The 144,179-nt window shown below is 42.2% G+C and overlaps 4 protein-coding genes and 1 pseudogene across 10 annotated transcripts in view; 2 read left to right on the forward strand and 3 right to left on the reverse strand.

The window, feature by feature from the left end:
- LOC109897255 (neuronal pentraxin-2-like) overlaps positions 1-6,669 on the reverse strand; it is a 10,392-nt gene extending 3,723 nt beyond the window's left edge. Inside the window, exons 1-3 of the mRNA XM_020491793.2 lie at positions 5,157-6,669; positions 465-771; positions 1-34 (exon numbers count right to left, since the gene is read on the reverse strand). The exon at positions 1-34 is cut by the window's left edge and continues 208 nt beyond it. Coding sequence (XP_020347382.2) covers positions 1-34; positions 465-771; positions 5,157-5,813 — 998 coding nt within the window. The 5' untranslated portion in view covers positions 5,814-6,669. The remainder of the gene's footprint in view (positions 35-464; positions 772-5,156) is intronic.
- Positions 6,670-21,609: 14,940 nt separating this feature from the next.
- LOC109897256 (brain-specific angiogenesis inhibitor 1-associated protein 2-like protein 2) lies at positions 21,610-44,367 on the forward strand (annotated as a pseudogene).
- A 1,824-nt stretch (positions 44,368-46,191) lies between these two features.
- Positions 46,192-86,576, reverse strand: LOC109898281 (parvalbumin-7). 2 transcript variants are annotated; one of them, XM_031833849.1, is made up of 5 exons: positions 86,318-86,576; positions 48,241-48,309; positions 47,172-47,304; positions 46,782-46,891; positions 46,192-46,658 (listed from the first exon to the last, which is right to left on the reverse strand). In XM_031833849.1, exons 2-5 carry the CDS (start codon positions 48,299-48,301, stop codon positions 46,633-46,635), a joined length of 330 nt encoding a protein of 109 aa, XP_031689709.1. In that variant the 5' UTR covers positions 48,302-48,309; positions 86,318-86,576; the 3' UTR covers positions 46,192-46,632. The 2 variants fall into 2 exon arrangements, with proteins under 2 accessions (XP_031689709.1, XP_020348779.1); XM_020493190.2 differs by lacking the exon at positions 86,318-86,576 and adding an exon at positions 53,412-53,536.
- Positions 86,577-93,045: 6,469 nt separating this feature from the next.
- Positions 93,046-115,357, forward strand: LOC109898282 (interleukin-3 receptor class 2 subunit beta-like). 6 transcript variants are annotated; one of them, XM_020493192.2, is made up of 16 exons: positions 93,046-93,074; positions 95,661-95,783; positions 97,294-97,508; positions 98,121-98,358; positions 98,614-98,746; positions 98,903-99,063; positions 99,234-99,388; positions 102,283-102,427; positions 104,240-104,375; positions 104,550-104,704; positions 107,074-107,201; positions 107,427-107,610; positions 108,385-108,481; positions 109,123-109,192; positions 109,805-109,914; positions 110,033-115,357. In XM_020493192.2, the coding sequence occupies exons 4-16, from the start codon at positions 98,208-98,210 to the stop codon at positions 110,787-110,789; spliced, it is 2,382 nt and encodes a 793-aa protein (XP_020348781.1). In that variant the 5' UTR covers positions 93,046-93,074; positions 95,661-95,783; positions 97,294-97,508; positions 98,121-98,207; the 3' UTR covers positions 110,790-115,357. The 6 variants fall into 6 exon arrangements, with proteins under 6 accessions (XP_020348781.1, XP_031689711.1, XP_020348782.1 ...); XM_031833851.1 differs by lacking the exon at positions 93,046-93,074 and adding an exon at positions 93,242-93,547 and having other exon boundaries at positions 109,808-109,914; XM_020493193.2 differs by lacking the exon at positions 93,046-93,074 and adding an exon at positions 93,245-93,547.
- Positions 115,358-133,797: 18,440 nt separating this feature from the next.
- LOC109898283 (stress response protein NST1-like) overlaps positions 133,798-144,179 on the reverse strand; it is a 17,053-nt gene continuing 6,671 nt past the window's right edge. The window contains exons 2-7 of the mRNA XM_020493198.2: positions 139,807-139,903; positions 138,925-139,002; positions 138,291-138,484; positions 137,025-138,078; positions 136,769-136,934; positions 133,798-136,532 (exon numbers count right to left, since the gene is read on the reverse strand). Of these exons, the coding sequence (XP_020348787.1) occupies positions 136,789-136,934; positions 137,025-138,078; positions 138,291-138,484; positions 138,925-139,002; positions 139,807-139,903 (1,569 nt within the window). The 3' untranslated portion in view covers positions 133,798-136,532; positions 136,769-136,788. The remainder of the gene's footprint in view (positions 136,533-136,768; positions 136,935-137,024; positions 138,079-138,290; positions 138,485-138,924; positions 139,003-139,806; positions 139,904-144,179) is intronic.

A 144,179-nucleotide genomic window follows, 5' to 3' on the forward strand; every position in this document is an offset into this window, starting at 1 on the left:
TTGTAGCCCTCGGGATAGGTGTACTCTGAAAGTCCTGGGGTAAGGAGGTATGGGTGGAGAAATAGAGAGGGATAGAGAGAGTGTTTGAGTAATGAAGTAATTTGGTAGGGGGGGGATGTTGAATAGACTTGTCTTATTAGGACTTTGTAGTGTATTTGGGGGTTTATACAATGGCTACATCACACATTTGACTTCTTCCTGCCCCCAGGATATCTCATCTCTCTTCTGTGATATATCCACTTGGATTTTCTTTCTTGTTATGTACTTTTTTCTTATTCTGTATCATAATGTGTTGATGTCGTTTTCATAGATTGATAATAAGTTACCTTTCTGGTACATCAGTTATGGTTTCATGTCCCCGACTCTTAACCTCCCCCACCATATAAATTAATATCATTCAGGTATGACTATCACTCATGACCATTGATCTTCTCTTACACCTAACCCTCTGCCCCTCCTCTCACCCTCCTCCAGGCCAGCGATGCGGTGGTGTAAGGAGTTCATCCCCTGGTCGATCTCCTGCCTGTGTCTTTGGGATTCCTTTCGCAGGGCCTTCCTCTCCTCCTCCAGGAGTTCCAGCTTCCTCTCAAGCTCTCCTTCCAGATCCTCCACCCGTGGCCACTGCTTTGGTCCATCCCCTGCCTGTCCCCCTGGCCCTGCCTCACCCCAACCATCAGGGGCCTCAGAGAGCCCACCACCACCACCTCTTGAAGTCATCGCAGTTGCTGCATCTGTGTCGTTGTGAGGGAGCGCCAGCGGTCCGAGATCTGACTTCATGGGAGGGAGTGTGGGAGGGAGGGAAGAGCAGACACTGAAATACAAAGACAAATGAAGCCAGCAGTGGTGTAGTACATTTTGAGTGTCTCTGTCTGGTCTCGGTGAGGACAGTGAGGACTCGTAATTTCTTCCCGAGACCAGCGGAGTAAAAAACGTGGAATTATAAGCTTCCATTCAATAAGCACATAAAACCACTTAGCCAGGCCAAATATATACACTCCTGTCTTGAAACATTCATACCTGAACAGTCTTTATATCTATTATAGACATGTTTGGGCAGTGGCGAACCTATTGGACCTTGGCCTTCAGTGTGTGACAGGTTTATGATTCTGAAAGGACAGCAACGGAAATACCAGCGCACTCATGTACGAGAGCGCACTTTTTGTAAAACACAAAGGGCCAGTGGTGAGGTGGAAACTATATATCAAGGCACATGGCGAGACCCAAATGCAGACACAGGGGTCAGATGGTTGGAGTCCTACAATGTTTTTTAATCCAATGGGGTAGGCAAGAGAATGGTAGTGGACAGGCAAAAAAGGTCAAAACCAGGTCAGAGTCCAGCAGGTACAGAGTGGCAGACAGGCTTGTGGTCAAGGCAGGCTGTCACGTTCTGACCTTTATTTCCTGTGTTTTGTATTTAGTTAGTATGGTCAGGGCGTGAGTTGGGTGGGCAGTCTATGTTTGATTTTCTATGATTTGGGGTTTTCTATGTTTCGGCCTAGTATGGTTCTCAATCAGAGGCAGGTGTCATTAGTTGTCTCTGATTGAGAATCATACTTAGGTAGCCTGGGTGTCACTGTGTGTTTGTGGGTGATTGTTCCTGTCTTTGTGTTTGCACCAGATGGGACTGTTTTAGGTTTTCTCACATTTGTTTTTGTTAGTTATCTCATGTGTAGTTTCTTTATAAATTAAAGAATATGAATAACCACCATGCTGCGCTTTGGTCCGCCTCTCCTTCAGATGAAGAAAACCATTACACAGGCAGAATGGTCAGGCAGGTAGGTACAAAGTCCAGAAACAGGCAAGGGTCAAAACCAGGAGGACTATTAAAAAGGAGAATGCAAAAAGCAGGGGAACAGGAAAACCGCTGGTTGACTTGGAAACCTACAAGATGAACTGGCACAGAGAGACAGGAAACACAGGGATAAATACAATAAGCGACACCTGGAGGGGGTGGAGACAATCACAAGGACAGGTGAAACAGATCAGGGTGTGACATCAGGGTATACACCGTATACCCACTTTTTTCTCCAGTGGATATTGCACATATATTTTTATACAATTATACATATTTTTATACATTATACTATATCTGACATGGTACAGGTGTGTTTTTTTTATCCCATAACCATGTGTGTGGTTTTTGTTTCAAAGTAGATTTGTTTAAGTACCAAGAATCACTCTGTGACCCTGATTGAGCCCACTGCAGTAAAAGGTTAACTTCTTGTTGAAAGTTATTCTTGAAAAGGGAGAAGCTAACATTTGCAACAACGTCCTCTTAGATAACACCTGCTGCAGCTGCTGCAAATTAGTTTACAACAAAGGATAGCTAGCTAGACCATGTGAAAACTACTGCTTGCTATTGCACAGTGACCCATTGGCCTTTGAGAAGAGAATGCTTTTTTTTGTTAAAATGATCCCACCCACAAGTCAAAATGTGATTGGTTGATTCCACTGTCACTCCAAAATGTTTCCCTAACACAGTTGAATGGCAGATGCCTTCTATCTAGCTTCTGATGGCCTAGCCAATGGCTGACTTAGCTAGCCCCAGAAATAACCAAAGAAAAATCCTGATTGGATATGTGTTAACCCTTTCATTTCCAACAAAAACTGAAGCGATTATAAATCAGAACATAATTGAAAAGAGTAATATAATTGTAATTATTATTGTTATTATTATTTTGTAAATCCTTTGCCCTTCTCTGAAGGTGTAGAAGGCCCTCATTGTTTCCCACTGTGTTTGGGTTAGTAATCATTTGTAGAGTGGCTCTATTTGCCCTCCGTATGCATGTTTTTCTCACCATTCTGAATGTCTAAGAAATCCATACTGTATGTTCTTCTGAAATATGAACACAGAAATACTGGACATTTGAACTCTTATTATGGTGGCGATTTGACTAAATTACCATCATGGTCTTGAATTGGACTCAAATTTTTCTGGTCTCGCTCCTGACTCGGTCTCAGACCCCTTGTCCCCCTCTCGGTCTCAGTCTTGACTTGGTCTCACCCCCCCGATCTTGGTTTTGACTCTGACCTGATTTGCTCCGGTCTTGGTCTTGAATCGGTCTCGCTTTTAGGTGGTCTCGAACGCAACACTGGACGCCAGTTCAATTTTTAGAGCTGCACTCACACTTTTTAATGTGCTGTGATTAATGTGGGCCTTTGTGTTAGATAAGCACTCTAATCTCTGGATTTGTTATTATTTTTATTATGGACAATCAATTATGTGCAGAGAAATGCAGAAATAGTGCCAGGAAAACAAGTAATTGAAGGCCCTCTCAGTCAATAGTCAGCCAAGGAAAAACACTACAACTGCAGCAAAGCGAAGTGCAGTCAAATAGACACACAGACAACGCAACATATTATTTACAGTGAGGCACATGCTGTTACATATAGAGCAGTGGTTCTCAACATGAGGTACTAGTACCCTTAGGGGTACCTCACCTTTCCACATGGGGTACATTTGTTAAGACTATAGGCCTAATGATCAGTTGCACCATGACTGGGGGTTCAGTGACCAAAGATGGTAGGACCACAGATACAGAGGTACACCACTGATATAATATAATAGTAGTGTGCTTAGGCAGAGGCTGAAAAAAGAATATGATGGTCTCTGCTCTCAACAAATATAGGTAACTGGTCGTAAGAATAATGTATTATATTTTCTCCAGAAGAAATGGGGTTGTACATCACATGTTGCTTGGCAGGCAGCTATAAAGCCGCTTTGTGTTACTCTACTCTCCCCTCCCTCCTCCATCCCCCCTCTTCTCCTCCCCTGGGCTAGTTATGTTGGAAGCAGAGGTGCCTGGAATAACAAATCCTCATGTATCTGTAGACTAGTCCTAACCAATTATCCTACAACATTCTAGTTTTGGGGTTTCCATTCATCAAATTGGCTAAATGTAACTTGAGTTGTGAAGCAGTGTTGAGAAGACATTGTAATGATGCAACAGCAACAAGTGATACCAAAATATGTAAATAGATTTTGGTGAAGTAACTGATTGGTTCCTCAACATTGAGTTGAACTCTAATAAGCTATAGCCAAGTCGAATATAATGTATCTAATCAATTTTAATATAATGCAGCTAATACATTTTCATGGACAATAAGTCAGATGTTGATATACAGGTAACTGCCAAAATAAAGGAAACACTCGAGTAAACGAGTGATATAAAGTACATTGAAAGCAGATGCTTCCACAGGTGTGGTTCCTGAGGTAATTAAGCAATTAACATCCCATGCTTAGGGTCATGTATAAAAATTCCCAGTTGCCCATTATTTGGGAGTCCTTGCTATCCGGGGTCCTTGGGACTTTGACTTTAACCCATTGAAGTTGACATTCAAAATGGTTTAGGTCAGGGTTAAATTCAGGGTTAGGTAAGGGTTATGGTTAAAGTTAGGGTTTACGGTAAGGATAGGGATTAAGGTTAGGGTTTAGGGTAGGGATGTCCCAAGGATCCCGGGTAGCAAAAACCTTTATTTTAACCATGGCTACAAAAATAGATCTCAGTGACTTTGAAAGATGGGGTCTCAAATGAGCATAGGATGTTTAAAGGGTGTGTGTGTGTGTGTGTGTGTGTGTGTGCAAGTGTGTGCAAGTGTGTGTGCAAGTGTGTGTGCGTGTCACCAGATCTCAACCCATTGGAACACTTATGGGAGATTCTGGAGCAACGCCTGTGACAGTGTTTTCCATCAACAAAACACCAAATTATAGAATTTATTGTGGAAGCATGGTGTCACATCCGCCCAATAGAGTTCCAGGCACTTGTAGAATCTATGCCAAGACTCGCTGTTCTGGCGGCTTGTGGTGGCTTGATGTGGGTGTTTCCTTTATTTTGGCAGTTACCTGTAGGCGGTCATCTCACCTAATCTAATACTGTCCCTGATTTCTATCAACTGGAAATGGTCTCAATTAAACAGTAAAACCACGCAGCCACACCCACACCGACATACTGCGGTCAGAGACGTGAGTAGAAATTCAGATTGAGTGAATGGTATCGAGGTCTGCCAAGCAGGTCAGCTGACACACAAGAGCGGCAGAATTAGCCTATTTACTGATTTATTTAACGATACAATAACAAGTTCGTTTAAAATAAAGATATGTGATAGTGGAATTCAACACCAACAGACATGACACACGTTTCTCCCATTCTCCTTACCTCCAGTTTCTCTATGCGGTCTTTCATCTGAACGATAGCTTGTTCCAGCTCGTCCACAGCCTGAGCGGTGAGCAGCTGTGCCACAGTCGACGACGGAGGACGGTCCCGGACTACGAGCCGGACCTCATATACCCTTTTACCTCCCCAGAGCCCCGCGCCTCTACGCCCCTCTATTCCGCTCTCACACTCCGAAAGCTTGCCTGACAGATCCCTAATGGTCCTCTGGTCGGTGATAATCTGGTCCTTCTGCTGGAGCACTGTCTGTTGTAGTTCCTCTGCCGTGGTGCGGAGGTATCCCCAGTCTTCTCCGGCGTACAGCGACGGGTCTTCGGCTTGTTGCTGAAAGTTTTTGGGGTTGCATTCTCCGGCGGGTACTGGGGTGCAGATAAGTTGACTAACCTGCCTAGTTCCACCGAGGGCATCAAAGCCGCTGGCGACGTGGAAGAAGGTGGGCGCTTCTCCGTGCTGCCTTTCAGAACCATGGATAGCGCCCAGGGGACCCGCTCGCGCCACGGATCCCCCGGGGAAAGTCTGCTGCACTCCAGCGTATGGAGACTGCGACTGGTTGTCTGCCACAGGCTGCTGGGTAGATTCGGCAGCGGAGCCGGTATGGACCGCGGCGATGATGCAGATGACTGCTCCAACGAAGGCCACCATCCCGGCGGCCAAGATGATAACGATGAACTTCAGGTTGGCGGCGTAAGAAATCAATAATTATGAGAAAAAAGCGTGTCTAACTAGTTCAACAACACTGAAATAGCGCAGCCCGAGTAAAACATTTTTGGCAGGTCAAACAATCCATGAACATATCATGAAAGACGCATTTTATGGCTTTGCTAGGCTTTTAGTCAATAGGATATGTCCCACATCATTTAATAATTAGGCTATAATGAATGCAGATACACGCTCCAACCGTTTCTATCTCATCCCTCTGTCTCTTGGATTCAGTGTTGTAAGGCTCCTCTATCTCGTTATCACCAGGACAACCAGAGAGAGAGAGAGCGCGAAACAGTATGCAAGTCAATATCAAGAGGCGGGAACGGGAGATGGTGCGAATAATATGAGACGGTGTCTCGCATCACATTTAGATCGAGGTGCTTTTCATATGCTGTTATCACTTGATGTTATGTATTTATGTCGATGAATGCATAACCTAAATAGAAAAACAGTCCAACTCGTGGAACTGTAGTAGCCTAGGGTATCATAAAGCTCGTACAGCGGGTTCTCATCAGGGATGATGCGCGGGCACATAGCACACATTCTAGCGCGCGCCCCAATTCGTCAAATCCAACGTTCCCGGGAGACAGGAATACTGATGGTGGAAGTGTTGTAAAGCAGTGGCGGTTCTAGTTTGTATGGCTCCCTGGGCGACCCCCCCACCCACCCACCCACCCACCCAAAAAGCGCCATTCTGCACTAGCAGTCATTTTTATTCAGACATTTGGAGCAACACAAATAAATAATCATAACATTTAAAACGATATAAATATTTATACAAAAATAAGACTCATAAAAAAAAGAAGTAACAAAGACAAATAGAAACAAATTGTAGTATATAAATACAAATAAAAAAGATTATCAAATTATTACACTATTGCTAACAAAAAACACACAAATAAAACTACATTGCACATCCTGTATCACTGTCATGCCCTGGTCGAAGTATTATTGTGTTTGTCTTTATTTATTTGGTCAGGCCGGGGTGTGACATGGGTTTATTGTGGTGTGTTTTGTCTTGGGGTTTTGTTAGTTATTGGGTGTGTGGCTTAGTGGAGGTATCTAGCAAAGTCAATGGCTGTCTGGAGTGGTTCTCAATCAGAGGCAGGTGTTTATCGTTGTCTCTGATTGGGAACCATATTTAGGCAGCCATATTCTTTGAGTGTTTTGTGGGTGATTGTTCCTGTCTTTGTGTTTGCACCAGATAGGGCTGTTTCGGTTTTCACATTTCATTATTTTGTAGTTTCTTCATATATAATTTTTTTCCTTCATTAAAATATCATGAATCATCATCACGCTGCATTTTGGTCCGACTCTCCTTCACCACAAGAGAACCATTACAATCACACAAATACAGCCATAGAATAACACACTTATAAAGAAGAGAACCTGATTATTACACTATTGCACTTCAAAACAAGAAACACACAAAATCAATTACACAACTAATTGCATTAGTACTGTACAAAGTTAGAGATACGCTATTTGATAGATTCCCCCGCTCCCCCTAGCTTTGGCTTCCAGTTGTCACGCCTTGGTCTTAGAATTTTGTGTTTTCTTTAATTATTTGGTCAGGCCAGGGTGTGACATGGGTTATTGTGGTGTGTTTTTGTCTTAGGGGTTTTGTGGGGTGTCTACGTAGTCTATGGCTGCCTGAGGCGGTTCTCAATCAGAGTCAGGTGATTATCGTTGTCTCTGATTGGGAACCATATTTAGGCAGCCATATTCTGTGAGTGTTTTCGTGGGTGATTGTTCCTGTCTCAGTGTGTTTGTATTCACCAGACAGGCTGTATAGGTTTTCAGATTTCCGTTTGTTGTTTTGTATTGTTCGTTTGCATCGTTATTAAAGATGTCTCGATTTAACCACGCTGCATTTTGGTCCGACTCTCCTTCAACGGAAGAAAGCCGTAACACCAGTGGGGAGACCTGAGGTCAACCTACCCCCGCCCCCTCCCCATCTCGTACTTCTGAGTGGGAGACGTTCCCAGGCAGTAGCCTGCCTAGCTCACAAACTAGAATCAGGGCGCCCACTCCGACAAGGTTAACTGACCCACAGTCACACACCGTGACATGATATCATTAGCATGACGTCCAAATGAGCGATAGAAAACAGATTGCGCAAATGTCACCATTCTGAATATTCTATTGTTTTTTTGTTGAATTTTTACCCCTTTTTCTCCCCAATTTTGTGGTATCCAATTGTTTAGTAGCTACTATCTTGTCTCATCGCTACAACTCCCGTACGGGCTCGGGAGAGACGAAGGTTGAAAGTCATGCGTCCTCCGATACACAACCCAACCAAGCCGCACTGCTTCTTAACACAGCGCCATCCAACCCGGAAGCCAGCCGCACCAATGTGTCGGAGGAAACACCGTGCACTTGGTGAGCAAGGCACTCCATCCTAATTTGCTCCAGGGTTGCTATACAACTATGACTGACCCTGTAAAACAACACATTTCACTGCACCCATCTGGTGTGAAAATATAACACTTATTTTTTTAAATGTACATTTGAAAAATTTCACAAATGTAAATGATTCCAAAACCCCAATTCACCTGATTTCACATGTAAAATGGCACGTGAAATGTTTCAAAAACACGTTTTCACGTGATATATCACGTGAAGTTTTCCAAAAACATATGATTTCAGTTGAATGGTATCACATGTTGAAGTGTTGCATCCCCAAGTTGTCACATTTCTTTAACATGAGATCATGTTCTCACATGTTGTCTTGTGTAGTTTCATGTTATCACATGTTGCTTCAATTATGCATGTAATCACTTATGGAAAAAACACATGTGAACACGTGTTCACATGTGTATTTTCCATAAGGGATTACATGCATAATTGTTGTATGTATTGCTGCTGCATAGGCCTACATCTGTAGGCAGCCTTCAGGGTTCCATTCAAACTGTAAAGGGTTTTAGTGTAGGGTATGCTACACCGCTGCTGCTGATTGTGAGAGTCAATGGTGTATCTCTATGGAGAGTGCAGCTGTTTAAAATTCCAGTCATGTCTCCGGTGGTTTTATGGTGCCACCTAGTGTACAAATAGCCATTAGACAGACTGACCATGATTACTGCGCCACTAGTTTCATGAGAGCTCAAGGGCCTTCTCTATCTCGCCTCTCACTTTCTCTTTCTCCCCCGTTTTCCGTTCTCTCTATGTCTCAGCTCTCTCTCCCTCTCTTTCTTGTTCTCTTTCCCTTCTTTTGTTTCTTTCACTCTCTCCATCTCTCTTTCTTTCATCAATCAATCAAATGTATATATACAAAAGCTGATATCTCAAAGTGCTGTACAGAAACCCAGCCTAAAACCCCAAACAGCAAGCAATGCAGGTGTAGATGCATGGTGGCTAGTCCTCTTCTGGCTGTGCTGGGTGGAGATTATAACAGAACGTGGCCAAGATGTTCACATTTTCATAAATGACCAGCATGGTCAAATAATAATAATCACAGTAGTTGTCGAGGGTGCAACAGGTCAGCACCTCAGGAGTAAATGCCAGTTGGCTTTTCATAGCCGATCATTGAGAGTATCTCTACCGCTCCTGCTGTCTCTAGAGAGTTGAAAACAGCAGGTCTGGGACAGGTAGCACATACGGTGAACAGGTCAGGGTTCCATAGCCGCAGGCAGAACAGTTGAAACTGGAGCAGCAGTACAGCCAGGTGGACTGGGGACAGTAAGGAGTCATCATGCCAGGTAGTCTTGAGGCATGGTCCTAGGGCTCAGGTCCTCAGAGAGAGAGAAAGAGAGAAAGAGAGAATTAGAGAGACCATACTTAAATTCACACAGGACACCGGATAAGACAGGAGAAATACTCCAGATAAAACAGACTGACCCCTAGCCCCCCGACACTTAAACTACTGCAGCATAAATACTGGAGGCTGAGACAGGAGGGGTCAGGAGACACTGTGGCACCATCCGATGATACCACCGGACAGGGCCAAACAGGCAGGATATAACCCCACCAACTTTGCCAAAGCACAGCCCCTACACCACTAGAGGGATATCTTCAAACACCAACTTACCATCCTGAGACAAGGGGGGGGGGGGGGGGCGCCAACCCAGACAGGAAGACCACGTCAGTGACTCAACCCACTCAAGTGACGCACCCCTCCTAGGGACGGCATGGAAGAGCACCAGTAAGCCAGTGACTCAGCCCCTGTAATAGGGTTAGAGGCAGAGAATCCCAGTGGAGAGAGGGGAACCGGCCAGGCAGAGACAGCAAGGGCTGTTCATTGCTCCAGAGCCTTTCCGTTCACCTTCACATTCCATGGCCAGACTACACTCAATCATAGGACCTACTGAAGAGATGAGTCTTCAGTAAAGACTTAAAAGTTGAGTCTCTCACATGGGTAGGCAGACCATTCCATAAAAATTGAGCTCTATAGGAGAAAGCACTGCTTCAGCTGTTTGCTTAGAAATTCTTGGAACAATTAGGAGGCCTGCGTCTTGTGACCGTAGAGTACGTGTAGGTATGTACGGCAGGACCAAATCGTAAAGATAGGTAGGAGCAAGCCCATGTAATTCTTTGTAGGTTAGCAGTAGAACCTTGTAATCAGCCCTTGCCTTTACAGGAAGCAAGTGTAGGGAGGCTAGCACTGGAGTAATATGATCACATTTTTGGGTTCTAGTCAGGATTCTAGCAGCCGTATTTAGCACTAACTGAAGTTTATTTAGTGCTTTATCCGGGTAGCCGGAAAGTAGAGCATTGCAGTAGTCTAGCCTAAAAGTGACAAAAGCATGGATAAATTTTTCTGCATCATTCTCTCTCTCCCCACTTTCCCACCAACATCTTTCTTTCTCTCCTCCCCCTTTTCTAGTCCCCCACACCCAATTGGGAATTTTATATAACCCTAAGCATGATGGGATGTTAATTGCTTAATTAACTCAGGAACCACACCTGTGTGGAAGCATCTTCTTTCAATATACTTTGTATCCCTCATTTAGTCAAGTGTTTCTGGCAGTTACCTATATATTAAAAACAAAAAAACTACGATTTAAGTGAGAATAGGCTTTGGTCTGAAGCCAAAAAATAAAGGAAGTTTACATGAGCGCCATAATACCTATTCCACCCATGCTCTACCAAGGTTTTCCAGGACACAGCTATGACCTACTACAGTAGCTATATTGGTATTGTACTTAAAACTACTGTATATGTCGGCAGGTTGCGATGGATTCAAACCTTCTCAAACAGACTATTTCATACTCTTCAGAGGGATAATGGACTTTACATTAAACTAACAGATTTTGATGGGGATTTTTTTATCATGTTACTTTTTAAGACATTTTAAGACAATCGAACAACCTCAGTATCCATTAACTATTTACATGAAAATGTACATAATAGTTTACTGAAGAAAGGCCTAGTAGTAAACTGCCTGTAAACAAAAGTGAGTTATAACTAAATATCAAATTTACCACCAAATATCAGATATAGTTAACTTTGTAAATACATTTCAGGGATGGCCACAATGTCTCTTGACAAGCTACAGGTTTATGTAGGCTTTTTTTGTTCAAGCCCAGTTCTACCACACCTGATTCTACTATTCACGGTCTCGATGAACAGCTGAGTAGTAGAATCAGATGTGGTAGCACTGAGCTTGATCAGAAAAGCCTGCATAATGCTGTGGATCATCAAGAGCAATATTGATAACTCCTGTCATCATCAGAATGTCTAGTTAAATAGGCCAGACTGTCCATATAAATAGAGTGTCAAGCTGATGTGTTTATAACAAGGTTCCTTGTGTAATGATTAGCGTCACCATCTTTGGAACTGAAGGTTCTGGGTCCTCCTCTCGTAGGACAGTTTGACCATTCTCTTTGGTGTATAAGTTTGACACACAGTGTTTATTTGCATTTATTAGGTGGCTCTTAAAAGAGCCTTTGGGTTCGTGGAGTGGCAGGCAAGTGGCAGTGAGTGGGGTGGTATGTACTACTGCGTCCGTCTTGCTAGAACGGAGAAGAGGCTAGCTCTCAGACTCTCAAGTATGAAAGAGATCGTTTCCCTCATCCGTGGGTACTGCCCAGGAACACAATGCTGCGTGGCAGGGTGGCGGATTGTGGGCATGCGCCTGGAAGCTTTCTTGCACAACGTTTTTGTTGTTCATTCACTCAGTACTGATTGAACGTGTATTTATCTTGCTTGCTTAGAAATAAATAGTTGAAAACAGTTGATGTGTTGAAAACGGTATAATTTCAGTTATGTAATATACCAAGTTAGCAAGCATGGCATTTTCTTTTAACGTCCAGATTCGGTTACACTAGCCAGTTTTAACTGGGTGCATGGGTGGAAAGGTCGCCTTTTTGGGAACACACTGAAAAGTGTTGATCAGTCAGTGTAAATTTGGATTACAATGACAGGAATAAAATTGCATTGAGAAGAGGGAGCGTACTGAATCAGTGCAAAGGTCTGTAACGTTAGCTAACGTTAAATGAGCAAGCTAGCTAGCAGCTGTTGTTGAAATCTGGTAGACATGTAATATTAGCACGCAAGCCAATTTGACTTCATGGAGTAGCTAACGTCAGATGAGCAATGTCCATTGCATGATGTATTATAAATGAGCTGTGTGGCAGTTTTCCAAAGTGTGGTGTTGACTATGAACTTTACTTCGCTAGCTAGCTGTAATATTCATATGTGTAAACATACTGAATTTTAATTGGATGCATTTTACCGCCTGTGCTATGATTGGTTAAGACCACCCAAATCGTTAGGTCATGGTCAGTTTGATCCTGTTTGGGGATACGTGAACATGCCAGTTATAGCTAGCTAATAAAGAGCTACGCTAAGAAATATCCTGTAGTACTGCATTATATTATTTTGTACAAAGTGTGCAAAACAAGACACTAGCTAGATAGATAGCTATGCTTTGTGGAAGAATGTGGGATATAAGTTATTGTCAGACAAATGTTGGTGTTGACTATTGTAATATTTGTGTTGTGGAGAAATGACCAGGCAGGAGACGGGAGTACAGTTGGTTTTCGTTTAGTCAAAACCCCTCGTGCTCTACAGTTCCCGGCACCCCAGTGCGCATGGGCATTTCCTATTAGGTGTAGTAACGTAACACTGCCATAATCCATTACTGCTTAGTAACAGCACAGTAACTAATATAAACAGATGTAGATCCCAGATACTACAACTATGAACTTTACTTAGCTATACAGTGCCTTGCGAAAGTATTCGGCCCCCTTGAACTTTGCGACCTTTTGCCACATTTCAGGCTTCAAACATAAAGATATAAAACTGTATTTTTTTTGTGAAGAATCAACAACAAGTGGGACACAATCATGAAGTGGAATGACATTTATTGGATATTTCAAACCTTTTTAACAAATCAAAAACTGAAAATTGGGCGTGCAAAATTATTCAGCCCCTTTACTTTCAGTGCAGCAAACTCTCACCAGAAGTTCAGTGAGGATCTCTGAATGATCCAATGTTGACCTAAATGACTAATGATGATAAATACAATCCACCTGTGTGTAATCAAGTCTCTGTATAAATGCACCTGCACTGTGATAGTCTGAGAGGTCCGTTAAAAGCGCAGAGAGCATCATGAAGAACAAGGAACACATCAGGCAGGTCCGAGATACTGTTGTGAAGAAGTTTAAAGCCAGATTTGGATACAAAAAGATTTCCCAAGCTTTAAACATCCCAAGGAGCACTGTGCAAGCGATAATATTGAAATGGAAGGAGTATCAGACCACTGCAAATCTACCAAGACCTGGCCGTCCCTCTAAACTTCCAGCTCATACAAGGAGAAGACTGATCAGAGATGCAGCCAAGAGGCCCATGATCACTCTGGATGAACTGCAGAGATCTACAGCTGAGGTGGGAGACTCTGTCCATAGGACAACAATCAGTCGTATATTGCACAAATCTGGCCTTTATGGAAGAGTGGCAAGAAGAAAGCCATTTCTTAAAGATATCCATAAAAAGTGTTGTTTAGAGTTTGCCACAAGCCACCTGGGAGACACACCAAACATGTGGAAGAAGGTGCTCTGGTCAGATGAAACCAAAATGGAACTTTTTGGCAACAATGCAAAACGTTATGTTTGGAGTAAAAGCAACACAGCTCATCACCCTGAACACCCCATCCCCACTGTCAAACATGGTGGTGGCAGCATCATGGTTTGGGCCTGCTTTTCTTCAGCAGGGACAGGGAAGATGGTTAAAATTGATGGGAAGATTGGATGGAGCCAAATACAGGACCATTCTGGAAGAAAACCTGATGGAGTCTGCAAAAGACCTGAGACTGGGACAGAGATTTGTCTTCCAACAAGACAATGATCCAAAACATAAAGCAAAATCTACAATGGAATGGTTCAAAAATAGAGAATGGCCAAGTCAAAGTCCAGACCTGAATCCAATCGAGAATCTGTGGAAAGAACTGAAAACTGCTGTTCACAAATGCTCTCCATCCAACTTCACTGAGCTCGAGCTGTTTTGCAAGGAGGAATGGGAAAAAATTTCAGTCTCTCGATGTGCAAAACTGATAGAGACATACCCCAAGCAACTTACAGCTGTAATCGCAGCAAAAGATGGCGCTACAAAGTATTAACTTAAGGGGGCTGAATAATTTTGCACGCCCAATTTTTCAGTTTTTGATTTGTTAAAAAAGTTTGAAATATCCAATAAATGTCGTTCCACTTCATGATTGTGCCCCACTTGTTGTTGATTCTTCACAAAAAAATACAGTTTTATATCTTTATGTTTGAAGCCTGAAATGTGGAAAAAGGTCGCAAAGTTCAAGGGGGCCGAATACTTTCGCAAGGCACTGTACATTGTGGGATATACAGTGGGGCAAAAAAGTATTTAGTCAGCCACCAATTGTGCAAGTTCTCCCACTTAAAAAGATGAGAGAGGCCTGTAATTTACCTCATAGGTACACTTCAACTATGACAGACAAAATTAGGAAAAGATATCCAGAAAATCACATTGTAGGATTTTTTATGAATTTATTTGAAAAATATGGTGGAAAATAAGTATTTGGTCAATAACAAAAGTTTATCTCAATACTTTGTTATATACTCTTTGTTGGCAATGACAGAGGTCAAACGTTTTCTGTATGATTTCACACACTGTTGCTGGTATTTTGTCCCATTCCTCCATGCAGATCTCCTCTAGAGCAGTGATGTTTTGGGGCTGTTGCTGGGCAACACGGACTTTCAACTCCCTCCAAAGATTTTCTATGGGGTTGAGATCTTGAGACTGGCTAGGCCACTCCAGGACCTTGAAATGCTTCTTACGAAGCCACTCCTTCGTTGCCCGGGCGGTGTGTTTGGGATCATTGTCATGCTGAAAGACCCAGCCACGTTTCATCTTCAATGCAATTGCTGATGGAAGGAGGTTTTCACCCAAAATCTCACGATACATGGCCCCATTCATTCTTTCCTTTACACGGATCAGTCATCCTCGTCCCTTTGCAGAAAAACAGCCCCAAAGTATGATGTTTCCACCCCCATGCTTCACAGTAGGTATGGTGTTCTTTGGATGCAACTCAGCATTCTTTGTCCTCCAAACATGACGAGTTGAGTTTTTACCAAAAAGTTATATTTTGGTTTCATCTGACCATATGACATTCTCCCAATCTTCTCTGGATAATCCAAATGCTCTCTAGCAAACTTCAGACGGGCCTGGACATGTACTGGCTTAAGCAGGGGGACACGTCTGGCACTGCAGGATTTGAGTCCCTGGCGGCGTAGTGTGTTACTGATGGTAGGCTTTGTTACTTTGGTCCCAGCTCTCTGCAGGTCATTCACTAGGTCCCCCCATGTGGTTCTGGGATTTTTGCTCACCGTTCTTGTGATCATTTTGACCCCACGGGGTGAGATCTTGCGTGGAGCCCCAGATCGAGGGAGATTATCAGTGGTCTTGTATGTCTTCCATTTCCTAGTAATTGCTCCCACAGTTGATTTCTTCAAACCAAGCTGCTTACCTATTGCAGATTCAGTCTTCCCAGCCTGGTGCAGGTCTACAATTTTGTTTCTGGTGTCCTTTGACAGCTCTTTGGTCTTGGCCATAGTGGAGTTGACTGTTTGAGGTTGTGGACAGGTGTCTTTTATACTGATAACAAGTTCAAACAGGTGCCAATAATACAGGTAACGAGTGGAGGACAGAGGAGCCTCTTAAAGATGAAGTTACAGGTCTGTGAGAGCCAGAAATCTTGCTTGTTTGTAGGTGACCAAATATTTATTTTCCACCATAATGGAAAATGATGGTGGAAAACTATCTGTCATAGTTGAAGTGTACCTATGATGAATTTTTAAGTGGGAGAACTTGCACAATTGGTGGCTGACTAAATACTTTTTTGCCCCACTGTAGCTAGCTAAGTTATTGTCAACATTGATTTTTATTGGCTGGCTAGCTAACTGGCTATAGCAGGCAAGGACATTAGCTAGCTTATCTGTTTGTTTACAAAGATGACTTCAGCCTTACAGTTGAAGTCGGAAGTTTACATACACTTATGTTGGAGTCATTAATACTCGTTTTTAAACCACTCCACCAATTTCTTGTTAACAAACTATAGCTTTGGCAAGTCGTTTAGGACATCTACTTTGTGCATGACACAAGTAAGTTTCCCAACAATTGCTTACAGACAGATAATTTACCTTATAATTCACTATATCAAAATTCCAGTGGGTCAGAAGTTTACATACACTAAATTGACTGTGCCTTTAAACAGCTTGGAAAATCCCAGAAAATTATGTCATGGCTTTAGAAGCTTCTGATAGGCTAATTGACATCATTTGAGTCAATTGGAGGTGTACCTGTGGATGTATTTCAAGACCTACCTTCAAACTCAGTGCACCTTTGCTTGATATCATGGGAAAATCAAAAGAAAACAGCCAAGACCACAGACAAAAATTGTGGACCTCCACAAATCTGCTTCATCCTTGGGAGCAAGGCATTCTGTCTCCTAGAGATGAACATACTTTGGTGTGAAAAGTGCAAATTAATCCCAGAACAACAGCAAAGAACCTTGTGAAGATGCTGGAGGAAACGGGTACAAAAGTATCTATATCTACAGTAAAATGAGTGCTATATCAACATAACCTGAAAGGCCGCTCAGCGGGGAAGAAGCCACTGCTCCAAAACCGCCATAAAAAAATCCAGACTACGGTTTGCATCTGCACATGGGGACAAAGATCATACTTTTTGGAGAAATATCCTCTGGTCTGATAAAACAGAAATAGAACTGTTTGGCCATAATGACCTTCATTATGTTTGGAGGAAAAAGGCAGAAGAACACCATCCCAACCGTGAAGCACGGGAGTGGCAGCAATCATGTTGTGGGGGTGCTTTGCTGCAGGAGGGACTGGTGCACTTCACAAAATTGATGGCATTATGAGGAAGGATAATTGTGTGGATATATTGAAGCAACATCTCAAGACATCAGTCAGGAAGTTAAAGTTTGGTCGCAAATGGGTCTTCCAAATGAACAAGGACTCCAAACATGCTTCCAAAGTTGTGGCAAAATGGCTATTGGAGTGACCATCAATCCTATAGACAATTTGTGGGCAGAACTGAAAAAGCGTGTGCGAGCAAGGAGGCCTACAAACCTGACTCAATTACACCAGCTCTGTCAGGAGGAATGGGACAAAATTCACCCAAGTTATTGTGGGAAGCTTGAGGAATGCTACCCAAAAAGTTAAACAATTTAAAGGCAATGCTACCAAATACTAATTGAGTGTATGTAAACTTCTGACCCACTGGGAATGTGATGAAAGAAATAAAAGCTGAAATAAATCATTCTCTCTACTATTATTCTGACATTTCACATTCTTAAAATAAAGTGCTGATCCTAACTGATCTAAGACAGGGAATTTGCATGATTAAATGTCGGATATTGTGAAAAACTTAAATGTATTTGGCTATGGTGTATGTAAAAAAAAAAACTTCCCTGTCAAAATATATCTAGGTGGCTTTCCTCTCTTGTTGGTTAGCTAGCTAGCCAACATTAGTTCTCATCTGACTGGTAACTTATTCTGTGGTATAAAGTTACATTAGCTAGTTAGCTAAAGTTACAGCTGCTGGCTAGCTAGCTAGCTAACATTAGCTAATCAAAACAAAACCACATTCAGCTCACTAATAACAACCAACCCATTTTTCATGTTGGACAATTATCTGCATGCATTTATTGATTAACCTCAAATTGAATACCAACATATAGCTATCTATAGTAGCCTAGGTTTGTCCTCAACCACTTCTTATCATGGCTGGCTGCCTGGCTGATAGAGGCGACGACCTGTTTGTGTTGGCGAGTTGCTAAGCGACAGAGCTGATTGCCCGGCTTGATAGAACTCTGAGATTCAGATGAAAAAATGTTAGCATTGTCAGAAATGCTCCAAAAAGGTAGCACATCATTGCTTTTTAATGGACAGAAATGTGCACATGAGAGTGAAAAATGATACATTTCATAAAAACTGTTGCACCTACAAACGTAGTCTATCCGACATTGTTTAAATTCAATGGTCACTCTATGGATGCTATAGTCTCGTTTAATCCTACTTCTAGATTGAGGTAGGTAGCCACAAGAAAATACTCTTAAAACTCAATTGCTAATGACACTTAAAAAAAAAAATCTGCCATGTGGTTCTCGGTAACGGATGGACGGACCAGAACGAGAGGCGGGGAGTGTGAATCAAGTTGATTTGAGATTGGTGTCATATTGGCTTAGATATGATGATTGGGAGATTGGAATTTAACAGTGAGCTTCAACCAATACCTATATAGACGAGACTTATCATCACGTTTACAGTACATTTTGGCAGTTACCTGTATATAAATAGGAACTACAATGATTCTTCAAACATATTGTAATCATGACTCTTATTCATAGTTGGAAATTGGGAACTATAGTTCTAGCTACTATCCCGCGCCTCGGCATGAATCTATTGTACGTGAACAGAAAGGTTATTAATAGTAGTCTGTGGGGAGATGGGAAGGTTATTTATTATTGACTAGTTCACTGCCTCAGCTCACATACCTGAGAGTTGTATGTGTTTGAGGTCACAGGAAAATCTGCTAAATTGTTCTCTATTGGTCTCTCTCTTTGATTGGGTCAAGGCCCCTATAGTTCCCCCAGTAATACATCTGAACCCTCATATGCTGGGATAGCTCACACACGCACACACACACACACCGATGCACACACACACTATCCTGGGTGTGAACATGAGCTCATGCTCATCAGATTATGAATGTTATAAAAATCACTAATTGAATCATTCCGGTTAACTTTGGCATTTGATTACAGTTTTTTACAATCACTTTGGCAATAATTTCAGAACCTTGATGTAATTTTTCAAAACTCACAACCAATGATCAAAATGCAAATTTTTCAAAACTGACACTTTTTTCCAATTGCTTGGATACAATACATATAAAGCTAAGATCATTTGTTCACTGAACTAAAATCACCTGTTCAAAATGACGCAACATAGTATTACCATTTCAAAATGCAATTCACAGATTACATCTGAAATGACTGTCTACTCATTTCATTACAATGATCTAACTATCAATTGATACAACTGCTCAAAATGATAAGTAACTGTTGCATTACTCTTAATGCATAGTTTTGTGGAAACTGACGAACAATATTCCATTTTCAGATCATGAAAGTTTCAGGATAACGAGATCCATTGACACCAATTACAGTGGAACATGAACCAATTGGATTATCTATGGATGTAATATTTCATCATCATTCTTTATCACTGTCTCTGTGGTCCCATGTACTACTTTTCCAGACCATGTTTTCAGATTTGACATTACTGTACACTCTGTACACACTTTATTAGGTACACCTATCTAGTACTGGGTAGGACCCCCTTTTGCCTCCACAACAGCCTGAATTGGTGTTGTACGTTAAGAGATGCCCTTCTGCACACCACTGTTTTAAACAGCTGTTATTTGAGCATTTGTGGCCTTTCTGTTAGCTTGAATGAGTCTGGACATTCTCCTCTGACCTCTTTCATTAACAAGGTGTTTTTGCCCACAGAACTGCCACTCACTGAATGTGTTTTGTTTATCGCACCATTCTCTGTAAACTCTAGAGACTGTAGTGCGTAAAAATCCCAGGAGGGCAGCTGTTTCTGAGATGCTAGAATCACCATGTGTGGCATCAACAATCATACCACGGTCAAAGTTGCTTAGATTACACATCTTGCCCATTCTAATGTTTGGTCAAACAACATCTAAAGCTCTCTACTCTATATACACTATATATTGAGTTGCAGGCAGCCACGTGATTCGCTGTTCGAATGTAACCTTCCTTGATGAGCTAAATCAGGTCTGTAGAGCTGATGGCATGACCTATGTCATTGTGTGGGATAATGTCAGGTTCCACCATGCTCAAATGGTGCAAGCATGGTTTCAGGCCCATCCACAATTTAACACCCTGTACTTACCCCCAAACTCTCCTTTCCTTAACCCGATTGAGGAATTTTTCTCCACATGGAGGTGGAAGGTATATGATAGGCGCCCTCATGAACAAGCCGCCCTTCTCCAGGCCATGGATGACGCATGCAATGACATCACGGCAGACCAGTGTCAGGACTGGATTCGCCATGCCCGAAGATTCTTCCCAGGATGTTTGGCTAATGAAAACATCCATTGTGATGTGGATGAGAACCTATGGCCAAATCCACAAGACAGGGTTGAGGGAAAGATAGAAGTACAGTAATCAATCCGTTGTTTAGCTTTTTACAGTAAGCCAGGTGAGGAACACTGCAGTTGACCTTTAACTGTTTTTTCTTTTTTTGTTGCAAATTATTTTCGCTTTGATTCAAAGAAACCTATGTTGTGATTTTATTGTATTTCATCAATAAATGTAATATTTTGTTCAATGATTCCACTGTGTCTGTAGTATTCTCTCTACCAGTTATTTTACAGTGATGCATTTACGTGTAGTAGCATAATGAAACATGTATCACATATTTTGTACTACAATATTTAATGATTGTACGAACAACGACACAGTGAAACTATCGGTATCTTGTGTGTGTGTGATCTAAATGAATGTTCCCATATTTCATGATAAATGAGTTATTTGAATCAATGATTCTGCAAGTGCAAGGTTTCTTTAAAGATATGAATGCACAATGCAATGTTTTGAACATTGGACAGCCTGTATTACAAGTGAGGACCGTTTTGAGTTTTGTGTCTAGAGTTTTGAAAAATGACCACAAGGTTCTGAAATTAGTGCCAAAGTGATTGTTAAAAACTGTAAAGTGTTGATGAAGGTTGAAATGTGGCATTAAAGGGAAATTCCGCCACTTTTTAACCTAATATTCATTAGTGACCATACTTGTGACCAGCATCATACCAGTGTCTACATATTTGAAAATGGCGTGTTTCTATAATCTGTGGTTAAAAAGGTAAAGAAATGCTTCTCTGTGACAACTCAGGGTAGGATTAAAAGTAGGAAAAACTTATTTTCTAAACCTGCAACTAGTTTCTAGCCAGAGGGATGGGTATTTCTTGCTCCCCAATACCCCCAATACCCCCTGAAACCCATAGTGTTTCACAATCACTATCTTTAAACTGTTTAACTTTTGATGATGTCATCGGGTAGAACTTTATATATTTTTCTACAAAATGTAGAAATGCACCATTTTCATGTAGACACTGGTATTGTGCTGGAGACAATGAAAATGGCCCTTTAAGGCCCTTACTTACACTACTAACCTATCTTTGTAAAGCTTAATTAGATGTATTTTTCCCGCCAGGTCACTAGTCGCTGCGCGTTCTATGTTGTTGAGTCGTTTATAGCTTTGACTTGATTAATAATTTACAATAGTCCTCTCTGAGCTCCAGTGTCAATTCCTCACACGTTCTGTTGTGCTCCTCGCCCAGTTTCCTGTGAATTAGAACATCCACGTTGATACAGATAGGGGACTTTCGGGACTGTCGCCTTATGTTTCACAACGTATAAATAAATAGATTAAACATTTCAGCAAGTGGGAATACTTTGAGGGTCCGAATGTCTGGACAAAACATCGACCAGTTGCATCGCTCTACTTTGGGCATATATGCGGTGAGTGAGATTGGTTTGAACTCTTGGCAATTTTAGCATGGCCCTAGATATAAACTTAAAGAGAAGGCCTAACTTGCAATGCACATTTGTTGTTTAATGTATGTATATACTGTTCAATTTGGCGCACTATACTTGTGAGCAGTACTGTATTCTATGAATAAATACAATATGACTTATGAACAGGGTGTATCTATACAGCTAACTGTCCAAGATAAGCACCACGCCTTTCAATGTCTCACTGTGTGTGTGTGTGTGTCTCTCTCCGTGTGTGTGTGTGTGTTAACAGAGCCTGATGGATCAGTTCAACCCAAGTCTACAGAAGCTAGTGTCTTTGGGAAACAGCTACATGCAGGCTTTCCAAGGTGAGCATGAGAAAGAAAGGAAGTGAAACGGATTACCTTGGTGGCATGCATTTGAATACGATGAAGTGTTCCAATAAAATAGAGTAAATGTAACAAAAGAGTCATTCTCAGCAGAGTCATACATACAGTATATGACTCTGATTTCTACTAGAGGTCCTTCTCAGATCTATACGATGCTTCCACATCGTTGCTAGTAAATCCCATCAATGAGAGATCCTTGGCCGTGCCCCTCCTGGAAATAAATGCAAATGTATTTTTATTTTGTCAGAGTTCATAAGGTTTCCCTCGTAAAGTGCTGCCATATCACCTGGGAATATTTATTACCATGGACCTGTAGGCTATAATATAACCTACACATGTTTCTATTGGTTGAGCTGCTGAATGTAAATATGTCTGTCCATTTATTGTTCTGTCTGCACCTGTCCTTTTCCACTACAAAGCAATGAGATATGGAACATGTATATGTGATGGACCCAGCTATTTGAATGAATTATAGATTAATCTGTTGATGCATATTAAACAACCTTTCTGCAATTTTCTGCTTTCAGATGAATGTGTTCGTTGTGCTTTTACTGGCATGAGTCTAACTCTGGGATTGTCAGCTAAGTGAATCATATCAGCTGGATATGCAATTCAATTGCCTGCTTGTTTCTGTGTGTGTGTGTGTGTTTAGCCCTCGCGGTAACCAGTGAGGTACTTCAGCACCCTTGCTAAGATAGGGGAGCAGGCCTTCCACACCATGTCGTCTCGCTTGATTGGTAAGAACCTCTTCATTCCCTGTGTGTGTGTGTGTGCGCGTGCACATGACATATGTGCGTGTGTCTGCCGTATGGTGTGCATCAGGTCAGTTAAAGAGTATGAGAAAGGTAGAGATGCAGGAACAAAGCTAGAGAAACATGTACTGTGTTGGTCCTTTGTGTTGTTTATGGTTGTGGTTATTACCCCAATCACTGCAGTGTCCTTCACCGAACCACACAGAGCAAAGATTATCTGACAGGCAGCACATTGGTATACTTCCTTTTACCGTCACAATAACTCTGGAGGTTTCTTAGACGTTTGCGTGTGTGCATGTGTGTGTATGGGACAGAGGGTGAACACTGGGTTGAGTGGGGTTGAATAGCACAGTCTGTATGTGTGTGAGTTATTTTCTTTTTTTGTTGCCATACACAGTCTGTTCCTGTTTGTATAGAGCAGAGGTACAGAGGGCGTAGGTGCGTATATCTATGTTTTTTTTTTTACCCCATAGTGGAATATGAATTAAAATTAACTTTGCCCACATCAATGTTGATGCATTTTGAGATTTATTTATTTATTTTTATTTTACCTTTATTTAACCAGGTAGGCAAGTTGAGAACAAGTTCTCATTTACAATTGCGACCTGGCCAAGATAAAGCAAAGCAGTTCGACAGATAAAACGACACAGAGTTACACATGGAGTAAAAACAAACATACAGTCAATAATGCAGTATAAACAAGTCTATATACAATGTGAGCAAATGAGGTGAGAAGGGAGGTAAAGGCAAAAAAGGCCAAGATGGCAAAGTAAATACAATATAGCAAGTAAAATACTGGAATGGTAGTTTTGCAATGGAAGAATGTGCAAAGTAGAAATAAAAAAATAATGGGGTGCAAAGGAGCAAAATAAATAAATAAATTAAAATTAAATACAGTTGGGAAAGAGGTAGTTGTTTGGGCTAAATTATAGGTGGGCTATGTACAGGTGCAGTAATCTGTGAGCTGCTCTGACAGTTGGTGCTTAAAGCTAGTGAGGGAGATAAGTGTTTCCAGTTTCAGAGATTTTTGTAGTTCGTTCCAGTCATTGGCAGCAGAGAACTGGAAGGAGAGGCGGCCAAAGAAAGAATTGGTTTTGGGGGTGACTAGAGAGATATACCTGCTGGAGCGTGTGCTACAGGTGGGAGATGCTATGGTGACCAGCGAGCTGAGATAAGGGGGGACTTTACCTAGCAGTGTCTTGTAGATGACATGGAGCCAGTGGGTTTGGCGACGAGTATGAAGCGAGGGCCAGCCAACGAGAGCATACAGGTCGCAATGGTGGGTAGTATATGGGGCTTTGGTGATAAAACGGATTGCACTGTGATAGACTGCATCCAATTTGTTGAGTAGGGTATTGGAGGCTATTTTGTAAATGACATCGCCAAAGTCGAGGATTGGTAGGATGGTCAGTTTTACAAGGGTATGTTTGGCAGCATGAGTGAAGGATGCTTTGTTGCGAAATAGGAAGCCAATTCTAGATTTAACTTTGGATTGGAGATGTTTGATATGGGTCTGGAAGGAGAGTTTACAATCTAACCAGACACCTAAGTATTTGTAGTTGTCCACGTATTCTAAGTCAGAGCCGTCCAGAGTAGTGATGTTGGACAGGCGGGTAGGTGCAGGCAGCGATCGGTTGAAGAGCATGCATTTAGTTTTACTTGCATTCAAGAGCAATTGGAGGCCACGGAAGGAGAGTTGTATGGCATTGAAGCTTGCCTGGAGGGTTGTTAACACAGTGTCCAGAGAAGGGCCGGAAGTATACAGAATGGTGTCGTCTGCGTAGAGGTGGATCAGGGACTCACCAGCAGCAAGAGCGACCTCATTGATGTATACAGAGAAGAGAGTCGGTCCAAGAATTGAACCCTGTGGCACCCCCATAGAGACTGCCAGAGGTCCGGACAGCAGACCCTCCGATTTGACACACTGAACTCTATCAGAGAAGTAGTTGGTGAACCAGGCGAGGCAATCATTTGAGAAACCAAGGCTGTCGAGTCTGCCGATGAGGATATGGTGATTGACAGAGTCGAAAGCCTTGGCCAGATCAATGAATACGGCTGCACAGTAATGTTTCTTATCGATGGCGGTTAAGATATCGTTTAGGACCTTGAGCGTGGCTGAGGTGCACCCATGACCAGCTCTGAAACCAGATTGCATAGCAGAGAAGGTATGGTGAGATTCGAAATGGTCGGTAATCTGTTTGTTGACTTGGCTTTCGAAGACCTTAGAAAGGCACGGTAGGATAGATATAGGTCTGTAGCAGTTTGGGTCAAGAGTGTCCCCCCCTTTGAAGAGGGGGATGACCGCAGCTGCTTTCCAATCTTTGGGAATCTCAGACGACACGAAAGAGAGGTTGAACAGGCTAGTAATAGGGGTGGCAACAATTTCGGCAGATAATTTTAGAAAGAAAGGGTCCAGATTGTCTAGCCCGGCTGATTTGTAGGGGTCCAGATTTTGCAGCTCTTTCAGAACATCAGCTGAATGGATTTGGGAGAAGGAGAAATGGGGAAGGCTTGGGCGAGTTGCTGTTGGGGGTGCAGTGCTGTTGTCCGGGGTAGGAGTAGCCAGGTGGAAAGCATGGCCAGCCGTAGAAAAATGCTTATTGAAATTCTCAATTATGGTGGATTTATCAGTGGTGACAGTGTTTCCTATCTTCAGTGCAGTGGGCAGCTGGGAGGAGGTGTTCTTATTCTCCATGGACTTTACAGTGTCCCAGAACTTTTTTGAGTTAGTGTTGCAGGAAGCAAATTTCTGCTTGAAAAAGCTAGCCTTGGCTTTTCTAACTGCCTGTGTATAATGATTTCTAGCTTCCCTGAACAGCTGCATATCACGGGGGCTGTTCGATGCTAATGCAGAACGCCATAGGATGTTTTTGTGTTGGTTAAGGGCAGTCAGGTCTGGGGAGAACCAAGGGCTATATCTGTTCCTGGTTCTAAATTTCTTGAATGGGGCATGTTTATTTAGGATGGTTTGGAAGGCATTTTTAAAAATAATATAACAAGACAACCTATGCGTGAGTCTAACCATAACACCTGGTCCAGAGTCAGTCTTCCCATTTCACTCATAATGCTAATAAGAGGTATAATGCAACCGGAGCCCTTGTTGTCTGTACAATAGCAGTGGAATCCAGGGACAGACTGTGGGTCCTGTTAAATTCATTTAATCCAGCCTGAACCTAGCCACTTACAGACACTGAGGCTAAAAGGCGTTGTAGGATTTTAATTTGATCACCCTGTTGCAGAAGAACTTTCCTGTAATGCCAGTTTGCTACATGTACATGTAAAACATGTACCGTATTTGAGGTTTAAAAAGGCTTCTGAAGTTTGCAATTTCCACTTAGAAATTTCAGACATGATTTTACCTTACGGAAAATGTATCAACCCCAACAAAAAAGTTAACTAACTATACATAATAATTCACATTTCCTGTTGCTCCAGGATTATTTTCCTGCTGTAGCAAACTGGCTCAAATTAAGATCCTACATCTGTGTAAGGTTGGCCATGGAAGCCCACATAAACTGATTCAGTCTAGTTGAGCATTCACTGATTGGACTTCTCCCACATTGTAAAACATTTCCAAATCAGCCCCTGCTCATGGTTCTCACAGGGGAAGTGAGAAAAAATAAGAAACCAGCACACTGCTCTTGATAGTATCACTGATCTTTAATAAACTTTACGTATCGGCCTCACGGCCTTCTTCAGAGCTTTTGAGTGTTTTAAATGAGCACCGTTATGTAGGCATAGCCCCACCCACATCCATTCCACGCATCGAATGGGGTTGGAGTCGAAGAAAAACAAATAAATTTTACCAAATAACCAAATATAACAATATGCATTTCATAAATATTCGAATAAAGTGTGTACATAAAACATATTAAACACGTCTGTAAAACCACAATGGGGGACATCGATCATTAATCATTGCGAACACCGCAAGAAAAACGTCAGAGTAATCTGAAACAGGGGCATAATTCAAGTTCACATTTACAACATAATACACATAGGCATTTCATCATTAAGACCTTCAAGAAATAATGTCTGGAGGATGAAAATCCATAAACATTCTCTTTTGCTCAGAGTTATTTACATCACCTCCACTGTCTGATATATTAACTTTCTCTATGCCACAAAATCTAAAAAGGTAGAAATGTCATCTTGTAGGTCATTAAAATGTACTGCGACTGGATAATCCCTGTCGTTTCTCCTAGTTGAACTTTTGTGTTCACTGATTCTGTTTGAGAGAACAAGAGAACAAGAGGTTTTAGCACAGCCCACATGGGCATTTAATAATATAGATAACATGGGTGGTGGAGCACGTAATAATGTCATTAATTTGGAACCGTTTTCCTATATGTGGGTGGAAGAAATATTCACACTTCATATTGTTGCACTGTGCGTAAACTCTGCATTTACAGCTACCATTCGGAAGAGGGCGTAAAATAGCCTGGCGGATTTTATTTTGTGGCTGGCATTTGGCATGGATAAATTTATCGCTTAAATTGCGACCTCGCCTATATACAATAAATAAGTGGTGGATTCTTAAATTCAGCTGGGTCCGATGATAAAACATGCTAGTGTTTCTTGACAGCATCTCACACTTTTCACGAGATCAAAGTATACCGTAATGTGGTGGTGAACGTTACAGAGTGTTCTTTAGCTCGAGTGGGTCTTTTCTTTATTGTAGTTCATCTCGTGTTTTCCCCAATGCCAAATTAAGAGTGTCATCCGCGCATTGTGGAGAATAGCCTCTTAGAAACCTATTGTCCATCTCAACTCAATCCACATAGAGATAATGAACACGTTTAGCGTCACATTTAATAGTGCATTTGAGATTAGGGTCAAATGTCATTGAGTAATGCCATTAAGCCTGACAGCTCTTTTCACGTTCCTCCCGATATGCAAAAAATAAAACCCGTCATATCGATACCACTTCAGAACTTTATTCGAAAATTGATTTTCGTTTTCATTATTAACAAAACGTTCTTCAAAAAGACCCACATAAAGGTTTGCATAGCTCGGAGCGAACGTGGAGCCCATCGATGTTCCATGGTAGTATTCATCATCAAACCTGAAATAGTTATACGTCAAAACATATTCAGCCGACTCTATGATAAAGTTTTTTGGTGGGTATTCGTTAATTAGGACTTTTGGCACATTTGCAGCAAAGGTATTCATATTCACATGTTGAGATATATATAGTTTCCGTTTCCCGATATCCCTTTGGAACACCTGTGTGGGATCAACACTCAGTTTTCTATAGAAAAGTTCATTTCTGAGTTGTCTCTAAGTCTCCTCTTTGTATTTTTCATAGTCTAAACTCGACCACAGCACCCCCCTTGTCTGCAGGTTTGACAACCAAAGATGAATCTTTCATTCATTAAGTGCCTTTTGTTCTGTCCTAGTGAGGTTCTTTTGAATGTGATTAGTTTTTCTTGTATATACTGACATGGCTTCTTGTTCGACTAACGTACAATAGGTATTAATCGAGGAGTTGTTAACTATAGGACATCATTTGCTTTTGGACTTACAATGGGTACCAGTTCTTTGTTGGGTTTCTAGGCCCCAAACAGTGTTTGAGAAAACACGTGCTCATATTTAATCAAATAGTTTGTCTGTACATGTTGGTACAAAGGAGAGGCCCTTAGATAAGACTGAGACTTGCGCGTCAGTGAGCTCTTTTTTGGAGAGGTTCATGAAATACCACGTCCTACTGTAGCTCCGTGTCCACGGCCTGTGTTCCTGGTCCCCTCTTTGACCGCTTGTCTCTCCTACATCGTTTCGTTTATTTTATTTTGTAGAGCCTTGTTGTGCTGCTTTCAGACCAGCTTCCTTTTTTAATCGAAGGATTTGTATGGAAAGCCAAGTTGAATCTAACATTAGATGTTGTCCTCCTCATAATAACCACATGTTGTTTTACCACAAAAGAGTATCCACCTTTCAATTGAAGCGGCGGAAAATAACTGAAAGTTGCCAAATCTCTCACAAAAACGGATCAAAATGAAATCACGATAAGTATAAGAGAGCAGGATAATTTATAGATTGGCTACAATAATTACAATGACTTTTCAAGCACCAAATTGAGGAAATGTCAGATTTTCAAGGTATAGGCCTATTCCAGTACTTTAATTTCTGAGCTCCAAATTCAAGTTCAAGTAGACCGTGATTCAAGTCCCTTGTATTGATTTAAAATTGCTGGTGTAATCTGGAAAACAAAATGTATTCATCATGTTTTTTTTATTACTATATCATATTGTGAATTAGCTGGCTAGACTATGTAACTTGTTGTCATTATATACAGAATAATTAATAGGAAAAGCGTTGGGTGTTGCACAACAGTCTCTCCTACATAAGGAGACGCAAAATTATGCCGCGTATCTGAGATCGCTATACAAAAAAACTGTCAGCGTGCACTGCGCCCGGTCCGCCACAGGAGTCACTAGCATCCCTGCCGGTCAAACCCCCCCCTAACCAGGACGACGCTGGGCCAATTGTGCACCGCCTCTATGGGTCTCCCAATCGCAGCCGACTACAACAGAGCCTGGACTCGAACCCAGAATCTATAGAACTATGACGCAGTGCCTTAGACCACATCGCCACTCGGGGGGGTTCTAAGTTTTCAAGATATGTAACTTTCAAAATACACAAATCATTTGATGCTGATGTAACGATTTCTGTATTTTTAAAGTTACATATCTTAACGTGATTGCTAACAAGAAAAACTTTTTGTGACTATGTCACAAAACCAAAATGAAACCAAAATATCAGTTTTGGGTGTAATTGTATTTTAATGTAATGGCATGTAAAGAAAATGGCTGACAAACCAACTCGGGAAGAGGAGGGCTTTTAGCGGGTGGAATAGTAGGGACCAATTGGAGGTTTACTTAGTAGAAAGGCAATGATCATGGTACAGCTATATAGACACACCATCATCATGTTACTTTTTAATGGTACGTTTACAAACATATATTTTGATTTTTAAAAAGTTGTTGAAAGTTGTGTCTCATTATGATAGGTGGTGAAATAAGTATAGCCAGTTACAATTGTAATGGCCTAGCAGATAATAAGAAAAGACAATCAGTATTTACCTGGCTAAAAGAGAAGGAATATAATATTTATTGTTTACAGGAAACCCATTCAACAGTTTTAGATGAAGTTTTGTGGAAAAAGAACTGGGGGGGGCGAAATATACTTCTCCCATGGGCAAAGAAATTCAAAAGGGGTGATGGTTTTAATGAACAATAATTTTGATCCAAATGTTAAAATTGTCCAAACAGATCCTCAAGGTAGATGGATTATTGTAAATATGTTATTGGACAATAAACAGATATGGCTTATTAACCTATACACTCCGAATAATGATGATCCAAGCTTCTTTGAAAATATATATAAGAATCTATCAACTCTTACAAGCAACACTAGACTCTATTATTATGGTGGGAGATTTTAATACGGTCTTAAATACCTCTATGGACCAGAAAGGAAATCACACTACAAACTATCACCCTCAGGCATTTGAGGAAATCATGAATGTCATGGATATAGTGGAATTAGTGGATATATGGAGACTTAAATACCCTGACCTAGTGAGATATACATGGCGGAGGATTAATCAAGCTAGTCGCCTTGACTACTTTCTTATACCATTCTCTCTGGCACCAAAAGTTTAAAAAGTGTTGATAGGGGACAGAATACGGTCGGATCATCACATAATTGGCATATATATTACTCTTACGGAATTTCCACGTGGGAGAGGATATTGGAAATTTAATCAAAGCCTACTAGATGATAAATTGTTTAGAACTAGGACAGAAGAATTTACAACTGACTTTTTCAGACATAACATAGGTACAGCAGATCCCCTTACTGTATGGGACACTTTTAAATGTGCCTTTAGAGGCAATGCAATTCAGTACTCATCTATAAAACAAAAGCAATTTAGATCAAAAGAGTCCATATTAACAAAGGAATTTGAAGGACTAACAGTACAGTTAGATAGCAATAAAAACTGTACTATAGAGGCACAGAATAAGTTAGAGGGAAAACAAAAAGAAATGGAGGAACTTATTCAAGAAAGATCTAGTGTAATATATTATAAAAATAAAGCGAACTGGATGGAATATGGGGAAAAATGCACCAAATTATTTTTCAATCTTCAATATAGAAATGCTACCAAAAAAATGTATTAAAACTTGTTACAAATGATGGAGTCACGCATGATTCACTAACTGATATTTTGAAAGAGGAAGTAAAGTACTTTAAGAATATGTTTTCATTTCAGTCTCCTCCATCTCCACTAACTGAAACTAATTGTATGGATTTTTTTCCTAATAATAATGTAAAATTAATATCTGTACAGAAAGGCTCATGTGAAGGCCAAATTACAGAGGAGGAACTGCTTGAGGCAATTGGGGCCTTTAAGGATGGGAAAACTCCAGGGCTGGATGGCATACCAGTGGAAGTATACAAAACGAAATCCTAGCAAAATGCTTGGCACATAGAATTAAAAAGTATTGTCAGATATTATTCATCCTAATCAGACAGGGTTTTTACATGGACAATACATTGGAGATAATATAAGACAAGTACTGGAAAAAATATAGAACACTATGAAATATCGGGGACAACAGGCCTGGTTTTCATAGCTGAGTTTGAAAAGGCTTTTGATAAAGTACGACTGGAGTTTATATATAAATGCCTAGAATATTTCAATTTTGGGGAATCTCTTATAAAATGGGTTAAGGTTATGTATAGTAAACCTAGGTGTAAAATAGTAAATAATGGCTACATCTCAGAAAGTTTAGAAAAGAGAGTAAAACAAGGTTGTCCACTATCGGCATATCTATTTATTATTGCCATCGAAATGTTAGCGGCAAAGATCAGATCAAACAATAATATTAAGGGATTAGAAATCCGTGGCCTAAAAACTAAGGTGTCATTGTACGCTGATGATTCATGTTTTCTTTTAAAACCACAATTGGAGTCTCTCCACGGCCTCTTAGAGGATCTAGATACTTTTGCTATCCTCTCTGGATTAAAACCAAATTATGATAAATGTACCATATTACGTATTGGATCACAAAAAAAATCACATTTTACAGATAGCAATACTGGGTGGTTTGAAAAGCCATAGTCAATCAATCAATAATATAATGATTATTTTAGCAAAAATGTTTATTTTTTATTTACAATCTGTAGAAGCTATGAGAATAGGAAGGTTCAATTATTTTGTGAAGCATCACAGCACAGTTGAAAAATATACGGCAAGTAGAAATCTGAAATGGATGATGTTGAGAGACAGATGGGAGGGGTTGAGTGGAGCTGAAGGGTGGGACTAATGTAGTTTACCAATTAAATGGTCTGACGGAGATGTAGACATACTCGGTATACAAATGCCAAAGGAAAGAAATTATCTCACTCCAATACATTTTTATAGAAAGTTAGCAAAAATAGATAAGATCTTGCTACCATGGAAAGGAAAATATCTGTCTATTTGTGGAAAAATCACCCTGATTAACTCCTTAGTTATATCACAGTTTACCTATTTGCTTATGGTTTTGCCTACACCTAGTGACCTGCTTTTTAAATTATATGATATTATAAAATATTCAATTTTATTGGGAACGGCAAACCAGATAAAATTAAAAGGGCATATTTATATAACGGATATGAATTCGGTGGGCAGAAATGATGAAATATTAAAGCATTAGACCTCTCACTAAAGGCATCAGTCATACAAAAGTTATACTTAAATCCAAACTGGTTCTCTAGTCAATTGGTACAAATGTCTCATCCTATATTTAGGAAGGGCCTTTTCCCCTTTATTCAGATTACACCTGCTCACTTTCTTTTGTTTGAAAAGGAAATAATCTCCAAAATATCTTTATTTTTTAAACAAGCCTTAGAAGTTTGGTTGCAATTTCATTTTAATCCACCTGAAAGGATGGCACAAATAGTATGACAAATATTGTGGTTAAATTCAAATATACTAATTGATTAAAAAAAACTTTATTTATCGAAGAAATGATTAAAAAGGATATACATTTTGTATATGATATCATAAATAGAACTGGTGGAGTTATGTCACACATGCAGCTAACACAGACATATGGAAATGTCTGCTCTACCCAAAATTACAACCAATTAATTGCAGCATTACCACAAAAACGGAAGAGGCAAGTAGAAGGGGAAAAAGTAAGGAACTTGTATGTCGGCCCTTTATTAAAGAACATAAATGGTTAAAGAAAAGTGTGATAAATAAAAACATATACCAATATCATTTAAGGACCAAAAAACTGACAGCTGTGCCATATAAATTGCAAAATAGTTGGGAAGAGATTTTCGATGTACCCATTCCATGGCACATGGTTTATAAATTGATACGCAAAACAACACCAGATTCAAAACTTCACATTTTTCAATTTAAATTACTATACAAAATTCTTGCAACTAATAGAATGTTATATATATGGGGGGATACAATCTTCCCAGCTCTGCAGATTCTGCTGTGAGGAGGCAGAGTCATTAGATCATTTTTTGGGTATTGTCCATATGTAGCTCATTTTTGGTCACAGGTCCAGGAATGGCTGAAGAATTGCAACATTTGCCTAGAACTAACACTACAGATAGCAATACTGGGTGGTTTGAAAAGCCATAGTCAATCAATCAATAATATAATGATTATTTTAGCAAAAATGTTTATTTTTTATTTACAATCTGTAGAAGCTATGAGAATAGGAAGGTTCAATTATTTTGTGAAGCATCACAGCACAGTTGAAAAATATACAGCAAGTAGAAATCTGAAATGGATGATGTTGAGAGACAGATGGGAGGGGTTGAGTGGAGCTGAAGGGTGGGACTAATAACAAGATAAACAATGTAAAGCATACGGGATCTGTAGAATGTATATAGGTTCGGAGCTTTTGTGAAATAGCATAGTTACAAATAGAAATCAAACTGGATGGACATCAGAAATAGAGGAAGGACTAAGAATAAACAAGAGAGAAGTATTGTAAAGTAGACTGTGTCTGTAGAGTGTGTATAAGATGTATGGATTGAAGGTAGAAGCAGAAGTGTTTATTAGTTTACTCCAATTGGGGGATCGGCGGAAGATTTTGCGGGGAATAATAATAAAGGTATATTCTTTAAAAAAGTATGTCTATATAGGTATGTGTATATGTGTATATATATGCATGCGTGTATGGATATATATATTTACCCCAAAAATATGGGGGATTGGAAATGATGCAGACAATTACATTGGAAGCAACATTCTTTCCACAATATTAAGCTGATCCACCCTCTAGAAAAAAAAAAAAAAAAAAAAATTTGCTGATTATTATCAATGACTTTAACTGTAACTTTAGTCGTAACACGTTTTCCAGTGTGGGAAATCCTCACTGGTACCCTAGTTTGTAGAAAGACCCATATATACAGTGCATTCAGAAAGTATTCAGAACCAGGAACATCACTAGACATTCAGAACATCCGGGGCTTAGCCCTGAAGACCTGGTGCTGACTCCGGGGAGAATTTGATCCCTGCGTGACCGAAATGAAGCGCCCCACATTCTTGCAGTGAACATTTTGCAAAAACATAATGCTATGTTGCATATCTCACTGCGTTCTTCCTTGCTGTGCTTGCCTGACACCAAATAATCAACACTTCTTAATATGAATTCAAATAACTTTTGCAGATATGTAGAAATGCAGGCATCAAACGAGCTTGAAAATCATTATTTCATAATATTTGTTGTAATAAATCACAGATTCCAAGGTCAATTAGCTACAGGACAATAATTCTACCTATTTAATTACACAAAAACAAATACACCCCCTCCAACCCCCCTCTAGTTACAACTCTTCACAATTTTACACATACCAGTGTCGTGTCTTTACTATCATTAAATTGAAGACTTATAGTTTTTATCAAAGATTCTCTGTAATTAGTATAATGCGATCAACTGATTAATCATGTAACTGTAATTAACTAGGAAGTCGGGGCACCAAGGAAAAATATTCAGATTACAAGGTTATAATTTCCTAATATAACCTTTCAGATATTTTCATATCTGATCCAGAGTCTTATGAATGATTTACTTTACCTCACGTTAGTCTCATTTGAAACGTCGTAAATTGTTGGTTATCTGCATGGACCCAGTCTTCACTATGAGTCATCCATACATCAAGTGTCTTAAATTATTTATTTATTACTAAGTAATTCACAGAAATGCATAAACAAACAAACAAGGTAAATGTGGTTACAAGAAATGATAGGAGAATGTGCCCTAGTGGGCTAAACCGGCATGGCGGCTTGTTAGACAAAAGGGGAAGTAGGGGTCGACTAAGAAGTCACCACAGAGTGCTAATTATAACAATTGAAATGCTAATCCTTTGCACATCCTCACTCATTCGGGAACAATTGCAATCAATATATATATTTACGCTCAGTGTGTCGTCTTGATCGCTGGTGAAAAGTTTGTTTCTGTTGGAGAGTTTCGTCTCTCTGTCTCTCTCTCTCTCTCTCTCTCTCTCTCCCTCTCTCTCTCTCTCTCTCCCTCTCTCTCTCTCTCTCTTGGTGAGAGGGGATAGTTCAGAGTGACATTCATTCATTTGTTATAGAATGGTTGTTTCGGAAGTTGTCGTTCTTCGCGTTCAATGATACCGAATTCCTAGCTGCAGACTAGTAATCAATATCAAATTAGTGAATTACTGGCAGAAATGGACCAGTAAGTTGCTGTAGATTTTTGGAACAAGGTTTGTAAAATTCCTGAAACGTACAGTATATTACTGTATTCTCGGGGTAGAGCATTCTCACTCACGGGTGCAAAAACTATAGCTTTTTACAAGGCATGCCTTAAAATATGTTAGTGGGCCAGAGACTCATTCCCCGCCCACAGCATTTTCTCACAATACATCATCATTTATTCTGTAAAACACATTTAAGGTATTTTTCTGTGCATTCTACAGTGTTTTACTGCCTTGTGCCATCAAACCCCTGCAACGTTTCTAGAACGCTGCAGCCCGCCTGGTATTCAAAGTTCTCCCATGTCATCCCGCTCCTCCGCACACTCCACTGGCTTCCAGTCGAAACGCGCATCCATTACAAGACCATGGTGCTTGCCTACGGAGAAGCAAGAGGAACTGCTCCTCACTATCTTCAGGCTATGCTTAAACCCTACAGCCCAACCCGAGCACTTTGTTCTGCCACCTCTGGTCTTCTGGCCTTCCCACCCATACGGGAGGGCAGCTCCCACTCAGCCCAGTCCAAGCTCTTCTCTGGCCTGGCACCCAAATTGGGGAACCAGCTTCCCCCTGAATCTAGTACAACAGAGTCCTTGCTCATCTTTCGAAAGCACCTGAAACCCTACCTCTTCAGACAGGTAGGGTTGCCCCACCTAGCTGGTTGCCCCACTTAGCTGTTTTAGGATGAATACACTACCTTTAAGTCTCTCTGGATAAGAGCATCTGCTAAATGCCGAAAAAAATATATGTAAAATTACAGATGTGCATGAAAACACATTTACGATATTTTACAATGAATTCTACAGTGTTTTACTGTTGAAATTACAGAAATGTCTTACAGTGTAGTGAGAGAGAGGAGCCTTGGTATGTTGTCGAAGATCATTCCGTATGTGTGTATGGGGGGGGGGGGGGGGGGGGGGGGAGGGGAGTATGTGTGTGTTTTGACTATGTGTCTCTCTTTTTGGGATGTGTGTGTGCGCGCACATGTGTGTGTCTTAATGCCTACCTATGATAATCATTTCGCATTATGTCTCACAGGAGATGTCCTGATTCAGATTTCAGAGAACCAGAGGCGACTCACCGCTGAACTGGAAGCAACAGTAGGTTACTTTACTCTCCTCATCAAACAGTAGAACAGTAGCACTGCACGAGTCATTTTGAATAATTAAGAGTGCATTGCAATTGTACCTTGGTTGTAGTTATTCACCTGTCAAAACAACTCACAACTAAGCAACCCACTTATTATTATATTGTACTGTATATTTTACTAGATGGTGTCACAACACGGTTTGCTGTCAGTTTGAGATGTGATTGTTTGGCTAACCAGTGGTGTTTCAACTACTGCGATCATAATAACTGTTCTCTGTGTTTCTCTAGTTCCGCTGGTTCCACTCTGAGGTGCTGCAGGAGATGGACAACAATGTCAAACTGGATAAGGACTACATAGCAGTGAGTAGCCACTCTCCTGTACATACCCCTTTTCCACATACGGTAGAGAAGTAGTGTAGTAAAGAGCATGGGATGGCGCACAGACAGAATCAGAAGGGAGTAGAGAAGTAGTGGGCAGTGCTCAATAATGGTGGACCATACGGGATACTGTTGAGCGTGAAAAACCAAGCAGTGTTGCTGTTCTTGACACCCTCAAACTGGTGCATCTAGCAAGGGCACTTACATATTTTGTCTTGCCCATTCACCCTCTGAATGGCACACATACACAATCCATCTCTCATCTGTCTTAAACCTCTCTAGGGTACGTGGGACGATAGCGTCCCACCTGACCAACATCCGGTGATGTTGGCGAAAGCAAACCATGTGATTATCTGAGGACAGCGCCCCGCATACAAAACCATGAAAAAGATATTTCAACCAGGCAGGTCTGCCACAAAAGTCAGAAATAGCGATATAATGAATGCCTTACCTTTGAAGATCTTCTTCTGTTGGCACTCCAAAATGTTCCAGAAACATCACAAATAGTCCTTTTGTTCGATAATGTTCTTCTTTATCTCCCAAAAATGTCAATTTATTTGGTGCGTTCGATTCATAAATACACCGGTTTCAACTCACCCAACATACCTACAAAGTATCTAATAAGTTACCTGTAAACTTGGTCCAAACATTTCAAACAACGTTCCTAATCCAACCTCAGGTACCGCAAAACGTAAATAATCGATAAAATTTAAGATGGAATAAGCAGTTTCTAATACCCGATAAAAACAACATGAAGCGCGCTCCAGTTCATGCGCATCAAAACACCTGGAGTGACACTTACAATGAATAGCACTACTTCTTAATTTACCAAAAGAAAAACATTGAACAATTTCTAAAGACTGTTGACATCTAGTGGAAGCCATAGGAGCTGCAACCAGGTTCCTTATAAAAAGGGCATCCCATAGAAACCTATTGGAAAATCCTATGACCTCAATTTATTTTTCCTCTGGGTTTTTTTTTTTTTTTTGTCCTCTGGGTTTCACCTGCCAAATCAGTTCTGTTATTCTCACAGACATTATTTTTAACAGTTTTAGAAACATTTAGAGTGTTTCTATCCAAATCTACCAAATCTATATGCATATCCTAGCTTCTGGGCCTGAGTAACAAGCAGTTTACTTTGGGCACGCTTTTCATCCGGATGTCAAAATACTGCCCCGTACCCCAGAGAGGATTTAAGGCTTAAAAATCCTTCTTTAACCTGTCTCCTCCCCTTCATCTACACTGATTGAAGTAGATTTAACAGGTGAGATCCACAAGGGATCATAGCTTTCACCTGGATTCACCTGGTCAGTCTATGTCATGGAAAGAGCAGGTGTTCCTAAAGTTTTGTACACTCAGTGTAACCATATCTGGCATTGGTGTAATGTGTCCTCCAGGGCAGCAGGAGGCGATATGAGATGGAGGTACGGACCCAGGCCACATCTTTGGAGAGGCAGCTGAGGGGAGGGGCTTACCAGGTCAGTCCTCTCTCTCTCTGTGTGTGTGTGTGTGTGTGTGTGTGTGTGTCAGAGGAGGTTGGTGGCACCTTAATTGGGGAGGACGGCGCATGGTGATGGCTGGAGCGGAACAGGTGGAATGGTGTCGTGTTTGATGCCATTCCGGCCGTTATTATAAGCTGTCCTCCCCTAACAGCCTCCACTGGTGTGTGTGTGTGTCAGATAAAGTGTATGAATAAAATAAAATAAAACATAAAGATTAAGAGTGCACCATTGAGAACTCCATTGTCTTACATTCCTGTAAAGTATTTCCACAGTGTGTGTGTGTCTGAGAAAGTTTTATATTTACATATTGCATGTGTGTGTGCGCCCACAGGATGAGTACATTCACTTCCTGAGGGATAGTCAGCGTGAGGCTCTGATGGAGGAGGAAAGGAGATACCGTTTCCTGGCTGAGAAACACTGTGGTCTCACTCAGTCCATCGTCTATCTCATGAACAAGGTAGTGTAGCTTACTACATTCTCATTTAATCATACACACACAATAATATATGCCATTTAGCAGATGCTTTTATCCAAACCGACTTACAGTCAGGCATGCATACATTTTACGTATGGATGGTACCGTGAAGCAAACCCGCTATCCTGGCATTTCAAGTGCCCTGCTCTACCAACTGAGCTACAGAGGACCGCCCTCTCCAATAGTGTCATAAACCACATTCATCACAGAAAGAACCTTGGCTGGTTTCCAATATGACAACCTGCTCCTTTTTCTTGTTTTCTCCAAATTTGTGGATTTAAAGGGAATGAATAAGTAGGCTCCACCATTCCTAGTTTGATGCTCTCTGGGTTTTTTTTGGAGAGAGAGAGAGAGAGAGAGAGAGAGTGAGTTTCCTGACTAGATTAAAGTCAATGAATAAACAAGGTCAATGAAAGTAATGTAATGTGTGTGTGTGTGTTTTCGATGGGCCAGACAGGGGCAGGGGGAGGCCTACAGCAGATAGCTGATGGATGGAGAGACCAGGTCAACGCCACCAGAGGACCTGGATCCCAGAACCCCTCTCGCCTGGACCAGGACAACACGTCCAGAATGAGGGAGGAGGAAAGGGGGAGCCAATGGTCAGGCAAAGAGGAGCAGCCTCTGGGAAGAGTGCCCTCCAGAGGTGGGGGCATGATATACTGTATATCTACACTACAGTATACCAAACCTATAGAGTTAGATAGAGTACTCATCTTCGTGCCCAGTTGACTACTTTGGTGGAATGGCAATCCATGATAAAACAAGTTACATTATGTCCATCAGGAGTCCTCTATCTGGCTCTATAACCATACCATAAATAAATACTATGTATATACCATACCCAAAGTGTTCGGGTGTCTTTCCTCTCTCTATGACCTGCCCTCCTGGCCCTCTGATGTTCACACATCTTCTCCTCTCTCCTCCCTCCCTTCTCACCCTTCACCCCCATCACCCCCCCCCCCCCCCCCCCCCCCCCCCCCCCCCGCTCAATTGGTGAGTCCCTAGGTCTGGGTGGAGGTGGAAGAGGGAGACCTATGATAGCTCTGGTGTCCCACCCCGCTAACTCCAACAGCCCCACCCTGCTGCCCTTCTCCCGAGGGGAGGTGGTGAGCGTGCTGGTGCAGAATCCCCGTAACGGCTGGCTCTACGGCCGGGCAGAGAACAGCTCACGGTGAGGGAGAGGGAGGGAGAGAGAGAGAGAGAGAGAGAGAGATGCCCCTGCCTTCGTGGCAGAGCTGAACTCACAGAACAACATTGTATAAGGAAAACTTCAATCCGTTTGAGAGATACTCCACTAGATACTGTAGTATTTGGGATATGTATCAACAAATGTTAAATACCATTTTAATATATATATTTTTAGCTTACTTGCTTATGACTTGCTGAATGCTAGCCTGCCATAGCTGTCTGTCCTTCATAGAAACTCATAGAAATGTATTTCTTCTCTGTTTCCCCCCACAGTCAGGGCTGGTTCCCAGCTGCCTATGTGGGGCCACTGGAGGAGGCCCCTAGATCAACTGGCTCCAGGTGATCCACTAGCTCCACTGTTAAAGGGACAGTTCACCCAAATTTTCCCTCAAGGGAAATTATATGTGAATTATGAAAGATTGCTAGTGAGTTATGTTGATCGTGTTTTATATTCTAAAAATAGTTGCTAATGCTAATGCTGTTTTGACTTTTGATGACCTTTGACCCTTCAGTAGCTCCACCCTTAGGAGCGCCCACAGTATGGACAACCTGCTGGACCAATCAGGAAGCAGCAGCCACGGCAGACCCCCACCCCCGCCTCCACCCAATAGACAGACAGAGATGCGTCCAATCACACCCATCATGGAGAGAAGGGCAGAGTCTCACTCTGACAACAAGGTAGTGCTGCCTGGGTGAATGATCACTGAGGTTTGATGTTGGCCATGAAGGTCTTATTAAAGTCTAGTGTTGAGAGTGTTTACACTATGGTGAGCCTGCTGTACTACACTAACGTAGTGGTTCTGGTAAATCAATGTTGGTTTGTTATTTTTATGATAGTCTGAGGAAAGTGTCTATTCAGGTTTTTGGTGAGGCATAACAAGTAATGAAAAGCTAGTTATAGTTGAAGCTAGTTAGAATTGAGTTAAAGCGGTAAAGGTTTAATGAAAGCTTCAAATACAGAAATGAGTATTTAAAATCTGCTGCATGTTTGTCCTCCGGCCAGCAGGGGCACTGTGGCAATGTGTTGTTCTCTATGATGCCACAGCCCTCTTTCTGGTGGATGCAGGGGTTTAATGAAGGCTTAAAATAGAGAAGCTCCAGCTGCTGACAGTGTAGGGGGGTGAGGAGTGTGTGTGTGTGTGTGTGTGTGTGTGTGTGTGTGTGTGTGTGTGTGTGTGTGTGTGTGTGTGTGTGTGTGTGTGTGTGTGTGTGTGTGTGTGTGTGTGTGTGTGTGTGTGTGTGTGTGTGTGTGTGTGTGTTTGCATGGTGTTGGATCTTTGCATGGTGTGGATTACACACCCATAGATGCTCTGCCCCCCTCTCTGTGTTTCAGGTCTATATGTAAAAATGATTGCATGGGTTGGAATAGATACCTTTAAAGTTGTGTTCTTTGCTCTCCATGCAGAGAGGAGAGCGCCATGGTGCACCTGGGCCAAACCTCTTCCCAAAGTAAGGAGAAACCAATGCAGTTCTCATCAGTCCTATATGTGTTTATTCATTACTAAGAAGTGATATCTAGAGAGATTGTTCGAGATTGACGTCGAAATTGGATGTTTATCCATGTTCCCGAGAACATTGGGAAATGCAATCAAAACCAGCCACTAAGGGCAACAGTGAACGCTATTACCATCAAGTAGGCTTGGGTTTTGCTAGGGCGTTATGGACAGGTACGGTGGCTGGGTGTAATCCCATGATTCTGGATCAGAAGACTGTGTGTTGGATCCCAGTTATGGACAGAAACAAATAGTTCAGAGTTCCTCTGTCCAGTGTCTGTGTTCTTTTGCCCATCTTAATCTTTTATTTTTATTGGCCAGTCTGAGATATGGCTTTTTCTTTGCAACTCTGCATAGAAGGCAGCATCCCGGAGTCGCCTCTTCACAATTGATGTTGAGACTGTTGTTTTGCGTGTACTATTTAATGAAGCTGCCAGTTGAGGACTTGTGAGGTGTCTGTTTCTCAAACTAGTCACTCTAATGTACTTATCCTCTTGCTCAGTTGTGTACCGGGGCCTTCCACTCCTCTTTCTATCCTGGTTAGAGCCAGTTTGCGCTGTTCTGTGAAGGGAGTAGTACACAGCATTGTACGAGATCTTCAGTTTCTTGGCAATTTCTCTCATGGAATAGCCTTAATTTCTCAGAACAAGAATAGACTGACAAGTTTCAGTTATTTGTTTCTAGCCATTTTGAGCCTGTAATCAAACCCACAAATGCTTATGCTCCAGATACTCAACTAGTCTAAAGAATGCCAGTTTTATTGCTTCTTTAATCAGATCAACAGTTTTCAGCTGTGCAAACATAATTGCAAAAGGGTTTTCTAATGATCAATTAGCCTTTTAAAATGATAAACTTGGATTAACTAACACAACGTGCCATTGGAACACAGGAGTGATGGTTGCTGATAATGGGACTATGTAGATATTCCATTAAAAATCAGCCGTTTCCAGCTACAATAGTAATTTACAACATTAACAATGTCTACACTGTGTTTCTGATCAATTTGACCAAAAATGTGCTTTAATTTACAAAAAATGACATTTCTAAGCAATCCCAAACTTTTGAATGGTAGTATATACATACTGTATATATAACATATCCCAAACCTTAAACCTTAAAGTGGCAATCAGCAGTAAAAACAATAACAAAGCAGACTACCCACCCCTGGTTCGATAAAAAGCAAAGTGATGGGGCTGGAGAAATGAAATCACTCTCAAATTCATAGACAGAGCTATGAATACAGACTGGCCATCCATTCTATCAAAATTATAGTTTTAACATTTGTTAACATTTTCTTTGTTTACAAATGTTGAGGCAAAATAAGCTTACATTTTAAGTTCTATTGGGGTATGACAGTTGAACTAAGCTCATGAGGCATTTCTAAATTATATTCTTCAAGAATCAATGGGTACATGAATTTATAAGTCCAAAAATTGATTGATTGCCCCTTTAACCATTGGAATGAGTGCCTGAACTTCGTGTTTTAACCATGTCCCAAACCTTAACCCTTACCTTAACTATTGATATGAGTGCCTAAACTTAACCCTTAACTTCAAAATGTGATGTTTGGAGAAACGGAACGATACAGAGGAGCAGGAGTCAACCCAGGCTGTCAAAAATATTTGGAGCGACTTCGAAATTAGACAGGGGCTCCTGAGTGGTGCAGCTGTCTAAGGCACTGCGTCTCAGTGCTTGAGGTGTCACTACAGACACCCTGGTTCGATTCCAGGCTACATCACAACCGGCAGTGATTGGGAGTTCCATAGGCCGGCGCTCAATTGGCCCAGCGTTGTCTGGGTTTGGCTGGTGTAGGCTGTCATTATAGATAGTAATTTGTTCTTAACTGACTTGCCTAGTTAAATAAAGGTTTAATAAATGTTTTAAAATAATATTGTTACAATATCATGTGTGAACTGAAATATCTCTGATCTGATTGTATAGGGGCACTAACCCTTTCGCCACTGTCAAGCTGAAGCCCACATCCACAGATGACCGATCTGCTCCACGGCTCCGTCGGTGAAGAGGCCACGCCCTGGAGAGGTACTGGGCGCGTTCCAGGTTGACTACATTTCAGTCGTTGGATTGCATCAAAAAATGGTTTCATGCCACTTTATTGACTGTGCAGCCGACTGCTATATCATATGATTCACTGATCTGTTAAATAAATATTTATCCAGGCGGGTCTGAAATGTAGTCAGCCTGAAACGCGTCCACTACCATGCAGCAGGGGTTTTAGGGTTGATGCCCTAAAACTGCCCCAAACCTTCCCAAATGGTTGAGAACTGTCTTAAAACTGCCCCAAATTTCCCTAAGCAGCCCTTAATACCAATCTTGTACAGTAGGTTATTTATATCCATATTATGGAGTTTATCGGATGACTACAGTGATAAAGGAAGTTCAGGGGGCAAAGTAAGATGCAAGAATCCCTAATAAATGCCTGGTGCACTGATTGACCTGAAAGGTGCATTAATCATTTTTATTTCATTAGTGAGACAAATCTTTGAGAGCGCTCATTTATGCACTTTTCTTCAGAATCAGGGATATACATGTCAGGTACAGGAAATATCATGGTGGAAGAAATTGTTTTTATCAAAGCTTTTCGCATTGTTGTCTTCAAGTAGCTCTTTTATTTACAGTACAGTAACAATATGGCAGTTTAAACCAATACATAACTTTGATGCTAAACTACAGTGAACCACAGTGAGCTAATCTTTCTCTTAGGAATGCCATGTAGATAGATTGTTATGACAAGTGAGTTTGAGCTACTAACTTAACAGTGCTGTTTTGTCCAGTGCCTTTAGTAAATGTACTATAAGATTTGTAGATTTCGGGGCGGCAGCGCAGCCTAGTGGTTAGAGCGTTGGACTAGTAACCGGAAGGTTGTGAGTTCAAACCCCCGAGCTGACAAGGTACAAATCTGTCGTTCTGCCCCTGAACAGGCAGTTAACCCACTGTTCCCAGGCCATCATTGAAAATAAGAATGTGTTCTTAACTGACTTGCCTGGTTAAAAAAATATAAAAAATGTGTTTGTTTGTTCATGCATGCAGGCAGGCAGTAGGGTGGCCTACTATTCTAGTGAAGAACCCGGGGTTGTCAATTCTAATCCACTAATGGGATACATAACCTAAATTACCCTTAGTGTGTACCCAGTATGTAAATGGCTGACGTGAGAGTGTTGAGCTAATGTTATAGCATGAGAGGAATGTACACAACACAACGACGAGAGAGGTAGAGACAATAAGTGAAAGTGTTCCTTATCTCCTTTGAAGAACTAGTAAAATGATTTCAGCAGACTGCCCTGCAGCATTATTAGACAGGCTAGCCTGTCTAATAATGACAATAGACAGTACAGTATGGGGAGCACAGAGATAATGCAACGTTAGATTGTCAGGCTGGCTGGCTGGCTGCTACTACTTGAGCAGAGATGAGAGGATGACTTTAAGATCTGAAAAATGATAAAGTCATCAGATAAAACAAAGTAATGTACACAACTGAAATATGTTATTATTATCATAGTAATTTTCTATTGATGTCTACCCAATGTGGACCTGACAGAGACAATGGAATATTTGTAATGTTTTGGCAATTGAATGTTAACTATTTTTGGTTTGTAATTTCCATAAAAAAGTTTTTAAATCATTTAAATCATTTTATTTTGTAATGCATTTAACGTGTACCTCTTTCCTGCATTCAAATGACCAAATTACTCTCTAGTGGCCTCATTGGTGGAATGTTATGAATAGTTTACATAATTTATAAACATACGTTTTAAAAAGCCGCCAGAAATCTATCAAACTATTTTGATATATTTCCGTCTTCTGTGATGTAATATTGGGATGCAAACTCAAAACGTAATACATTTCATAAACATGTGAATGAGAGGTATACTTTTGTTTCAAAGTAGATTTGTTTAAGGCCACTGCAGTAAAAGGCTAAATATATTATCGAAACCAAAATCGAAAACCATGATTGCTTTTTTGTAATCAAACTGAAACCGAACCGACCTCAAAAAAGCACTAATCGCTCAGCACTACCAATCGGAGAAGAGAAGGAGACAAACAGAGGAGACATTAAAGGAAGCGTCGGAGTGAGTCAGTTGTTCTTGAGGCATTTTTATATTTTATTTTATTTTGTTCTTTCACAGTTTCATCTTTTGGTGTGTTTTTACAACAGCTCATTACCAAAGGAGAGAGGGACGGAGGGATGGGGAGGAAAGGAAAGGAGGAGAGCAGTGCCAGAAAGTTGAAAGAGAGATAGAAAGAGACAGGAACAAGGGACAGAGAAAGAGAAAGAGTGGGGGGAGAGAGAAAAAGGGGGATGAAGTAAAATCAACTCAAAGGAGATGTGACTTTCTCTCATTTTGAAATATCTACATTATTATTTTAACTTGAGGTTATTGGCCTTCCAGGCGGTCTGATAACTATACATAAACAGAAACACATACGTTTGTATAAAAAGGAAAAAATAAATAGGATGGGGTTGTGGGTGGGAGTGGGAGTGGGGGAGAGGGGTAAGTTAGCGGGGTGGGGGCGGAAGCCACGACACCCTTCCTCCAGTGCAGTAGTAGCCGTGCGCTTGAGTGGGAGCGAGCTGGGTGTCAGTGAGGGCAGGTGGAGGGATGAGGTGGGGAAGGAAGGGGCACGTGTGAGGGTCGGCTGCAGACTGGAAGAGGGGGAGTATCGGGGCTGGGTGGTGGAGCGCTAGTCGGTTTAGGAAGGTGTCTATTACTCGTGCACCAGGGCAACGAACTCTGAAAGAGAGCAAGAAGAGACAAGAGGTTAGAGCACTCTGTAGACTCTGTGGAAAATCTGATCACACTATGATGATACAGGTGAGTACATGTTTCCGTCGGTCAGAGAAATAGTTTATTTACCATCGATGCCGATCATGCCGTCTCCATCCTTGTCAGCTTCGTTTAAGAATGCTTTGGTTTCTTTGTCGGTCAGGTCCCTGCCGTCTGAGGCAAATCCCTTCAGTACGAACCTATGGGCAACAGGGAGAGGGCAGAGAGACTTGAGAACAGACAGTACAACTACTAGGAATGCTCTGGTGCCTAAACAGTTAACCATGAGTGTTTGTGTGTGTATATAGGATGGGAATGCATGTCCATGTGGTCCCTGGTCAGTCACCACGCACTGTATATTGTTTAATAAATCACGGAGTGTGTAGTCAGTCAAAGTGTTGGTGTGTTTCTCTCTCTGTCTGTGTCTTTCTCTGTGTGTCTCCCTGTGTGTGTCTCCCTGTGTGTGTGTGCGTCTCTTACTTGAGCTCCTCCTCCTCTATGAATCCGCTGGCGTCAGCGTCCAGCACCAGAAAGGCTTTCTTCACATCCTCAGCTGACTTGGCCTTCAGACCCACCATCTCAAAGAATTTCTTATGGTCAAAAGAGTCAGCCGCTGCACGGCATAACACACACACACAGTTTAGTGAACACACACACACACAGAGTACAAACACAAATGGAGGCAGACACACACACACACTTACATACAAACACACACAGACAGGCACGCATGCACGCAGACAGACAGGCACGCACGCACGGATGCTTGCACACACACACAAAGGACAAAAAACAGCATGGGTGACTGCCTAGATGCAACACTCCAGAGGCTAAAAGTTAATGCCAAACAATCATTAAGAAATTACTATTTTTACACTATGATACAGCGTTTGTCTGAGTGTACGTGCGTGTGTGGATTCAGAGCATGTGTTGTGCCAGTGGACATATCAATTCTATAGGTTAGAGGACTGTGCCAACCCCAGGACTAGCTGGCATCCTCTGGCATATGTCTTACACAATATCAGTTCTTACACTATCTGAATTATGTCAGATATGATGTGCTATTACAGTATCATAGTTATGTAAAAATGTGTTGATCCCAAATGGCAACCTATTTGCTACATAGTGTATTACTTTTGACCAGGACACATGAGGTTCTGGTCAAAAAGGAGGGCACTATAGGGAAGAGGGTGCCTTTTGGGACATATCAGATGTGTATTTTTGGAACCAAGGGGCTCCTCCTGTTAACACATTAGTAGAGAGAACACATATTCGCCACTAACGTTCAATACAAAAAGTGAATTATACCTTTACTAAGTATTATTAGCCATTTATTTGGCCTCTATTCAGTGTTTTCTTGTTTACACATTATGAGACCGTTTCCCATACACAGATTAACAACATGAACAACATTAACAACATGAAAACTTTCAATGGAGAATCTTCATTGGGAGTGCTTCTTAGTCCTGGACTAGGTTTATGTATGTCTGGGAAACTGTTCCTAAATGTGATGTAAGAAAATGAAATGGAGTAAAGGGTGTTTGGTCACCTGCGAATGCCTCTAGGGCTTTCTTGATGTCGGCAGCGTTAAGAATGCTGTTCATTGCCATCTCAGCAGCTGGAATGTCAGGAAAGAGGGGGGAGGGGGGAATGGAAGGATGAGAAGAAAAGGGGGGAACAAAGTTAACATGAGAGCAAAGGGAACAGAGAGAGATATTCTCATATTACACTGCTGAGACTTGTGTACTGGAGCAAGAAATCAGGGCGAGAGCGAGATATTGAGAGAACGAATTAGAAAGGAGGGAGAGGAGGGAGGCGGAGAAAATGGAGTAGGGGGTGGGGGGTGCTCAGTTCTCCATTTAGTTTGTGTGTGTTTTTTGGGAGCGGGTTGAGGTTGGGGGTATTATAAGAGAAACGTGGCTGGTCTCCAGGCGTTAGAGCTGTGTAGAGTAATAGTGTGGACAGGGGGCTCCTAATGTCTCACACTTTGAAAGGCGAGCTGTGTCCAAACCTCTTGGCCCTGTGTGTCCAACCCTGTGTGTCCAACCCGGTGTGCCATTGAAGCCAATTGCTTCTCACTTACACCCCCCCCCCCCCCCCCCCCCCCTCCAGCTCCCATCTGTCTCCCAGAAGAGGAGAGGAGGAGGAGAGGAAAGGGGGAGGAGAGTCATGGTGAGTGGTGTTGACTAAGGGGTTATTGAGGAATGGATTAGTAGGTTGAGGTGTGGTTGCCATGTGGTGGCCATCCTATGATATCGTGCGAGGGCAATTTTTAAGTCTATTTTTGGATTACTTTATGTCTGTAATGGCCCCCGAGGGGTGGCCCTGATCCAGGGCGACAGGACCGCAGGGCCAAGTAGGGTGCTCTAAGATATTTCCCTAAGACATCGCTGCAGCAAAGGCTCATGGGATAAGTGAGCGAAAAGGCCCAGCTCGACAGCCTCTGGCTCGTTCGGGCGTTCCTATGGGGGAAATTAATAGGGAAAGAATGGGGTTTTGGGGTAAACGCCTAAAATAACGTCTGAGTTTATCACAGGCTTAGGAGATCTTATAAGTTTTGTTCTATAAAATAATATCAGCTAGTTAAGATGACCTTTATGAATTATGAAGCCTTTCCCTTACAGAAAAACACCATTTCACATGTGAAATCATGTGAAAACGTGTTTTTGGAATTACTTCCCATTAGGAACACATCACGTGAAATCATGTGTTTTTTTTCCGTAATGGGGATGCCAGCAATCTGAATTTCCTGCTACACAACCAAATCTGTGGCCACAGATTAATAGGCAAGAATACAAGGTCAAAGGTACACATAAGGTACCTTCAGGGCCAGCTTAATGCAAGGGCTTACCCAAAAAATACACATATATATATAATATTTTGCACCCGCCAACCACAGGACGATTCAGGAGCCAACTGTCATTGAGTGTAGATAGCCTGCCCGCTTCCTGGTGCCACTCTGCTAATCTTTAGATCGGGGGAGGAGATACATGTGACTGGTCAATTGTGTGAGTCAGGGGAATGGCCCAAGCCCATAACGGACCCAAGAGGCAAAAACAATTATTATTTATATCTCTTTTTTTATCCATCCACAGGAGCCCGTCCTCAATGTTCAAAATACACCAGAGAGCATCATTTTGACAGATTTCTTCATCTGGCCCTGGGTACTGGTCAACATCTTTTAGGGTACATGTGCAGATAATCTAGTATAACGTATATTTTTTCTGGGTACAATTACTACTGCACTTTTTTTTTAAATGCTGGGTTAAAAGCAACCCATTGTGGACAGACACGTGTTGTGTTATTTTTGACCCAGCCAGTTGGGTCACTTAGGGACATTGAACTATGAACCATCAGGTCAGATCAGAATACTGGAGGCATGGCGTTCAGTTCTTTTTGGCCACCTGTGAAAGTAAATGTCATTCCGGTTCATCTGTTCTGTTGTATTGTCAACACATGTTAAGGTTGCTTTTAGCGCAGGAGGCACTTCATAAAAGCAGTTGTGAGTTCAAATCCCAAATTAGGTTTAGTTCCAAGTAATGCTGGGGACCGTGACACAATGTTCTACAAAGGTTAATGGGAATGTCCTGGGAACTAGACAAAACCTGCAGGGGACCATGACTGTATAAATTAGCGGCAGGTAGCCTAGAGTTTAGAGCGTTGGACTAGTAACCAAAAGGTTGCAATATCGAATCCCTGAGCTGACAAGGTAAAAATCTGTCGTTCTGCCCCTGAACGAGGCAGTTAACCCACTGTTCCTAGGCCGTCATTGAAAATAAGAATTTGTTAACTGACTTGTCTAGAAAAATATATATATTTTTATAAAGAAATTGAAGGCAATTATGGCGTTTAAAGTAAAATATTCTCAATGACATTTGACATCTGGGTTTTCACATGTTGTCACGTGTAGTTTCATGGTATCACATGTTGAAATTTGGCATTCCCATGTTGTCATTTATTTCACATGACATCATGATTTTGCATGTGTTTACATGGTCACATGTGACTATGTGATAACACGTTTTCACATGCGATTACGTGAAATTCATGTGGTTTTTCTGTAAGTGTTATGTGGTTGTTTCGATTACATAAATGCTTCACAAAAAGTGACATTAGCTGATGAAGATTAGCTCATAGAACAAAACGTATAAAATCTCCTAAGCCTGTGTTTACCACAGACCTTATTTTTGCAGAACCCCATCAAAAAAAACATGAATTTCTCCATAGGCTTTGGCCAATGAGCCATGGTGGAGTTAGTGCCTACAAAAATATGCCATTACTATTGCTCTCTATAGGAGCCTACAAGATCCTATTTAGTAGTTAGCCTCTTTCCATAGTTTGTCCTATGCGAATGCCTCAACAGTCAGCCTCATCTTAGTGAGATCTAGCACTTCCTTTCACCCAACATCTTTCTAACACTCCTAAGTTTGACTTACCCTTTGGCTCCAATGAAAAGTATAAATATGAAACCTTTATACTTTTTTTGTGCGTGAGAGCCGGCTGTGCCCTTCTTCTCACCCAGAGGTGAGGGAAACCCAACCGTGCCTCAGGAGACCGACTCCTAGCCTTCATTACAACAGCTGCATGGTGTGTGTGTATGTCTGTGTGTGCGTGTGTGTGTGTGAGTGTGTGTGAGTGTGCGTGTGTGTTTGGAGAGGGGGTCTGAGGGTTCTGGGTCTGGACAGGCCGGATGTGGGTGAGGAGATCGAGGTATCAAGGGAGAATGTACTAGCCTCTCAAGAAACTCGAGCCCCTTAAGTTAAGCCCCCTCGATCTCAGTTTACTATAGCATGTGTATGTTCGTATGCGGTCCTTTGTAGTGTCAGTGTGTGAGTGAGGGTGTGTGTTTGTATGTACGAACGTGTGGCTTTGCTGATATGTCTGTGACGTGTTTATGTACATGCATATACATCTATGTACTGTACGTCTATGTGCTGTTGGTGAGATAATGTTTTGCAACTGTGTGTCTGGATTCATATACCTTGTAGGGCTCTTACTTACAATTGATTTTACATTTAAATACCCACTATGTAAGTGAATCAGAATGATTGAAACACAACAAATTGGGGACTGTGCTTGTTTTAGCATTCTGTACAGCAGAAACATTGGAGGATTTTGATTCAGAATGATAGCCAACTTGTAACTGAATAGTTTAAATTGTGTACAGAACAGCTCAACTGGGCGGCTACAACAAATGCTATTGATTCTGCAAGTCATTGATTTCATCATAAAAAGTGGAGTCAGCCTCTCTTGTCATGGTAACAATACCAATACCCAAAGAGCAGTGGTCCGTGCGGCACGGCCATAAAAACAACACCCAGATGGATTGTGGGGGGTTATCTTTGGACATAACACCAAAGTCCATTATGTTATCTGACAGCGTGGTGCGGAAAATAACTGCTGAGCTGCCTACCTACTGTACCGCCACAGTACAACTGAACAATCAGACCTGGGTTCAAATACTTTAAAAACTACTTTATCTAAATTTGACTAGATAAATTTGACTGTAGCAATGGAACCATTAGAGCGGTCCCAGTGCAACCTTGCCCACCTGGCTATCCAGGTAGGGTAATGCAAAAAATATTTCATATAGTATCTGAACCCAGGTCTAGCTTCCAAATTACCCAGTTACCCAATTCAATGATTGAGCAGCCACAACAATAGGCCTTGCGTAGTAGTAGGGACTCTCCTGGATGGCACACAAAGGTACCGCTATGACTCGCAGAATAATAATGCCATCTTATCTAATCAACTAATCACATCGTCTCATAAATCCATCTGGAACAATGATTGATTGTCCAATCAATCATCTACATGCAAATGCCAAACATGTCAATAACTAAACCACGTCACGAGACATTTACATAAAACACAAACAGAGTAATATAGTATTATTAAATAAATAAAAATGTGTCAATCGCTTAAGCTATCCGTTAGCATTTTAAGCAACATCTGAAGTCTTGAGGTCATATTTCATCATGACACACAAACAACACATTGTATTCATAGCAAATGGCACCCTATCCCTTATATAGTGCGCTACTTTTGACCAGAGCTCTATTGGGCCTAGGCCAAAAGTAGTGCACTATAGGGAATAGGGTGCCATTTGGGATGCATTCAATTATTTGTCTCTGTTTAATTAACAGAGGCTATAGCCACTAAAACAGTTCACTGACTCCATGAATATGCATTAACATGGAGATATGAGCACATGAGTATCATGCAAATGCACTAATCATGCTCAACATAATCACATACAGAATGTTAATGAGGGAAGGTTATGGTCCCGAGAGGCATCTTTGTTAAAAAATGTAATAACTAAATACTATTTCACAGTGTCAGCAACTTGCACCATACTTAGTTAATGTCCTCTATATAATTGTTGAAAGGTTTGGTCGTTTGGTTCATATTCTCTATACAGTAGCCATTCCCATTACACAACTAACTAACACCACAAATTGCACCTGCTCATGCTATTTTCCAACACGTAACTACCTACATACTTAAACAAGATCTTACCCTTACAACTGTACTGCAAAATTATTCTCTACTGTGGTGACCAATTTATGAAGCCTTTTCCATGTCATTACTAGGTCAATTCCATTTCAATTCAATCAATTCAGGAAGTAAACTGAAATCCCAATGTTCACTTCCTGAATTGGCTGAATTAAAATGGAATTGACCCCAACCCTGGTTGTTGAGCAAAGCACGCAGCCTTACCTGAGTTAAGGTGAGGAGTAGTATGGAGGAGATGGAGAAAGGGGCCAGAGAGATAGGGTGGAGGTCTGATAAAGAGACAAGGGTCGACTCCTTTCTTTTTTATACCCCTCCCCTCCGCCTATTTTAGGAGGGAAAGATGGAAACCCTATCGCTTCCCTTAACCACACTTAACTAATCAAAACCCTGCTATTAATAATCACCTGCTCAGTCTCCAGCACCCATTCCACCTGACACCTTTTTCTTTACTCTCTCTCTTTCTCGCCTTCCCTCAACGCATCTGGTTTTCTTACCTCGTTTTCTCACACCTCCCACTCAGGGGGCTCTGTCCTTAGATCCTCTTTTGATATTTCTCTTTCTCACGAACTCTCTCTTTCTGTGTTTTTATATATATATATATATATATATCTCTTTCCTCCTCTCTGTCAATTTCTTCATCTCCTAAGCTCTCCTTTTACTCCAATTTCCCCTGTCTCTCACACTTAACCATTCTCAAAGCAGAGATGGGTAGTAGTTCTGTTACATGTATTTGAAATACGTACAGTATTTGAATTACTTCTGAGTATTTTGTATGTTGTATTACACTGGTCTGAACTACAGTCCAATGTATTTTGTAACAAGATATTTTCAAAAGCTGCAATTTTCTAAATACAAAATTATTTTCTATACCATTTCCTTATAGAAGTTTTGTGGCCCCCTTGCACCCCACATTGTTTTTAAAAAGTATGATGGCACCATGGTGTGATAAGACTATCTGCTAAATAAACGTATACTGTAAATGAACAAATGAACAATTGCAAGGCATGCTGAGTATTATTCTAATGGAGCAGCCGGGGCGGCAGGGTAGCCTAGTGGTTAGAGCGTTGGACTAGTAACCGGAAGGTTGCAAGTTCAAATCCCCCGAGCTGACAAGGTACATCTGTCGTTCTACCCCTGAACAGGCAGTTAACCCACTGTTCCTAGGCCATCATTGAAAATAAGAATTTGTTCTTAACTGATTTGCCTAGTAAAATAAAAATTAAATAAATAATGAGCGCCACCCTGAAACAAGGCCAATGACAATACCCAGTGTGCTTTGCAGTTGTTAATTTTCACATATACATTTACAGTATATTTTGGTCATTTAGCAGACACTCTTATCCAGAGTGTCAATGCATTCAACTAAGGTAGATTAACAACAACATATCACAGTCATAGCAAGTAAGACGTTTCTGTAACTGTTACTGAGAATGTTGTTGCTGTTCGACCGTTTAGTAGCTATGTAATTTTATATTTTATAATACAAAAGACATACATTTCAATGAACTACAATACTTTACAAAAGTATCTTATATTTTATTTTGATACATTGGTCTTTAGGGTATTTTAAAGTTGTATTTTCTAATTGTAATTTCTTATTTATGCCCATCCTTATCTCAAAGTCTCTCTCATTTACCTTTCCTGCTCATGGGGGATTAAAACCATCAGCCAACTTCCTTAATCCATCCCTTTATATCCACCTCCATTATCTTATTCCTTTCTTTGTCTGTCCCTAATGAATCTATATATAGCAGACACAAGTCAAAGCAAAGCTGAAGGTAGATCCTGAACGTCCATGATCAGAACTGTGACATCTGATATCCGTGGGCTGCCTTATGCTCTGTGTTCATATGAGTTTGCCCCAAACGACACCCTATTTCCTATATGCAGGTGTAGCATCTTCATTTGACCACTGCTGTCGTAGCAAAATAATTATGCAGCAACAGGATTTGAACGTTGCTTGATCGTCGGTTAGGCTATTAGCTGTTCAAAATTAGGCTATAAGTGCAATACTGTTAATATAACCGTGTTTTAATGTGAATTCTCAGCAACAAAAGGGGGATCAAATTAAGATCCTATAGATGTACAGTGTAGTGTGGTCAAAAGTAGTGCACTATATAGGGGACAGGGTGTCATTTGGGACACAAGCTACATTATTTTGTGGGGAAAGAATCCAAACAGGCTCTCGGCATCAATTAACTATAAAACATGGAGGGTTAGGTCACTCTGGCGCAGGCAGCACCCCCCCAGGAATCGCCAAAGCCTGTCATGTATAGATATGTCTTACTGAATATGGCTGTACCAGTGGACTGCACACATCAGCTGTTTCCATTGTCTGAGGTATTATTGAAGTGTGTGTGTGTGTGTGTGCGCGCATGCGTGTGTGTACTCACTGACCTTTGTAAAGATGGGTTTGAAGGCAGAGATGGGGCCTGCGATGTGGGCTGCGGTGCTACTGTATTGTACTTAAAGAGAGCAATAAACAGGCTTACTATAGGATAGGATGGGGAGGCAATGGTGGTGGTTGTGGTGGTGTGGGTCACTGAGTTCCCATGTATAAATGTACTGGGATGTACAGGGATGAGGAGGGATTTGCTGCTCTGTAGGGGACCTCAGTGACTGCTGCTATTTAACCTTATTACCATATCTCATTGGGACTGTTTTCTGGAGCAGATGCGGTACTTTTCTAAAAACCTGATAAAGTTTTGTTTCTGGAATGACATGCATTTCTCAAATTAGGTTAATCATGCAGTTTGATTCGCTGTTGAGTCATCGTGACATATTTCCAATCAATGAATTTGATATGGAACACCTCCCCATCTGTACAGCTCTGCAATTTGCCACTCTATAATTTATCCCTCTTTTTCTCCTACCCCTTATTCCCTCTGGTACCACTCATGGGAATGTTATTCCCCCGTCCAATTCTAATATGCTCAAGCACTTTATCTTTTTAACTCTTTCTCTCCTCTCTTTCCTTTCAACATATAATCCCATCTGCCTTCTGTTCACTGCACGAAGAGGTATATAAAGCACCCTCCTTTTAAGGGGCCTCTTTCTTCCACTAAACTTGTGTGTTCTCCAGCCTTCCTTAGACTAAATGTATCATCCTCCTCTCTCTGCCTTTCAGGGCCATGCAACCAAAAGCCACCAAGAGGCTTGACTTAACCACACATAGTGCTTGGTTGTTGTCTGGGGCTCTCCCAAGGAGGGATGACAGTGGTGCTCAGTGGTGGAGCCTGAGTGGTGGCAGAAACGGACTGGCCACAAGGCAATTCGGGAAAATACCAGATGAGCTGGTCCATCTTTAGCTCAGTGGGTCGGTGAATTTTTTTTTAGGGTTTAATATTGAGGGTCTGCAAAGAGAAAATGGACTGGTGTGGGGTCTCAAGGAAATGCCAGGCCGGTTTGTGGTCACTGACTTTCCTTGGGTGGAGGGGTGGTGCAAGGGGGAAGCAGAAAGGCGAGCTGAAGGGTGGTGAGATGCATAAACAGGTTATATCAAAATCAGTGTTGATGGGGGGTTTTTCACCCCAAGGGCCTGGAGGGTGGAGGGTGAAATGACATCTGTTCTCTTCCAAATCTCAACCTCCATCCCAATGCCCTAGCTGTCATTAACAGGCATGGCACCTGACACCATCAAACATCTTTTGAGTAGTTTTGTAAGGGAATTGATGGAAGTTCATGGAATTCTCTGCTCCATTGATTCAAAAGGGCTTTTTGTTTAGATTTCTGTTGGTTCATTTGAAAGGTTTTTGTTGAGGTTGACTATTTGAACATGGATGTATCAATAAATTGTGTTCTGATTAGCATGTTAATAGGGAAATCAAAAGTTCCTTGTCGGTTTCTTGACAGGTTGTGTGTTTGTGTTGTTTATCCCCAACAAATAACACAAAGTACATCGACGGGGCTGTTGTGGAACAGGTCAAGAGCTGGTATCTCTGTTTTTTATTTGTAGTAAATGTGCAATAAAAAATAAAAAAACTGGTTTTAGCTTTCTCATTATGGGGTATTGTGTGTAGATTGACGAGGACTTTTATTTATTTAATCCATTTAGAAAGAGGCTTTAACGTAACAAAACGTGGAAAAAGAGAAAGGGCTGAATACTTTCCAGATGCACTGTATTTGTACATATCTACCTCAATTACCTCGTACCCCTACACATCGACTCGGTACTGGTACCCTGTGTATATAGCTAGGTTATCGTTACTCATTGTGTACTTATTCCTTGTGTTATTATTTTTTCTATTTATTTATTCCCTGTGTTGTTATTTTTCAGAAATGTGCTACTATTTCTCTTTTTTTTTTATCTCTGTATTGTTGGGCAGGGCCCATAAGGAAGCATTTCACTGTTAGTCTACACCTGTTGTTTACGAAGCATGTGACAAATAACATTTGATTTGATTTGAAACTGTAATGAGTTCAGTTGTAAGTAATTTCCAGTAAAGGTCTTTGAGTTTTTGATTTCAGTTCGTTTCGGTCTGTTTGTTGAACACTCTGAAACAAAGTTACAATATGAAACAAAATGTCAAATATGGCAATAAAACTTTCCAAACCACGTATTTAATTTTGACGTTTCTGGTGGGCGACTGTCGTTCGAAGGCCTCCTCTTTATAACATACTTCCTAGAGAGATCCAATTCCTGTGGCTAAAGAAAGCACAAATATGTTTACATATTTCCATGTTTCCCTGCCTGGAATAACAAAGACAGAGTTATTCTAAGGAAGACAAAGTGAGAGGATAAAACTGAATACATTTTAGAGGAAGCCAAATTCCAGGGAGAGAAAGAGAGCGGGGGGGACAGGGGGACGGGGGACGGGGGGGGGGAGCTTTGAAAAAGTCCTAAAAAAGCTCAGCTAAAACAGACAAAATCTCAGTCCCTTTGAAACTGACAGCTTTTGAAGAGGCAGAAGTCGGGGCTGTGCGGCTGGTCCAGGGTGAGATGAGAGGTAGTGTGATCTCCAAATGTCATCTTTGCAGAACAGTGTGGGTCTGGATGAAAAGTTGGACGATATGAAGGCTTGAAACAACCACGGTTTACATAAATGCGTCGGCATTTTACTTTCAAACGAGGTTTGTAAAAAAAAACGATATTTTTTTCTTCTTCTTTTATGTACATTTTGTCGCCTGTTTTTTTTACTGCATCATCAGTATCCAGTGAAACAGTGGGGAAGTCTGTTTCAGCAAACCACTGAAAGCAATGCATTGTTTACTTGTTTAGCTGTGCTGCGCCAAGCCTTGCCACCTGGCAGTAGGTGTGGGTATGTAGGGGCATTACTGTTGTCGTCTGTCTGGCCTGCTGTGGGACATCACATGATAGACACATTACTGAGAATCATCGTCCTCCCTTCAACTATTACATTTCTCTGTTTCAGCATTTTCTCCAAAGGAGACACAGAGCGAAAAATGACACTTAGAGTGATGAAGGGAACAAGGGATGAACATGAAAGCTGTAAAGAAAGAGAGAAAGTCCAAGGGTAGGAAATGGAGAGGCAATAGAATGAGATACTGTCCAAGGGGAGGTAGAGAGAGACAGAGAGAGGGAGAGAGGCAGAAAGAGAGAGACAACGAGAGATAGAGAGAGAGAAAGGACAAGATGGACAAGGACATCCATGGGTCCTGACAGAGGGAATGATAGGAGAATGAGAGCTGGACCGCCATGGGACAGAAATGAATGAGTTGTTTAATAAAGGAGCTACTGGGTCGTCCATCTGCAGGGATCCTCCCTTAGCCTTAACAAATGGGAGTCTGCATTTGAAACATTAAGATGGATGGGCCTCTTCTCTCTCGCCGTGTGATCAGCCATTCCGTTGCAATGACGTAACGATTTTTCGTGCCGCGAGCATCTTCTGATGCAAGAAAAGACAGGGCTGAGGAAGACACACCCAAAAGAGAATACCAAGAGATGCACAGATATAGTAAGAATGATGGGCCAGTCAGGAGGCTAGGAGAGAAATAGTGTGCAGAAGATATAGAGGAAAGAGACAGTAAGAAAGAGAAAGGAGAGGCAGGGAGAGAAAGAGGTCAAATAAGAGTTTTGGTCAGATGTGGTGAAGGAAGGTTGCTCAATCTATAGGGAAAAACATAAGATGGACGACAGTGTCTTGTCGTTAACATCAAAGGACAACCATTACAGTCAGGCTGAAAGTTAACTAGCCCAATCATCAACGATGGACAGTGTAATGGAGGTGATTTGGTGAACTGCGCTCGCATGATTAGTAGCCTAACCTTTTCTTAGACCTGAAGACTTGTGTTAGCTCCTCAAGTTAATGCCTAGGCATTAGCTTAGCATGCTAACAGACCCAGTTGGTCACACCAGTATAGACAACCAATGTGAATTTTGCCAACAAATCTGAACTAAATCATTCCAATAAATCTTGAAAGCCCCTTGTGATGACGGTGGCCGCAATAGAAAAGCTGAACCTCAAAAGAGACGATGGGGTGGGTTATTGACACCGTGTACCCTAGTCCTATATGCAATGTACTCCTCTTGACCAGGTTCCTATGGGCTCTGGTCAAAAGTAGTGAACCATAGAGGGAATAAGGTGCCACTTGAGACGCAGGCAGAGTATCAGAGCTGGTCTGTACTGGACTTGGCACAGGAAGGTGTGTAATCCCTTGAACAGGTGCCTTGGGACCAGAGAGACAGGCTTTGGGAGAATAGGAGGTTGTGAAGGGGAGATATGAGGAAAGAGGGAGACGGGGAAAACGATACGAGGAGAGGGAAGAGAGGGAGAGTAGAAAGGTGTGGGGATTTGAGGAGGGAGGTCTAAGCGAAAGGAAGGTGAAGAAATATGAGTTTGAGGAAGGAGAGCGAGTGAGCGAGAGGGAGGTGGGGGGGGGGGGGGGGAGTAGAGGGGTGAGGAGATTCCTCAGGAGCGTCTGTCGGCTTACAACTCAAGAGATAGGTGTTGAGTTGCACCCGGCGATGCTACAAATGTAATATGGGGAGACGCTGTATCCCTGGCAATGTCGTCATAACTAATGTTGGAAGCTGGCAAGTTTGCATTTGCAGAACAATGTGCGTGAATGTGTAATCACAGTATGGGTAATGGATGGAAACAAAACAATTTAAAAAAAAATTCATTCTTTCTCTTTTTGAGTTATTATTAGTGTGTTGACTATCAAAGGCGTTTTTTGTCATACATTTTCTAGCTCTCCTTGGGTTCTAATGTCAGTGTGTTCCTGCTTGTTTTAGGAAGCATGTCAGCGGGTCAGTGATACCTTCTCTTCCTCTGTAGGCTAACCAACAAAATGACATTTAGAACTGTGTCACTTGAGAATCACACCAACAAGCAAGCGCAAAAATGCAAGCATGCATGTCAACACACACGCACAGACACACACACAGGCACAGAAACACACACACACACACACACACACACATCAAGATCGGTTTGACCTTGACGTTGTAGGCTACGTGTGTCAGATGTGTGTAGTGTGAATGAACTGGGATAAGATTCTAAATAGTAGCTCTTATTATTATAGCGAGCACTACACCAGATCAAGGCCTGAAGCAGAGAGAGCAATAATGTTCATTCGACTTAAGAAGCAGTCAAGCTTAAACTGCAGCTCCAAATGGCCACATCACAGCATTAAAATAACTACTACAATGATCATTATTCCCCTAAATGTATACTGAACAAAAATATAAATGCAACATGCAAACAATTTAAACAAATTTACTGTTAATGTTCATATAAGGAAATCAGTTTATTAGGCCCTAATCTATGGATTTCACTTGACGGCCCAGGGCGCAGCCATTGGTGGGCATGGGAGGGCATAGCCCCACCCTCTTGGGAGCTAGGCTTCAATTAGAATACGTTCTTCCTCACAAAAGGGCTTTATTACAGGCGGAAATACTCCTCAGTTTCATCAGCTGTCCGGGTGGCTGGTCTCAGACAAACCCGCAGGTGAAGAAGCCGGATGTGGAGTTCTGGCGTGGTTACATGTATGCGCTTGTGAGGCCGGTTGGATGTACTGCCAAAATCTCTAAAACGGTGTTGGAGGTGGCTTATGGTAGAAAAATTAACATTCAATTCTCTGGCAACAGCTTTGGTGGACATTCCTGCAGTCAGCATGCCAATTCCACGCTTTTTCAAAAGTTGAGACATCTGTGGTATTGTGTGGTGTGACAAAACTACACATTTTAGAATGGACTTTTATTGTCCCCAGCACAAGGTGCAGCTGTGTAATGATCATGCTGTTTAATCAGCTTCTTGATATGCCACACCTGTCAGGTGGATGGATTATCTTGGCAAAGGAGAAATGCTCACTAACAGGGATGTAAATAAATTTGTGCACAATATTCATGAGAAATATGTTTTATGTGCGTACGGAAATGTCTTTACATGTTGTGTTTATATTTCTGTTCAGTACTAGTTACTGTTGAACAGATTTAAAAGACTGCTGCTGGTTTATGGCTCGTGTCCATTTAGAGCAGGGGTGGGCAACTCCAGTCCTCGGGGGCCTGATTGGTGTCACACTCTTTCTCCATCCCTAGCAAACACAGCTGATTAATCAAATTGCATTCTAAACTGAAGATCATGATTAGGTGATTATTGGAGTCAAGTGTGTTAGCTGGGGCTGGGGCAAAACTGTGACAACAATCAGGCCCCCAAGGACTGTAATTGCACACCCCTGATTTAGGGGGATATGCTATCTCTGTCTGTGTTGCCAAATGTACTACATTATAAAAACATTCAAGAGACAGCAGCGCTCACAAAGACGGAACACACACCCCTGAAATTAAAACATCAACACCGACCGGCTGGCCTGGAATCCATTGTCAGGTGTGCATCCATTTAGGAGGGAGTGGAGTGTATTCACATATTAACAAATACAATAGGTTCTTGAAGGGCCCATTAACAAACCACTGCCATTAACTCTACGCTCCCTGTTCTGCTCCGAGACCCAGCCGCATTGCAGTTAAAATGGAAGTCTGTTCCCAGGTGAAGGATTCCTTAAGTTGCTTGGTTGGAAAGGCCTGTATTATTACATCACACAATCAATTAGCTGTTACATGGGCTACGAGGGTGGTGTGTGTGTCTTTGTGTGTGCGTCTCTCTCTCTCTCTGTGTGTGTGTCTTTGTGTGTGCGTGTCTCTCTCTCTCTCTGTGTGTGTGTGTGTGTGTGTGTGTGTGTGTGTGTGTATAGGCAACGTGTGGGAGTCAGGGGGTGGCCACCATAGAGCAATTAAGACAAGCTAATGCACCGTCGCCCGTGCACATCGATCCACTATACTCTAATATCCCTCAGCAGTCCCAGTCATTAGAATGTGTCCAAAATGGCACTATATAGGGTGTACCCATTAGATTTATTACAGGCGATCCAATAGCCAACCGCACCATAGTGTAATTACCTAAAGAAGCATCAATCGTTTATGGATATTTATTTAGTAGTGTATAGGTGGTGTTAGGTTTAAAAGTGTGTAGCAGATTTTGAAGTGGGGGTGGGGGGAGGGGGCATTCCAGTCGACACAATTCCAACTTAATAGGCGACACACACACACACACACACACACACACACACACACCATTGTCTTCTAATTGGGGTGTCAGGGGATTTGTCTCATAGTCTTTGAACAACTCTCTTCAGAATCATTCATGATTTGTGTGAACAAACAGAAACAATGAATATTTTACCAAAAAGATAGAATAACCAACCCCTGCTGTTACATCTGAGAAAAGCCATAGAGGGATCGCTGGTTAAAAAAGATAAAATAATTTTGAAACTCACATAAAAGTTAATACTCCCAGCTTCAATTTAATAAAAAATAAAAAATAGAATAGTAGCTGACATCGCTCCAGTGACCTAATGTATCAGTCATATGCATAGGCACAAATCTGTGCGTAAAACAGGCGTGAGATCATTTCCACGCAAAGTGTGAGATTTATCAATATAAACGTTTACTTGAGTGTGCGTAAATTGACATTCCGCGACCCCGAGGAAACGAATTAGCAGAATAAAAAAATCCCCTAAAGATCTGTACCGCACTTCCGCATCAGAAGTGAAAGGTGACAGAACTAAAGCTGTGTTTGTCAGACCATGAAACATCCCGGAAACCGGTCTTCTAACAAAAGCCTCTGTAGCTTCCAAACGGTTTGGCCTACATGGAAAGATGACACTCTTACGAGCACGATGATGTTCTCCGCTTTCCTCTACGACTGTCACAAGTGTCAGGAGACTGAATTCGGCACAGCCTATCTGCCAGCTTCTGTCTGTATCGTCCGAAATGTTTGGGCTCCCCCCCTTGACATTTTCACAGTACCAAAAAACATAAAAAAATTGTATTAAATAAAAAAATTACAACAAAAAATACGTGTGATCATTCTACAGTGGTCCCTGCAGCATACGCTCAACCCTGTGTGATTAGAACGCTTATTTAGAACGTCCAGTGTCGATTGACGCAAATCAGCATTTGAGCTAGCCACATTGGTTTTTCACAGAAACATTTTTCAAAAGCACAGTTCTTACAAAGTTATGTCCTGAATGTGGCCAGTTTATTTTTGGATGCAATGTTCAGACATTCACAGAAGTAGCTACCACATACACAATCACCCAAACCGGAAAATGTAGACTACATTAGTTCTAGCGCTAACTGAGGGAAGATTAAAGTAACACAAGCTGTCATATTTAAGAATTCAAGCGGTCATATTTAGAGAATTCTGGGCTGACAGAAACCACAACATGAATTAGCTAATAGCAATTACTATTTATAATGAATCACATCACAGGTGAGCTCAACATTGATCGTAATGACTAAAACACTTTCTAGAAATCAAGAGTATTCCGACGATGGGTAGTTTGTGCGCTCCGCCATGTTCGTTTTTTCACGTCAACCAAAGATAATAAGAGAAGATGAGTTTGATCTGTTTGCAGTATGCCTGTTGAAGGGGGTGTGTCTTCTACGATCATTCACTTCACTTCATTCACTTCCGGAAGTTTATGCGAAAGATGAGTGAACCATTCCTTCACCCCATTTTAACATCTTTGGTCTGATAGAATTCATTATACAGTATAATGTCAACCAACATGGCGCCCCACATAGCTGGCAAATAGCTTAGCATTAGCTTATTAGCGTACAGTACAACCTTCAAAAAAGTTAATTGCTTTGCCACATTTTTTGCAGTATTACTTTAGTGCCTTGTTGCAAACAGGATGCATGTATTGTATTCTGTACAGACTTCCTTCTTTTCACTTTGTCAATAAGTTAGTATTGTGGAGTAACTACAATGTTATTGATCCATCCTCAGTTTTCTTCAATCACAGCCATTAAACTCTGTAAATGTTTAAAAGTCGTGATTGGCCTCATGGTGAAATCCCAGAGCAGTTTCCTTCCTCTCCGGCAACTGAGTTAGGATCTTTGTAGTGACTGGGTGTATTGATACACCGTCCAAAGTGAAATGAATAACTTCACCGTGCTCAAAGGGATATTCCACATCTGCTTTAAAAAAAATGTTTACCCATCTACCAATTGGAAAACAGTCTTTGTGGTTGAATCTGTGTTTGAAATTCACTACTGGGCTGAGGGATCTTACAGATAATTGTATGTGTGGGGTACAGAATTGAGGTAGTCAAAAATTATTACTATTATTACTATTATTTCATACAGAGTGAGTCCATGCAACTTATTATGTGGCTTGTTAATCAAATGTTTACTCCTGAACTTATTTAGGCTTGCCATAACAAAGGGGTTGAATACTCAGCTTTTCATTTTGAATTAATTTGTCAAAATTCTGAAAAACATAATTCCACTTCATGGGGTATTGTGCGTAAAAAACAACTATATTTAATCAATTTTAAAATCAGGCTGTAACACAACAAAATGTGGAAATAGTCAAGGGGTGTTAATACTTTCTGAAGGCACTGTATGTTGCCATAAAAGTTGTCCAAAGTTGGTAGAATCTTAATGAAAATGATTCACAGCTGTAATGGCTGCCAGAGGGGCTTTCCGCAAGTTTTAGGTCAGGGGGTTGGAGACTTATCCAATTAGGACACTGTATTTTTTTCTGGAACATTTTCAATAACTTTCTTTCACTTTGAAAATGTGGAGTAGGTTGTGCAGATTTGTGGGACAAAATCAAATTGAACTCTGTTGTAGATGTAATATGTAATAATATGTAATATGTGCACTGTATGTTGAACGTTTGTGAAATTGTGAGAGTAATAATTGAATCAGTTTTCTATTTCATTGTATTTCCATTGTGAATTCATGCAAAATGTTGACCACATCAGTGCATTTGTTAAGATAATAATCCATATAATGCTCAGTAGTTTGTTAAATTAGAGGCATGTGTGAAAGTGAAACCAAAAGACTGAGGTAATGATCTCTTTCTAGAGACAGGTGGGACTTTTTTGCAGAAAGTACAGATTTCAGATGTTGTTTCACAAACCAATCTTATAAGATTTTAGCAAGGTTTTAGACCTACTATAAAAAAGGCAAATATATGCCATTCCGGTGCACATCCAAGTGCTTTCAAGTGGCGGGTTATGGCAATGGGCACATTTTAGCTGGAGTTTGCTGATCTGTATCTCACAGCCTTCGATGAGACAATGTTTTGGATGCAATAATCAGCAAAACAAACAGTTATGTACACTTTCCATACACCAGCACACAACAGGTTGATGTCAGAGGGGTTTCTTTGCCTTCAATGGGTTCCCAAATTCGAATGGAGCAATAGACGCCACCCACATCGCCATAAAAGCACTATCCCAAAATGAGTTCAACTATGGTTACCTGATGTGATGCGCAAAAGATGCTGCTGAATGTGGTGGCAAGATGGCAAGGTGGCCAGGTGGAGCACACGACTCGTTCATTCTGCAGAACAGCAATAGCACGACTCGTTCATTCTGCAGAACAGCAATAGCACGACTCGTTCATTCTGCATAACAGCAATAGCACGACTCGTTCATTCTGCAGAACAGCAATAGCACGACTCGTTCATTCTGCAGAACAGCAATAGCACGACTCGTTCATTCTGCAGAACAGCAATAGCACGACTCGTTCATTCTGCAGAACAGCAATAGCACGACTCGTTCATTCTGCAGAACAGCAATAGCACGACTCGTTCATTCTGCAGAATGGCAATGTTGGCCTATACGCCTACAGGAGGGAACTGTTGAGGATGGGTAGCCTTTTGGTGAGTGTTGCCTACTCATTTTAAGTATATTTGCCATAGCTAAAGCAACTTGAATTGTCCTAATGGTCCTCTCTTAGTACTTAAATGTTTTACTGGTCAAGCCACAACTGAGTGTCCCAAATAAAACCTTTTGGCCGTACTCAACTTCAACCTCTATTTCAGTTTGTTTTTCATAGCTTTTTTAGGTTGTGCCATTGTATTTCATGGTATGGTGTTGTATATTCCTTGCAGGCTTTAATGGGGTGATTTTGACCATATACAGTGCATTCAGAAACTATTCTGACCTTTACACATTTACTTAAGTATTAGAACCCTTTACTCAGTACTTTGGCAGCAATTCGTTGGTATGAAGATACAAGCTTGACACACCTTTATTTGAGGAGTTTCTTCCATTCTTCTCTGCAGATCCTCTCAAGCTCTGTCAGGCTGGTTGGGGATCGTCGCTGCACAGCTATTTTCAAGTCTCTGGAGATGTTCGATTGGGTTCAAGTCCGGGCACTGGCTGGGCCACTCAAAGACATTCAAGGACCTGCCCCGAAGCCACTCCTGTGCTGTCTTGGCTGTGTGCTTAGGGTCACTGTCCTATTGGAAGGTGAACCTTCGCCCCAGTCTGAGGCCCTGAGTGCTCTGGAGCAGGTTTTCATCAAGAATCTCTCTGTACTTTGCTCCGTTCATCTTTCCCTCGATCCTGACAAGTCTCCCAGTCCCTGCCGCTGAAAAACATCCCCATAGCATGATGCTGCCACCACCATGCTTCACCGTAGGGATGGTGCCAGGTTACCTCCAGACGTGACCCTTGGCATTCAGGCCAAAGAGTTGTTGTTTCTCATGGTCTGAGAGTCTTTAGGTGCCTTTTGGCAAACTCCAAGCGGGCTGTCATGTGCCTTTTACTTAGGTGTGGCTTTCGCCTGGTCACTCTACCATAAAGGCCTGATTGGTGGAGTGCTGCAGATATGGTTGTCTTTCTGGAAGGTTCTCCCATCTCCATAAAGGAACTCTGGAGCTCTTTCAGAGTGACCATCGTGTTCTTGGTCACCTCCCTGACCAAGGCCTTCCCCCCGATTGCTCAGTTTGGCCGGGCGGTCAGCTCTAGGAAGAGTCTTGGTGATTTCAAACTTCTTCCATTTAAGAATGATGGAGGCCACTGTGTTCTTGGGGACCTTCAATGCGGAATAGATTTTTTGGTACCCTTCCCCAGATCTGTGCCTCGACACAATCCTGTCTCGGAGCTCTACGGACAATTCCTTAGACCACATGGCTTGATTTTTGCTCTGACATGCACTGTCCACTGTTGGACCTTAAATAGACAGGTGTGTACCTTTCCAAATCATATCCAATCAATTGAATTTACCACATGTGGACTCAAGTTGTAGAAACATCTCAAGGATGATCAATGGAAACAGGATGCACCTGAGCTCAATGTCAAGTCTCATAGCATAGGGTCTGAATACTTATGTAATTAAGTTATGTTTTTTATTTTTTATTAATTTGCAAGAATTTCAAAAACCTGTTTTCACTTTGTCATTATGGGGTATTGTGTGTAGATTGATGATTTTAGAACAAGGCTGTAAAGTACATTTTTGGGGGAAAAAGTCTGAGTAATTCCCAAACGTGCTGTATATGGTTAAAATATTTGGTATCTCTTCAACTTTCTCTTTCACACACTCTCCCTTTCTCTCAATCTCCATCTCACTCTCTTTTTTTCTTTCTCTCTGCCATCTTCTTATGTTCTTAAACAGATTAAATAACAGATTAAACATGCACGACACACATGCACACGCACACACACACACACACACACACACACACACACACACACACACACACACACACACACACACACACACACACACACACACACACACACACACACACACACACACACACACACACACACACACACACACACACACACAAACACACACACTATTTTTGGAAGTCAAGAACATTGACATTATCCCAGGAGAGTAACAGATACTATTCAGCCAAATCGGCCCAAAGGTCGAGCTATTGATCAAGCTTTAAACACACTCACACCCTCTCATGCTTTTCAGAGCCTGACGGTCAGAGGAAGGACTAGGGTTTGATATTACGCCCATACTGTCAGCAGCTAGCGAGTAAGGACCCGATAGTGCTCGCTCTTAGATTATCGTGCCATTGTAGGCTATTTATTGTGCCTGCCGTGTATATCTCTCTCTGTGCCTGTCCATTGTGTTTTCTTCTGCTATCTCTCTGCCTACACAGAGAGATGGAGGCATAGAGAAGACACATTTCTGTTTACATTATAGGCTGTATAATGAGGAGGGTTCATGACCCTGTTGGTTCCCCTCGCGTCAGTAGTCCCTGAATCGATGTAGGATGAGGATCACTGTTGTGTTAAGATGTAGGGTGGGTCCACGTCGCCTAGGGATGAAAGGAGAGGAGATGAGGGGAGAGAGGAGTTGAGAGGAGAGGAAAAGTGTAGTGTAGGGTTGGGAGGTTAATTCCAGGGTTGGGGTCAATTCCATATCAATTACAGTCAATTCCAAAAAGTGAACCAAACTCCAATTCAAATTAAAATGTTTCCTAATTGAAAAGCATGGAAGATCATTTAAATTGGATTGTACTTCCTGAATTGACTGGAAATGACATGGAATTGTCCCCATCCCTGGTTAATACTGACGCATAATAAATAACTGAGTCGTAAACTCTATCGTGACTCTTTCCACACAATTACAGGTTGGTGAAAGGAGAAGAGTTGTCTAGGAGGTTATACTAACTGGCCAAAAGGCAAGCTAGTGGAGGGACAACAATGCATTTGAAGGAGCCTACTTTTTAAAGACATCACGCTAGAGCAGAGAGCCACGAGAGCTCAGTTCAGTTACTCACATACTATGTTGTCTGTTTCTCCCGAGGCACTTAGATGCCCACACTTTCACACGAGCTGTCTCTCTCTCATATCCTTCCACTGGCTCGCTCTCCCTCTCTTTTTTTCATGTCTTCCACTATTTCTCTCTATATATCTTAGTCTCACGCATATGGGCAGAGGGGTTTGAATGTGAACATAAAGAGGGGACTAGTTCATCTGTAGCCAGGCTTCGCTAGAAGCTCTTCTACTAGTGAAAGACACACATGATAAAGACAATCCGACTGAGGGCAAAATAAGCATAATTGTGTTGGGTTGTAAGGACATTTGATGCAGCTAAACTTTTTAACCAGTACTTTCTCTTTGTCTTGTTCCTCTTATAGAACATAGGCAGTGGGTAAGTGGACAGAACATAGACAAGGAACACCTGGGGCCTCATTTATCAATTTACCTCAAATACTATTTCCGAATGGAATTTAGAATGTTAATATGCATAGAAAAAGTGTGATTATAAAACAATCCAATGAGTGTCATACACACACTGGTAGGCGATCACCATTGATAAATGGCATTTGTTCTCAGCCTCAGTGCTCGTGCACGACCTTGGCTATTTGCATTTCGAAACGCCCCTAATTAAACAAGGTAATCCTAAGGAACTGACCAGGGATCAGAACAATGACAATATTTTGAAGTTGGCCACTGTTGTTACCATTCTGCTACCAACCTCTATTTACTGTTGCCGTGAACATAATGGAATCTGCTCAGAATGCCAGCATTGGTTTTGAACCTGAAGTGGCCCTGGCAATAAACCACCTGAACTAAAATTGTATTTGACAAGATGAGAGGGGGTAGAGAGAGGGGAGGAAGGGGGATGGAGGCTTGGAGACAGACAGGGGGCATAATTAGGAGAGGCGTGTGAGGTTTGTAAGGTGGCAGCGCCCCGGAGGGAGGAATGGAAGTGAGAGAGGCCTCGGGGGAGAGGAGCTGATAAGCTAAACTGCTTCAGTAACGGACGGCCCAGTTAATGCTGCTCTGAGCAGAGATAGATACAGTGTGATTGAGGTGCCATGCTGCTGGCACGGCTGAGTTTTCTCCTCATTGCTCTGCTCCTCCACATACAACCAGAGCCAAATAAAATGCAAGAGTGACACCTCCTCTTCTTTCCTCTCTTCTCCTCTCCTCCTCTTCCCCATTTACTTCTGTCAATTGTACAACTGGAGTGGGAATCCGAGGAGCTGAGTAGTATTCTACAATACATTACAGACAGGAGGCACCTCCTTTCCCCCTCTGCTCCTTCTCCAAAAAGTTATTGGTTTGTTGTATGCAATTCTCCTGTCTTTGGCTCCCTCTCTCTGATTTCTGTGACATATTTCCTCTCTCTCTTTAGCATGGTTTATTTATTGCTCTTTATCTAATTGTCAAATGTCTTCTCAGGAGTTTCTCTTGAGCCTCTTGAAACAGCAGAGATTAAGACATTAAGAAATGATGTGACTGTCTGCCAGCCATGTTGGCAGTCAATTCTCTCTCTCTCTCGCTCTCTCTCTTTCGCTCTCTCTGTATCTCTCACTCAATCCATTATCATGACTGTATGATTTGGCTCCTGCCCCCTCTGTTCCAGGTGGGTTAGATATAGGACCAGGTGTACCTTGGCAGGGAGCCGCTGGCTTTACATTAAATAACATCAGGGTCGTATTCATTATTGCACTTCGTTTTGCAACTAAAAAACGAGCGTTCCTTATAAACTCAGGCAGTCCCTCCCCATTTCCAACTGTTTTCTTCAGTTTGGTATCTAGTGAATATGACCCTGGTTTTTATGTTACGTTGTTTCTGCTTTAGCTGTGTTTTTCTTTACTGGCCTCGTCATCCCCCTCTTGGTGTCCTCTCTTGGTGTCCTCTCTTGGTGTCCTCTCTTGGTGTCCCCTCTTGGTGTCCTCTCTTGGTGTCCTCTCTTGGTGGTAGCCAGTCAGTCGGGTGACAAATGTGAATTCCTCGTGAACAGTTCTAGGTTTCCTGACAAGTCATTACTAGATAGATTATTTCCGAATGCTCCCTCTCTCCGGTATCTCGTCTCTTTCCCTTGAAATGGAGAAATTCATCTTTTCTATTAATAACCCCTGTTTTAAGATGGTCATACCATGGCTCAATTAGCTTATTGATTTGGAATTGTAGGACCCCTATCAGTATATACAGTACCAGTCAAAAGTTTGGACACACCTACTCATTCAAGGGTTCTTCTTTACTTTTACTATTTTCTACATTGTACAATAATAGTGAAGACATCAACACTATGAAAAAACACATATGGAATGATGTAGTAACAAACAAACAAATATATGTTATATTTTAGATTCTTCAAATTAGCCACCCTTTGCCTTGATGACAGCTTTGCACACTGTTGGAATTCTCTTAACCAGCTTCACCTGGAATGCTTTTCCAACAGTCTTGAAGGAGTTCCCACATATGCTGAGCACTTGTTGGCTACCTTTCCTTCCCTCTGCAGTCCAACTCATCCCAAACCATCTCAATTGGGCCGAGGTGAGGTGATTGTGGAGGCCAGGTCATCTGATGCAGCACTCCATCACCCTCCTTCTTGGTCAAATAGCCCTTAGACAGCCTGGAGGTGTGTTGGGTCATTGTCCTGTTGAAAAACAAATGATAGTCCCACTAAGCGCAAAACAAATGGATGACGTATTGCTGCAGAATGCTGTGGTAGCCATGCTGGTGAACTGTTCCTTGAATTCTAAATAAATCACAGACAGTGTCACTAGCAAAGAACCCCCACACCATCACACCTCCTCCTCAATGCTTCACAGTGGGAACCACACGTGCGGAGATCATTCGTTCATCTGTGAAGCATTGAGGAGGAGGTGTGATGGTGCTTTGCTAGTGACACTCTCCCAAAGACACGTCGGTTGGAACCAAAAATCTCAAATTTGGACTCATCAGGACAAAGGACAGATTTCCACCTGTCTAATGTCCATTGCTCGTGTTCCTTGGCCCAAGCAAGTCTCTTCTTCTTATTGGTGTCCTTTAGTAGTGGTTTCTTTGCAGCAATTCGACCATGAAGGCCTGATTCAGGCAGTTTCCTCTGAACAGTTGATGTTGATATGTGTCTGTTACTTGAACTCTGTGAAGCATTTATTTGGGCTGCAATTTCTGAGGCTGGTAACTCTAATGAACGTATCCTCTGCAGCAGAAGTAACTCTGGGTCTTCCTTTCCTGTGGCGGTCCACGAGAGCCAGTTTCATCATAGCGCTTGATGGATTTTGCAACTGCACTTCAAGAAACTTTGAAAGGGCTATCTTCTGTATACCACCCCTACCTGATTGACTCAAATGCATTAAGAAGGAAATAAATTAACAAATTAACTTTTAACAAGGCACACCTGTTAATTGAAATGCATTCCAGGTGACTGGAGCTGGTTGAGAGAATGCCAAGAGTGTGCAAAGCTGCCATCAAGGCAAAGGTTGGCTACTTTGAAGAATCTAAAAAACAACAACACTTTTTTGGTTACTACATGATTCCATGTTTTATTTCATAGTTTTGATGTCTACACTATTATTCTACAATGCAAAAAATAGTAAAAATGAAGAAAAACCCTGGACTGAGTAGGTGTGTCCAAACCTTTGACTGGTACTTTAAATAAATTGGCCTGTACTGTTATAGCCCATAGAAATGCATTGAATAACATTGGATAAATGGCAAACAGACTGTTGAAAAATAAATCTTAAGGTTCTGAAGTGCCTTAGAAGTTGGCACATTGGCGGCACTGACTTCAGACGAGTCCCATGGGGCTTGTGGGTGTCATTGAACAAAACGTAGAACACCATCGTGTATTAGTTGGTAAGGCCAAACAGTTCTGACGCTACAGACATTTTCGCGAGAGGATCGATTTTTGGGACGTCTCCTGGTCTGACAAACAGAGCCGTAGCTCTGCCACTTTCCACCGTAGATGTGGAAGGCTGACATCGGTGGATGTGGTGGATTGAGACGCAGCCCATACAACAACAAAAAACAGATATCTCTAGCTTAAACAGACGGGTGTTGGTGGGGATGTTTTTTATTATGTTAACTACTCCATTTTATTTTAAGAGACAGTATTTCCGATAACACTCAGACCATTCCATCACTGTCGTGCAGTGCTTGACTTGGATTTAAATAGGTTTCGGTATTGCCAGTATTGTTTATATTTTGGTGCTCCTGTTATGTTATTCCACTGCTATTTGATTTGATTTGGTGGGTCTTGAGATGGGACGTTTGATTTGCCTTTATTGGTAATGACACCATGACATGTGATCCCTATAAACATACATAATCTGGGATTATGGGTCAAAAAAATTAAACGATAAGGTCTTTCCAGTTTACGGTAATTCCCTGGCAGTGAAGGATTTATGAAAGTCCGTAGTGCTCTTCCTCTCTCCATCCTCCCTTCACCCCACTATCTCTTCCTCTTTCATCCCTCCATCTCTCGTACATCCTCCCTCCATCTCTCTTCCTTCATTGCATCCCTCCATCCACCCTCCATCTCTCTTGCTTCCTCCTTCCGTCTCCCTCCATCTCTCCCTTCATCCTTCCATCTCCCTTTGCTGCTTGGGCATGTTTTTCCTCCTCCTGGATGACTGACTGATAGCTTGGGGGCGTGCCAATGCAGAGTAGTAGTATTAGTGGGTGAAGGAGTAGGTAGGCAACGCAGCACACTGCTGACTGGCCTGTTGCTGCCTTGTAGTCTCAGAGCCTAACACCCAATATATGAGACAAACCTCATATCAGCAGCGGGGCAGGAGTACTCTGAACAACTCTGAACTCAGCATCCATTCACCACATGGGAACAACTCCCAACAAATGTTTTTGATACCATTCCATTTTTTTTCCATTCCAACCATTACAATGAGCCTATCCTCCCATTTATTTGTCCACCAGCTTCCTATGGTTGAAATTGCCCCCCCCCCCACACACAAATATTCTAAGATTGTTTGATTGAGTGCCAGATGGGCAGGGATGGGACATTCTCTTTTGGTATTTAACTCTTGTACCTTCATGTACAGTCTGAATATGACTGCATTCCACTAGTCAATGCGTGTTTGTCTATGTGTATGAAGAGGATTCCTGTTTCCTTTAGTATAATGTGAGTGGCAGCCAGGCCTGTCCAGGATGAGTCTGATGGGTTTTGATGGCCGCTGAGGCTTGAGTCCACACAGCCCTGTGTGCGGAGTAGAGGAGGATAGAGGATCCTGGGGGAGGGGTGAGAGAGAAAGAGAGAGAATGAGACTATGGGGAGGGGCTGGATATCAGGGTCCTGTGTGTATCACTTAGCCAACTAGCATGGTGCTGAGGCTGAGGCTTCATACATCCACAGAACACTGCCTGTCCATCCACCACACACGCCTTTATCTTCCTTTATTTTCTTGTCTTTTATCCCTCGCTACTCTGGCTCCTCTACTTTGTGTCTGGTTTGCGTTTTCCTTTTCTTATCTGTTTCTTTCTTCCTCTCTTTCTTACTTTCTTTCTTCCTTGCGTACCCTCCAGCACCTCTTCTTCCCATTTTCTCCCGCTCTTTTATTCTCTGTTTCTCTCGCCTTTCTCCTCCTCCTCTCAGCTTGTTGTCTGCATCAGGACGGTCTACCCCGCTCTATTGTGCTGGATCCTTTTTTTCTCTTCCTGGGACAGATTCACTTCTATTCCCCATTCTCCTCATGCCTTCGGCTTACGGGTACCAAAAAACTAAAGCGCAACACAATTTATATTCTGCACTAGTCTTTGATGGGGGGGGGGGGAAGAGAGACAAGGTTTGAAATCCCAGTCATAGGCGGCTTAAAATCCTTGAACATACAGTTTGGGCTTTACATTGTCAGCACATTCTCTGTTTGTCTGGGATTTAACCCATGGTCCTGCAGGCTGAAAACACAAAAGCCCCAAGCCCTATAATTATGCTGTTATCGTAATAACTCGTAATTCATTCTTTCGCTTGTACGACTCTCAAAATCGGGATGACGGGATTATCGATAAAGAAGTAATACATTACATAAATGGCCTATCCGTCAGAACTTTGACATGACATCACGTTACTTAACTATGCTTTGTTGTGTGTGGTTGTTTGCATCAGACTAAATATAAACCAGATATTGAGTGTGTGTTCATGTATTTGCATTAGCTCTTGATGTGTTTCCTGGTGCAGTGTGGGTGACTGGGTGGGTGACCACCATCCACGCATAAGTGCACATTCCTCTGCTCATGTTTTTACTGAGTGTATGAGTGAGTCAGGGTGTGTGTGTGTGTGTGTGTGTGTGTGTGTGTGTGTATGTATTTCAATGTAGATTGTCGGAGCGTGTGTATTCAGAGAGAGAGAGGCTAAAGCCCCTGTCCCATTGGCAGTGGCTTGCCTTGTCAGCAGTATTGGCAGCAGAAACTCTGCCGCCTGACAACTCCTCTTGTCTTGCAGAAGTGTATGTGTGTGTGCTCTCGGCTACATAAACCCTCCATTGACCTTGCATTATAATAGCCAGTCCAGCACTGGGCTTCCACTCCTCCTCTACTGCTCTCCTCTTCTCTTACTCTGACACAATCTTCACACTCTGCTGGTGGGAGCCGGGGGAGAGCCCAGGGGCAAGCTGAGTTGACTGTGTCCAGCCAGCGCTCACAGCTCCACATAAAAAAGAGGGAGGGAGGAGGAGGAGAGAGATGGAGAGGAAAGAGGGAGGGGGGGGGGGAGAAGGAGAGGAAAGAGGGAGAAGGGGGATGCACACATTCATGGTCCTACAAAGGAACGATATGTGCAGTTATTCATAAAGATAGAAAGGATGGTGCACTACTTCCCTGGTCAGAAGTAGTGCACTATCTAGAGAATAGGGTGCCATTTTGAATGCAATCATAATGTCAGTGTGAGCAAGGGGCTTGCGGTATAGCCAATGCTAAACGTCTCTGTTTGTCGCGTATTACACTGATGACCTTCATTCACTTGAATGTCATTCTCTATTTGGGAGTTTTAGGTTGAAGCCCCATCAGTGAATGGGCTTTGGACATTATACTGTAGTACTGTAGATTCTCACACACACACACACACACACACACACACACACACACACACACACACACACACACACACACACACACACACACACACACACACACACACATGCACGCACACACACGCACACACGCACACACGTGTGAGAGTCTACAGTACTACAATGTCCAAAGCCCATTCACTGATAAGGCTTCAACCTAACACTCCCAAATAGAGAATGACATTCAAGTGAATGAAGGTCATCAGTGTAATACGCGACAAACAGAGACGTTTAGCGTTGGCTATACTGCAAGCCCCTTATTCACACTGACATAATGATTGCATCCAAAATGGCACCATATTCTCTAGATAGTGCACTACTTCCCTGGTCAGAAGTACAGATGAGGTTGCATGTTTCCTGCATTCAGATGATCTCTATGATCAGGGGCCAGTCTGAAATGCTCCCAGCTCCCATCTAAAATAGGGTGACCAGACCCCGTTTTTGGTGACCTGTCCCCGGCAGATCCTCTATACATAGAGGATCTGCTTCATAGGGGTTTAAATAGGTTATGCTAGCTAACATTAGCTATGTCGACGAAGATATCTAGCTAGGTTAGCTAGCTACTTTCATGGTAGCTAGGTTAAAAAACGTTCACATGTAAACATGCAGTGGACGGGCTATTTTGAAAAAATTATTACATTAAATGAATGCACAATTCATTCTAAGAATATTTATTTGTAGATTACCATTTTAATGATTTGGCATTGTAATAAGTAGTGTGAAAATATATTTGGACATTTTCATGGATAACATTAGCATAATGTTTTCTGTTAGAGTGGAGAGGAGGAAGACTGGATAGGAAGAAGAGTGAAAGAGACAGAGGAGGAAAGGTAAAGATATGACTACAGAGACTGCAAATGTATTATTCCAAACAATGTTTTTGAGATAAAATACAAAAATGAGACAAGCAATGGGAATCTGTTAACCAAAGTATTTGATCTAATAGTGGACTATTTATTATTAAAGATTGGAGAGGAAGGAGAAGGAAAAATGAAGGGAGTAAAAAGAGTGACGCGAGGAGAGTGGAGAAGAGTGAGGTGGAAAGGTAAAGAGAAGGAAAAGGAAGAAAGAGCAAGAAAAGAAAAGAGGAGGAGAAAGAGAAGAAAAAGTTAAGAGAGTAAGAAGAGTGACACAAGGAGAGTGAAGAAGAGCAGACAGAGGAGGTACAATGACTCTTTCCAAGACACGGAAATACCATTTTAAGGACAACATGATGAGAGAATTTCCATTTATACGCTCAGGTCAAGACGATAGAATGGACCCTTTGTAATTCCTCTTTTTCAATTGGCAGCCGGAGAAGAACGGCAGTGGTAGAACATCAACAGACAAAAAAGCATAAAGCCTCTCTGATTGCCCGGTGTTGGTATGCCCTCTGTCACCACATTCTTCAAGAAGGTAGAGCCTTCCCAAGAAGAATATGATTTAGGTGTGCAGGAGGGTGTCTTTGCATGCGACACAATCATAGTTACACATCTATGGACTGCACAGCACAGCCCAACTCACACGAAAGCTTTATGAGCCGAAGTTTACATGTGCTAGGACAAAATGTGAAGCCATAGTGAGTAACGTGTTAGCAACATGGGCAACTACTTTGGTAACACAGGACCTAGACCATGTTGAATTTGTGTCCCTGTCCATTGATGCGTCCAATCATGGACATGTAAAGCTGCTGCCAATAGCAGTCAGATATTGTAAGATATATGATGGCAACACATCTGTGGAAGCAAAACTGCTTGAGTTTGTTGAATTGAAAGGAGAAACAGCAGAGAAAATTGCAGCTGAGGTCCTGGTGGTCATCCAAAAATGTAACCTGGAAAACAAAGTCGTGGCATTCTCTGCCGATAACACAAATACCAACTTTGGAGGACTGAATAGGCTGGGGAGGGTCAATGTCCATACCAAAGTTAAAAATGCTCTTCAGCGGAAGTTGATTGGCTTAGGTTGTCCTGCCCACATCATTCATAACACGGTCAGAACAGCTTTGGATATGATGCCCCTTGATGTTGAGTACCTGCTCACAAAGATATTTGGATATTTTCACCGTCAGAGTAGAAAGGCTGAAGAGCTTTTGTGAGACCAGGAGTACCATAACATTTTAGGACACAGCAATGTTCGCTGGCTGTCCATGCTCCCTGCTCCCTGCTCCAGAAAGAGTGATGAAAATGTATGTGCCTTTGAAATCCTGTTTTCTTTCTGAAGACAAATGCCCTGTTGTCCTGCGAACAATGTTCGAAGCTCCACTGACTGAACTTTGGCTGGCCCTTGTCCATGGAAACCTGACCGTATTCAGTGACACGATCAAGATTCTTGAATGCCAGGACCGCTGGGCTGTGGAGTCAGCTGCAATTCTGAGAAACGTTGAGGCAAAATTGACTGCAAGACATGATGACAACTTCATTCCAGTTTTGGTCAGAGGACTTCTGAGAGAGCTAGAGGGAAATGGAGCAATGTCTAAAGAGGGCTTCCTCAAAACATCACAATCATTCTTCACTACGGCTGTGAACTACTTGCAAGCATGGGGAAAGTAGACAGATAATCTAAAATATTTACATGGTCTCCTTTTAAAAAGGCAACCTCAGTGTGAAGAGGTCTAGAAGGCAGCAGCCACACTGCAGAAAGAAATGCCCCAATGTGACCATCAATGAGGATGCATTGTTTGACGAGGTTACTGGCCTGCAAGAGTTCCTAAAGAGGGGATCGCTTGAAGAATGGAAAACATCTGAGACACCGCTCAGTCAGAGATGGAGCACCTGTGGTTACCCACTTCAAAGAGAACGACATCCCACACACTAGCCTGGCTAGATTAGCGTCTGTTGTCATGTGCTTACCTGGAGGTAATACACCAGTCGAGAGAGTGTTCTCCCAAATGAATGATATACCGTATGGACAGCAGAAAGAAATAGGTACACTGTTCCTACCATCAAGGCCACGCTTATTGTGAAGACAAACTTCAACCTCCCCTGTCAGGAGTTCATGGAGAAGCTGGCCAAAGACAGAGCAATCCAGAAGAAAATACATTCTTCTGAGAAATATACAGATTATGTTGGTATAAGTATATTATGTAGTTACCAATCACATCATCGTCTTATTTCCTTATTATGTTGTTAAGTATTTCACATATACTATTGTGTGTTTTTTCAATTTTGTTCTCTTCTACTCTTATTCTACCCAGACTACCAGGACCACTGAATGACTGTTCAGATCTGACAGTTCTGTCTTGTCTATAGTGTTTCTGTAGTATAGTTGTTTTCTCTATCACAGTGGGCCCGTTAGACTAAATACATTAAACCGGAATTGGCCCCCTTTTTCATTTCATAGACAACATTGGATATTTTAATGAACTGGAAATGTCCCCGGTTTTAATTTCAGAAATCTGGTCACCTTCATCTAAAATATAGTAGCAGGCCGGCAAAGCAATGAGAGAGGAGTGGAGGAAACTTATATTTTCAGCAGTATATAGGACAGCTGATATTCCACAGCTGATGTGGAATATGATGTGTATTGGTCACAACGACCGCTATTCCAAGTCATGCTTATCTCTTGTATCACGCTGATAATGCAATGATATCTGGTCATCGTAGTCATTGCTAGCAACATACTAGAATACGTTGGAACGGAATAGAATAGAGTTTGGTAACTCCTGCACTTTGCCCACTAAATTGGCCATTCTTGGCATATATTCTCTATGCAGGGAGTAGAGAACAGTAGTTCTAAGATTGAACTGTTCAGCCAGGGACCAGGCAGCAGTCTTCTGTAAGGGGCTAATTATGTAGCCGGTAAGTGGCAGGTTCATGAGAAACCTCAGGAGGAGATGGAGCAGAAGTTTGAGCCCCCATATAGGGAATGCAGCAGTATCTCCATCTACTCATCCACTTGCCTGTGAAACAGTGCCCCCTGTCTCACTTAGATGAACTGTGGTGCAGAGGGCTGCTGTTTTAAGGTCACAGAGTAGGAGTACACCTTTACAAACGATGTTGGGTAAGAAGCGTAGTTTGTTGTGTGTGTGTGTGTGTGTGTGTGTGTGTGTGTGTGTGTGTGTGTGTGTGTGTGTGTGTGTGTGTGTGTGTGTGTCTATATATCATCCACATCCACTGACTCTCCCAAAAGAGTAAGGACTTTAAGTCACACCGCATCAAAATAGGTCACAATGTTACATTATCATCCCATTCATTTCACCAAAAACTCCCTCTCTCCGTGACCCATAAAAATACATCTCAATCCTCTTTCGTCTCCCTTGCCTCTTCCCAGATGACTTCCATCCATCCCAGCACACTAATGATCTCATTTAGGAGTTTGTGGATGTTTTAATTGCTAGGCCTGACTCCTGCAGCGCTGCGGTGACCTCTGTGTCACTACTAAAGTTAGATTCGCTCTAAGCGACCTCTGTTGCTCGGGCGGTTTAAAAATAGGTTGGCCTTAAAAAAATACATGGCCAAATCTCTAAAATAGATCGACTGAACTTTGGCACAAAGTGGGAAGTGTTCCCTTTTTACACCTTCATTTGGATAGGGAGAGCGCTGGTGATAGAGAGAAAGAAAGAAAACGTGAGGAAGTAAAATATTGAGGAAGAGAGAGAGAGAGAGTAAAATAAGATGCAAGAAAGTGAGTGTATTGCAGGTGTGGTGGCAATTAAAACAGCACCTGGATATTCAACAACAGAAAAATGCCTCATCCATCAAAACAATACAACAATTTTCCCCTCCACACGTTAATATGCTTACTGCACGACAACACAGGTAGTTTGTAAAACTAGAATGTCTGAAATCATATGATCTAGAGGCAAATGTATATGGTACAACAGCTGAAGTTCCAGCACCATGCACCATTAGCACTAGCATGGGTGCCAGTCTGTTTCTGCTCTCTTGCCAACTCCTTATGGAATGCCAATGGAGCAGGGAAAAGCACAAACAGATCTGGGACCAGGCTACATTACACCACAGCCATAATTCTCTATTAGCAGGTGGTTCAAAGTTATGGCTCCCTTCCAGCTTCTGGCTTCCAACTTCCAGTCCTGTAATGCCACTTGTTCAAACGTGCTTTCATCTGATCAGTAACACACATGTACACACACACACATACACACACACGCACACACACACACACACACACACACACACACACACACACACACACACACACACACACACACACACACACACACACACACACACACACACACACACACACACACACACACACACACACACACACACACACACACACACACACAAACACGGTATTGTATTACTAACCTTGTGGGGACACACAATTCAGTCCCATTCAACATCCTTTCTCTAACCCCTAACCATGAACATAACCCTAACGACAGGGGCAACAGGAAGCCTAGTGGTTAAAAAGTTGGGCCAGTAATCGAAAGGTTGCTGGATTGACTCCCGAGCTGACAACGTCAAAATCAGTCATTCTGCCCCTGAGCAACTCAGATAATCCACTGTTCCCCGGGCTGTGGATGTTGATTAAGGCAGAACCTCTCTGTTTCAGAGGAGTTGGGTTAAATGTGGAAGACACATTTCAGTTGAAGGCGTTCAGTTGTACAACTGACTAGGTATCCCCCGTAACCCTGAAGCATTATGAGTTGGAGGATGATGGGAGGTCCAAGTGGATTTTGTTGGCCAAAGTTCAAGAGATGAATGCAGGTAACCTGACCGTGGGACTTTATGTAGGTGGAGATGGTCTTCTGCTGTTCTTCCGGGCAATGGAAAAACTAAATGTCCTCTTCTGGAACGGTGTGTAACATCTCACTATGTGTGCATCTAGGTGAAGGGGTTTATAAGTGAGTGTTTGTGCGTGCGCATATGCGCGAACGAGTGGTGGTTAATGCAATAATGAGTTGATATGAGTGTCAAACTACAATGGGATCAATCCCCATGATATACTGACAGGCAGGCAGCAGCCTCTGAGTTTCCCACTCCTCACAGCAGTGGACCATCCTCCTCAGTGAATTTCATTTTTTTTGTTTTCAATAAAACATTTAAAAAGTTTTACTTTTCAGATCAAACTCTACTAAATATATTCACATGTCACCAAATAATTTATTAAAACACACTGTTTTGCAATGAAGGTCTACAGTAGCCTCAACAGTACTCTGCAGGGTAGCATCATGATGTAGCCGGAGGACAGCAAGCTTCAGTCCTCCTCTGGGTACATTGAATTCAATTCAAAACTTAGGAGGCTCATGGTTCTCACGCCCTTCCATAGACTTACACAGTAATTATGACAACTTCCGGAGGACGTTCTCCAGCAGAGCTCCTGCTCTGACGTTGTCCACCCAATCAAATGATCAGAGAATGAATATAGTACTGAAAGCATAAGCTACAGCTAGCTAGCACTGCAGTGCATAAAATGTGGTGAGTAGTTGACTAAAAGAAAGCGAAAGACAATAGTTGAACAATTTTGAACAAATTCATTTCTTCCAAAAACTTCCAAAACTTACTTAGCTAATAAATGCAGCTAGCTAGTTTAGACGACTCAAACACCCTGCTCAAACAGAGGGATGCTATGTTAGCTAGCTGGCTATGAATTTCCAACACAAGGTGAAGTCAAGGTGAACTTTTTGTTTTACTAATTTATTGTTCTAAACTGCTTACTGAGTGTAGACTGTAATTTTACTGCATGATTGTCGCGGGTTTACTAACACATTAGTTCTATTAGCTATGTTGACAATGACGTTACTTTAGCTAATATGGTGACAGCGTTGTAGGCTGTTATGATATGGTTTGGCTTGGATTTTTTTTTTTGTCTGGCCACATACAGCAGAAGTCCACAAACTAAGGGGAAAGGTGAGAAGAGGAGAGCGTATAGAGGTGAGAAGGAATACAATGTGGCTGCTATGAAAGTGAACTGTGTTTACGATTGATCAGGGGTGTATTCATTCAGCTGATTCTGTTAAAAAAAAATAAACGGAAGCAAACGTTTGCAAATGTTGGACTAATGATTACACCCTAGATCAGCTAGATGCAGGCAAGAGTGTGCAAGGCAGTATTGAATGTGTCACTTTCTGTTGGCTAATGATGGCTAATGGCAGGTAACCTTTTAAGTGGGGGAAGATACATATTTTCATCACATCTCTGTTACACTCTTAGAAAAAAGGTTCTATCTAGAACTTAAAAGGGTTCTTCACCTGTCCCCATAGGAGAACCCTTTGAAGAATCCTTTTGGGTTCCATGTAGAACCCTTTCCACAGAGGATTCTACATGGATCTTAAAAGGGTTCTACCTGGAACCAAAAATGGTTTTCATATGGGGACAGCCAAAGAACCCTTTTGGAATCCTTTTTTCTAAGAGTGTGTGTGTACACGTGTGCGTGTGTGTGTGTGTGTGCGTGTGTGTGAGGTAGTTTTTGAATTGCGAGTGATGCCTTTCGGACTGTAGAATGCAGCTGTGTTTTAGTTTCCTACAGCTCAGTTTAAAAGACTGCCCACGTAAAAATTCAAACATGCACTCTGGATCTGTCCGCACACAATTAGCTGGTCCTATCTAACATCTAACAACCTCTCACCTACACAATCCCACACAAACAAATACTCTTCTTCCAAGTAATCATGACATTTTCCTATTCTTCCACCCACTGGCACACAGCTAGCTACCCACTCACTCAAACTCACTCAAACATACGTGCACTGCACACACAGAAAGGCACCCACACACGTCTATGTGGAATTGTAGAAAATTTATACAGTAGATAATAAGTATAACTGTAGTGTGATGTATGTGGGGCTGCTACACTGGTACTGGTACACTGGTACTAGCTGGCTAGATTGATCATCTGTTGGATTGGTACTCTAATCCCATCCATGTTCCATGGTCATTAATCTGCCCGTGCCCGAGTCAGGGATCGGGGATGAAATATGCTTCATTAACTGCGGTGCTACATCGCCCTGTAGAGGCCTGCTCTGGTCTGATCTGGTTTGGTTGCAGGCACACACACACACAATAACATGCTTGTTCTACTCCACTATTATAGACAGGGTTTGTGGAGAGACACCTCAAGAAGAAGGAGGACGAAAGTTACTCTATCACACACTGCAGCAGCAAACCAAACCAGAGGCAGAACCCTTGAATACATAGCTACCGCCAAGTGGAAGGTGTACCACACAAGAACTCAGTTACCTGTACTGACACATCCCGTAAATCTCCCCACAGCCCACCCTTCCACCACGCTCCTGTGCACATCCCCATCACTCCTGTGCTGTACTGGGTATCCCAGTCGATCCCAGCTGCCACAAATACGATGGTATGTTTCACAAGGCTGTATTTCACACTCCAAAATCAGTGAATTCCTAGAAAATCCTGATGTGATATAGTCTAGAGTCATACATCACACCCCTCACATTCACTTCTAATGAAAGAGGAGTGATGAGGTGTGAGATACTCTATGTAGTGAAAAGGAGATGGGCACCGATGTCAATTCAACGTCTATTCCAGGTCTTTTTTGTGAATGGGATTTTACGGCTTTCTACAGCCGCACAGTTGGTACTCCAACATTTTCATGACGTTCTCTCTGTCCCCTCATCCCTCTCTCTTTCAATCCCTATCTCTCTCTCTCTCCGTTTCTGCAATTCTGCCCGCTGCATGCATCAACCTGTTCTCTCTTTCAATGTTCTCAGACAGTTTCCTCAAGACACACCATTTCAATCTACACATCTCTTTCTATATTCCTCTCTGCTCACAAGTAACTGTGCACTGCATTACCGCCTCTCCTTCTCTTTCTCGTTCCGTCTCGCTCTCTTTCTCTCTCCCTCCTCTCTCTCTACTTCTGTCCCTCACTTCATCGCTACCCCCCCCTCTCTCTCTACTCCCTTTATTCTGGATGCCCAACCCTCCTCTTTTTCTCCTGCCAACTCATTATTCCCCTCATTCCCTCCATATGTCAGTTTATGCTTTCTCTCCCCTCTCTCGCGTGCTCTCTTTCTCCCTCTCCTCTCTGTCCCATTAACTCCCTTGTGGTTGCTGAAGTTCTCCCCATCCCTCCATCCCTCTCTCTCCATTCCGCTCTCTCCCCCATATATACTTCAGGCTGCCCGTACTTTGCCGCACCAACGACAGTTTCCCAGAAATATAACGTCACTCTTACAGGCTGCTGTTTGCATGCCAGGAGTGCAGCTCTGTTTCTACAGATGTTATCAAAGGGGAGCAATCTGGAGTGAGAGATGAGGCAATCAGGGAGTAGGGGAGAAGGGGAAAGGAAGGGTAGGGAGGCGGGCGGGAGGGAAGTGTCCCAAAGTCTGTCGTAAAGTCACACTGATCGTCTCTGTATCTAAAGCCTGCATTATGACAAGTATACCCATCCGCAGAGCCGACATCACTGATTATTTCCATTTGGACCCCCCTCCCCACATTGCATCTCGTATTAAAGCGTACACTCCAACTCAGTTCAGCTTTCTCTCTCTTTCTCTGTTAGCCTGCATGGTGTGTGCTGCTGGAGCAGCCGCTCAAGCACAGCATTAGCACCAGACCCACAGAAGAGCTATTTAATAGATGTTCTATACCCCTCCTCCCTTCCCATTTCCCTCCTTCCCTCTCACCCTCTCTCAATCTATTTCTCTAAGTACAGTGCACACACACATTGAATCAAACATACACTATTTCGGGGACCAATCAGAGTTGCCAGAGTACAGGTCTTATTTGTGAATGGGATTTTACGGGGAGGCAGAGCTGCCGCTGCTTTATGCTTTCTGTAGCCGCACAGCTGATACACCAACATTTTCATGATATTCTCTCTATCCATCTCCATCCCTCTCTCCCTTTTTGCAATTCTGCCCGCTGCATGCATCTCTTTCTCTATTCTCAGACAGTTTCTTCAAGACACACCATTTCAAACTAAATCTCTTTCTATATTCCTCTCTTCTCACAAGTCACAGTGCACTGCATTACTGCCTCTCCTCTCCACTCCTCTCTCCCTCTTCTTTTTCCACTTCATCTCTTCTCATTTCGGATTCTCCCCACTCCCTCTCTCTTCCTTTCCCTCATCCTGTCTGCCTCCAGCATCAGTGATAGTTGAGGGAAGTAGAGCCCCTCTCTCCTCTCCTCTTCCCCTATTTCTTACCTTTGTGAGAGTCTGTGTCCCGGTTGGTGCTAGAGCTTCAGTGGGATCGTCGGACGGGCAGAGGGACAGACGGACGGACCAGGAGCCTGGGAACCTTCTGTGAGCCAAAGAAAGGAGGAGAGAAAAAAAAGAGAGACAGACAGAGAAATAAAGAAAGGTAGAAAGAGAAAGAGAGCGGGCAGTGCTGCTGAAGAGGGAGAGAGAGCGCTGAGTGGCTAGAGGTGAGATGAAGGGGAGAGAGAGAGGGAGGGAAAGATAAATGGAGAGGGAGGGAGAGAGGGCTGGATTGGGATAGGAGGGGATTTTGTGATGTTTAAGAGGAGGGAGGGATTGCAGCAGAGTAGTGGAGGGAGAGAGTGGAAGAAGGGATGGGGAGAGGAAGGGTGGCTAGGGAGATGAAGAAGAGTTGAGGGAGGAGGGAGGGGAGTAGAGGATAAGAACTTGAGGCAGGAAAGGAATGAAAAGGTGATGGAAAAGGGAAGAGTGTGGAGGAGGAGCACAAAGTGGAGCGAGGGATGAACCTCCTACAGATTGAGTTCTGATGAGAGATGGAGAGATGGTGATGATAGACAAGAGAACATGTCAGTTTGGCCTGGGGCTGGGGGTGAGGGCACTGAGGAGTGAAAGGAGATCAGAGGAAAAAAAGAACATGAATAAATAGAGAGAAAGATTAAATTGAAATTCCCCTTCTTTCTCTGTCATCTGTCGTATGGTTATTTAGAAGGCTATTTTGAGCCTATTTTATACAAGATGCCTCTGGACAGTAGAAACTGATCTTGGGTCAGGTGTGTGTTTTCACCCTCATGGTTTAAGTTAGGCTTTGGGGGAGGCTGAGTTGGTTCTAGATCAGTGCCTGAGGATAACTTATATCCTTACCATATGCATTACAGAATGAGAAATATCCCCATATCAACCTGCTGTTCCAACCTGTACTCATGGATAACATAGTAAATGTAAATCTGGGACACCCCATTTCGTATGATATGTTACATATTACAATTCTAATGATATGTTATAAATTGCAACTCATACAATATGTTACGAATTGCAATACGTAGAATTTGTTTCCGAATTAGCAAAACGTATCATATGTTATGAATTCCAATTTATTGTGGCTAACGTTAGCTAGGTGGCGAGGTGGCTAATGCTAACATTAGCTAGGTGGCTAACGTTAGCTAGGCTAGGGCTTAGGGGTTAAGGTTACGGCTAAGATTAGGAGTTGGGTTAAAGAGTTTAGGGTTAGGGGAAAGGTTAGCTAACATGCTAAGTAGTTGAAAGTAGCTAAAAAAGTAGTAAGTAGTTGCTAATTAGTTAAAATGCTAAAGTTGTCTGTGATGAGATTCAAACACGTTCGCATTATATGCCTACCCATCCAGCTTGACCATCTGTTTTTTGCAACCATACCAAATGTAACAGATTTACATTTATTATGTTATGTCTAGTCTATTAGACTTGGCTGGCTGATCTAGACCTTGGCTCAGTGTTAGTTCTGGAATTCACAAAGTGTCTCTGACAGGAGTGCTGATCTAGGATGAACTTAGAGTTTTAGATCAAAATGATTTTGATCAGGAGGACCTGATCCTTGATTAGTATCCCTACTATAAGTTGCTTTGTGAATAGGTGAAGGGGTCCCAGTTGATTTGCAGTGTTTGAGATGTTGAGTAGTCAGAGTGGACTTCTACCTTAGTGATTGGAAAGGCTTTAGGTCCAGGGGTCCAGCATAGGGATTTTGACTTGACTTGAAAGCTGAGATACAGTGCTGCCCGCTACAACAGTATAGGACATAAAATAGCCAGGGGGGGGGGGGGGGGGGGGGAGATATGAGATAGAGATGGGGCTGCTTTAAGACAACGCCAACACGATGTGCTGTGGATGCGCATCCCCCCCCCCCTCTATATATCTCATTCAAATGCAGTTTTAGAGAGTACTCCTCTGCTCTGCCAGCCCACTGCCATATCTCCCCAAAGCAATTCACTTAGATTAAAACCACAGGTGCCTTATAATTACAATAATGTATCTATAAAGGGGAGGCCGAACTTAACAGCTCCCTCCCATCCATCCCTCTCTATCTATTGGTCTAAATGGTCCTATACAGTTACATTATGATCTCATTATCCGTACAGGAAGACTTCATTTAAAATGTTTCCACTTCTGAATAATAACCTGCTATAAAACATATCGGAATAGAATAGGGTGAATCAATCAGACGCTACTTTGTGTGTCATGCTGTGGGATCAGAGGAGGCTGGTGGGTTGAGCTATAGGTGGACGGGCTCATTGTAATGGCTGGAATAGAAGTAATGGAATGGTATCAAACACATCTTAAAAATATGAAAACCACATGCTTGACTCCGTTCCATTAACTCCATTCCAGCCGTTACAAGGAGCCCTTCTTCATATAGCTCCTCCCACCAGCTTCCTCTGTGTGGGATGCTATTGGCTCTAATATTTCATAAAGATGACACACTAAGGTGCAAGTCATTAATGTGACCTAGTAGCTGGAAAGGATGCATGATGAAATGTCTATCAGTAACAAAAAGAAGAAGCCCTTGAGAAAAGCCATTTTATGAGATGTGTATAATTATCTCCTGAAAATAAAGGATTCTTCTGAAAATCTGTTTCTGAGAAGAGTGCCTATTAGGAAAACAGTCCATATGATTGTGAACTCACTATGGAATGTTTTTCTAAAAAGAAACATTACATTGAAAATCAACTGAAAATTATGATTCCTTTTCTGATCAAGTGAATGAGAGTAACATTTTGTTGTCACTAGATGGGAGTGGTGAGGTTAATATGAATTGCGTTTTCCTAGGGAAATTTAGAGGTTTATTAGCATAAGGGCATAACGAGGGAGCTGGGGGCTCAGCTTCCCTGAATGAAACGTTAGCTCCCCAAAATGCAACAAAAGTCTAACTTTGGGGGGTCTCTAAATAATGCTAATTTAGCCACTCTCCTATTTGTTTAAAATGCAGTGGTAAATATATTTTACAGTGGTAAATATAAACATAAAATATTTAAATTAAACAAACACCCGCACCTCTCTGTAATGGTTTAACCAATGTATTTCTATGTGACAAGAGTTGTCCATCCAGTAGTGTTGAATTTCGCCCTCAGCTGAGCTCCTTTGCTCATAGATTTTCCTTTGTGAGTCTTCATTTTCGCCATGCTTCCCTAATAATAATAAAAAGAAGCCTTTATTCCAATGCATTACATGTATCCATTGATTTATCGTTGTTTGCTTTTGTCAGTCAACTGTTTAGAGCGCTCATTGCTTTGTTTTTCAGGTGCTCGCGGGTACTGCTATTCTTTATTCCATCAATATCCAGGCTGTATGATTGGGAAGTCCCATTGGGCGGCGCACAATTGGCCCAACGTCGTCCGGGTTTGCCCGGTGTAAGGCCGTCATTGTCAATCTGTTCTTAAAACTGACTTGCCTAGTTAAATAAAGGTTAAATAAAAATAATAATATTTGTTTTCTTTCCTGGATCAGCTGATGATGGTCGACAATATCACTAGACAACTAGCCTACAGCTAGACACCAATGCGCATCCAATCCATCCAACATACGAGATAATAACAGTAGTTCTATAGTTGACTCTTTCGGTTAGAAGCATTACATTTTGCAACGGCATGAAACGTAATGAAACGTCACGTAGACATAGTTACACTTAGACCTACAGTGCATTTTCGCTGATCTCCAAGATCTTTGATTCGTACAGGGTTTAAGTTCAGTGTTCTAATTCAATTGTTGAATGCTTAAAGACAAATAGCACTGTCATAAATGTCATTAGTGTAAGGAAAGAAAGGTGTGTTTCACGATTTGTGAAGACTCCAAGCATTAACACATGAACTATGGGCAACTCATGAACTAGGGTGTAAAACATGTTTTGATTCAACTCGTGTATTACTATATATTGAATGTAGGATACCTATTCTGGGTGTGTTCATGTGGCAGTAGTGTAGACCTAGCGCAAGGTAAACACAAGCAAACACTGTTAACCACCTTTTTTATGCGTTTAAGGTACAAGCAGTATTACTTTTTTTCACCGCAACCGGCAGTCAGAGTTTATGCACATATTTTTTTAAACAATACATCACTGGCTACTGGTAGACGTTTTTGAAGCTCATGGTAATATACATTGTAGCCTAGTCTAGTAAGTTGACCATCCTGTATTTCCCGGGACAGTTTCAGCCCCATTTCAGGTGTCCCGACTTTACAAAAAAAGGTACATTTGTCAGTAAGAGCATCAATTAATGTAGGCCTAATCAATATAGAACTAATTAATGTAGGCCTAACCAATATATAACTAATTAATGTAGGCCTAATCAATTGCAATCTGCAGATGTCCATAAGCATACTTTTTGGTGTTTTGTAACAGATGTCTATTTCCTTTCATCAAATGGCACTGGTAAACAGGCAGTTTGGATGCTGGAATTATTTTGGAGTGGACGAACATGCCTACTTTTTGAAGTGATTTGTTTGACAATCAGATGAAAATATCATGACTGGTTGTGTTCATGCCACATTAAAAGCTAATGCATTTTTTATTATTATGCTCATAAAAATGTTTCAATACAGAGACCCCGAATGTCATGGTGTAATTCGCACTCTGCATAATGGTGATATAGATGTAGGCTTCGCAGAGTGCGAATTACAATCATTTGTGAACTTGTGTTGAGAACAGTAAGGACTTGCTCATTAGTTACTGTATGTATACATTTCTCTCAACACTATAACGTGTGAAAGTGCAAACCAACAACTAATATTAGATGATAGAATAAAATCTCCATCAAATACCCACAAAACAATTCTAAGAGCACATTTTTTCAGAGAAAGAAAAGAGGAACTACTTGGTTTGACACTTGCTTACAGGAAGTTAAAGAAAGTGAGACACAACAACACATTCAAACATTTCAGAGGGGTATACTACAAAACAGAATCTAGACAGCTAACTTTTATAAATAACCAGAAATAACTATTGATTTTCTAGTTAATTAAGAAAGATAAACTTAGATATGTGTTTTTGGTTGTTGAGCCAATAAGACCATGCCCATGTCAAGATTATCTTGAATTAAAAAAAAAATGATTATTGCCTAAATAATCTGGCTAACTCCTTGATCCTCCTTAGTCCTGCCAGTCTCCAAATGACAGATAGTTACAATGTGTCATGTCAACTCCTGCTACGTCCCCCTTTATTTAGCCCTCAGTTGTTATCAGCCCTTAGGTGTTATTGTTTTCTCTCATCTTCAATATGTGTCTCATGTTTGGTCCTCCCGGTGTACAAGTTACACAATGTTAAAGCATTTCATTTGCAGACAGATGGTGAATGGAAAAGGGAGTTGAACACAAACAAACTGCAGTGTACTGTTGCCTCCCATTCACACTATTTGACCTGAATCAACCAATCAATAACATTTATTTGACAAAGCCCTTTTGACATCAGCAGTTGTCACAGTGCTTTACAGTAACCCGGCCTAGTCCCCAAAGACCAAGAAAAGCAGAAGCGAGAGCACAGTGGCCAGAAAAAAACTCAGTCGAGGGAAGAAACATAGAAAGGAGACCTGGGTCAGATGTGTAGCCCATCCTCTTCTGACTGGACTGAGTAGAGATTAAGAGTATGTCAGATTGTTTTAACCTAAACAACAAGGTCATAGTCCAACATAGTATACTTGATAAGCCACAGAAAGGGATGCTTTTGTGAAAAGTCAGGTGTTCTCTCAACTGGTGTTTTCTCAAATGCAGAACAACAAACACACCTGACTGACTAGAGGAGTGTTTCTGAGTACGTGACCAGGTGGACTCTGGTGCGAGTGAAGTGAACAGTGTTGCTGAGAGAATCTGATTTGAGCTCAGGGACTCAGGGGTTAATTGTATGTGTGACTTTGACACAGACATGCCAGGTTTGTCATTAGAAGGGCACTGTATGACTGCTGCTCATGAGGGATAGGGGTGAGGGGCCTTAAGGAAATATAATGGAATCAAATTGAATAGAAATGAATAGAATCAAATAGAATAACTTTATTTGAATACAACAGTAGATGTTCAGAGAGCTTACAGCCAGGAACAGATGGCAAAGGGCTGGTTTATTTGTGGTAGTTATGGAAGTTAAGTAAAAACAACATAATAAGGCCTTGTTGCATCCTAAATGGAAACCTACTACATAGAGTGCACTCATTTTCTGGGTGAAAGTAGTGCATAATGTAGGGAATAAGGTCCCATTTGTGACGCAGACCCTGACTTGATCACAGGCCAGACACTATAATATGGAATATGACATCCAGTGCCATAATTGAAATTGCGAAATTATGGCACTGGGTTTCGTTTTATTTCAATGTCAATTTCCTACCGTCACTAGTGGCAACGCGAGCGCCTATTACCATCTAGTACGATCGATCTTCAAGGCATTCCTAGACGATCACCAAATGTTTTATTGTGGAAAAGCCAACGAACGATAAAGGCTTGCGCTCCTTTTTTAAAACCGTGTTGAGCTGTTGCCAGTAGATGCACTTGATTCAAAAGTCCTGCCCACCGTGTAGCGAAGTGTTCCCATGAGACAAACTCCGCCAACCCGGCGGACCGGCAAATCTGTGACTAAATCGAGTGCAACTACTGTGCTGCCCAATCGGATAGCTCAAATCACCGTGCCTACAGAGCCAAGGTTAATAGGCTACTAGCCTACGTAAGATTGAATAACTTTTCAATTCATGACCACAGAGAGACTGTCAACGAATACAGCAAATAACTGTTGTTTTTATGAGTGAGTTCATGTTTAAGTTTATATTCAGCACTGTCACTGTTTTTATTTTACAAAACGCGCGTCTCCGTACTTCCGCTCGAGATGCAGCTGTAATGAATGAGTAGCCAAGCACCGATAGCCCTGCGTTTTATTATTATTATTATTATTAGCAGCTCGTCGTGTTGATTTTCATATTAAGGAATATTTCACTTTCTCTGGTCATAGGAACCATAATAATTTGTGCATGAGGCAGATGCGGTGCGACTCGAGTTTCGCCATCAGGTGGAAAACGGTGTCCCCTCGCTCTGGTCAGTCTCACCGGAGGAAAGGAAGGAGAGAGCGGGGACCGTGAGAGGCGGTTGGGGAAAATCGTTTTAAACGGTCATCCAACTCAGAATTCCAAGTCGGAAAGTCGGTCATCTTTCTAGAGCTCCGACTTTTCGACCTGAAGAACACTGACGTCGTAATTTGATCTCGTTGACGATCAGATGCAGGTACCATCAGTCTAGTAAAATAAAAAAGTAAATTATTTCAATTCATGCTCCACAGTGCCTCACAAGTGCTAAACCAACTGATCTATTTTGTTATCAAAGCACGAGTTTTGAAATATAATATGGTCTGATTAATAATATTGGCAGGCCAATCATATAGCCAATATGTGGTCCTGGCATGCCAAAGGGGCCTACAGCACAAACCTCATTCCTACAAAACTATGTGTGAGGTTAATGTACAAATAAATCATCTGAGCAGTAGATCTCAACTTGCTTTTTGACTGCGAAAGTGATCTTGACTCAGAAAATTTTGGTGACCACTGATCTACAGTACGCATTTAGCAAAATAGTTCTCATTTTGATTTAATTGACTTATCTCAGCAATCTCCCGGTTTTCTGTATAGTTGTCTAATGTTGGTGGGGTTATTATGTTTAAATGTTTCCCCTGAATCACTATGATAAATACAGTAGTATAGTTTTTCTTGAGTATATAACTCCAAAGTGTAGCAATACAGGTGTGGTGGCTTAGCAAGAAATATCATAATGCCGTGAACCAAGCAGTTGTGAGTTCAAATCCCAGATGATGACATATTGAATAATAATTATTGTATAAATAACATACACAATGTAGTCAAGTGTGTCAAATATGTAAGATGAAAACACTGTTAAAAGCACTGTGTGTGTGTATCCGTTTGTTGTTGTCCAAAAACACGTTTTCACATGTGAAGTGTTCTAAAAACACGGAAATTCACATGTGAAATGTCATGTGACGTTTTCCAAAACCACTGTTCACAGTTGTGACAGTGGTATGGTAGTCCTGGGATACAGGCTTGATGGGCCCATCATTCGCATCCCCAGCACCCAGACCTCCTGAGGTTTGTTCCAACTAACCCTGACCCTTGCAGCCATTAGCTATCTTCAATTTTAGCTACGTTCAAACTTTAGCACTGCTAACCTACATCAAATATATCTACACACACTGGTTATAAACCTGGTATACATTTTGTGAATCGAACGACAAGGCAGGTGATGCCAATGTAAATTTGGTCCAAAAAAATTTCTTTCTTACCGCAAAATCATATTTTTTCTGTGTTGTGTCACAGTAATGATGTTCGATTGTTGGTTTTGGCCTTTTGAGTACGCTTATAAACCTCATCAGTGGTCTATGTGAGTATCATACACTTAACAGAGTCAAATCATCACCCTGCTAGGGACTAGACATGAGTTCTTCTACAGATATTGTGCCTCTCCCTTCACGCCACAGGGAGCAGGATAAGCTACTCTAGCAGTCCAGCACCGTTTCCAGTCTCCGTCCCAAATGGCACCCCATAGGCCTCTGTTCATAAGTTGTGCAATATGTAGGGAATAGGGTGCCATTTTTGACACAGCATCCAGACTCCGGCATTTCCCTGTCTGTCTGTGCGTTAGCTAAGGATCGGTGTATTATACGGTGGATTTGCTCTGCTACTGAAGTGCAGTCCTGGCATGCCAAAGGGACCTAAATTACATCAATTGTTTGCATCCCAAATGGCACCATATTCCCTATTTAGTGCACTACTTTTGACCATAGGGAATCATAGGGTTCTGGTCAAAAGTAGTGTACTATATAGGGAATAGAGTGCCATTTGTGATGCAGTCAATTGCTGTAGTGACATGCCACTGCCTCAACCAACTAAGATACTTCATTGATCAATTTTCACACTGTTTAGTAGCACCTCGTTGGAAATCCCCATCACTCATAAAATACCTGGGCTAGAGTCTCACCCTTGTGTAACAACAAGACAATTATAAGATGACAGAAAAGGAATAAGTTAGTTTGAAATAAATTGTGTGAAAGTGATATTCATAATTCATGCATACTATACCTACTATGCTACTTATACTACCCTCAGGGCAGCATTTCATTTCCATACTCATTTCATTTCCATTTCCATAGCACAAGATGTGAAAAGATGTTGAAACTTTTGAAAAGACACCTTTTTGGTTGAAAAGATGTTGAAAAGAAGCCTTTTGGGCTGAAAAGATGTTGAAAAGATGTATTTCTGGCTGAAAAGATGTTGAAAAGATGTATTTCTGGTTGAAAAGTGTTTTTTTTTCAATGTGTTGTGCTCACCAGGAGCACACTGATCACACTGTGATGGAGCTGAATGCTGATTAAGTGTCATTTATGACCACATGGTAAACAGCCGCATGAAAAGAGGAAGCAGATGAAGTTGAGGCTACAGACAGAACAGATCTGGTAAGATGAAAACACTGTTAAAAGCACTGTGTGTGTGTATCCGTTTGTTGTTGTCCAAAAACACGTTTTCACATGTGAAGTGTTCTAAAAACACGGAAATTCACATGTGAAATGTCATGTGACGTTTTCCAAAACCACGTGTTTTTTCCATGTTTGCGTGTGTGTGTGTGAGTGAATGTTGGACATGTTCACTCAATCAGAGTCACAGTTGTGACAGTGGTATGGTAGTCCTGGGATACAGGCTTGATGGGCCCATCATTCGCATCCCCAGCACCCAGACCTCCTGAGGTTTGTTCCAACTAACCCTGACCCTTGCAGCCATTAGCTATCTTCAATTTTAGCTACGTTCAAACTTTAGCACTGCTAACCTACATCAAATATATCTACACACACTGGTTATAAACCTGGTATACATTTTGTGAATCGAACGACAAGGCAGGTGATGCCAATGTAAATTTGGTCCAAAAAAATGTCTTTCTTACCGCAAAATCATATTTTTTCTGTGTTGTGTCACAGTAATGATGTTCGATTGTTGGTTTTGGCCTTTTGAGTACGCTTATAAACCTCATCAGTGGTCTATGTGAGTATCATACACTTAACAGAGTCAAATCATCACCCTGCTAGGGACTAGACATGAGTTCTTCTACAGATATTGTGCCTCTCCCTTCACGCCACAGGGAGCAGGATAAGCTACTCTAGCAGTCCAGCACCGTTTCCAGTCTCCGTCCCAAATGGCACCCCATAGGCCTCTGTTCATAAGTTGTGCAATATGTAGGGAATAGGGTGCCATTTTTGACACAGCATCCAGACTCCGGCATTTCCCTGTCTGTCTGTGCGTTAGCTAAGGATCGGTGTATTATACGGTGGATTTGCTCTGCTACTGAAGTGCAGTCCTGGCATGCCAAAGGGACCTAAATTACATCAATTGTTTGCATCCCAAATGGCACCATATTCCCTATTTAGTGCACTACTTTTGACCATAGGGAATCATAGGGTTCTGGTCAAAAGTAGTGTACTATATAGGGAATAGAGTGCCATTTGTGATGCAGTCAATTGCTGTAGTGACATGCCACTGCCTCAACCAACTAAGATACTTCATTGATCAATTTTCACACTGTTTAGTAGCACCTCGTTGGAAATCCCCATCACTCATAAAATACCTGGGCTAGAGTCTCACCCTTGTGTAACAACAAGACAATTATAAGATGACAGAAAAGGAATAAGTTAGTTTGAAATAAATTGTGTGAAAGTGATATTCATAATTCATGCATACTATACCTACTATGCTACTTATACTACCCTCAGGGCAGCATTTAATTTCCATACTATAGCACAAGATGTGAAAAGATGTTGAAACTTTTGAAAAGACACCTTTTTGGTTGAAAAGATGTTGAAAAGAAGCCTTTTTGGCTGAAAAGATGTTGAAAAGATGTATTTCTGGCTGAAAAGATGTTGAAAAGATGTATTTCTGGTTGAAAAGTTTTTTTTTTCAATGTGTTGTGCTCACCAGGAGCACACTGATCACACTGTGATGGAGCTGAATGCTGATTAAGTGTCATTTATGACCACATGGTAAACAGCCGCATGAAAAGAGGAAGCAGATGAAGTTGAGGCTACAGACAGAACAGATCTGGCTTGAGTCTTGACATTTCCTCACACACCATAACTTCTTGGAAATAGGACTACCGAATTCACTGAACAGAGGAGGAGACTAGGTGAGACTAGGTGAGAATAACTTAAGTTGTATAAATAAGCTTACATATAAGTGATCATTTTTTGGGATTCTTACCATCTCTTTGTATTTTAACCTCTATTATCCCACAATGTATTCTTAGAATGCTTATCATTAAATGCATGCACAGACACAGAGACACAGACACACACACACTGTATCTGAGGGGGATTTCTCAACACCACTACAGTCACAACTGTCTTCACTTTGTTTTAAGTATTCTCTTCCAAAGTGTCTGTGCCTGATAAAATGGCTTTACAATGAAGACATTACCACTGTCATAAGAGACAGAGGCGACGTCCAAAATACCACCATAATCCCTATAAAGTGCATTACTTTTGAGCAGGTCGCATAGGGTAGTGTGCACTATATATAGGGAATAGAGGGGCATTTGGAACACATACATACAGAGAAAGCTAACAAGGGTGAGAAGAACGGATGTGTGGTCACAGTGGATGGTGTGAGGAACATCAGAGTCACTTAGTGAAGAATATACTGTAAGGGAAGTGCGTGGTAATGGTGTAATTTTGAGAATTATGATATTAGTGTGCGCATGAGAGAGAGAGACTTTTGTATCTGAGCCATTTTTCTCTGAACCCTGACAGATATAGCAGTCAGTCCACATAATGTGGGCCCAGGATGGTCTAGATCTGGAAGGCTAATTACTGAGACCCACCTGCTGACCCTTGCCCATGTTCTTCTGCTCCAGGGGACCTGTCCTCCTGCGCTCCCCAGGAAACATGCTTATCTTCTGGATGTCTTGTGGATCACTTCTCCCTCTCCTGGTCCTCTGCTATAATGGAAAAGACCGCTGCACAATCCAGGAGAACAAACAATATCATGGTAGGGTTTAAGTCTAAAAGTCTTTTTTTTTAGCAGATATCGATGACAACAAAATGTGTAATGTGGACATATGGTTAAATGTTTAATTGTGGACATTATAGAAAGTCTTATTAATACTGAGACAATATCACAACACTGCCACCCACTTGGAAATTTATTTTTAGGCCCTATAGAGAGAACTGTACACTACATCATACAGCACAATGCGGTCCAATTCTATGTCTATATCCTTCTTCCCACTCCCTCTCTCCATAGTGTCCCCTGTGCTTGAGTCCCTGCGCTGCTACAATGACTACAGCTCCTACGTCCGCTGTAGCTGGGAAGAGAGTCCACACGCGTCCTCACAAGCCCTGTTATCCCTATACTACTGGGACGACACTGAGAACCGGTAAGGATAGAGGTGATGAGAGGACAGAAAGAGGGAGGGGGGGAGGGAGGGGAGAAGGAAAATGTGGACACCGAGAAACAATGTACTCAATTAACTCATGCCTCTCTCTATCTCTTTCTCTCGCTTTCTCTCCCCTCTCTTTCTCTGTCCCTCCAGTGAGTCCCTGTGTAAACCCTATGGTCAGCCAGCATTGAATGCCAACAACAGCAAGCTCACCGCCCAGTGTCAGTACAACACTCGTGACTTTGGCATCAATACCAACCATGTCTTCTTCTTCAATACCTCCTGTCCCCCTGCCCTGCTTCTGTCTAAGAATTGTGAGTTTAAACATTACAGGACCCCTGTCATAAATCATTGCTTCTCAATCATTTTACATCTACATGTTTAATTTTAGTTACAAGTTAGCTAGCAGATGACCAAATATATAGGATCCTGTATCTATATTTGACTATTCATGTATGTGTTGATTTGCCTCTGTGTATTACAGTGAGGGTGCGTCCACCAGTCCATTTATCACAGCAGCCTGTAGAGAGAGGGGTCCGTTTGCTCAGCTGGGAAAGCCCCTACCCCCCAACGTCCCTCCTGACCCCCACTCTCAACTATCAGGTCAACTACAGGAGGTCTAACCAGGATGACTGGACAGTATGTACTTGAGTAACAAACAATTAGCTTGAGTGCCATATCTTGTTTGTGCTATATATTGCCAATTCACTCATTGTCACGGATAGCAGGCAAGAGCACAAACAAATCTGGGACCAGGTTAACATACAATGTGCTCTCAAAGACTCCTGTTCATCTAAGACATGTGCTTCTGAATCTTCATAAATACAATACAAACTCTTAGAAACATGGGTTCCAAAAGGGTTCTTTGGCTGTCCCCACAGGAGAACCCTTTTTGGTTCCAGTTAGAACTCTTTTGGGTTCCAGTTAGATTTATTTGGGGTTTCATGTAGAAGGTTCTTCCAGGTTCTACCTGGAACCCAAAATGGTTCTCCTATGGGGACAGCTGAAGAACCCTTTTAGGTTCTGGATATCACCTTTTTTTTCTAAGAGTGTAGGAGGACTGTTAGTTAACATATTGCTTATGTTTTCCGACCCTCTTGTAAAGACATGCTAACTCTCATGGTTATTCATCATGGCATGAGATATCCCATGCAAAACAAGCACAAGCATAGGGTAGTCTTGCTCATTAATCACTTCTTTAGAATCCTTCATTACAACCTCTCTGCTTCCTGCCCGGGGGTGTCACCAGAGTTTCATAACATTTGGGGGCTCAGTCCTGAACACCAGGGGCTGAGGGGTTTGTGTGAGAAAATAAGACATTTTCTGAAATCATTTCCTGTAATTCTAATGATAATTCTATCATTTTACATGACTGGAGACATTCCAATAATATATTTTTTTATACCACACAAATGATCAAAATGTCAAGCTACTCTGTTTTAGTGATCTCAATATGTAAATGTCAAACAACCCATATCTTAAATGCAACACATAGCATAGGCCAATGAAAAAGAGTGGATACACAGATCTTAGGCCTACAATATGAGTAGGAAACTATAGCACACCAACTTTCCAGTGGCACTCATGTATTTAAACAGAATTTCCCCGCAATTGTTATTGTATAGGAAGGCCTACTGTTAGAATAATATTTAAAGTAATATATCAGCTAGTAGCCTAGCCTAAAATTACAATAGCATAAATTCAGTAAGTCAATGAAGCCAATAGTGGTTTCAGCTATATTGTTATTAAAACAATGTAGTCCTTACTGCATTACCTTTTTAAACAATAACAAAAAATATGTCAAATGACTTGAATAGTGTACAATGTGTATTCACATCAGTAGGCTAAGTGACTGAAATGCATCAGAAAAGTCTTGGAAAGTTGTTGGAAAATATCAGCGTAGCTCAACAGGTAGGCTATAGGTCTAGTGTATGTGTGTAGAGAACATCTGCAATGCTTTTAAATGCTATACTAATGACCATGAGCACTCACCGCAACTTAGCTAACATTACCCAGCATAATTGTAACCTAACATCCAAACGGAGATTCGGTGAAAACAAAACATCTGACATTGATTGATTTATCAAGATGAGTTCCCATGCTTGTCCCAAAGCAGCACAAGGAACCTGTCCCAAACAAAACAGTGTTGGGGGGGGGGATCAGTTGACCACACATGGCAATTGCTTTACGTTTATTATAACCAGTGCTATTTTTCTAGGTAGCCTCCTGGAGTACCATTTTATAAATTATTATTAAGTCAAAATCCTAAAACACCAAATTAGACCTACCGTATTATAAATTAGGCCATCATCACTGTCAATCGTAAATGTATAATTCTTCGCGTTTTACAGGTTAAATGTCCATGCTGCATGCATGCCAACCATTTGATCCCAATCAGTTTCATGGGAATATGGATTTTGATCTTCTTGAATGTTGTAAGTAAGTGTGGCTAACTGGCCGAGCTAATCCTATTTTAGAGAAGATCGGGTTAAACACAGCCAGAAAAGTTAAGTTAAGTTTTCTACTATAAGCCGCCTCCAACATAATTTTAGAGAATTTGACAGTACGTCCAACCGGCCTCACAACCGCAGACCACGTGTAACCATGCCAGTCCAGGACCTGCACAACCGGCTTCTTCACCTGAGGCATTGTCTGAGACCAGCCACCCGGACAGATGATGAAACTGAGGAGTATTTCTGTCTGTAATAAAGCCCTTTTGTGGGGGGAAAATCTTTCTGATTGGCTGGGCCTGGCTCCCCAGTGGGTAGGCCTATGCCCTCCCATGCTCAACAATGGCTGCGCCCCTGCCCAGTAATGTGAAATCTATAGATTAGGGCCTAATGAATTTATTAAAATTGACTGATTTCCTTATATGAATTGTAACTACCATTGTTTTTCACCATTGCAGTAGGGCGAAAGATTCGGGGCTGACCGAAAATCATTCGGGGCTAACGTGCCGAAAGCTAGGTACGGGTGACGTCCATGTTCCTGCTTCGCTCATCTTGCACATCAAAATCCTCACCAAAGATTACCGTGCCACTATCTGAGACTGAGAGGATGTCACACGGCGGAAGTACAGAAAACAATACCACCAAGTCAGATAAAGATCAGGGCTCTGTCTCAATAGTCTGAAGTGGTTTCCACCCTTTCATCTGCACTGATTTGAAACTATAGGACAGGAAAAAGCAATTTAAAGATTATGTCAGGAAGTCTACTTTCACCTGTCCAGACCAGGTGCTTCACACTAGTGCATATATAGGGAATGAGACAAAGAAAGGAACCCACTGGGCACACACGGGTTTAATCAATGCTGTTTCCACGTTATTTCAATGGAATTATGTTGAACCAAAGTGGAATTGACGTTGAGTTGATGTATGTGCCCAATGGAGAGCTACTTTAGTGAATTGAGATGCACACATAATGTGTGTGCCAAATGGAACCCTATTGCCTTTATAGTGCACAACTTTAGACCAGAGCCTTGTGAGGCCCTTTTGGGACTCAACCATAGTCTTTGTCTGTTTCTCTCTGTGCAGGCAGTGAAGGTTCAAGACACCCAGCTGAGTTTGGAGCCTGAAGCTCAGGTGCCTGGCTGCCAGTATGAGGCCAAGGTTAGGGCAAAGGGGGAGATGGGACTGTGGAGTGAGTGGAGCTCTCTAGTGACCTGGATGACTGAGGACGGTGAGTGGCAATCCTACTGTACATAAAGTTATTTCGGAAAGTATTCAGACCCCTTGACTTTTTCCACACTTTGTTACGTTTATAGCCTTATTCTAAAACTGATTAAATATTTTTTCCCCCTCATTAATCTACACAAAATACCCCATAACGACAAAGTGAAAACAGTAAAAAAATGTTTTTATAATAATTACCTTAATTACATAAGTATTCAGACCCTTTTCTATGAGACTCGAAATTGAGCTCAGGTGCATCCAGTTTCCATTGATCATCCTTGAAATGTTTAAATTCATTGGAGTCCACCTGTGGTAAATTCAATTGATTGGACATTATTTGGAAAGGCACACACCTGTCTATATAAGGTCCAACAGTTGACAGTGCATGTCAGAGCAAAAACCAAGCCATGAGGTTGAAGGAATTGTCCGCAGAGCTCTGAGACAGGATTGTGTCGAGGCACAGATCTGGGGAAGGGTACCAAAAAATGTATTCCGCATTGAAGGTCCCCAAGAACACAGTGGCCTCCATCATTCTTAATTGGAAGAAGTTTGGAACCACCAAGACTCTTCCTAGAGCTGGCCCCCAGGCCAAACTGAACGATCGGGGGAGAAGGGCCTTGGTCAGGGAGGTAACCAAGAACCCGATGGTCACTCTGACAGAGCTTCAGATTTCCTATGTGGAGATGGGTGAGACTTCCAGAAGGACAACCATCTCTGCAGCACTCCACCAATCAGGCCAGACGGAAGCCACTCCTCAGTAAAAGGCACAAGACAGCCCGCTTGGATTTTGCCAAAAGGCACCTAAAGGACTCTCAGATGATGAGAAACGAAAGTCTCTGGTCTGATGAAACCAAGATTGAACTCTTTAGCCTGAATGCCAAGCTTCATGTCTGGAGGAAACCTGGCACCATCCCTACGGGGAAGCATGGTGGTGGCAGCATTATGCTGTGGGATGTTTTTCAACGGCAGGAAGAGGGAAATATGAAACCCTGCTCCAGAGCACTCAGGGCCTCCGACTGGGATGAAGATTCACCTTCCAACAAGGCAACACAGCCAATACAACCAATACAACCAACACAGCCAATACAGCCAATACAACGCAGGAGTGGCTTCCCTACAAGTCTCTGAATGTCCTTGAGCCCGGACTTGAACCCAATCGAACATCTCTGGAGAGACCTGAAAATAGCTGTGCCCATCCAACCTGACAGAGCTTGAGAGGATCTGCAGAAAAGAAAGGGAGAAACTCCTCAAATACAGGTGTGTCAAGCTTGTAGCGTCATACACAAGAAGATATGATATTTCATTTTTTAAATTCCTTTTTTTGTCTGCAAAAATCTCTAAACCTGTTTTTGCTTTGTCATTATGGGGTATTGTGTGTTGATTGAGGAGAAAGAAACTATTTAATGAATTTTAGAATAAGGCTGTAACGTAACAAAATGTGGAAAAAGTAATGGTGTCTCAATACTTTCCGAATTAATTGTACATAAACATACTTCATCCTAATGTATTAGTTTTATAGGATTGTAATGAGTTTGTAATTAAATTCTTATGAGTGACTTTATAGCATTGTGTGTGATTTAGGCATTGTCGGGGCATTGTGATCTCATCATGTCATGTGTTTGGAATAGCATTGCTCAGCCGTGCATCAATGTCTTCTCCCCTTTTGTTCACTCACGTCCTCCCTAATTGACTCTCTCTCTGTCTCTCTCTTCTCCCTCCCTCCCTCCCTCCCTCCCTCCCTCCCTCCCTCCCTCCCTCCCTCCCTCCCTCCCTCCCTCCCTCACCTCCCTCCCTCACCTCCCTTCCCTCCCTCACGCAGACCCTGTGCCAGGCCCCTCCAGTGCGCAGTGTGTGGTGGATGACGAGAAAGTGGTGACATGCAGCTGGGAGGTGAAGAGAGACCTGGCACAGTTCCTTACCTTCCATCTGTCCTGCAAACGCAACCACACTGCACCGTGAGTTAGGATCTGCTGCCAAAGCACTGTGTGTGTGTGCGTTTGTGCATGCGTTCACGTGTGGGTGCCCATGGATGAGAGACAAAACAGTTCACTTCAGTCTCAAGGATGTCTACTCTCCTTCACAGCATTGTCCTCCCTCTTCTCTATCTATCCCTTTCGCCATCTCTCCAGAGCCCAGAAATGCTGTGTTAACACCATGGTCAGCGCTCCGTCCAGGGGTCCAATGCTCAAATACAGCTGCTCCTTCCCTGTCCCAGACTCAGAACAGCTAGAGGTGGAGCTCATCCCCACATGCAACAGCAAAACGTTTAAAACACATAAAAACAGTGAGTTATTTTCACTCCGACACAGGGGTGATATTTTGAAGGAGAATAAAATCACATAGCTGATACTCAATTAATGATGATATATATACTGCCTTAGTGATTGTGTATCAGTGCTGCCACCTGGAGTTTGTATTGTGGTATCACAGGCACAATTTTCTGCTGATTCCGGAAGCGTATTATCAAAAGTGAGGCTAGAAGGTTTTGTATAATTTTAGCCAGTAGTTAAGAAATTTGTGCTCATGAGCCAAAACTGGCCCAGGGAATTGTGCACAACTGTCCATTTCGTATGATATGTTACATCCTGCAAAAAATACATACGTTCGTAAATCAAATCAGATTGTATTGGTCACATATACGTGTTTAGCAATTTCACAACAAATACCTAATACACACAAATCTAAGTAATGGAATGGAATTAAGAATATATAAATATGTGGACAAGCAATGTCAGAGCGGGATAGACTAAGATACAGTAGATATGAGATGAGTAATGCAAAATATGTAAACATTATTAAAGTGACATTATTAAAGTGTCTAGCATTCCATTTATTAAAGTGGCCAATGATTTCAAGTCTGTATGTAGGCAGCAGCCTCTCTGTGCTAGTGATGGGTATTTAGTAGTCTGATGATCTTGAGATAGAAGCTGTTTTCCAGTCTCTCGGCCCCAGCTTTGATGCACCTGTACTGACCTCGCCTTGTGGATGATAGCAGGGTGAACAGGCAGTGGCTCGGGTGGTTGTTGTCCTTGATGATCTTTTTGGCTGTACTGTGCCATTGGGTTGAATAGGTGCTGTTGTGCCTTCTTCACCACACTATCTGTGTGGGTGGACCATGTCGGTTTGCCTTCTTCATCACACTATCTGTGTGGGTGGACCATGTCAGTTTGCCTTCTTCACCACACTATCTGTGTGGGTGGCCCATGTCAGTTTGCCTTCTTCACCACACTATCTGTGTGGGTGGACCATGTCAGTTTGCCTTCTTCACCACACTATCTGTGTGGGTGGCCCATGTCAGTTTGCCTTCTTCACCACACTATCTGTGTGGGTGGACCATGTCAGTTTGCCTTCTTCACCACACTATCTGTGTGGGTGGACCATGTCAGTTTGCCTTCTTCACCACACTATCTGTGTGGGTGGACCATGTCAGTTTGCCTTCTTCACCACACTATCTGTGTGGGTGGACCATGTCAGTTTGCCTTCTTCACCACACTATCTGTGTGGGTGGACCATGTCAGTTTGCCTTCTTCACCACACTATCTGTGTGGGTGGACCATGTCAGTTTGCCTTCTTCACCACACTATCTGTGTGGGTGGACCATGTCAGTTTGCCTTCTTCACCACACTATCTGTGTGGGTGGACCATGTCAGTTTGCCTTCTTCACCACACTATCTGTGTGGGTGGACCATGTCAGTTTGCCTTCTTCACCACACTATCTGTGTGGGTGGACCATGTCAGTTTGCCTTCTTCACCACACTATCTGTGTGGGTGGACCATGTCAGTTTGCCTTCTTTGATATGTATGCTAAGGAACTTGAAACTTTCCACCTTCTCCACTGCTGTCCCGTCGATGTGGATAGGGAGGTGCTCCCTCAGCTGTTTCCTGAAGTCCACGATCATCTCCTTTGTTTTGTTGATTTTGAGTGAGAGGTAATTTTCCTGACACCACACTCTCAGAGCCCTCACCTCCTCCCTGTAGGATGTCTCGTCATTGTTGGTAATCAAGCCTACTACTGTTGTATCGTCTGCAAACTTGATGATTGAGTTTGAGGCGCACATGGCCACGCAGTCATGGGTGAACAGGGAGTACAGGAGGGGACTGAGTATGCACCCTTGTGGGGCCCCAGTGTTGAGGTGTTGTTTTCTACTTTCACCACCTAGGGGCAGCCCGTCAGAAAGTCCAGGATCCAATTGCACAGGAGGACGGGGTTCAGACCCAGGGCCTCAAGCTTAATGATGAGCTTGGAGGATACTATGGTGTTGAATGCTGAGCAGCATTCTTACATAGGTATTCCTCTTGTCCAGATGGGATAGGGCAGTGTGATGGCGATTGCATCGTCTGTGGACCTATTGGGGTGGTAAGCAAATTGAAGTGGATCTAGGGTGACAAGTAAGGTGGAGGATCATATGATCCTTGACTAGTCTCTCAAAGCACTTAATGATGACAGAAGTGAGCACTACTGGGCGATAGTCATTTAGTTCCGTTACCTTTACATTCTTGGGTATAGGGACAATGGTGGCTATCTTGAAGCATGTGGGAACAGCAGACTGGGATAGAGAGAGATTGAATAATATCACACCAGCCTGTTTAAGATCAAGTTCAATCTCTTTAAAGATTCTTGATGTCTGATTTTTGATGTATCTCTCTATACAGTTCGTCCAAACCGTCCACTCCACGTGCAGATAGAAGCGAGAGATGGGAACTGGATTCTAAAATGGAATCCGCCAAAATCTAATTTTGAACTCACCTATCAGGTGCACTACTGGAGTAATGACACTCAGGTAGGATAAGTATTTGATCTATTTTTGTGCTATAATTTCAGAGAAAGTGGGATGATCCAAAAGCAATGTCTTTTCATTTTCAGTATTACATTTGATAATCTCTAGGTCATCATCTAAAGAACGCTCATCAAGCGAGATAGACTTGCTTTTTTAAGCATCTCATGAACAGATCATTTGATGATGACTGATGTCTCACTTGGTTCTGTCCAACCTTTCCTTTTTCAGGAGGATACTAGGTTCCTCAATGTCTCCCAGGGGTCCCTCTCACTCTCCATCCTGGGGGGGTCCCTGCGCCCCTCTGAGTGCTACCTGGTTAAGGTGAGAGCCCTGGTGGTCCCGGGAAGGGGTGATACTTTCGAAGGACCCCCTTCAGAATGGACCGATCCAGTGGAGTGGACCTCACAACCAGGTAATGGACCTAGATTGTATCTCCTAGTTGAAGCATGTTTTTAATAATATTCTATTATTCTATTCTAGCCTGATTTTTTGCCATCTGTTTTTGCCATCATGCCAACTCCTTGTCATTCATTGTCATGTAATTTGCTATATATGGCTTGATGATGACAGCAATGGAGTTGGTAAGAGCACAAACTTGGACCAAGCTATTTCTATTATTTTTTTGCCTATAACTCTGAAAACATATTTTATCATCAGAGATAACCAGTCTGAACAAAAACAAGTACAAATGAGGGGATGTGATCCATATAAAAAGAGTGGAGCTCAAAAAACTATAATGTGATGCTGAATGAAAAAGCACCAAAGTTCAAATCCCTTGAAGAAGGTTTTCAAAAACAAACAGAGACTTTCATTATGTATTGAAGAGCGTTTTCTTTGCTTCCATGTGTTAGTCTAATCTGAAGTCATGATATTTGCTTTCATGTGAACAATGAGCTTGGATGAATTGGATGTTTTATCATTGAACTACCATAATACTGAAATGTGTGTAACACGCTGTTTGGAGGGTTCAGAGAGTGAAACGAGAAGAAATTAAGACTATACTTGATGAAGGCAGCATACAGGAGCTGATAAAATGTGACTTTGTTCTCTTGAAGCAACCGCCATCTCAATCAGTTCACGTGACAGACAGGAATTTCCAGACACTACTAATCAATTACTCATCAATCATCATCAACTACATTTTCCACTCTTACATATGCATGTTTTGTCCCATGTCTCCTGGTAGCTTCCTGGTCCATCACCACCTTCCTCTACGTCTTCATCAGTGTACTGGTGGCCATTGTCTTCATCACTCTATATGTTACCATACCAGCCTGTCACAGGTAATTAATCAGACTTCTCCAACTGTTTTTATTGTTTTTCTATCATTTCAATTCGCCCTTGTGTTATTACTAGTGTTAAACTACAGGTAATAATGGAAACACGTGAGTAAATGAGGGATACAAAGTAGTGTATATTGAAAGCCGGTGTTTCCACACAGGTGTGGTTTCTGAGTTAATTAAGCAATTAACATCCCATCATGCTTATGGTCATGTATAAAAATGCTGGGCAGACCATTATTTTGACTACATAGGATGACAATAACCCATCCACAGGCCACGAGTGGTCACGATGAGAATGAATACAATGTAAACCATGAAATCAATGTAAACCATATGCCATTGCCTTCTCAGTCACCAGATCTCAACCCAATTGAACACTTATGGAAAATTCTGGGGCGGCGCCTGAGCCAGCATTTTCCACCACCATCAACAAAACGCCAAATGATGTAATTTCTCGTGGAAGAATGGCGTCGCATCCCTCCAATATAATTCCAGAAACTTGTAGAATCTATGCCAAGGTGCATTGAAGCTGTTCTGGCTCATGGTGGTCCAACACCCTATCCTGTATTTTGGCAGTTACCTGTCATTCTATTCGTTCATTTTTCCATCCATTGATTGATTGATTCGTTTTCTGTCTGTAGGAGGCTAGTCTTGTGGGAGGTGTCTGTCCCGTCGCCCCTCAAGAGCAAGGCACTGGGAGAGGTCATTAAGGTCAGTCTGAATACATCTGAATGGCTGAGTATTCATCCAGCATTATTCACAAAGCATCTCACTGTGGAATATTCAGCTATAGGACAACTGCACTCAATAATAATAAAAATGGTCTTAGAATGTGTACAAAAATGATTTTTCATAACCACTATAAATGACAATGTATGTATCCAGGGCTGTGCACAGACCTTTCAGGGGGCTGGTGCTCAAAATGAAAAAAGGGGCAATTCATATCTCGAAATTCATAACCTACTAATAGCCTCTGTAGTGAAAATTTAAACATGTTTTAGCATTGGCCTATTTACACTCATTTACAAAATTGTAAGCAAGCTAGTTATAGTGCCTCTGAATGTCGATTGATGTACATCTGCTAGTTAGTGAACTTGACGATGTCACGACGACTTGGGGACAATGGGTTCAGAACAACAACGACAAACGGTATACAAAAAATATACCGCCACCCAAAAGGGCGAGTGTGAGGGAAAACGGGTGTGGAAGGGCAAAGGGGCAGGTGCTCGGGCTCAGGTAGACCTCTATCTGTGCACGTGCCTCCATGCATCCATCTTTCATAGTTCATCATTCACAGATAATGGTATGTCCTCTCTTTCCCAGAAGTCTCCTGATAGGTTGTTATTTCCCGAGAGTGAGAGAAGTGAAAATACCTACATCTGCAGCGTACAGAGACTGGAGAGCAGGGAGGATATCAGTCTCTGCTTTAGCTGGTAAAATGAGCTCATATCTTTATGCTTCTAACCTACACTATCCAACACTTATAAAATAATACTCGTACACACGGTGACATGGCTCAATCCTAAGCCGTAACTCACTCTTGTGTTGCAGCTCTTCAGATAATCCATTGTGGTTGACCCCAAATGTAAAGGCCAATGGACTGTTCCATTCCATTACCAAGGAGGAGTGGAAGAAGTATGACCCAAACTTTTCCTCAATACTTCTGTTGTCTGTGGACAGATCTTGCCCTCCTGCTCTAGACTCATCCGGATTCAGCTTCAGTGGCCCTTACATCTTGTGTGGTGACAGTTCACTGGCGCCGAGTGAGTTTCTGAGTCTGGAGCCTCCCTGTGAGGAGTCCGACAACACTCTCTCTAACTCTGACCCCTCTTCTCCCCCCTCCTCGGAGAGGTCTGCCCCATCCCCCTTGGAGTCGAGTGAGGGCTATGTGGCGATGCCTCAGGTCAGTGCTGTCCTGTCCAGATCAACAACGGACGACAGTAAGAACATTGGTAACAACAACGGCAACAATGTCGTTATCATGGCATGGCCCAAGTCAGAGCTCCTCCCACCCCAACCTAGCTCTATGTCCACCTGCTCACCACCCAGTGAGAATGAAGACCCTCCTCCAGCGTACATGCCTACCACCACCACCCCCTTCACCTTGCCCCCAGTGGACCCTACCCTACATACCTCTGGGTACTGCTTTCTCCCGGCTCTACAGGCACTTGGGGGCTGGGGCCATGTGCAGTCTTCTGGGCCACCTAAAGGGGGCAGTCAAGAGCAGCAGGCAGGGAGGAGAGAGAGGAGGCAGGAGGAGCAGTGCAAGGAGGATCCCTATCCCAGACTGTCCCAGCTAGCCACTTAGCTAATCCCATCTAATGCTGGAATACATGCTCAGGACATGAGGGCCTCTATAGGCCCCTGTTCTCAATATTTAATCCATTCTAATACTAACACACCTGACTCAACTAATCACAAGAGCTTGATTATTAGTTGGGCTAGTTCAATCAGGTGTGTTAGTGTTGGAATGGACCACGTGTAAAACTAGTGATTTGCAGACCCCGAAGACTGGGTTGAGATTGAGAAACACTTCTATTTCTAGGAGGGAAAACTGGCGCCTCATACAGTAGCCTCCCTTGATTACTCACAATGCCCAGCAGATGGCAGCACTGTACTTACTGTGTATATGTTGAACTCAGAGGTGGCCTATGGATTCTAGTGTAAGGACTAACTACAAACACAGAAGCATAGTGCAGTAAGCCATTCCTCTCTGGGTGGTAAGGTGACTCAGGGCCAGAATCCCAGGTTTCCACCACATCACATGGATGGTACATGTGTAACAGGGTGGCACTGTTGAGTTGGTGAGCGCAGCCTTAAGCCTCTGTCAGTGCCGGTGGCTGTTCCTGTCGTTCTACAGCAGGGGTCGGCCCACGGGCTGAAAAGTGTTGTGTTACAGAATCAAATCAAATGTAATTTGTCACAAGCTCCGTAAACAACAGGTGTAGACTTACAGTGAAATGCTTAATTTACAGGCCCTTCCCAACAATGCAGAGAGAAAAATATAGAAAGAAAATAACACAAGGAATAAATACACAATGAGTAACGATAACTTAAACTATATACACAGGGTACCAGCACTGAGTTTATGTGCAAGGGTATGAGGTAATTGAGGTAGATATGTACATATATGTAGGGGTAAAGTGACAAGGCAACAGGATAGATAATAAACAAAGAGGGTGAATGCAGATAGTCTGGTTAGCTATTTGGTTAACTATTTAGTAGTCTTATGGCTTGGGGGTAGAAGCTGTTCAGGGTCCTGTTGGTTCCAGACCTGGTGCATTGGTACCGCTTGCCATGCTGTAGCAGAGAGAACAGTCTGTGACTTGGGTGGATGGAGTCTTTGACAAATGTTTTCCTCTGACACCGTCTGGTATAGAGGTCCTGGATGGCAGGACCATACGCACTACCCTCTGTAGCGCCTTGCAGTCTGATGCCAAGCATTTGCCATACCAAGCAGTGATGCTACCAGTCAAGATGCCTTTAATGGTGCATCTGTAGAACGTTGAGGATCTGAGGGCCCATGCCAAATATTTTCAGCCTCCTGAGGGGGGAAGAGGCATTGTCGTACCTTCTTCACAAATGTCTGGGTGGACAATGTTTATTCCTTAGTGATGTGGAACTAAGGAACGTGAAGCTCTCATCGCGCTCCACTACAGCCCCATCGATGTGGATAGGGGTGTGCTCGGCCCTCCGTATCCTGTACTCCACGATCAGCTCCTTTGTCTTGTTGATGTTAAGAGAGAGGTTGTTGTCCTGGCACTACACTGCTAGATCACTGACCTCCTCTCTATAGGTGGTCTAAGCAGCCTTAATGATGGCATTGGACTTGTGCGCAGCCAAGCAGTCGTGGGTGAACAGGGAGTACAGGAGGTGACTAAGCATGCACCCCTGAGGGGCTCACATGTTGAGGGTGAGCGTGGCAAACTTTTTGCTTCCTTGGTTAAACGTGAGGACACATTTCAAAAATCGAGGGAAAAGATATGAAGGGTGGAACTGTTGAGTTGATGAATGCAGCCATGTGCCTCTGTTGATTGTAATTACGGGTGTGGCCTTCAGTATTTAACATGGCTGTTCTTGTTGTTCTACATAGTCGCATTACCATGAGAAGGTTGGTATGCGCAGGGAGGATGGGAGTGGCAACATTGGGCTAGTCCAAATTCTGAAGTATATCCGGGGATTTTGTAAGTGTGTATGGCAAGAGTATCCATATGCCAATTTGACCCACTCTCCTTCTCCCCTTGGCATTCCCTCGTGAGAGTATTGTGCAACATGTTCTGTGAACACGAGTAATTGATCTGATCTGTGTTATGCCATAGCTCAGGCATATATTGAATAGAATTGAGGAGTTGTCTGTCCCCTAAAGTTTTTTTAATGTCCTGTGATAGGGAATCAGTACGAGCTAGAGCTTCCAAGGAACATGTATGCCTGGAGCTGAAGATGAAATTATGGTGTCAAATAGTTGTGGGTTGTTCACTATACCTCTGCCTATTATTCCCATGCTCCACTCCCTGATGTTAGAGAACCTGTGTGTTTCAGATTAGTCCCCTCGCGTATAGAAATGTGCCATACTATCGACTACAGGAATAGGTAGATATATGTAAATCCCCCGTGTTACACATCAGAAGAGGGCACACAGTAGTGAAGGCTGAGTCCCAAATGCCTCCTTATTCACTATGTAGGGAATAGGGTGCCATTTGGGACTCAGACTTAGTGTATCCTCCTCTGAAAGGTTATCATAGCGGGGATAGTTAGGAGAGACCAGGGATGGTTGTAACACAGGACAGTTGTAACACTCTCAATATCTCTAATCAGGAACAAGCTAGAATCATGTGACTCACTGTGCACTATTTATTGTGAAGAAGCAAGACCCTGTGATAGACTGCCGATTTTATTGAAAAAAATATGATTTTGTGGTAAGAAATGAAACAAATTGACCAAATGTATTTTGCAGATAGCATCACCTGCTTTGTCGTTCACCAAACTTATCAGGTTTATAACCAGTGTGTAGACATATTATATGTACGCTATCAATGCTAAAGTTTGATCATGTGGCTAAAAATTTAAGATAGCTCATGGCTGCAAAGGTCAGGGTTAGCCTAAGGAGGTCTGGGTGCTGGGCATGCAAATTGCCACAGGAGGAATGCTGCCAGACATTTTGGTGCTGCAGGTGCTGCAGAAAGATCAGCACACCTCAAATTCAGTGGTTATGAGGTCAAATCCCAGGTGGAGTTATATTTTAGATGAACAGCTTACCACTTACTTTAAAACCACCATACCATTACTTTATTATAATGGTTTGGGATCATCTGGGACCATCGTGACGTCCTGACGACTGGTAGAACAAGTGTCTTGAGAACATCCACTTGCTTAATCTATAGTATGTCACTTTTGTTTTGAGCCAACTTCGCCGTGGGCGTTGAGCAGGGCACCTGGTTCACGGCCGGGAGGCAGCCCGGTTCCAAACCAAATGCAATGACTTTTTACCCAGGGCAAACTCCTGCCGGGGAAACCTGTGTCAGATAATCAAATGTCCCTTCAATCACATTAACTTCACAGAAAATGACACGTGATCACACAAGATCACACGTGTTCACTTGTGGAATTCATGAGGTTTTTTTTACATAAGGGACACCACATTCAGTTGTTTAGTCCAGATGTTGTTGTAGTGGTTGAGAAGGGCCAGTTAATGGAACGTTAAAAAAATTGTACACATTTTATGATTTTTATTATTATTTTATTATTTCTGCTGCACAAAATGTTACCCTCTATGGGATCGGTTGAGCTAATGTGCGCTAATGTGATTAGCATGACATTTTAAGTAGCAAGAACATTTCCCAGGACATAGACATATCTGATATGGGCAGAAAGTTTAAATTATTGTTAATCTAACTGCACTGTCCAATTTACAGTAGCTGTTACAGTGAGATGTTTTTTTTTTCATTGTATTATCTTTTACCAGATCTAATGTGTTATATTCTCCTACATTAATTTGACATTTCCACAAACTTCAAAGTGTTTAGTTTCAAATGGTTTCAAGAATATACATATCTTGCTTCAGGTCCTGAGCTACAGGCAGTTAGATTTGGGTATGTCATTTTAGGCGAAAATTGTTGGACCCGTTTCTTTCAATATTTCGTTGCATATCATGATTTCTGCATTTTTTTAACTGTTACATTTCACCCCAGGCCCTGTTACTACAACTGACCTGGGAATTGACATAAATTGTAGCATTTCACTCCTTGTCTTTTTGATTTAAGAGAGATAACACCTATACCTATTGGTAGCAGACAGATGGAAGCCGTTCCTATCACATTTTGAATGTAGCAGCTCAAACAATCTCTGAGAAATTGACAAAAATGCTAAAAGTGTTAGAACCATCCCCAGTCTCCCCAAAGTTATGAATTCTTCACCAGCACAGAGCAAATGTTAGTCTTTGGCACACTATATATGCCCTGTTGGATCATCTGGTGCCCTTAACTTTGTGTTAACGATTTGTCAGTCCTATTTATTTCTGAAATATTCAATATAATATACATTTTATATTATGCTTTATATGAGATATGATAAGTAGTTTGATATATGAAAAATTGTGCCAATTGTTTTCCAGTATTTCCTGTATTTTGTGCTGTAGGCCTATTTCTAGGCGATCATACAAATAGATTATGTTGTGAATCAAGCTTTCTGTCACACTTTCCTTCCCCAAATGCTCCATTCAGGTAAAGAAAAATGTCACCAGATGGATGTGCTATGATGACCCCCCCGTGTTTTTTCTGTATAGCGATTCTCATTGTGCCTATCCTAATATTATCAGGTTAATATCAGAGGTTAATGTATACATTTATTATTATTTAAGAATAAAATGACTATGGCTTTGGATATGACCTATATGTCACATACAGTACCTTCAGAAAGTATACACATTTTTCCACATTTTGTTACGTTACAGCCTTATTCTAAAATGGATTAAATAAATAAAAATCTTCATCAATCTACACACAATACTCCATAATGACAAAGTGAAAAGTTTTTTACATTTTTAAATGAGCTAATCTATAAAATATCTAAAACAGAAATCTGATTTACATAAGTATTCAGACCCTTGGCTATGAAACTTGAAATTGAACTCAGGTGCATCCTGTTTCCATTGATCATCCTTGAGCTGTTTCTACCACTTAATTGGAGTCCACCTGCGGTAAATTCAATTGATTGGGCATGATTTGGAAAAGCACAAACCTGTCTATAAAAGTTCTCACAGTTGACAGTGCATGTTAGAACAAAAACCAAGGAATTGTCCATAGAGCTCCGAGACCGGATTGTGTCGAGGCACAGATATGGGGAAGGGTACCAAAAAATGTCTGCAGCATTGAAGGTCCCCAAGAACACAGTGGCCTCCATCATTCTTAAATTGAAGAAGTTCAAACTGAGCAATCGGGGGAGAAGTGCCTTGGTGAGAGAGGTGACCAAGAACCTGATGGTCACTGTGACTGAGCTTCAGAGTTTCTCTGTGGAGATGGGAGAACCTTCCAGAAGGACCACCATCTCTGCTGCACTCCACCAATCAGGCCTTTATGGTAGCATGGCCAGACGGAAGCCACTCCTCAGTAAAAGGCACGACAGTCCGCTTGGAGTTTGCCAAAAGGCCCCTAAAGGACTCACAGGCCATTAGAAACAAGATTCTCTGGTCTGATGAAACCAAGATTGAACTCTTTGGCCGGAATGCCAAACTTCAATGCTGCGTCTGGAGGAATCCTGTCACCATCCCAAAGGTGAAGCATGGTGGAGGCAGCATCATGCTGTGGGAATGCTTTTCAGTGGCAGGGACTGGGAGACAAGTCAGGATCGCTGCCAAAGATGCTTTAACAAAGTACTGAGCAAAGGTTCTGAAAACTTATGTAAATGTGATATTTCCATTTTTAATTGTTTATACATTTTAAAAAATGTATTAAAAACCTGTTTTTGCTTTGTCATTATGGGGTGACTCTGTATAGATTGAGGGGGAAAATAACTAGGGGAGGATGGATCATAATAATGGCCGAAATGCATTGAATGGAATGGTACCAAACACATGGGTATCATCCATTCACTCCATTCCAGTGGAGCAGCCTCCACGGCTACAGACACATATTATAGAAAATATACATAACGTACAGTACATGCTTGGATAATTCAAGCCTCTTGTGTACCCTTGTCTCTGTGGCCCCTCTCTCGGACATACATCTGGAGTGAGAGAGAAACAGCTGTTCATACACCCCATCAGAGATTTATAAATCCCTCTAGTCAGGGCACTCAGCACTACCTCTTTCCTCTCTTCCCTTTTTTCCCCCTTTCTTTTTCAACCATTACTTATGTTTTATGATGTGCTTGACCCACCTTCATGCTAGAGTAAGAGTATCTAACTTTCACTCACTCTCTTGTCACCTTGCTTTCTCTGAATTATGCAGTCTCTTTAGAACCTTGCTCTTTTGTGAACTTGATCCTACCCATTACACCTTATATCATAGCTGGATTCGAGCCTAACCCATAAAGTTGGCACCTTACTTTACTTCTTCCTTTTAGCTCCTATTGAAGCAAAGGGCCTCAACAATGCTACTCGATTGGACCCGTTTTTTTGCTTTTCTTGGCATCATTCCAGAAAACCTGAAAAAGTGGAGTAGAGATGAGGGCTACGTCACGTAGTTTACAGAACATCAAAACAGCACTATAGGGAATAGGGTTCAATTTCGGCCGCACTTTGAAGATAGGTTTTCCGTCCAATTTGCGACAGATTTTCATGCACATATTCAAAAATCTGGATAAAATAATATGCTCATTTTCCCACCAGAGATGTTTCCATCAAACGGACTTATTGCAGATAAAAGTAGTGCACATCAAAATAACGTTTACGTTTTAATTCCCATGTACCGCCGAATGAAAAATTCAAGTTAAACGGTTCCCATCACATGTTCATCTCTACTGATGGTTTCGTCACAAAAACTGTTGAGCGATATTCTTTTTATTTGTCAAATGGCAGCCACATCGATCATCAATGTCACCAGAATAGGACCCTCGATATCTATTGGAAAGGAGCATCAAGCTCATCACGTGCACTTTCACCAATTTATTTCATCTGTAGCCTAATAAACTGCATGGTTTCCCGAGTCGTGGAGGGAGGGCCACACATATCATCCCATGACTCCCAAGTTTAGCCTACTTCGATATAGGTATTATATCAATATTTTGCGCATAAATGCGTTTCCACCGCAACTTCCCGCATAATACATAATACAATCCCGACACAAATAGATCTCAATGTCCAACGAAAAAAAATGTCTGTCGGCATTTATAACAGCCCGTCGTCACTTTTTTCATGCGTCAGGCAGCGTGTATTCATGTCTGTCAAGGGAAATCTGTGATTCATAATTTTCCTTCAACTCGCAAAAGGATATGTGTATTTTACAGGAGAACGCATGCGAGCCCTTGACAACAATTGTTTTTTTTAAAGTCGTCAATCAGCGTTGACAGAAAAACTTGAATTGTTGTCCGCCGGTGGCTAGCTAGCTAGCTAAAAGTGGCCCTTTCCGAAATTTAAAACTTAATTCTCAGTGCTGGCCAATGATTATAATGGCGATTCTGATCAAACCATTAATTCATACATTGTTGTGCCCCCTGGCCCGAGAGGATGTGGAAGGCTAATGTTAACTAGCTAACGTTGCCCATGAATGGAAGTTAGGCTAGCGAGATAACATTTTAGCCAGGTAACCAAGGACAACAACAAATAAAAGTGTGTACTGTATGACAGAGTGACAGACCGTTTCGTCAACATGAAAGGGAGGAGGATGGCATTGGCGTTTCTCTACAAGTTGGGTGAGTCAACATGTTTGCCTACTTGCACGAATGTGCACGCACACACATGCACGCATAAATCAGAACCATGGACAGCCACATCACATTCAGTTTACTTTGATTGGACTAAATAGTTATTTGTATGTTTTAATTGTCACTGTATTAGACTAAGCAGAAGAGATCTGATGATGTTGAAATGGTGATGGAATGGTGGAGGCAGCTCCTGTTTTCTTTGCGACTCTCTGTGGTCCTAAAGCAATAGTTGTTAATAAGTGCTCCAAAAATGTCGAAATCATTAACTTGGCTGACCATGTTGTAGGTCATGTAACTTTTATGATGTTACTGTACATGCAATATGCTTTGTGGACTTCACTGGACATTGGTTGCTATCAGTCAGGAAATTCATCCGCATTAAATGGTTGGATGTAAACCTGGTTATAGAGAATCCATTTTACTGAAGTAGTTGAATTGAAATTGGGCAGTGTCACTTACTCGGTTTTGCGAGAAGTTATGAAAAACATATTGGTATGTTCATATTTAGATTTTTTTTTTAAATGTAAATCTTGGTTGCTCTCCAGCCCGTGCCTGTTTCTGCTTATAAGTGCTATGTCTCCAGTTATTTGAATATTGTAATTTGGCTGACTGTCTGTTGGCAGCTAAAGCCTGGCTCGTGGGAAATATTCCTGTCTGCAGTTCTGAATTACTTATCATCAAATATATGACCGTGTGTATTTGCTCATCCAACTAACCACCTTTGGAACTGTTGTCAGTATATGAGAATTACTGTACCATGTATTCATGGTTAATATCTCAGTGGCCCTTAGTGTGGGTGTCGTTCGTCATTTGTGTTGTGTGTGTGTGTGTACTTGTGCGTGTCTTGGTCTGCGCAGAGAACACAATGCAAGAATTTCAGGCATGATGATACGAACTTCCTGTGTTTTCAACCCATCACAAGGTACTACTTCCTGTTTGCAAGGTACAGCATCCTGTCTTCTGGGGTTTAGTTTAGAGACGTTTGTGTATGTGTGTGTGCATGTGTGTCGGTCAAACTGCCCCCAAACGTGCTCATGTAGTGTATTTTTTTTTTTGTATTGAGATAACGGCCTTGACCGTGGCTTGGAGGTAAAGAGGTGATTCATTTTTTCCAAACATTCCAGACTGGTTCAGATGCTGAAATGAAACTGCCCCAAAACACTCACATTCCTCCGTCCCACATTCCTCTGTCACCACCACAGTTCTATTGTTCGCAGAGAGAGGGGGGGGGGGGGATAAAGGGAAATAGACAGAGAGAGAAAGACAGAGAGAGAAAGAGAGAGAGAGAGAAGGCGGCTTGGGTTGACGTAGAGTCGGTGATGTCTGGGGTGGGGATTTGGGTGCTTTTCTGTGTACAGTCTGTCCCCATCCTTTGTCGTAAATAAGAACAGGAAAATAAAAAGTGAAGAAGGTGTAGGGGGTGCGTGGCGCCACACAGATACTTACGTAAGGGCTTGATCAAAATCTTTTGTTCTATTTTCGACAGGATCAATTCGTCTAGGTCACCCTCACCGCTGACAGGCAGGAGCCACCAGGTAGTGCCACAGAGGACACACCCCACCCCCTCGAAGACTTTATACAAATTAAAAAAGGATCACAATTGAGGAGCGTTAGGCTTGAATATTCCAAACAACACTTTCAAGTTCCAAAGCCAACCGAAAACATAAAACGAGAAGAGCCAAGACCGGACATGTTTTCAACACATAATTTACCCACCATAGCAACTACAGGAAAACCCAAGCACAGTATGCTACCTCTGTCTTTAGATCAGTTCTGAAGCCTTGGCCTACACATACCTACACTGCAGTGGCGGTCAGTGCTGTTCAAGATTATGGAGGGTGATATTTTTTTTTAATGAGCATGACTTTATTTCTATTACAGCATATTGGATGATTTTAATTTATTTTCCATTCACCCAGCTCAATGGAACATCAATAGGTTTAGGCTACTACATGATACTCAAATGTTCCCTATACCCATCATGAGGTTGCTACCACCTAGCCTACAAATGAACATTTACAACATAGGTCGAGAGAAACATTTGAGTAATCGAGGTGACAGACAGTGACACATTCAATACTGCCTTGCACGCTCTTGCCTGCATCTAGCTGATCTAGGGTATAATCATTAGTCCAAACAGTTGCAAATGAGAGTTTCTATTGGACAAATTCAGGTATGTTCATCCCTGTTTCATTCCATTTGCTTCTGTTTAAGAAACAATTTTCAACAGAATCAGAGGAATGAATACACCCCTGATCCTCCCCAAATATAGTTAACTTTTATAGCAGCCACATACAAACAGCATGATCACTTTGCTCATTTTCTGATTACTTCTCGCATCTGTGAGCTATTTTGCGACCTGGCGAAAAAACGTTTTCCAAGCCAAAATGTTATACCATAACCGCTAACCGCTAGACATCATCGAGAATCTCATTCCAAAATCATAGGCATTCATTTGGAGTTGGTCCCCCTTCTGCTGTTATAACAGCCTCCACTCTTCTGGGAAGGCTTTCTACTAGATATTGGAATATTGAGACTTGCTTCCATTTAGCCACAAGAGCATTAGTCACTCACTGATGTTGGGAGATTAGGCCTGGCTCGCAGTTGGCATTCCAATTCATTGCAAAGGTGTTTGATGGGGTTGAGGTCAGGGTTCTGTGCAGGCCAGCCAAGTTCTTCCACACCGATCTCGACAAACCATTTCTGTATGGACCTCGCTTTGTGCACGGGGGCATTGTCATGCTGGAACAGGTAAGGGCCTTCCCCAAACTGTTGGCACAAAGTTGAAGGCACAGAATCATCTAGAATGTAATTGTATGATGTAGTGTTAAGATTTCCCTTCAATGGAACTAAGGGGCCTAGCCCGAACCATGAAAAACAACCCTGGACCTTTATTCCTCCTCCACCAAACTTTACAGTTGGCACTAAGTATTCGGGCTAAGTTCTCACTAAGTTCTCCTGGCATATGTCAAACCAGATTCGTCTATCGGACTGCCAGATGTTGAAGCGTGATTCATCCCTCAAGAGAATGCTTTTCCTCTGCTCCAGAGTCCAATGGCGCTGAGCTTTACACCACTCCAGCTAACGCTTGGCATTGCGCATTGTGATCTTAGGCTTGTGTGCCGCTGCTCAGCCATGGAAACCCATTTTGTGAAGTTGCCAATGAACAGTTCTTGTGCTGACGTTGCTTCCAGAGGCAGTTTGATATTCGGTAGTGAGTGTTGCAACCGAGACCAGACTATTTTTACTCGCTACGCGCTTCTGCCCTCGGCGGTCCTGTTCTGTAAGCTTCTATAGCCTATCACTTCACGGCTGAGCCGTTGTTCCTCATAGATGTTTCCACTTCACAATAACAGCACTTACAGTTGACCGGGGCAGCTCTAGCAGGGCAGAAATTTTACATCCTACTGTTTCACGTTGAAAGTCACTGAGCTCTTCAGTAAGGCCATTCTACTGCCAATGTTTGTCTATGGAGATTTCATGGCTGTGTGCTCGATTTTATACTCCTGTTACCTGTAATAGCCGAATCCAGTAATTTGAAAAAGTGTACACATACTTTTGTATATATATTGTAGCTACTAGAACTAATGCGTGTACAGCAAACAGTGTAAAGCAAGCTAGCTAAACTAGCTAGCTGCAATCGCTATCTCGCTGCAATATGTAATTTTCACATAGAAATGCATGTTATAGATCTGTCAATATTATTAAAAACAAGTCTAAGGAGCGGAAGATCTGTTCTAGGTGCGCTATTTCTATGCTTCCCGTTCTTATGTTTCGTTTTTGCGTCTTTTACTTTTGATTTGTACACCAGCTTCAAACAGTTGAACATTTTTGGTTATGGAAAAAATATTCTCTTTTACTATACCTGCTTGTTTTGTCACATAAACTGAAATTAAGCAAACTATTAGAATTTTAGCAACCAGGAAATGGCGGAGCGATTTCTGCATAGTGTTTTTTTAAGTGAAAGTGTAAAAAATATTAAATATAGCTAGCTCTCTAGTTGCAGTCCAAACACGTTATTTTTCCCCATCAGCCCTCGCGCTAGACACTTTCCCGAAACTGGATGTAGTTTAATTGTCATCTTAATCGGAGGTCCAATTTACTAACGTTGTCCCCTCGGCCCTTAATTTAATCTAAGGGTTAAGAACTTTGATCACTTGTGGGGTTGATATGACCCACAATTCAATGCAAACTGTACTCACGTGCCATACTCCAGTGGCTGCGAAGTGTCAAATTTAATCAACACGACTGCCTTATCGGCATGAAGCTAGCTTGCAAAAATATATATAGATGACATTGATATTTAGTGTTGGCAAATTGGCTTAATCTAGTAGTGAGGACCCTATAAAACGTAGCTAGCTTCAAAAACAAGTTAAATAAAAAATTAATGTAAAAAACATATATTGGGGAATTCTGAAACATATTGGAAAAAATGACCAAACTATAAAACTATCTAGTCAGCTGTAGCTGGCTAGGTACCTGACAGGAGTGCTAGCTAGCTAAGTTAGCTTGCAGGGTACATTAATAACTTTAGGTTGATTGTTTTTAAGCTCAATTTCAAGATTTCCACCAAGGATGTTGCGCCTCTGATCATCACTCTCCCTTGCTTGGGCAAGGGACATTTAAGGTACACTCGGATGTGACGATATAAAATGTAATTCAAGGGCTGAGGGTTTAGGGCCGAGGGCTGTCGACTTTGAATTGGGACTGCAGCCTCTCTCACGCTTGCTTCTCCTTCATTTTTTAAAGAAATGTATTTGTTCAAAACTGTTTAACTATTGTCTTTCTCTACTCACCACATTTTATGCAGTGCAGTGCTAGCTAGCTAGCTGTAGCTTATGCTTTCAGTATGATATTCATTCTCTGATCCTTTGATTGGGTGTACAACATGTTAGTTCATGCTGCAAGAGCTCTGATAGGTTGGAGGGCGTCCTTCAGAAGTTGTCATAATTACTGTGTAAGTCTATGGAAGGTGGTGAGAACCATGAGCCTCCTAGGTTTTGACACAAGCTTTGTCAATGAGACATTGGGGACTCTCCCAATTAAGTAAGCAACAGTATGCTACAGGTCATCTGTAGTCTTCATTTAGTACTGGTACACACGACTCACACAGTCGCACAGGGGCAGACACACCCACACAATGGATATGATCTTTATCTTTCCCTGCAGCACAAGGGCTCTTCCTGTTATCTTATTCAGGCATGATTTCTTCCTTGTGTGTGTGTGTGTGCAGGGAAACAACTTTCACTGGGAACGGGGGAAACATGACCCCTCCCCCACACACACACATTCTGAAATTGCATTTTTGCCCCCCCCCCCCAGTTTTATAATTGCACTGTGATACAAAAAGAGGCATTGGTGTGATTTAGGACATGCGGAAGCCTCAGAGCAATCGGGTGAGCTGTTTGGTAGTACCAGCCGGCTGGATTTAGGACCGTGCAGACACCACAGAGCGTGTGAATAGAGGCAGCTGTTTGTATGTGCTTTTTCTCTGAGTTGTAAAAGCAAGCAGAGCAGAAACTGGCTACTCTTTATTTGATTGCTTGTTTGTTTGCTTTAGCTGGCAAGGTAACTTCTACTTGACTTAATAGAATATATATATATATTTTCACAGTGCTGAGTTTGTAGTGTGACTGACATGAAACGTTAACTAATGTACAGTGCCTTGCGAAAGTATTCGGCCCCCTTGAACTTTGCGACCTTTTGCCACATTTCAGGCTTCAAACATAAAGATATAAAACTGTATTTTTTTGTGAAGAATCAACAACAAGTGGGACACAATCATGAAGTGGAACGACATTTATTGGATGTTTCAAACTTTTTTAACAAATCAAAAACTAAAAAATTGGGCGTGCAAAATTATTCAGCCCCCTTAAGTTAATACTTTGTAGTGCCACCTTTTGCTGCGATTACAGCTGTACGTCGCTTGGGGTATGTCTCTATCAGTTTTGCACATCGAGAGACTGACATTTTTTCCCATTCCTCCTTGCAAAACAGCTCGAGCTCAGTGAGGTTGGATGGAGAGCATTTGTGAACAGCAGTTTTCAGTTCTTTCCACAGATTCTCGATTGGATTCAGGTCTGGACTTTGACTTGGCCATTCTAACACCTGGATATGTTTATTTTTGAACCATTCCATTGTAGATTTTGCTTTATGTTTTGGATCATTGTCTTGTTGGAAGACAAATTTCCGTCCCAGTCTCAGGTCTTTTGCAGACTCCATCAGGTTTTCTTCCAGAATGGTCCTGTATTTGGCTCCATCCATCTTCCCATCAATTTTAACCATCTTCCCTGTCCCTGCTGAAGAAAAGCAGGCCCAAACCATGATGCTGCCACCACCATGTTTGACAGTGGGGATGGGGTGTTCAGGGTGATGAGCTGTGTTGCTTTTACGCTAAACATAATGTTTTGCATTGTTGCCAAAAAGTTCAATTTATGTTTCATCTGACCAGAACACCTTCTTCCACATGTTTGGTGTGTATCCCAGGTGGCTTGTGGCAAACTTTAAACGACACTTTTTATGGATATCTTTAAGAAATGGCTTTCTTCTTGCCACTCTTCCATAAAGGCCAGATTTGTGCAATATACGACTGATTGTTGTCCTATGGACAGAGTCTCCCACCTCAGCTGTAGATCTCTGCAGTTCATCCAGAGTGATCATGGGCCTCTTGGCTGCATCTCTGATCAGTCTTCTCCTTGTATGAGCTGAAAGTTTAGAGGGACGGCCAGGTCTTGGTAGATTTGCAGTGGTCTGATACTCCTTCCATTTCAATATTATCGCTTGCACAGTGCTCCTTGGGATGTTTAAAGCTTGGGAAATCTTTTTGTATCCAAATCCGGCTTTAAACTTCTTCACAACAGTATCTCGGACCTGCCTGGTGTGTTCCTTGTTCTTCATGATGCTCTCTGTGCTTTTAACGGACCTCTGAGACTATCACAGTACAGGTGCATTTATACGGAGACTTGATTACACACAGGTGGATTGTATTTATCATCATTAGTCATTTAGGTCAACATTGGATCATTCAGAGATCCTCACTGAACTTCTGGAGAGAGTTTGCTGCACTGAAAGTAAAGGGGCTGAATAATTTTGCACGCCCAATTGTTTGGTTTTGATTTGTTAAAAAAGTTTGAAATATCCAATAAATGTCGTTCCACTTCATGATTGTGTCCCACTTGTTGTTGATTCTTCACAAAAAAATACAGTTTTATATCTTTATGTTTGAAGCCTGAAATGTGGCAAAAGGTCGCAAAGTTCAAGGGGGCCGAATACTTTCGCAAGGCACTGTATTAGCTACATGTTTCATCCCCCCTCGAATGAAGTTCTCTCTGAAGTGAATGAACTAGCTAGCTAGCTAGTACTGCAGCTACCACAGCCAGTTCAGCTCTAGCCTCTAGCTATCTGCCAGGAAGCAATATCTAACAGCTGTTATGGGTATGGAAATGTTTTGTAGCCCTTGTTTTGTTCTGTTTCAACAGAAGTAAATTAACTTCGCTAGATTTTGCCAGTTGATATACCATTAGAGCTAGCAAAAAGTTGGCTAACGTTAGCTAGGTAGCTAGCTCACTAACTGTAGCTATTATTTTTGCCTCAATCACACTAGTCTAGACCTCAATCAAATGATGAAACCAGCGGCCAAATGATTGAAGACTGATATTCTGATGTTTTTTGACAGCGCAATGTGATTTTTGTTGTTGTTGTCACTATAACAATGTAATGTTATTGATATGTCCGTTCCCCTAGCTAATTCCCTACTTTTCATAGTAACATGGTATGAACAGCTCTACAGGCTTCATTGTCATGGTGTACAGTCGGTACACAACACTATGCTCATCATGTCTTAGCAGGATCTGATGATGATAGGTGTCCCAGCAGGGTCAGACAGCCAGGTAAGACAAGTCTTTGAAGCTCAGGTGAATGTTGCAGTATATTATAACAACCAGTGAATGGGATACAAAGTTTGATCTTGAGTTGATGGGTGGGCTACTGTCTCGGGTCTGGGATCTGGGAATAATGGTAATTTTGATTATTGAAGCATTTATTCTATTCTTGGATAATTTTCTGTATAAATGTACACCAAGGTAATTCTTTGTCATGCCTCATCTGAGAAGGATCAGATGGTGACTGGGGTCTCAGCAGGGTCAGGCAACCAGGGACGTCCAGTCTGTGATGGAGCTGAGATTAACTTTTGCAGATGCAACACTTTATTCACTTTGTGCAGCAAACACTGGCAAAGCCAGAAGCTTCAGAGATTGAAACTATATTAAGGCAGTCTGACAAACCTCTAAAGTTGATTTCCAAACTGTATGAAGGGTTGACAGAGGCTTTTCCCGATGACACAGAACATGTAAAACAAAAATGTGTGGAAGACCTGGGAGACACTCTTGATGAAGATGAATGGATACAGATGTGTTTGAATGCCCAGTCATCTTCATATAATCTCAGTCATAAATTACTGCAGTTTAAAACCATCCATAGAACGTACTAGATGCCAGTGAAAGGAATATCATGGACTCTGAAATGTAATATCTCTGCTGGAGGTGTAAAACACAAGAGGACATATTTGCATATATTATGCTCTTGTGAAGGTTGGCTGTAATTCTGGCAAACAGTATGTTCTTTTATCTCAGCATTTTTACAGATTCTTCCTTCTGACTGTTTTTGTTTGCTTGGAAATGTTGATCCTGGAGACTTATCTGAATAAACTGTGTAACCTAGCATTTATAGTGGCTAATAAATGCATTGCCATTAATTGTAATGTTGGTTAGCCTTCCACTATGTCACAATGGATGTCAGAAATGTCAAGTTATGTATCACTAGATTTGATTTAATTACAAGAGTAAAGGTATACAGTGTAACTTTCATAAGGTCTGGATGCGTTACATGGGATACTGTACGACAAAAGGATTCTGTATTGCAAACATGCCCACGTCAGGGGAGATACCTATTTAGGCAATCCCTAGCTGCTGGGATGCCCAGTCCCGGCTCTGGTGTTCTGCCGTACTAGTTGTCACTCTAGACAGAGGCCTAACACACCTGAAACCAATAATGAATGTTTCACTAAAATCCTAAAGCTGAGTGAGGTGTGTTGGGGGGCTGCAGGGTGGTGGAACCCTAGGGGCAGGACGGGTTGATCCAGCTATATTGTGTGCAAGTAAAAAGAGCTCTACAGTATGATAGAGCTCTAGGCCTATGATGTGAATTACACTGCCCTCCGTAGTTATTGGGACTGTGAAGCATTTTTTTCTTCTTTTGGCTCTATACACCAAAAGTGTGGATTTAAAACCAAAAAATGACTATGAGGTTAAAGTGCAGACTGTCAGCTTTAATTTGAGCGTATTTTCATCCATATCGGGTGGACATTTTAGAAATTAGACCACTTTTTGTACATTGTCCCCTAATTTTAGGGGAGCAGAAGTATTTGGACATATTCACTTGAATGTGTAGTAACAAGTATTTGGTCCCACATTCATAGCACACAATGACTACATCAAGCTTGTGACTCTACAAATTTGTTGGATGCGTTTTAGATTGTGTTTTAGATTATTTTGTGCCAAATAGAAATTACATATTGTCATTTTGGAGTCACTTTTATTGTAAATAAGAATAGAATGTTTCTAAACACTTCTACATTAATGTGGATGCTACCATGATTACGGATAATCCTGAATGAATCGTGAATAATGATGAGTGAGAAAAATACCATACCCCCAAGACATGCTAACCTCTCACCATTACAATAACAGGGGAAGCTAGCATTTTTGGGAGGGTATGATATTTGTGTGTCTAACTTTCTCACTCATCATTATTCACGATTCATTCAGGATTATCCAGAATCATGGTAGCATCCACATTCACGTAGAAGTGTTTAGAAACATATTCTATTCTTATTTCCAATAAAAGTGACCCCAAAATGGTTTAGCTTTAGGGAGGACACCCAGGCCGCAAGGTTATGTCCCTCACACTTCTAAAACCAATATTGCGCCCCTGTGTGTGTGTGTTTGCTTGCAGAGTACTGTATATATCATGCCCAAACATAGAACACTGTGAAGACACCAGGAGATGTCTAAGAGTGCTATCACCAGCAGAACCATGGGATCTATCACCTATCCTGTCTATGCCACAATCACCTGCTCCACTCAAGTCACCATTGAATAGCAATGGAGAAAGGGCAGAAGAGAAACAGTTAGAAGGTTGAACCGTCCCCACAAACTGAGAAAGAGGATAAGATATCTCACATGGCACAGGAAGTGAATGTTCAGAGTTGGGATGGTTGTTGCTCTGATCTGATGACCCAGATCAGTGTAGTCATCTGCGAACCATGTCTCCTTAGTCATGGTCCCTGGTCCCACAGACACCCATTGCCGTGGTGGATGAACCCAATCTACTGGGGGACTATGGGGGCAGTCAACAGGCCCACCTCTGTGCTATCACCATTGTTGTTTGATGTTTGTGGGGGTTGGACAACTTCACCATCCTTTCCTTGAATATATCCTCCCACCTCTGTGCTGAATGTTGAGATGGTGTGCTGTTTAAAAGTAGTATGGGGATGTGAGGTTGATGGTAGGGCCATGGGCCTTGTGCATAGGATTCTGGGGCCTGCTGTATGATGTCTTGAGAAGAACATAAAGCTATGTTTTGTGTGCCCAAGCCCAATATACAAGAGGGACAGCTGTTGTGTTCAAATGCCATAATCAGTCACGATGAAGTGGAACATTTTGAGATAATATGAAAAATGAGTTTTGTATTATCATGGGGACCATTCTATAATTGAATTGATAGCTTAGACTACTTGACAGCTATGAAATTGTTGTCCACATGCATGTGTTTGCAGGGGCAGCAATAGTTTTTGTACTGTGCCCCAATGCAGTGCTGCACTGCTGCATGTGGCAGAGGCTGAGATGCAGTTTTACAGCTGAGTTTGTGAGTTCCAGAAGTCGAGCATAGGGTAAGTGTGCAAAGTAAACCACAGAATGAAGAGATGTCCCAGAGTTCATGTGTGTCCCCACCGCAGTTGCTTGGAATGAGCACCTGCTGCGTTTTCGCCTCAGCACTGCATCAGCGAGAGACTCCCGCGCCAAAACACTGTCAAGAGAATCAAAGTGCAGTTTACATAGCGTGCTGCTCGTCGTGTGTAAATCCTTGTAGCAGTTTTTCCCCCGGCTGGTTCAAACTCACCTGTTGTTGATGACTCGCTGTGAGAAAAAACACGAGTTGCTTTTCGAATCTGTAAGTCTGTTTTTCTCTCACTTCTCTGTTAGACATTCTGATCGCTCTGCCTCACCTTGTTTGCCCTATTGTTGGCTCACAGACAAAAATGTCTTGTTTCGTTTAAGGGAACTCTCGTCAACTCTCAAAAACAGAAGTTCAAAAAAAATGTATGGAACTGATCGGTTTAGAATGTGACAGTGGAAAATTGGAGTGACTTCCACTGGTTCTGGCCTATCAGCTTGTTCTATTCTATTTTGGAAACGGATAGATACAGTGCCTTGCGAAAGTATTCGGCCCCCTTGAACTTTGCGACCCTGACATTTTTTCCCATTCCTCCTTGCAAAACAGCTCGAGCTCAGTGAGGTTGGATGGAGAGCATTTGTGAACAGCAGCTTTCAGATCTCTGCAGTTCATCCAGAGTGATCATGGGCCTCTTGGCTGCATCTTTGATCAGTCTTCTCCTTGTATGAGCTGAAAGTTTAGAGGGACAGCCAGGTCTTGGTAGATTTGCAGTGGTCTGATACTCCTTCCATTTCAATATTATCGCTTGCACAGTGCTCCTTGGGATGTTTAAAGCTTGGGAAATCTTTTTGTATCCAAATCCGGCTTTAAACTTCTTCACAACAGTATCTCGGACCTGCCTGGTGTGTTCCTTGTTCTTCATGATGCTCTCTGCGCTTTTAACGGACCTCTGAGACTATCACAGTGCAGGTGCATTTATACGGAGACTTGATCACACACAGGTGGATTGTATTTATCATCATTAGTCATTTAGGTCAACATTGGATCATTCAGAGATCCTCACTGAACTTCTAGAGAGAGTTTGCTGCACTGAAAGTAAAGGGGCTGAATAATTTTGCACGCCCAATTTTTCAGTTTTTGATTTGTTAAAAAGGTTTGAAATATCCAATAAATGTCGTTCCACTTCATGATTGTGTCCCACTTGTTGTTGATTCTTCACAAAAAAATACAGTTTTATATCTTTATGTTTGAAGCCTGAAATGTGGCAAAAGGTCGCAAAGTTCAAGGGGGCCGAATACTTTCGCAAGGCACTGTATGACTTCACAAAATTACTTAAAGTATCCTACTGCGCAAAAACTGGTTAAATCAATTTTGTTTCCACGTCATTTCAACCCAAAAGATCTATTTGATGACATTGAATCAACATGGAAAACGAATTGGATTTGCAAAAAAATCATCAAACAAAGAGACAATCGTGGACTACAGGAAATGGGGGGGGGGGGAGCATGCCCCCCAACCACATCAACAGGGCTGCAATGGAACAGGTCGAGAGCTTCAATTTCCTACGTGTCCAAAACACTAAGGACTTAAAATGGTCCATGCGCACAGTCGTGAAGAAGGCGCAACAGAGCCTCTTCCTCCTCAGGAAGTTGAAAATGTTTTTTCATTGGCCCTCAAATCCTCAAAAGGTTAAGCAGCTGCACCATTGAAAGCATCTTGACTGGATGCATCACTTCTTGGTATGACAACAGCACCACTCTTGATCGCATGGCACTACAGAGGGTTATGCAGATAGCCCAGCACATCACTGGTGCTGAGGTTCCTGCCATCCAGGACATCTATATCAGGCAATGTGAAAGGGAGGCCCAAAAAGCCACCCAAGACACAGACTGTTGTTTTTGCTTCTGCATGGCAAACGGTACCGGTGCATCAAGTCTGACACCGACAAGCTTCTGGACAGCTTCTATCCCCAACATTAGCAGTGCGTGGGTAAAATCACTGGGAAGCCAACCCTAGACCCACTCCAATTTGCATACCAACCCAACAGATCCACAGATGATGCAATCTCTATTGCACTCCACACTGCCCTTTCACACCTGGACAAAAGGAACACCTATGTGACAATGCAATTAATTGACTACAGCTCAGCTTTCAACACCATAGTGCCCTCAAAGCTCATCACTAAGCTAAGGACCCTGGGACTAAACACCTCCCTCTGCAACTAGATACTGGACTTTCTGACGGGCCGCCCTCAGGTGGTAAGCGTAGGTAACAACACATCTGCCACACTGATCCTCAACACAGGGGCCCCCTCAGGGGTGCGTGCTCAGTCCCCTCCTGTACTCCCTGTTAACTCATGACTGCACGGCCAGGCACGACTCCAACCCCATCATTAAGTTTGACGATGACATAACAGTGATCCCCGACAACGACGAGACAGCCTATAGGGAGGAGGTCAGAGGCATGACCGTGTGGTGCAAGGACAACAACCTCTCCCTCAATGTGATCAACACAAAGGACATGATTGGGGACTACAGGAAAAGGAGGACTGAGCACACCCTCAATCTCATCGACGGGGCTGTAGTGGAGCAGGTTGAGAGCTTCAAGTTCCTTGGTGTCCATATCATCAACAAACATGGTCCAAGCACACCAAGACGAGGGCACAACAAAACCTATTCCCCCTCAGGAGACTGAAAAGATTTGTCATGGATCGTCAGATCCTCAAAAGGTTCTACAGCTGCACCATTGAGAGCATCCTGATGGATTGCATCACTGCCTGGTATGGTGACTGCTCAGCTTCCGACAGCAAGGCACTACAGAGGGTACTGCGTACGACCAAGTACATCACCGGGGACAACCTTCCTGCCATCCAGGACCTCTATACCAGGCGGTGTCAGAGGAAGGCCCTAAAAATTGTCAGACTCCAGCCACTCTAGTCATTGACTGTTCTCTTTGCTACCGCACGGCAAGCGGTACCGGAGAGCCAAGTCTAGGTCCAAGAGGCTTCTAAACAGCATCTACCCTCAAGCCATAAGACTCCTGAACATCTAATCAAATGGCTACCCAGTCTATTTGCACTGCCCCCACCCCCATTTATGCTGCTGCTACTCTCTGTTAATATCTATGCATAGTCACAAGAACCTAGAGATTAACATACTTTGATGCGAAATGTGCAAATCAGTCCCAGAAAAAGAGCAACGGATCTTGTGAAGATGCTGGAGGAAAAATGGTACAAAAGTGTCTATATCCACAGTAAAATGAGTGTTATATCGACATAACCTGAAAGGCCACTCAGCAAGGAAGAAGCCACTGCTCCAAAACCGCCATATCCTTTTGGAGAAATGTCCTCTGGTCTGATGAAACAAAAATAGAACTGTTTGGCCATAATGACCATCATGTTTGGAGGAAAAAGGAGGAGGCTTGCAAGCCGAAGAACACCATCCCAACCGTGAAGCATGGAGGTGGCAGCATCATGTTGTGGGGGTGCTTTGCTGCAGGAGGGACTGGTACACTTTACAAAATAGATGGCATCATAAGGTAGGAAAATTATGTGGATATATTGAAGCAACATCTCAAGACATCAGCTAGGAAGTTAAAGCTTGGTCGCAAATGGGTCTTCCAAATGGACAATGACCCCAAGCATACTTCCAAAGTTGTTGCAAAATGGCTTAAGGATAACAAAGTCAAGGTATTGGAATGGCCATCACAAAGCCCTGACCTCAACCCGATAGAAAATGTGTGGGTAGAATTGAAAAAGCGTGTGCGAGCAAGGTTGCCTACAAACCTGACTCAGTTACACCCGCTCTGTCAGGAGGAATGGGCTAAAATTCACCCAACTTATTGTGGCAAGCTTGTGGAATGCTACCCAAAAGGTTTGACCCAAGTTAAACCATTTAATGGCAATGCTACCAAATACTAATTGAGTGTATGTAAACTTCTGACCCACTGGGAATGTGATGAAAGAAATAAAAGATTAAATAAATCATTCTCTCTACTATTGTTCTGACATTTCACATTCTTAAAATAAAGTGGTGATCCTAACTGACCTAAAACAGGGAATATTTACTAGCATTAAATGTCAGGAATTTTGAAACTGAGTTTAAATGTATTTGGCTAAGGTGTATGTAAACTTCTGACTTCAACTGTATGTAGGGCAGGTTATCAAGGACGTGATGGAGTCCAGGTGAGTGTCATAATGCACGTAACAATGATGACAGGTGTGCGCCATAACGAGCAGCTTGGTGACCTAGAGGCCGGAGAGGGAGCACACGTGACAGCTATGGATATTGATTACTGCATTGTTGGGCTTGGAGCTTGCAAGAGATGCATTTCACTGTACTTGTGCACGTGACATTAAACATTTTAACTTGAATTCACCTTAGTGGACAACTCAACCAAAATGTAAATCAAAACTAGACGTTGAACTGACGTCTGTGCCCAGTGGGTAGCTTCTCTTACTCCACAACACAAAAAGCAGGATATAAGCTCACAGCCAAGTACACTTTCTCACATATGTTTTTTTTATAATCATATCAAAATAGAATTAAGTGGCAATTATCACAACATTCATTTTTTGATAACTCAAAACAAAACAGACAATAACTAATTACAGTTGAAAGAAGGCATTCTGGAATATGCCACATGTTCTATATTTGGCTGGTAGTTAGGTTATTTGAAGTGAGCAAACTATACCAAGGTGACCTGCAGTTGCCCACATACAAGCACTGAGCTTCTTTGCTTGACACATCTAACCCATGCTGATTTTATTATCTGAAACTTTTACCAGGGCACTTCTTCTCTTCAAATTGTAGTGTTAGATTGTTCACCAAATAGTTTTACTAAACTTCCTTGTAAAATCCATAGGATACTAATAAACAAAGCTCAAACCCTTTTTTTTTAGGACAACTTACTGTTAATCGATATTAAATGTCAACATTTTGTAGCAAAGGGGTGTTAAAACTAGGATTACTGTCACACTGTATGATTTCTCCACAATCCCTGCTTTAGCTGGGTCACGATACTGCGGTCTCAGTCTGGGGCGTGTTTGTGTGTGCTGTCACAAACTGACAGAGAGAGTGCATAGTGCATAATTCTCTGTGTTAAAAATTACAATGGCGCCTATTCCAGTACCCTTGCTGTGTCTGTCTGCCTTTATTAAATAAGGTAACACACAGACTCGGGATACACAAGGTCTGATTCTCTACTGTTCCCTATGCAGACAAGGACTGGTTAGCAATGAGCATTGTGAATAAGGGACTACCTGACTTATGGATTCATGAGTGTTAGTGATCAAACGCATAAATATGATTCTGTTCACATACTTACAATTACTCTAACACTCAAATGGGCATACACACTCAAATTCTACACACGCTTGAGCACAGACATGCACATACACATGCACACCCACATTGACACACAAAGTTATACAACGACACAAAGTCATTACCATAACTTGTCTATCATATAGACAGTGAATGGCAGGCAACAGACAACACCTTTTCCCTTTTCAAAGCTTTTCATTGTAGTTACATTGTAGTTACTTGTAACATACGCTGGCTCCTTTCCTGTTGGGAACGTATACATTTCCCAGATTGACCTTCTCCTGTAACATACAGTATATATATATATATATGTACGCTCGTCAAATCCGTAAGTGGCTCCCGGCATTATACCTAAAGTGGACATTGCCATTGGCTGAGTCTCATTAACAGAAATGCTTTGCAGCCTTGTTTACAAGTTGGAACACTGAGTTGTAATCTACACCTTGATTAGGACGATAGAAATCCTAATGTTTAATACGTTTTTAACTTGAGTGTAATTATTTCTATATAGACTACACTTTATTTTCTGACTTTGAGCCAATTTGACGGCGCCAAACCTTCTCTAAAACCGCCAAAACATCCGCTATGCGGCTGTCTGCTATCGTCAGATAATGCTTGATCTGATTGAATCTATACTATGGCCTGTGTGCACAAAGGCTGACAGCTCAAATTATATTGAGACTGGAAGAGGGGTCGATATTCAACCCCCAAAATGCTTCATATGTAGTAATCCTATTGATAATGAACACAGGAGACCTATGTGATATAAGGAATAAATAATGTTAAAAACTAACATAAAGGTGTAACACAACCCCTGTATAGCACCTTGCGTCTTTAACCACACTCTCCGAAAGAAGTGCAGAAGCCTCAGCTGAACATGAGAATGCAAACCTGTGCATTAATTGTTGATGGAGTTCCAGTGTTTCAGATCAAATTAAATACAATTAAATATCTTTATAGAAAACGAGATTCGACATTGTGTAACTATTGAGACATGTAATATCTTTGCTGTGTAGTTGGAACATATAGAGCAGCTTAAGTACAATGTAGGGATACTGCTCACATCAGTCAAGACTACCAGTCATTCCAACTGTCTTACTTAGCTCATTTAAATGTCAACATTTCTTTCTCATTGTCCCTGTAATATCTGCCCGCCATGGTATTTTCCTGGTCCTCTACCAGTGTATTCTTTCTAGTCGGAAAAAGAAAATGTATTCTTCCATGTCGGAACCCAGTGAGCAACATTTTTGAAATATGTACTTTTGAAATAGATTTTCAACCAAAAACACGTATTTTCAGTATCTCGTGCTCATAGAAAAATTGGAGATTTGGACGGACATAAAAAAAATGCTTGTTGACAAGCGTGATCAGTCCACTTCTTGGGAGTTATAATGAACCATGCCTCGGAAGAGCATACAAAGAGTTTTTAACCGACTTGATCTCTACGGATCGGAGTGGTTTTACTACGCCGTTGAAAAGTCATGAGGGAGGTCCAATAGCGCTGTCCAGCAACAGTCCGACATCCTTGTGAACGTTCCAACGTTCTTTCAGTGTTCCAATGATATCTCCCAAAGTCCTAATGTTGTTTGAATGTTCTGTTCCAACGTTCCACTGTTCTTGATCCGACTAGGGGAACATCTTGTTGTTAAAAGGAGATCATCTTTTGACGGATCAGACAAATGTTGATGGATCACCTCAGCCTCGTATGTATTTACATCCCATTCTTCTTGTCCCATATTTCTTTCTGTCCATGGGTTGTTTTGGGTTCACCAGACAATCATTAGTACTATTAGGGAATACCTCACGGTCACAGGAAGGGCAGGTTACTGACACATGAATATTAACTCATAAGAAAGGAATTAACTGCTCGGTGTCGCCACTGGATTGTCCAGAACAAAGACCGAGCGCCTCACTCCCTGGATGAGAAGGAGAAACAGATATATATTTTTAAATGGTTACATTCTAGACCAGGCTCGTAGTTTTTGTATATGAATATACACTTTACTTTGGAATGTATTTGAAAGTATTTGAAAACTGTGTGTAAATAATTTCCCCCAAAAAGTATTTTAAAGTGTTGGTATTTGAAAGTACTTGGAAAGTATTTGAATGGGTTTGGAAGTATTTATGTTAGAACGGATAGAAACTCTCTTACCTGCAGAGAGATTGTAAGTTCTACATTAGCATTGCTCTCATTGCAGCCTTGCTGATGCGCTTGCGGTTGTTCTTCCTCATTCTCTTCCTAGGTGGGCCGGGCCAAGCAGGTGGCCGGGGACCAGCCAGGCCTGAGGGCGCTCGCGTTGAAGTGGGCGACACTGTGTCTGGGAGAACAAGAATGCAGTTTGGAATACAATTTAAACTGAGAAACATAAGTCCAAAACACATGCTAGCTCACAATGTTCTCTGTCTACCTGTTCTTTGTGTGGTGGTTTGAGTTTGATGATGTTTATGATTAGGCCGAGGGTACTTCTGCTCCTCTTCTTCTTGCTGTTGTTTCTGTTGCTCCCGTCTCAGGTGCAGTCTCACCTTCTCATCGTCCAGTCTCCTGTGGAGTAACAACAGCTCCTTCCTCTCCTCCTCCAGCTTCTCCTGTTCCAGTTGGAGAGCGTGCTGGAGCCTCCTCTCTGAATCGGGGGTCTCATTGTCTTTACGTCTTTGATCGGCTTCCTCAAGGGGAGGGAATCTGCTCTCGGGCCTCTGATTGGTTTCCTCCGTAGGATAGAATCGCTGTTCCATTCTTTGATTGGCTCCCTCTCTGCTCTTGGTTTCCTCTGAGGAGGAGTTGGTCCCATGTCGCTGTTGCTTTGATGTGTTGGTGCGTAGCGAGGGACTCTGTGGTTGTGTGGGTTGTCTATGTGTCTCCTGGTCTCCCCCCTCACTGAGACTCAGACTTCCCTGCTGCCTATCTCCCCTACTGACATTACCCTCAGTGATGTTAAATAGTGTGTCCCCTCGTGTCTCGACCCCGTCTCTCTTCTCGTGGTCAAGTTGTGCCATGTCGATGTCCATTGCGGTTGTAGTGACATTGACACTACTACTGTCTCTCCCCTCCTCCATGTCATCGTGATGTCGACGTTCGGTCCACTCCTTAGCTCCCAGCTGGCTGGTGGCGTTGAGTACCCACTGAGGATCCATCTTGTCATGGTCTAGCCCATAGCCCCCTTTCCCCGCCCCTGCGTCTGAGGAGGTGTCCTTGGGGTTCCAGTGCTGGTCCAGCAGGTCTTCCAGCTGGATCCTTTGGTTGTGCTTCAGCTCATCTCTGCGGTGCAGCTCCTCCTTGGATCTGGCCTTGGCTGGATGCCCCTCTCCTTTGTTGTCTTTCTGCTGTCTGCGGGGCATGGACTTCTTCTTGGGGACGGCCGGGGGGCGAGGGGTGGGCTGGCAGCGACACTCCACATGGTCGTGGACCGAGACGACGGCCTTGGAGTAGTTGGGCCGCTTCTCCACGTACTGGATCTTCATCACCTAGTGAGGAGGAGGTGGAGGAGATTAGCTCCGCGGAAGTGCAGAATTCAAAATGACTAAACCGCTTTAAAAAAATTATAATAATGTAATGACTAACCTTTTATTTGACCAGGTAGGCCTAAGTTAGCTGTGAACATTCTCTACAGAAACAACCTGGGCAAAAGTTTCAGGGTAGGGGACATGGGTTGAGATGGGGGATGGTGTATATGTACCTGTAGGTGCCTGGTGTGCGTCAGCACGGGGACACACTGCAGGCTCTTGGTGTTGCAGCAGCCGGAGCATCGCTGTACCTCTACACAGGGAGGCCACAACATAAAGTTGGCGTTGCTGCGGTCCAACATGGCACGGGTCACCTCCATCACCTCTGTCCTCACCTTACATAGCGCCTGCTGAGCCGGCTGGGCGTCTGAGACAACAAAGACAAACAGACCATTTAAAACGTCTTTTTTTTTTTTTAAGTCACATATAACTTAAAGGTTTCATAAGATGGGACAGTGTAGAAAACATTTAGTTTACACTAATTATACTTACACTGTTTATATTACTTATGCTGTTTAAAGAAATCACATGCTATTGAAACAGTGTATGCATGAGTCTCCATACTGTACTTGCTGCAGCTGAACTATTTGGAGTGTAACTTGGAGTTGCACGTCGTATTTGTGTTTGTTCAGCAAATAACTAATGAATCGGTGACATACTTTAGATGTTTCTTTACCAAAACATGCATTGCGCAACTCAGTTTGGATTATATACAGCTGTCCAAAACCACCCAGGTCAACATGAGTGACGGAAATATGTGGAATTATAGCCTAGTGTCAGAGAAATATGAGCAAGGTGCAAACTCACCCAGACTCCTTGGTAGTCGGTTGCTAGTGTTGTTGGAGTGTTGTCCACTGGGCAAAAAATCTTCCGAAATATCCTCATCTGAGAAAAAAAACAATACACTCCAATATTAGTTTACAGATCGAATCAACTCATTACTTCAATTGTTTATTGTTATGACTTTTACTCTGTGTGTGTGCGTGTGTGCGTGTGTGTGCTCGCACGCTTCTGTGTATGGTGCATGTGTGTGTTTATGAGAGAGTTTGAAGCATTGTTTATGTTTAACTTCCCTGTAATATATGTCTGTGTGGGAATTTGTTTCTGTCATAACCTCATGTTTGTATGTTTTTGTACCTTGAGACGTTGAATACTTCACTCTTTGTTTCTCTTATCTCGTTGAGTTTGTATATACTGTTTACTGTGTGTGATGTTCGCTATTCAACGATGGGAATCAAATCTGGGCAATATGTGTATCTATTTAAGAAGTCTTTCTGCCCTCTGTGCCCCTGTGGGTCTGACGGTTTGTCTGTTAGTCAGTCTGTGAGATTCTGTTTGTAGTATTTTACTGTGTGTGATTTTCTCCTGTCCCTGTTGGGAATGAAATCTGGGCATCATGTGACCAAAGTTTTCATTATTTTTCCCTCAGTCTCTGTTGGTCGGGTTAGTTAGTCTGAGAGAGCCTCCATCTCTTGGCGTGACCAGTGTGTCTGGTTGGCTTGTGGTCCTGTACGGCTCAGTTGATTGAGTATTAGGCTTTGGAAACCAGGATGTGGGTTTGAATCCCGGGGCAACCCATACGTTAAAATATATGCACCTATGACAGTAGGTCTCTTTGTAAACAAATTCTGCTAAATGGCATATGCATGTTGATGAGTATCAGTATAGTACAACGTTAGAGATATTTACCTACGGAGTCACTGAGCAGCAGCAGCTGCAGGTCCTCTATGGAAGAGATAGGGTTGCTCCTAACCAGCTCCACCAAACCTGGAGGGAGAGGATCCCCCTGAGAGAAAGAGATAAGACGGGAATAAAACTAGATTCTCCCAAATCCGATATTTTTCAGTTTCCCAATTTATTCTGTGTAGATACGGAAGCAAAGGGACAACAGCATTGGTACATGTAAGCTCCCAAGTGGCGCAGCGGTCTAAAGCACTGCATCTAAGTCCCATAGTCGTCCGGGTTTGGCCGGTGTAGGCTGTCATTGTAAATAAGAATTCGTTCTTAACTGACTTGCCTAGTTAAATAAGTACTTTTTTTATTTCTACATTTTTTAAAAGTAAAAATACTTTAAAGTACTACTTAAGTAATTTGTGGGGGTATCTGTATTTTACTTTACTATTTCTGAAATGATTTACTTTTACTTCACTACATTCCTAAAGAAAATAATGTGCTTTTTACTCCATACATTTTCTCTGGTTAGGGGGTAACCCAACTTACCCCCCTAATCATAAATGAAACAAGAGGATGAAGGAAATGGCTGCTTGGATTCACAATGGCCACTAAGAGGGGGTGAATGACTATTGGCCTCTGTCACCTCATCTGCTACTACTTAGGGGTCACAGGAGTCAGGAAGGGTTCAGGAAGTAGTGGGGGATGGAGTGATTGAGAGGAGGAGGAGGAGAGGTGGATCAGAACAGAGAGATGGACATCAGGGGGAATAATGGAGGGGTAGATGAAGAAAGGAGAAGAAGTTGCATCGATGGAGATATTAACTCTTGCTAGCTGGGTCTACCACTGTTTGACCTATTGGGTTCGAATCCTGGGTCTCCTGCACACCACAAAACTGGGTTAGCCTGTTGAGCTAATGTCTAGGCATTAATTCAGGGAGCTAACACAAGCCGAACGACCTCTGTCTGTTGCATTAATTCATTCAGTTTCTTGTGAGAATAAGCCGAAGCCCTTTGGGGAGCCGTTTGAGGAGGAAGAAGCCATCCGTGAACGGCATTCACACACTATTCATGTACATACCATTGACTTTTCCCCATTGTTGTTGGGCACTGCACAAAGTCAAGTCATACAAAAGGAAAATGCCATGAGTTAAATTAACATCTCTATTTATGTAGTGATGCCCCTGAGGAGCCATCCCAGTGATTTCCTCTCCTTGGCCCCAGTCTAAGGCTGAGGCCCTAAAAGCACCTACTTCCTTAATGCACTACTTTTGACCAGAGCCATATGGGCCCTGGTCAAAAGTAGTGCCCTCTAAAGTGAATAGGGTGGCATTTGGGGCGCATTCAAATTGTGCTGGCTGCACACTATGGTCTGGGCCTTTGTTCATAGGGTGGCCACTGTCATGGCGATTTGTGTCTGAGCAGGAAAAATGAAATAAACACTTTACCCCGTGCAACTGCTAAACAAACCTGACGTAAACAGAAAATCATAACATTTACCCTATAATACCATAGGAGTCCAGGAGTTACACTGGTCCTAATTTGGTGAACTCTAAATCAAAACTCTAAATCACATGCACGCGCGCACACACATACACACACACACACACACACACAAATAAGCATCTGACTGAGTCACGTGGAAGTTCTGGAACAGTCAGTGTCTTCTAAAATCTACGGTCATTCTGCAGATCACACAGGCTGAGACAGGCACTTATTTTAGAGCGTTCATACAGTAGATCTCCATTTCTCTGAACAGAGACAGGCCTAGGTTGCATCTCAACTGGCATCGTATTTCATACATACTGTAGTGCACTAATTTTGACCAGACCCCTATCGGACTTAAGTAGTGCACTAAACAGAGAATACAGTGCCATCTGGGAAAAGCCCTAGTGATGTTTCATGGGAAGTGGGTTGAGCTGAGGAATGCCAGGTACAGGCTATAGGAGTAGAGAGGTAAGGAGTAATGATACATAATTATGGGTCTAGTTTTTCTGCCTGCCAGCACGCAAGTGTATATACACACAAAAAAAATACAAATGCACAAACGCATGCACACACACACACACACACACATAGGGGTGAACATGTGCACACTGCACATTCTCACATGCAATCCCTAAAACCATGCCTATGAGCACATGGTTGATGCATATGTTTATAGGAACACACACAAACATATTCAGACATTACATTATACAGCTAGACTCCATTCTGTGGGATATATATTAATGACTGAGCGGTTTCCTTTCTCTCCGGCAAGTGAGTTAGGACACATGAATCTATTTCATTTCCGGGACACACTTGTGGACTTGTTTACGTGCTGCTATGCGGTTAGTTGTTTTTACTTTTTAATTCTTGTTTAATATATATATTCTTTTCCCTAGCTGGACTTTTTTCAATCAACTTTTTCACCCAGATGCTTTATCTGGACATGGTTCTATACGACCTCCACCAGCCAAAGCTAAGTAGTAACATTAACATTATGCCTTCTAATTGTAGTCTCTGTGCTCATAATATACGGGAGAACTATCGCCTTATGGTGAGGATAGCCGTGCTGCAAGCCCAGCTTCAGACGCATTCGTTAGGCAAGGGTAATTTAAGTGTAGGAAAGGATGAAACAGCATCTGTGCCACCAATAAGTACAGATAGTAGTATAAATCCCCTCGCACAGTCCCTGCAGCTGGACAATTATCTCATGGCTTTTGGAGGGAAATGCTGTAGGAATGCTCAACCGGTGTCGCTCATTCAGCCGACAGAAACTTTCAACCGGTTCTCCCTATTAAGCAACGATCCGGAGTCATAGGCCGAGCCTTCTCTGGTCTCTCCTCCACCTGTTACAGGGTCTGAGACGCCAAAGCATCCCACCATTTAGCTCTGACAAATTGAAAACCCTAGTCATTGGAGACTCCATTAATTACCCGCAGTATTAGACTTAAAAATAATCATCCAGCGATCATACACTGTTTACCAGGGGGCAGAGCTACCAACGTTAAGGCTAATCTGAAGATGGTGCTGGCTAAGGCTAAAACTGGTGAGTATAGGGATATTGTTATTCACGTGGGCACCAACGATGTTAGGATGAAACAGTCAGCGGTCACCAAGCGCAACATAGCTTCAGCGTGTAAATCAGCTAGAAAGATGTGTTGGCATTGAGTAATTGTCTCAGGCCCCCTCCCAATTAGGGGGAGTGATGCGCTCTACAGCAGTCTCACAACTCAACTGGTTGAAAACTTTTCTGCCCCTCCCAAAATATAGAATTTGTAGTTAATTGGCCCTCTGTCTGGGACTCATCCACAAACAGGACCAAGCCTGGCCTCCTGAGGAGTGACGGACTCCATCCTAGCTGGAGGGGTGCTCTCATCTTATCTATGAACATAGAAAGGGCTCTAACTCCTCAAGCTCCACAATGAGAGAGTGCAGGTCAGGCTGTTAGCCAGCCTGCCAGCTTAGTGGAGTCTGCCACTAGCACAGTCAGTGTAGTCAGCTCAGCTATCCCCATTGAGACTGTGTCTGTGCCTCAATCTAGGATGGGCAAAACTAAACATGGCGGTGTTCGCTCTAGCAATCTCACTGGAACAAAGACCTCCTCCATTCCTCTCATTATTGAAAGAGATTGTGATATCTCAGATTTCAAAATAGATCCCTCACTTCCAAGGCAGTTATAGTCAATAAACTAATCACTGATCATAATCTTGATGTGATTGGCCTGACTGAAACATGGTTTAAGACTGATGAATTTACTGTGTTAAATGAGGCCTCTCCTCCTGGTTACACTAGTGACCACATCCCCTGCGCATCCCGCAAATGCTGAGGTGTTGCTAACATTTACGATAGTAAATTTCAATTTACAAAAACAAAATTACAGCATTTTTGTCTTTTGAGCTTCTAGTCATGAAATCTATGCAGCCCACTCAATCACTTGTTATAGCTACTGTTTCCAGGGTTCCTGGGCCATATACAGCGTTCCTCACTGAGTTCCCTGAATTCCTATCGGACCTTGTAGTCATGGCAGATAACATTTACATTTTTGGTGACTTTAATATTCACGTGGAAAAGTCCTCAGACCCACTCCAAAAGGCTTTGGTTTTGTCCAACATGTTTAGAGACCTACTCACTGCCACAGTCATACTCTGGACCTAGTTTTGTCCCGTGGAATAAATATTGTGGATCTTAATGTTGTTCCTCGTAATCCTGGGCTATCAGACCACCATTTTATTACGTTTGCAATCGCAATAAATAATCTGCTCAGACCCCAACCAAGGATCATCAAAAGCCGCGCTATAAATTCTCAGACAACCCAAAGATTCCTAGATGCCCTTCCAGACTCCCTCCACCTACCCAAGGACGTCAGAGTACAAAAATCGGTTAACCACCTGACTGAGGAACTAA

This window comes from Oncorhynchus kisutch, linkage group LG10 (genome assembly GCF_002021735.2).
Source record: "Oncorhynchus kisutch isolate 150728-3 linkage group LG10, Okis_V2, whole genome shotgun sequence".
Lineage (NCBI taxonomy): Eukaryota > Metazoa > Chordata > Actinopteri > Salmoniformes > Salmonidae > Oncorhynchus > Oncorhynchus kisutch.

Bases quoted from the DNA above. Each gene is read 5' to 3' on its own strand.
- LOC109898281 (XM_031833849.1), bottom strand. From the start codon at position 48,301: ATGGCAATGAACAGCATTCTTAACGCTGCCGACATCAAGAAAGCCCTA. The intron at 47,305-48,240 runs GTGACCAAACAC...TATGCCGTGCAG, and splicing joins AGCCCTAGAGGCATTCGCAG to CGGCTGACTCTTTTGACCAT. The intron at 46,659-46,781 runs GTAAATAAACTA...GCTCTCTTTCAG, and splicing joins CGGCATGATCGGCATCGATG to AGTTCGTTGCCCTGGTGCAC.
- LOC109898282 (XM_020493192.2), top strand. From the start codon at position 98,208: ATGTTCTTCTGCTCCAGGGGACCTGTCCTCCTGCGCTCCCCAGGAAAC. The intron at 99,064-99,233 runs GTGAGTTTAAAC...TGTGTATTACAG, and splicing joins CCTGCTTCTGTCTAAGAATT to TGAGGGTGCGTCCACCAGTC. The intron at 99,389-102,282 runs GTATGTACTTGA...CTCTCTGTGCAG, and splicing joins CTAACCAGGATGACTGGACA to GCAGTGAAGGTTCAAGACAC.